At 37.8% G+C, this 144,179-nt stretch overlaps 3 protein-coding genes across 7 annotated transcripts; all 3 read left to right on the top strand.

Annotated features, from left to right (window-relative positions):
• The first annotated feature begins 47,815 nt into the window (after positions 1 to 47,815).
• LOC149184411 (uncharacterized) lies at positions 47,816 to 138,664 on the top strand. Of its 5 annotated transcripts, none has more exons than XR_016257258.1 (4): positions 47,816 to 48,704; positions 137,605 to 137,668; positions 138,125 to 138,229; positions 138,328 to 138,664. XR_016257258.1 is itself a non-coding variant. In XM_089417466.1 (4 exons), exons 1-4 carry the CDS (start codon positions 48,057 to 48,059, stop codon positions 138,364 to 138,366), a joined length of 900 nt encoding a protein of 299 aa, XP_089273592.1. In that variant the 5' UTR covers positions 47,816 to 48,056; the 3' UTR covers positions 138,367 to 138,664. The 5 variants fall into 5 exon arrangements, 4 of the variants coding, with proteins under 4 accessions (XP_089273592.1, XP_089273593.1, XP_089273595.1 ...); XM_089417466.1 differs by having other exon boundaries at positions 137,605 to 137,712; XM_089417467.1 differs by lacking the exon at positions 137,605 to 137,668 and adding an exon at positions 93,526 to 93,617.
• Positions 65,755 to 66,668, top strand: LOC149184413 (uncharacterized). Its single transcript, XM_089418924.1, has one exon. The coding sequence runs from the start codon at positions 66,116 to 66,118 to the stop codon at positions 66,551 to 66,553; it is 438 nt and encodes a 145-aa protein (XP_089275050.1). The 5' UTR covers positions 65,755 to 66,115; the 3' UTR covers positions 66,554 to 66,668.
• Positions 70,818 to 72,094, top strand: LOC149184412 (uncharacterized). Its single transcript, XM_089417987.1, has 2 exons — positions 70,818 to 71,059; positions 71,194 to 72,094. Exons 1-2 carry the CDS (start codon positions 70,818 to 70,820, stop codon positions 72,092 to 72,094), a joined length of 1,143 nt encoding a protein of 380 aa, XP_089274113.1.
• Positions 138,665 to 144,179: the final 5,515 nt, after the last annotated feature.

The raw sequence follows: 144,179 nt of genomic DNA, 5'->3' as shown, positions 1-144,179 counted from the left end.
TGCTGCCGCCCAATTCCAACGTGGAGATGGAAGTCTTCAGCTCCTGTGCTCCGATACAGGGCAACTCTGGTTACGCTACCTCTGTACAAGAGGTCCTGCCGCCACCCAATTCAAACATGGAGGTGGAGGTCTTCAGCGCACGTGCTCCGCCAGATCAAGGAGATCCGATTCAGAATGAGGACGAGATGGTGATTTGGCTCGACTCGCCAAGCCCAGACAAAGGAAAGCAGGAGGCCTCATCCGACCAGCCAGTCTAGTTCTCGGGTGCTCTGTTTTGTTTTTTTCTTACTGTCATGGTATTGCTAATCGTGTTGTGTCTTTGGGTCCTTTTTTGTGTCCAACTCAGTCCTAGGGCTCGGTTAGGCCACTGCTGCAAGTCTCAGGCTTCAGCAGTTTGTTATTTTTGTTTAATGGTTAATGATGTAAACTGGCTCTGTCTTGCCAGTAGATATGGAGTTTTTGTCAGTTTGAGTCCAGACTATATGACGTCCAGGAACTATAATGGACTGTGTTTTATGAATCAGTTAAAGCTTCTTCAGCTTGAGGACTGGCTTCGGTCTCCTCACGGGATGTAAACCTCTGCACATATTTTCTTTTCTTTAATATAGCAGTAGTCTTTACTTAGAAAAAAAAAAAATTTGCCAAATTAATTATATAAATAAAATATGATATGAAATTTATTTTATAATAGAGAAAGTGATCAATATTAAAATGTAATTTGTATACTGTATTCAATTGTGTGCCTGGCATAATAAAATATTAAAGTTAAAACATTAATTATCAACTTTTTTATTATTATTATTATTATTATTATTATTAAATATATATATATATATATATATATATATTAATTATTTAAAATTAAATTTTTAAATTTATAAAATTAAAATAAATAATAGATAAGTAGATTTTCAAAATAAAATAAAAAATAAATATATATTTATAAAATAATTTAGAACATAATAATTCTTTTAATGAGGTTATGTGTTAAAAAGTAATAAAAAATGTTAATTTATATAACATAAACTATTTAAATCACAAATTATTATTTTTCTCATTTGAGATGAATTTGCATCTATGCCATATTCCCATTTTATGAATTGAATATTGATAAAATTCATAAATCTCATTTCAAATGATACAATACATAAAATCATATTTAATTATAAAAATGTTTAATAATTTTATAAATGGAAAGAAAATTCTCAATCTAGAACTCCATACACTCTTCAATGTAAACATGCCAAAATACAATTTTAATTACGGGGTCCATGCCTTCCCTGGACTAAGCAGGCTCTTTTTTGGCAGCACTATCTCTCTGATAGATCAATAAGTTTTATGTTCAAGCTCTATACAGATCATGTAGATCCACAGCTTCTTATGTGCCCCCTACTGGGGTCCCATAATGTGTTTTCTTCCTTATGTTATAGACTATCTGCTATATTACATTCTGATGGCTACATCTGAACTCAATTCGCTCATTTGGGGAACTATGTGTCTTCCCCATTCACAATGATCTGTCTATTTCGGCTGAGGCTTTTGAATCCTTAATATAATCTATATCGCTTTTTCTCTCTGAAAAAAAAAAAAAAACATGCCAAAACACAAAACAATTTTATAAATTTTTATATAATGCTAATTACATTATAATTTTAATGTAAATCTGCCAAAACACAAAAACAATTTTATAATTTTTTATATAATGCTAATTACATTATAATATTATGAATTACAATAATTAGATTTTTGCGTTAAGGGTTTTGAGAATGAAATATTGTTTTTGAGATTATTAGTATAGGGTAAGACATTAATTTATAATCTATATTTTATAAAGGAGTAGCCTAATTTATATATGAAATGGCTTGGCCTTTTCACCCGTTATGGTTTTTTTGTTGTTTATAATATATTTTTGAATGCATAAATGGATTCAAACATCCTTAAAAACTGTGGGGACACTCAAATTCTACAAATTAAACAACTTAAACTCAAATTGTTAAAAATATGTCGGATTTTGATTAAACTTGACTAGAAAATACTCTGAAGAAAAGTATCATTCTGTTTATAAGTTAAACTATACCTTTTATAAGTATTAGTAGCAATTAACCAATTTTTCATGATTTTGAATAGTCCATTTAACAATCATTGCATCAGGTGATGTTCTCAATGTGAAGAAGTGAGATTGACACCAATAATGTGAAGTGCATATAAACAATCATCAAGTCATCCTATAACTAAGACTTTATAGGAGGTTACCTTAACTATGGAGCTTTTCACACAGTCAAGCCTAGTTAACTTGCTACCTCATTTGCAAGACCTCAACAAGCATTGTGCCTTTTGTGCTATTCAAGTAGAGCTCTCTTCACAATTTTTTGAAGTATTGAAGGGTACTCAAAGTCCAACATATAAGGTACATTTTGAGATTATATGCTATTAATATATAACCCATATCCCATGAGTATTAGTTCCAATTAACCAATTTCTCATGTTTCGAATTAGTGAGTGAAATTCATAAACGCCAATAAACAATATTAATATTAACTAAATATAGCATGAGTCGTCCCTTAGAAGCTTACCCCTTGCACTTGATAACCAAAACTTCCCAAATGAATTATTTTATGTAAGTGTAATTTAATTTATTTTCAATTCTTACTTCTTAAACTTATAGAGAAGACTTTCCCACCAACTTTTTACATGCATTCAATAATTAGTTTAATAATTCAAAGAAGATAAACGACTTCATTTAAAACACATAATAAAAAAAATATATATAAAATCTAAACTTAACACTCAACAATAAAAAACTTTCTTTTCCATTGACTCTCTAAAAATCATAACCCCTTTCCTAATTTATATAAACATTTTTTATCTTTATATATTATATTACCAAATTAACATTTACATAATTTTCACTACACAACAAACCTACTACAATTTTATATAAATATATTTACATCATTTACATACCTATCTATTTATTAACAAAGTCTTTAAGTCTTAACATTAAACTGTAAAATAAAAATTTATGCTCACATATTTATACATTTACTAAAAGTCCATCTATTTATTAACAGTCTTAACATTAAACTGTAAACTAAAAATTTATGCTAACATATTTATACATTTACTAAGAATCCATCTTATTATGTGTATACATTCCATCATTTATTTAAAAATAGTAGAGCTAGATTTCCATTATTATAATGAGATATTCGCCATTTTTATATAATTTAATTTAATATATTTTAAAGAATCATCATTTTGATTACCTAAATATTACTTAAAAACTATCCATCCACTGACTTGGACTAGAAAACTTTGAACCGCCAAAATCACGTAGAATCCGTGTCGTAAAAGTAATGTACGGAAGCCACCATCTTATACGGTCATGTTCTTCACACAGAAACAACGGATAACTTTCCGGCATTGCGGAAACAGCTACGAAGGAAGCAACGAATAACTTTCCAGCACTGCTGAAACAAAGAATATACGGGTCTCAATATCTGTGGGGCTACTTTAAATTGATTTTAAATAAAATAATATTAAATTTAAATAAAAATATTGTTTAAAATATTTTATTTTTAAAGTTGATTTGTGACCACAATTTTAAACTATGCTATTGGTAGTTTTTTAATTCTATTTAATTCAAAATTAACAGAGTATTGTAATTTTATTATTAGTTTTGTTTAATTCACATAATTATATTATATTTTTCATATGTTTTTTTAAATATATTTTGCTATACAACATTTCAAAGTTTTACCCAAGAAAATATAAAAAATATTTATAACTGGAGTTACTTTTTCTCGAGTTCATTTAAGATAAGACATAATGAGAATTTTTTCACTTATTCATTTACAAAATGTATATCATTTTATAGATATGACTTTAATATCTAGAAATAAAATAACTAGTATAATTATAACGATTAAAAATTAAATTTTGATTAAAAAGTTAGAAGGAAGAAAATAACTCACACCATGACTTCAAAAAAAAAAGTGATAATATCCCAAAATGACAGCGTTTCTATTTTATCTTATTATCCAAGTAATACGTTGCATCTGAATTTTAACTTTAAATAAACCATCATCGTTCATATTTCTATAGTGTGTATAGGCTAAAGAACAAGATGGTTAAGAAACATTCTCAAACCTAGTTTCCTGAAAAAAACTCTCAAACTTTTGGCGTCTTCAAAGAGAACCTAGAAACACATTTTAACATTTTTGTTCATCTTTTATTCATATGAAAACAATGTAAGAATCAACAAACACTTATAAATTATTAAATCTTTTTACATTTTTCAACAACAATATTATTTTTAATGCTATCAATTCTACATAATTATTTGACATATTTCTCTAGTGTGTATAGGCTAAAGAACAAGATGGTTAAGAAACACTCTCAAACCATTATCTTCTTGAAAAAAACTCCCAAACTTTTGGCCTCTTCAAAGATAACTTAGAAACACATTTTAACATTTTTGTTCATTTTTTATTCATATGATAATAATGTAAGAATCAACAAACACTTATAAATTATTAAATCCTTTACCTTTGTTAACAACAATATTATTTTTAGCGCCATCCATTTTACATAATTATTTGACCCTTCTCCAAATCATGCTTTAAATTAATAATGATTATCTTTAAAGAATAGAATAATTCCCCACAAAAAAATTCTTCCCCTTGTCATGCCCCTTCAAAAAAAGTTCTTATTGATTTGTTTTAGAGCCACTATTCTTATGCTAATGCTATACACTTTATCCTTTTTTTTCAAAAATTAAAAGATTCCAAGCCAACCATCTCTTCTAAAATATTATTAATAAAACAATTTTAAAATATTTATTTATAAATTATTTACCTAATACTAAAAATAAATAAATAAATTATATACTACATCTTTAAATTTGTCTCACAACTAAACCAACCTTAACATTAGTATTTTCCCTTCCTCTTCTCAAAGCAAATGGGATTTTCCAAACCAAACCATTTTAGATCAACCCTGTCCTTACCATGCCTTTATCTGCTTTTATAAACTGTTCAAGCAGCAACACAGTTTATCTTCAGCCTCTTAAATTTGTAACACTCATTACTGTGAGTGTGCATGAGTTTTTTTAGTTTTTTCTAATCCCAAAACAAATAATATTTTTCCAAACCGTCTGAGACAAACTTCGTGCTCTACCCTTTAAATGTTGTCCCACCCGTACTCACAGCTGTAAGGGGCCAGGCTTGAGTGAGACCTGCTTTCATAAACTATTCAAGTAGCAATACAGACTACACACTACAGTTGGTCTGTGTTTTGTTATATATTTAAACTAATTAGGGAGGAGAAATAGTTTATCAGAATGTTCAGCTTTTTAGAAATTCTCAACTGAATTCAGGGATAGATTCGGCTCTGTAAAATCCTAGAGAGTCAATTCCAGGGGAATTTCCATGTCTCAGAGAGGGTATCCACGCAATCCTCATCCAAGGGGCCGAGGCAACAACAGAAACCCCCTTGCACCTTCAGGTAGGAATTCCTCAGGCATTTCTGGACCTTCACATGGAAATCGTTTCTCCAGGTTAGGATTGCGATCTGCAGCAGAAATCGAGAGATGGTTGGAAAATCAGGTTAGAACTCCTACAAAATTATGTTGTTCCTCCATTTCCATGCACACCATAAGACAATGATAATTATTGGTCTCCATGACTCTCTCTGCCCACTCCACCATTCAAAAGATGCGTGCGTAGAAGGATGATAAACAAGAGGAAACCCATATAAAATTGTTAGATCGTGCCATAATTTCTGAAAAGATTGGCATTGGAAGAACATATGATAATTTGTTTCCTCGGCTTCTTCACACATTAAGCATTTGCTCGGCCCGTGCCAATTCCTTTTCTTTAGATTTTCCCAGGATAGATTTTTATTGTGGAACACCAGCCATGAGAAGTATATTAATTTGGGAGAGCACCCTGTTTTCCAAAAACTGACGGAAACATGGGACTAGAGTTCATGGTCCTTTGTCCAATCAGATCTAAATAAATGTCCTTTACACATACCTAAACATTTGCTTTTGGCACCTTCCAGATTAGATAATCTTCCAGCCTAGACCGATGAAAACCGCAGCTTCTCAAAACATCCCTGAAAGTGTTCCATAGCCTTGCCAAGAACTCTGACATACCTAGATCAATGGCCTATTTCTATAGAGGAAGTGGGCCTTGCCATGTTGCAATGAGCTTATCCCATGTAAAAAAACCTTTTCAATGGAAGAAAATTAAAAGCCTTTTGGGAATGATTATACTCTCTCGTCCTCACATGATGGGGTCTATTCCAATGAGGATTCTGCTGCCAGATTGTAAGCTCCAATTCAGATTCTTTGGAAAATATTGCTCTATTTTGCGAAAACTGAGCCATATAGCTGACCCATACATGGCTCCGATCCTTCCTATTCTGAACCAGTGTTCCATGTCTTTGCCTTTCATATATTTCTTTTTTATAGTAATGCTCCAAGGCCCTTCCCCAAATATTCCTCTCCACAGAGATTTGCATAGGAGTGCTTTCCCAAAAGTCTTCAAATCCAGTAATCCCCAACCTCCTGAAATCTTCGGCATTGAAATCTTCTCCAAACTAATAAGATGATATTTTCTCTGTTCATATTTGCCTCCCCAAATAAAATTTGCAGTTATCTTGTTCATTTTCTGGATTATACTTGCAGGGAGAAACAAATGTGTGCCCAATATACGGCAAGTTGCGTTAATACAACTTGTGTTAGAACAATCCTTCTTGCCAATGATAGACACTTGTGTTCCCAAGCAGATATCTTTTTATAGTATCTATCAATTAGCCATTGCCATTCCATTTTAGAGTAACCCTTTGCCTTTAGCTGAAAGCCCAAATATTTTAAACCATCCTTGATAGACCTCATCTCTACCCCAAACAACCCAGAAATCCATACCACTGTTTCCATATTGACATCATTGTGGAAGAGGATGGATTTAGACTTGTTTATTTGTAATCCAGTAGCACTTTGGAACCTATTTAGAATGTCATTGAGACATATCCACGAGACCCTGCAAAGCATTGCAAAAATGAGCACATCGTCGACAAATAAATTGTGTGAGATGTAGTTGTTATTGCAGATTTTCACGGGCCTGCACCTATTTTCAAAAACTGCCCTATTAATATGAATGCTCAAAGAGTTCATTGCCAGGATAAACAGAAGAGGAGAGAGGGGGCATCCTTGGCGCAACCCCCTTTCCGCCTGAAAAAAAAAAGGAGAAGGAATCCCATTTATGATGACAACATAGTTTGCGTTCTCTACACATGCCATGATCCAGCTTATGGAATTTGATTTCAGGCCAATCTTTGCTAATAAACATCTAATGAACCCCCAATCTAAGCAGTCATATGCTTTTTGTAAATCAATTTTCAGAATGGCAGCTTCAGATTTTTTTGAGAGCATAGTAAACAGGCTTTCTTGAGTATTAGCGACGGCATCCAATATATTCCTTCCCTTTAAAAAAGCATGCTGATCCTTTGTTAGAAAACAGGCTAATGTCGCTTTAATCCTTTCAGCAATAATTTTTGTGATGATTTTGAAAGTTATATTGCATAAGGAAATCGGCCTAAAATCTTGAAAGGATTCCGCTTCCATTTTCTTTGGGATAAGAGCTATCTGAGTGGAAGTTGTAATTTGGTGTATGCAGCCTGAGATTCTTGTTGCTTCAACCATCCTCAACAAATCTTGTTTAATGATATCAAAGAAGTGAATGAAGAATTCTATTGTCCAGCCGTCCGGGCCAGGACATTTATCCTTCTTAAAAGCCTTCATAACTCCTAAAAGTTCTTCCTCTATTATGGGCTGAAAGAGGCGTTCATTTTTTCCATCATCAAACATTTGTGGGACCAGATCAATACCCCATAAGATATCCTGAAACCTGCACTCATCCCTTCTTTTATATTGGTTTTTAAAATGCCTCACAGCTTCCTTTGTGATTTCTTGTTGTGAGAAGAGAAAGCCCCCCTGACCGTCACTGATTTTCCATATGGAATTTTTTTCATGCCTGGAATTTGCATACTTGTGGAAAATTTTTGTGTTCCTGTCACCTTCCTTGAGCCAAATCGCCCTGCTCTTGAGTCTCCATGAAGCTTCTTCCTGCTTCAAAAAATGTTGTTTTTTCCTTTCTAGCTCTTTTATGCGACATCTCATGCTAAAAGGAAGTGAGTTGGTGTCCAAAGCCTTTGATACACTATTCAACTCTTTCTGAATTTCTTGAAGGGCCAATCTGTCCACTTGTCTTTTTTTAATTTTCCATTCTTTGACTACCTTTCTCATAGAGGACAACTTGTATCTGAAAGTCATAAACGGGGGCATCGTATCTTTTGCAGATAAATCCTTCCATGTATTTGTTATGACTTCATTGAAGTCTGGATCTTCTAGCCATAATCTATTGAATTTAAATGGATACCCATTCTTAAAACCCTTTTCCCTCTGGCTAAGATAAATCGGTCTATGGTCGGATATGAATACATTCTCAATGGATGAGTAAGGCATGCCCATTTTATCAATAATGCTGACATGAACAATAAACCGATCAATCCTCTTTGAAATGTACGCCTCTTCTATTCTTCCATTGTCCCATGTAGGCATCATTTTGGATGGAGTTATATCTACCAGATTCTGGTGCAAGAGTTCATACTTAATGCAATCAGCGAGCGGGTCTCTCTTCCTGCGATTCCCCCATCGTTCCTCTAAGCTTATAGTTACGTTTAGATCGCCTGCAATCATCAATGAATCATTATCAAAAATTTCTGAGGCAAATAACTTTTCCCAGAAAGGAATCACGTTCTTATAAGGGGCGTAGATATTCAAGATGTTAATGGGACAGTCTTTTCCTCTGATAGATGTTGAGATGAGAATGCCTGCAAAGCATTTATAAGCTTTGGCTCTGATCCATGCAGGATCCCATAAAACCGCCAGCCCTCCCGAAAGAACCTTTGCTTCCGAAGCTACCAGATGCCATGAGGGAAACATCTTTCTAAAATAGGAAATAGACACATGTTTGCTATGCATGGTTTCTTGTATTAAAATAATTTTTGGCTGAGCTGAGTGGAATAGATTCTTTAGCACCAAAAATTTGAGGTCTGCTCCCAAACCTCTTATATTCATAGATATGACAAAGGTCATTGGAGAGATTTTTCAGCCACGCTTGATCTAAGAGGCTGTATCTCTGACATATCAATGATGGGAACGTTTACAAGAGACAAGTTTCTCACCCCATTGTCTGCATCATTTGTCCTCCCCCTAAAATGTCTACTACCTCCTTTGATTTTCTTTCTCACTGTTATATTTTTTGGAGAGTTCGGGATAATGAGAGGAGGCGTAGGTTTTCTTGGTTTATGGATGGTTAAGGGTTCCAACTCCAAAGATTTCTTGCTTAAAAGAAAATCTAAGTCGCTGTCATACAAATTAGTTGGAGGTGAGACAGGGGAATTTAGAGGGGTGGCAGATACCATCGGTTCTTTGCCTTTTGAGGGTGGGATTTTTCTGGGCGTCGGCGAAGATGATGAAATGAAGATGGTTTGGGAACCCACAGTAAAGTCCTTGAAAGGCTGGATGATCGGTGGGGGAGGAGGTATTGGTTTTTCGTCATTCGGTTGCAGGGGAGGCGTACATAGAATAGTTTGAATCTTATTATCAACATTGCATCCAGTCCTAGACGAACTTTCAGGCCTGTTATCGAGGCCTTGAGAAAGGTCTTGAGAGAAATATTGGGGAGATTAATTGAAACTGTTTTCCAGTTTTTTAAAATCTTGCACAGCATCAAATTCCGTCGGAGACAAACTGGCTGTGGGAGATAACTTCTCCTTTTCAGAAGACAGGGGAGAGTTCACCTCGAGATTTTCATGAAACAATATGCTTTTTAGAGACTGGCGCCGAGAGCAATTTTTAATTAGGTGCCCTGTCTTGTGACATGTAGAACATCTGAAGGGGATGCCCCCAAAAATCCAGTGTTTGTTTTATTTTTAAGTCCTGCCATGCAATCTCTATGTGGTCAGGAAACCCTCCCCTATATGCCTTTTCTATAAGAATCCACGCTATTCGCTTGTCTTTCTCCCCAAGACACCTTGGGTCAACATAGACGAATCTTCCAATGGAATTACCTATCTCAGTTAGAGTCTCCTTAGACCACATTTCCAGGGGAAGGTTGGGGAGCTTGACCCAAATTAAATTATTCGATGGGGTGTTTTTCAAAGGGTTGTACCCGATATACCATCTATGGAGAGCAAGGAAGCTCCTTCTATGAACCCAGGGGTGCATCAGAATGGTTTCTACATCACTGACACTTAAGAAATGAAAGTAGTACCACTCCTTCATGAGATTTGAAACAATGGGAATATATCCAATCAATGGTTTCCACTGAACCTCAAGCCATTTTCTCATCGTGACATCATCCATATCTGGGAAATGCCATCTGCCCACTAAAGCTAGTTCCTGTAGGCTTTCTATACGCTCAGTCAAGTGGATTTTAATGCAACAGGTGGTGGGGTGGTTTTGAAAATATTGCGAGCCTTGTTGTAGCGGCTTGTGTGTTCATGCATAACCTTATCCTTCTGTTGAAAACCACTTTTCTTTTTGCCCCCTCGTAAAGGTTGCTCTCTTTGTAACCCTTCCCTATCCTTGTCAGCATTAGGCATTGATGACAGGACCACCACGTCGTCCAGAGTAGATTGCCATCCTCCAGATAACGTGGCACCTCCCCATTCCTTCTCAGCCTGTATTGCTGCCAGTACCATGGCCTCCGTGGCCGATGCATCAGACCCACCCTCCATACACCTCCAAAATCTTCCCCCTGGCTAAACTATAGTACCTTTTGTCCAAGATAGATTTCCGAATCTGGACTTTTTGCCAGAAACTAAATGAGCAGCTGACAGGATTCTGAACATAAAACGCGAATGAGAAAAATCCAAATGAGGGCACTTAAGACTCTTCTGACAAAAGGTTCTGGCAACAGGAAGACTCAGGAAGGAAAAAAGCCAGCTGTCTAGGGATAATTGACTAAGGGGTAGATTTCCGAATTGGGATTTAGTACCAGAAATAAATAAGAATTGGACCGGTCTTTGAACATAAGACCTGGATGATGTAATGCCAAATGAGGGAAGTTAAGACTCTTCTGACAAAGGATCATGCGACAGGAAGACTCGAGAAGGATGGTCTCACTTTCCGAGAGGGGCGCGGAAACATATATAGCTAGTTGTCCAGGAATAATAACTAAGGCTTATGACACCTATATAGGCAAGATGATAGAAATGGGATAAGCCTATATTCTTTATTCCCGTAGGTACAGAACACGTCACCTTAGGTACCTTCTGCAAATCCCTATGAATTTTGAATAACCATGCTCAACGATTTTTTAGATGCCGATTTTGGACTTTTAGTTTCCGGTCTCGTAAAATGGGTTTCCGGCCCAGAAACACCAGGGATATTGTTTTGGTGGAAAAAAGTTCAGTAGGAAGCTCATGAGCTAAGGCAAGAACCAGACCCTATCAAGTATTCTACCAAGGCTTGCAGATAGACTTTCTGCTCCTTGCATGTTGTTAACTAGATGTTTGGTCTTGGCAAACTATGCAGCAACAATAAATTTCAAAGATACACCACCAGGCTCCTATCTTAATTCGAAGATCTGAATAGGGTTTATAAATCACTACGAAACTCTTCAATTTTTGTATGATTACCCACAACATTGCTAAATAAAAACCACACCCTGAATAGAGAAAAACTTAAAACATGCTGAGTAAACTAGACCCTGAGCAAAAGAACTTAAGAAGGCCTATTCATAATTCAGACTCTCTTCCCATTTTAAATTTTTAAGGCAATAGAGCAAAAATATTTCAACTTGAAAAATCTCACTGTGGCTGTGCAAACTCTTGTGATTCAGCAAAAATAACTACATCCCACAAGCTAAATAGAGACAGAAGATAAACTGAGAAACAGAGAGTCTAACCTTTCTACCGAGCACATGTCGAGGGGAGAGCGTCTTTTATCGTCCAGCAAAACCGAGACCAACCGAACGAGCCAGAGTAAAAAACACCAAAAGGAAGAGCGGAAAAGTGAAAACGATAAACAACTAGCTTATGAGTGAAAAGCTCAGCCCTGCGCCAGGGCGCGCAGGGGAGAAATGAGAAACTTTTCTCCCCTACTACAAAACTGGTTTTATAATGGCTTCAAAAGGATGAGAGGCCAGTGAAAAATGGATAGAGAATGTTAGCATAAGGATATCTTGAATGGTTCTAGACTCAGCTGCTGATAGGTGGCAGTGGAAATAAGCACGTCGAGTAGCGAAACATGCATGGTCACTCAGAGAAGGACAACTTTCAACTGGGGTAAAAACGTGGCGTTACAAATGGGCAAGCAAGACATGCATTGGCTTCTGAACATGCTTGCTTAGCATTGATAGGCTATGAAATGGATGTGGCGACCTGGTTGGTTGCTTTTGACTCGCATCCCCACTCAGCACCTTCAGTCGCTCATTACCCCCTTCTTAAGTTTTCAATCCAGTGAACTGTTTACCAACTATAGACTAAACAATTCTGTAAGAAAAACGACACATAATTTATAAATGCGACCTTCTCTCTCATATACGGTTTTAAATAATTGTGTTTGATTGGTAAGCATCTATAATTTATAATTTGCGGTTACAAAGTATGATCCAGTATCTAAGCGCACATTGTGTCTAAATTTTTTCATAATATTGATTGTAAATTTCATGTACGCACTTATCTTTTAAATTTTATTTTGTTATTATTATACATTAAAATGCGGTCTATTTTCGTTATGGATATTTATGTGTTTTTTTTAAGTGTATATGTTTTAGAATTGAATTAATTATATTTATTTATTTTTTTCAATTTTTTTTTTTTATTTTAAAAAGAAATTTTTAAAACATTATTTGTTTAGGCAATTTTTCTAAGTTTATGGTATTAGAGTATTATGTTGAGTTTAAGTTTTGATTTAGTTTATGTATTTGTGTAGCACTTAAGTGTATTAAATGACTATGTTGTAGCTACTATGTTAGATGTTTGAACAATTTTAATGTTTGTATATTTTCCACTTTGCACATTATTGCAATTAAGGTTATTTATAAGGTAAGTTTGGTGAAGCTTCATATCACTTCTAGAAATTATTAAGTGATGGTTTATTAACAATTGCAACGTTCACTAAGAATCACCCCAAGATTCTTCTATTCTTAATTTCAAGGATCATGGGTCGGTTGTAAAGTTGTCATGACTTTTCCATCATCAACCATTTCTTGGAAGATCGTGAAGATGGATTTATTTACAAGTGAATCACACCGTATTTTAAGAAATATAACATTCATATTAGCATAGCTCTTTAACTCATAGCTAGTGAACATAAATAGGCAATGACTATGGGTTGGGTTAGCAAACACGAGGAAATTGTAGGGGCACTTGTGAGAGTGGTGCTGCACTTAAGTGGTGGTGGGAGACTTGAGTGATAAGTCTTAGTTTACATGGAGATTGGATGGTCAAGGTTAAAGGGAGGCACAATAATTGAACTTAGCTTAATTATCTAGTGCTCGACCCTATAGCCAATTTAAGGATGCTTATATATGTAACTATCTTCAATGTTATTACGAATCATTTTTCAAGAAAGTATGATACTATATTCACACCTAATGAACTCAAGAATATGTGAAAAGAAGGTAATTCCATTCATAATTTTAGCTATAATTATAAAACCATACGTAGAATCATGTATGGAATCAAATCAAATAATGTTAATTAAGTATCTTTTCTTCATTATCATCATATAGAATTTGATCCAAGAAAGGTTGGTCTATTTATTCAATCATTAAACAAAGGATTTTATTTTGTAACTACTTTTCCTAACTTTCCTATGAGCCTCATTGAACCATGGTTCTCCAAAGCTTGGAAGATTTTAGTTAGAGTTACTAGTATTAACATATGTGATATGTTTAAGAGATTTTTTATAAAAATATGTTCTATATTTAGCATATCCAACAATCTAAGGTGCCTATCATGTATGCTAGATATAGCTTAGTAGAATCATTTAATGACCAATTTGACTCCCAAGGTCCAATCATCTAAGAATTGCATATACTTGAGTAGTAGGAGAAGCCCACGACATCTCCACTAAGTCAACCTTTGTCATAGTTCCGGTATTTGTGGGATATTAAATAATTCCCCTATTCTCGCTATATATTGATAAAAACTTCCCAAAATCTTATTCTTGAACCCCCTTTCCAATTCATATTTCTAATAAAAATAACCCCTATTTTTATGAAATGCCCCTTTTTATATTCCCCAATATGTATAAACCTCTCACCCCCATACACCCCACATCAACCCCTCCAATACCTATAATAAATTGACTCTAATTTTCACAGTTTTAAAACCCCCTTTATGAATGAACGTGATAAGATATTAGTTAATGGGGTGAAGCCTACATGGAGAGGCCTAAAGATTGGCAATGAATTTCCTCCATCTTGAAATTGTGGAAATCCTTTAGATAAGTTTCTTTCATGAATAATTTCATTGACGACATCTGGAAGGGTATGAAGAAGTCAATTATAAAGGATAACAAGTCTAGGTAGGTGTTGGTTCAATAACATATTATCAATTTCTAGGTTACTACAATGGTAAAATAAATCATTTTTATGTTCTTGTTGTCATTATTATTTTTAGGGTGCTTTTAGGTTTATTTCCGTTAAAACCACTAGGGATAGAGAGATGACTATCATATTAACTTCTTTTAAACAAAATTTTAATACATAGGCCATCCAAATTTGGATTATGCATAGAATTCAACAATTGACTTTATAATGTGTGCACCAAATCATGGAATACACAATCAGAATAGGTTTGATGATTTCGGTAAGAACCTTGAAAAGCCTTTTACATTACATCATGGTAGTGATAAGATTATATGCTCACATGCAAATAGATTTATATCATATATATGATTCTTGGAACATAAATGACCAGGATCATATTCAAGGATGTAGATGCCCCACTAAAAATAATTCCTCTATAACAAGTCCAAATTCCTAAGGAAAAAATCAGGTGGTGTGCTAACCACATTCATATTGTTGAGACATTTGTAGCCAATGAAAGAGAACAAGATGTCACTATAAGATAAAAAATGGAGTAGGATAATTTTGTAGCAAGCTTCTCTGCCATATCTAAATTTAGAAACTCAACAAGTCAAAGTTCCAATCAGTCCAAAATTATAAATGGTTTTCTAAGCATATAAATCAAGTTACAATTGAGAAAAACACTAGGGAAAAGATTTTCCTTGCATGGAACTTGGATAGAGTTGACCATGGCTAAAAATTTAGCCATGTTCAACTTCGTTTTTCCTGAAATTGGGGTCCCTTTTCTACAAGATTAGCTTACTCATAAAAAAACTATCTCGTCATTCGAATAGACTATGCTAAAATTAATATGGATATTATGAGATCTTAGTCAGATGATAATGAAAAGAATCTACAAGTAATTGTTATCTTTGAAGTATCCCATATGAAGACAAAGGAACATTAACAACATAAAAAGAAAAAGGAAAATAAAATTTTGGTTGGAAAATAAGTTCATCTAATTTTCCAAGTGAAGAGCTTGAAGAATGAAAGGAAGCAAAGGTGTAGAATACACTTCCTACACTAATGATTGAAATAATAATGTGTAGAGAGCTAAATAAACACATTTGCAATAAAAAACAATGCATAAAAATTATTGTAAAGGATATGGAGAAATTTTAGTAGTGTAACAAGTTAAAAAACTCTTGCATTATTTTCAACCTAATCACTCAATAAATAGGCATAACAAATCCATAAAACATTTAATATTATTTTTGAAATATGCACGGTAGAAACCACTAGTAGCTACAAGAAATAACTTTTGAAATTAAAATTTGGGAGATTGTTTTAGACCATATAAACACACTTTCATTTTGCAAACCAATTACACTTTACATTTTTTAATATAGGGTTTTGGCCATGTCATACAAATCTCCTCCATTATGTCACCATGTAGAAATGTTGTTTTCACATCCATATGTTCATCTCTAAATGAAAAGTTGTTCCAATGGATAATAGAAACTTGATAGATGCTAAATTAACAACTTTGGAAAAAATATCATGAAAGTTTATCCCCTCATCATGGGAAAATCATTTTACAACCAACCTTCCCTTATACTTTTAACACTACGGATATGAACCCATCTTATTTTTGAGCTCCAATTTATATGCAATGGGTTTTTGTTTAAGATGCTAGAAAAAAACACTCCCTCATACTAGTCAAGTTTCTGTATTGAAATGTTGAAACATGATTGAAACGTGTTGAAATGTGGCAACATGAATATTCCAATTTTAATTTGTCCTTGAATTAAAATTCGAATTTAGTCTCACCAGTTGCTTGAAAAATAGTTAATTAATTCATCTTGAGTTAATTAGTTGGAGAAATTCAAGCTAGAAGTCTTTGTGAAGTCATGCAACAGTTATCCCTTTGATTGAGGAAGTTATCCCTTAATTAAGGAGATAAGGATGAGTTGTATTTGAGTTGTAATTAGTTAGCTCAGTTAACTGAGTTAAGTCCAGTTAAATTAGTTCCAAACAGTTTGAGGAACTAATTGTGAGTTCAGTCAGTTAATGCATGCATGCATGAAACTAGTGTACTCCAGATAACTGAATATTCTCTCATAAATAACTCATGCATGTTAGTTCAGACAAAGACCTAGTTGAGATTAAAGGCAGGGACAATGTACTATCAGTTGCAAGAATTTTCCTATAAGAAAATCTCTTGCATGCAGAAGGAATTCATTCCTTGAGATTTGCGTAGTTTTACAGTGTGTTGGAGCAGTGTGTGAGATCAGTGTCACACAAGGTTACAGCTGGAGCACCCAGGGAAAACTGCGCAAGGAAATAGGAGGCTTGGAGGATAGAGGAGAAGGCATATGAGTTGTCTATTATGTCTATGAGCAGCAGTGAGGGATTGTACTAAGAGTTGGATAGCTGTGAGAGCTAAAGCTTTGTGTAATCCTTCCAAATTTAACATATGAATTTTAATAAAGTAACACTTGTTTTTAACTATTAAATCCATTTACTATATACTCTAATTTATTTTTACCCACTTAATATGCAAGAACACCTAAATGTTTTCAATACAACTAGGTTAAAAGCACTTGTTTCCTTCCAACATCTCACATTTTGCCTTCATAAACTTTAATAACAAAATCATTACCTAAAAAAATAACTTTAAAATTAAAATATTTTTATTTTTATTATTATAATAGATACCACCTAATATCTCAAACAAAAACATTGATCCTATTAATTTCTCAAATACAACTAAAATATGTAAAAGTGTAAATAATGTAAATAAATTATTGTATCTATTTTTTGAACATTGGAAAATTTAACACTTTTTAAAAATTTAAACTTTAATTTTACTTTGCAATATCCCTCCCAACCCCAAACTTTTCACAGTGCGGGAAAATGACATCCCAACAATTTTTTCATAATGCGGGAAAATGACATGCCAGAGTTGTGAATCATGGTTTTACTACCATCGGACCCAATATCGAATATTCAGTCCATTGATGGCTACAGACCCAATATCGAATGCTCCCTAATATTTAGTCCATTGATCACCATCGAAAGCCAATATCGAATCTTCGATCCATTGATGGCTGTTGAGCGGATTTAGTTCGAGGAGCGATGGGAGCCATACAAAGGAGACAAAGTGAAAGTGAAAGATAACAAGTAGCTCCCTTGTCTTATTTATCTTCTATAGAAAAAAGATAAACTCTTTAATTTTGTTGTTCTTGGTGTAGCTACCCACCTAGGGAAATTGTATTTATCCGTAGATGCAAAATTCCACATAACAAGGGTGTACTTTCATCCTTATGCTCACAGTAGGTTTCCCACCAGTCCTTGACGTGGGGGGCGATTTTGAGAAGATAAAAAGTAATACTTTCCCGACTGGAAAAATCATGAACATAAAAATATCCTTCTAGCAAATTTAACCATTTATCTACGACGTCTACATCTATTTGGCCCTCAAATATGGGAATGTCAAAGTTTACTTGTACCTGAAAAGGAGTGGTGCCTCCATAGTGGCTGCTGGATGTGGATGTGCTACCGATGGGCAACTGTTGAAGGATCTGGGCAACATTATCCATCATCACGTTCCTTTGTTTCACGAGGGCCTCCTCCCATCTCCCATGTAGCTTCTTTAGGCCCAAAGTGCTTCCACTTCACTTTAACTTTCTTTATGGCTTTGTTCCTGAGCATGAGATGTTTCTGATGTAGTATGCACTGAGGCTCTGGCTAGAACTCTCCTTCTTGCTCGACCTGTAATATAGACCAATCAATAACATGATCAACGTCCCTTATATACTTCTTAAGCAATGAAATATGGAAAACATCGTGGACTTTCACTATTGGAGGCAGTGCAAGTCGATATGCCACTGGTACAATCCTCTAAAGGATCTCAAAAGGCCCACAATACCATGGTGCCAACTTGGCACATGAACCAATCCGCAAAGACCTTTTCTTGGGCTTGATGCACAAATACACATGCTCCCCAACCTGAAACTCTTTGAACACCCTGTGCTAATCTGCATAACTCTTCTGTCTATCCTGTGTTGCCTTGAGATTCTTCTTTATAGGCTGCATTTACTGCTCCATGTCCGCCAACATGTCCGGTCCAATAAGTACCCTGTTCACTAGATCACTCTAACTAATGGGAGTTTTACAACTTCTTCCATACAATGCCTCGAAAGGACTCATCTCCAAGGACTCCTGATAACCATTATTGTATGTGAACTCAATGAATGGAAGATACTCCTCTCATTTCCTTTGATGGTGCATCATGTACATCCTTAACATATCCTCCAAAGACCTGTTGACCCTCTCTGTCTAACCATCTGTCTATAGGTGATAAGTTGTTCTAAAGGCCAACTCTGTACCCAAGCCTGCAAATAGCTCCTTCCAAAACTTGGAAGTGAACTTTGCATCCCTGTCTGACACAATCTTCTTTGGAACACCATGTAGTCTCACTCTCTCTCTGATGAACACGTGAGCTACCTCACTAGCTGAATATGTAGTCTTTACCATATTGAAGTGAGATACCTTGCTCAACCTGCTAACCATGACCATAATAAAATCATGCTGCTTCACTGTCCTCATAAGACCTGTCATGAAATCCATGGAAATGACCTCCCATTTCCATTTCGGAATCACAATAGGTTGTAGTAGACCACCTAGATGCTTGCATTCCACCTTTACCTATTGACAATCCAAACATCTAGCCACGATCTCAACCACTTCCTTCTTCATATTCGACTAATAGTAAAACTTCTTCACTGCCGTCAATGTCTTCTGATATCCTGGATGACCCAAATATGGTTTCACATGAAATTGCCTTAAGATAAGCTTCTTGGGCTCATTGCAATTCGGCACATAGATCCTGTCTCAAAACCTCACCAAGCCATCTGCCATGAGACGATAGTTTGCATCCTGATCCCCTGTTCTTGTACATGTACCTGTACCTGCACCTGTACATGTACCTGCACCTGTACTTGTACCTTCACCTATACCTGTTCTCTGATGTAAGCTATGCATGATCTCCATGTATTTTTCATCCCACTGACTTGCTTGCAAAATCATATCCTGTAACTCTGTCCCATAAGAGCTTATAACTGTTATATGATTTACCTCTACCTTCCTACTAAGAGCATCTGCAGCATGGTTCTCCTTCCCTTTGATGTATCTGATCTCGAAGTCAAACTCACTAAGGGTGGCCAACCATCTAGCTTGCCTGACATTTAGATTTGGTTGGTCAAACAAATACCTCAACCCACTATGATTGATCATCAATGTGAACCTAATGCCAAGAAGATAATTTCTCCACATCTTCAATACATGTATAATCGTTGCTAGCTCAAGCTTATGCATTGGATAGTTCTGTTCATGCTCATTCAGTTTTCGTGACTCATAGCACACTACCTGTCCTTCTTGCATGAGAACTCCACCCAGTCCCCTTTTGTAAGAATCTTCACACACAAAAAAATCCCACTCCGAATCCGCAATCTTTAGCATTGGTGCATGTGTCAGCAACTGCTTAAGCTGCTAAAAACTATTTTCACATTCCATCGTCCATTCAAACTTCTTACCTTTCCACTGCAATGACGTGATAGGATTTGAAATGCGTGAGAAGTTCCTAATGAACCTCCTGTAGTAACCCTCCAATCCCATAAATGATCTCACCTCATCTACATTCTTAGCAGCTTCCCATTCCATGATGGCCCTTATCTTTTCCAGATCTACTACTATGCCTTCCTTGGAGACAACATGTCCCAAGTAGGAACTACATTATCTTTCTCACATGCATCCTGAGGTATCCCTCTCTTTGGTGGCCATTTTCCTTTAGCTTTGTCGTTTCTTTTCAAGTCATGTTTAGGCTCAACTTGGCGCTTCGACTGCTCATAACAATGCTTCAACTTTCAAATGGCCTCCTCCAACGATCTAGGATCATCGAACTAAATCTGGTCTCTGTATGCAACTGTAAATCCACTGATGAATCTTTGAACCTTGTCCTTCTCCTCTTTGAGGTAAGGCACATATCTCACCAACTCCAAAAATCTGCTAGTATACTCCTCATTTTTCATAGAACTCATCTGCAACTCATAAAACTCCTTAGCTCTGTCATCATAATACCTCTCAAACAAGTACTTCTTCTTGAATATCCTTTCGAACGCATGCCAAGTCACATCATCCTCATGTATGTCCTTGATATTCTTCACGTCTTCCCACCGAATATTTGCTTTACCTTTGAGATTGAAAAGAGCTATCCTTGCTTTCATGTTTTTTGAGTAATCATGCAATCTAAAGAATTTTCGCATGCCAAGAAACCAAGCCTCGGCATCATGTGATTTCTTCATCTCTCCATCAAAGGTATGTGTATTTTCATTCTTGAACTCATCTGGCAAGTATCCCTTATCATTCCTCCTCTACGAATGATAATAATGATGATCTTGATGTCTGTCAGAACCAGAACTAGAGTAATACCTGTGTCCAGTACCTCTCCTATCGAGAGTGTCCAACAACCTGCCATCTTTGATAGTGTCAGATCTATCTGACCTGTGTCTACTATGATACCTACTACCATATGCCCCATTAGTTATATCCTCATGTCCATGGTTGATCTGAAGAGGTCCCTGTTGCTGTAAATATGATAAACTCTGAAGTAATATCATATTCACCTCTGCTTGTTTCTCTTGTGCTTGCATGATTTTTTCATTGTCTGCTTTGCAACTCCTTATTTATTCCTTCAGGCTTCTCAAGGTGTCTTTTAAGTCAGAAGAGTGCCCCACACCACGCTGCCCATTTGATTCATAGGGAGATTCTATGCAGTCTACCACTTTGCTGGTCATATGATCTCTTTCCTGCAAGGCATACTATGTCAGCTAAACCAAATCACCATAAATCAACGTACCTTAGCATAATTCAAGAAGGATACCTTGTCTACAAGATCATCAAATCAGTGTGATGCATGTACAACATAACCATAATAACGTATAGACATATATCAATAAGTGCATCAACGCATACCCATCATACTAGCTAGATCCAATCATATATGTAAAGCCATATCAACAATGCATGTTATGACCTCATGCATGACAACAACCATTACTCCAGTATACACATTGCCTCATGCAACGATCAACCTGCATAAGAAACTTCTAATCAACTATACATATGCATAACCACATGTAGTCGAGCATAAGCGATCATTTCTTGTAATCAACCTACAAGACTGATGCATGTAATCAAATAACCAAGAATACAACCCAACATACAATAATGTAATCAAGCTGCATATAATTGTATAACCAACCATATACTCATGACGATGCATTCCATAAAATTGACATCAAGTTACTCATGATAACCTTACTTCTACCATGCTCAATATGATGCAATGCAATAAGCACATGGAACGTCAGTGTAAGAGCCACATACGCAACAGACGTGCATACATGACCAAAACATTCACCATATCTCTAGCACCAAATATGACCCAAAGAGAGTGTAACCATGCTCTGATACCAATCTATAACACCCCCTCCCAGGTCTACCCAAATTAACCATGCCAACCAGGGTAAACATGCGAAGAGAGGCTACTATGATCCAATTCGACCTCCTATGTCACTTTAAGGAAGTGGAATCGACGGAACATCACATACAATCATCCACCATCATCAACAGATCCCTCAGGAGACAAGTCAGTCACTCAGATAGCCTGTCCCTGGGTCCCACTACTATTCTGCAGTTTTTTGGTCATATTCGCTCTCATGCTATGGCCAAGGGAGCAACCAACAACCCAAAGTCGCTCTCACGGGCCTGCCTGCCAGCGACCCCGAGATTTAAGCCACTTTTCTAGCCCAGAATCCTAGCCTTCTGCCCGGAACTTGTTGTAACTTTCAGAAATCATTAAAAAAATGATAAACTTGCCAATCAATCAAAAATCACCCTCAGGACTAGGCTTGATCATCCCCAACTGGGATTGACATTCTGTAAAACACTTGGCATCAATGAAACCTACAGGTCTAAGATACAAGACAAAGCATAAATGACTAAAACAACTTATGAAACATCATTAGAAGGATCACCTCCTTCTCCATTGAACTACTAGATCATCAATTAAGTCTTGCATCCATCCATTTAATAGTTATAAGTAAATACATGAAATAACCATGACATAAACTAGTCATACAACCATGGTTATAACCATAATTAAACCATGTAAATATCAGAGATATGACAACCATTAAATCCACATGTAAATCAATGCAAAAGTAAGATAACTTAGCTTTATTAATCATAGGCAAATCCAACCAGGTTCGAGAATTCCACGTACCACCCGACCATAGACATGGCTGAACCAAATCTCTCTTTCAGCTAGTCACCCCCATGCCATATTCCAAGCATGAATGTGGGATCTCATAGAACAACTAATCCAAGAACAACCAAGGGAATCCAGAGGTTAAACCACATCCACCCTCATCAAACCGTGATCACACCAAGACCGGTGCTCTGATCACCACTGAACAGAACTTGGAATGCCATCTGGAATACATCACTATCCTTGAAGAATTTTCCGTCTCCTTGTCTCTCAAGATTTATCGCAATCCAAACCCAGATCAGTAGGCCCTAAACCGAGACTTCTCCCTCAGGCTTTACCATGTATCCCACCAAAACCGGTAAAGGGATTCCTAGGCCTTTGGGAATGAACCTTGAGATCACCTTTGCCCTGGATTTCGAAATCCATCCGACAAACCAAAGCTCAAAAACCGAAATAAACATCCCAACATACCATGGAATCCGGAAAAAGGCAAGGCTAGGTTGAAAACCACTGTCATAACTCGGCAAAACCATGCCACTGACAACAATAGAACCATACACCAACATGCAAGGCCATGCATGTCCAAACCAGCTAGGAAAGCACACATGCAAAAGGTCACCTGCAAGTATTCCTCCTGAAGCTGCTTGATCCTGCTTTCCTTTCCTTGATCCTTGCTTGCTTTTCCTTTCCTTGCTCCAAAATAGATTTCTCCCAGAAAACTCTAAGTGACCAAGAGAGTGAGAGAGAGAGAGAATAATGAGAGAGCTCCAAACTTGAACTTGACAAAAAGCTATGAACTAATCCTCAAAAGCCTTTTTATGCATGAGGCCTCTAATTTTTTCATTTTCCATTATTTTCCTTCAATTTCCTCCTCACATGCAACCAGTGACCTTTTACCTCCATTTTCTCTTAAGTTCCTTTATTTTCATAAATAAATGTGCCAAAAATGCCTTTTTTCCTTTTAATATCTTTGCCTTAGCCTGTTCCAATTTTCCTTAGCCAAAACACACATCTAGTGATACCAACTAGGATATCTTTGCCCAACATTCAGATTGGAATAAGTGTCCCTTAACCGTGGTCTTATTTTACCTTTATTAACTTTTATTACATGAAGTTTTCACCAGGGCTGTTACACATGTTGCCTACAAAAAGGAAGAAATTGCATTGCCATTGAAAAAGACCCAGTACAATGTAAATTTATTCAACAAAGAATTGATGCTCTTCAATTTCTTCCACATGCAATGCAAGAAATTGGTTTGAGAAAAGGGGATTTTAATGAATCACGTGTGGCAAAAAAGGCAAAGGAACCTCAACCACCATTAGATGGAATGATTGGAAAGGCATACATTGGGAGATTCGCAGACATTAAAGATCCATTAGAAGAAGAAAATGAGTAAATTGAAGCAGAAAATATTGTGGAAGAAGACAATGATGAAACTCTAGAAGATGAAGAGTATGGATTACGTGATATTATTGATTAAATTTATGTTATTCTTGGAAATCAAGCTCATTTTTTGTAACTATTAATTAGTTATACTTGTAATGCTTTGACTTTGACATTTTATGAGAAGAATAAATATTCAATTAATGTTGTTATATGTTCAATATTTGTATTATGTGATTTTCACTTTAATTTTTATGTGAATAATTATTTTTTGAAAAAAGAACTGTGATTATTATTATTTTTTGACATGAAATTCATAAAAAAAAACTATTATTTAACCATTTTTTATTAAAATTTTCCAATAAAAATTGTGATTTTGACATGTCATTTCTAGCAAAAAAGCCTCAAAATGTGCAATTTTTTTGTTATATTTATGTTCAAAATGTTTATTTTTATGTCAATTGTTAAAAATTATTGTTTTTTAGAGACAATTACTTGATGTTCATTGAAAAATTAATTAACGATATATAAATATCTAGAATATCGAAACTTTAAAATATCGCCCTTTTTCTTTAACTATGCAAAAAAATAAAGATCTCACTACAAAAAAAAAAGGAAAACAAAAAAATATGAAGAAGAAAACTACTTCAAAAATGGTTAAATTCAGAAAATAATTATTCCCATTTAATATATTAGAAAATTTAAAGTCAAAAAATAAGTTTTCTTAAAAAAGGGCTTGAGGCTGCATCAACACTTTTTAAAATCAGTCTGCAAATCACTAACATTTTAAAAATAATGTACATAGAAAAATTTAAAGTGTCAAAAACTATGCTCTATATATATATATATATATATGCTGAATCAACACTTTTCAAAATCGGTTGATTTTTTTGCTACCTCAAAAAAACGGGTAATCGTATCAGTTCCCATTTGAAAGTTTACGTTGTTATTCTTATAATGTTAGTAGAAGATAATATGGATTTGAGTTGATTCTTAGGTTTTGTGAAGTTGTTTAATGAAAAATAAAATTGCAAATTACAAAACATGTTACATTTTGCATTCATGAATCTTATAATGTTGTAGATGTCTAAAATAACCATAACTTAAAATTGCATTATAAAACATGTTGCATATACATTTTGCATTCATGAATAGATCATCATATTGTACAGAAGAGCTACTATGGATGTGAGTTGATACTTAACTTTTAATATAAAGTTGTTCAAAGAAAACATACTATAAAATTGCATTATAAAACATACATTCTAAAGTACCTTATTTGTCTTAAAGTCTCTTGCTATTAATTTTTTTCAAGAAATTTGAGAAATCTTAGAGATTGAGAATTCAAAATTGCAATGTTGAATCAACTGAAGTTGTATTAATCTCAAAAGTTGCATTAATCTCAATGTGGGTCTAATTTTTATCTTAAAGTAAATGAATTTTTCAAATATTAAACACTGTGTGTGGAGCATGCATTGTTAGTTTTAATAGGTTTTGTATGCACTGCATGTATAGGACAAACACAATAAAATGCATTTTTTTGAGCTATCAAGATGTACAAGAGATACAAAACATTTGAAATTAATGGTAATGCAATTTTAATAAAGTAAATAATGTTACTAAGATAGCACTAAAAATATTTGAAAAGATAAAATGATGACATAAAAAAGAAAAATGCAGTGCAAACATGATAGGTGTATAATAAAAAACAAAAAAGAAGATTGTGATATGCTACATCCTTACATTATATTAATATTTTGGATCTTTGAATTTCCTTTAACTTAACAACAAATCCACCATATTAATGAAAACAATTTTGTAATACCTAGTACTAGCTAAAATGGACAACTTAAGAGTGCAAAAAGAGAAAGGCTAACAATCGACTTGAACTCTTTCTCAAAGAAGAATACAAGGAGAAGGTATTGTTGGTTAGTTCAATTAAAAAAATTCTAATGGATTTCCATCCTCAATGATCCGCTCATGGTTAGCTTTTGACATTCTCCATTTTTTAAATTTTGATTTTTTTCTTGATTGAATTTTTATCAACTTTATCTGTGCTGCAGACACCAAGTGACTATATTGACAACTTATGGCATCTGGTTGATAGTCTTGAAAGTAAACATGACTCTTGGTTTGATGATTTTCTTGGAAAAAATATCCTTTCAGTATAATAGGCCCTCTTTCATATATAAAATTGTTATCATCATAGTCCTCCAAGAATTTCATCTTTCGTTTAGTGCACCACATCAAATAATAGCTGACATTTTATATATTGTTAATGACTACAACTACAACAAAAACATCTCTTACACAATAAAAAAATAGTGTAAATTCATATCATATTTAACAAGAAATTAGTTATCAACATGTACTTGATTTTATTAGATTTAGATCTATATTTTAACTATTATCTAGATACTTATACACAATGATTTAAAAAACATAACACACACATCCTTTGAAAGCAATTGAAATGTTACATTCTTTAACAAGATCAAAAATTCGATCACCTTCAGATGACAATATAGTCTCCTCTCATTCCATCTCTTCGAAGCTTGCAAGTGACATTATCCCCTTTGTATTAAGTTTTGTATGTTGCCAAGGTTTCACATACATATCTTTTTCACAAACATCATTGAATTGTGTGTCCTCTATGAAAACAAGACAAAAACACGGTTCTTTTCTTCTACCAAATGCAAATGTATTTCAATACTCTTTTGTTTTAATTGAATGCAATTTTCAAGTCTCTTTTACTGTTTCAGCTTCATATGTAATCGATCTATCTACATCTTGGACTCCAATATGCCAAAAAAACTTGTAGTAAATTAAAACAAGAATTTAAATATGTTATTTAAAATACAATGTATATATCAAAGATAATCATCGATGAGTTATTTAAACTATATAATTTATAAATTTTAAATTTTAAAAATTAATAAAAATGATCATATATATATCAAAAATATATAAAAGTTAATATATATGTACATACATGCGTACCTCCCTTGATGGGTTAGTCTCATGTATTAGTGCAACAATGCACCATTGAACAAATTGTTCAACTGAGACAAGTCGGTTTGTAGAGTGGTCCATTTGGTATCTTCGAAGTGCTCATTTTATACATGCCCATGTGCCATCATGTTCTCCTTTTCCATGACGAGTCTCAAAGAAATTCCAGCAATGTTTAATGTTGGTTTTCATATGAAGACTACACAACCAAAAGAATGATCGTTAATATTTGAATTGACATGCACATCCATCTGACCATATCCAATGTTCATTGAATTTTATTCCACGACCTTTCAATGAGTCATAAATCTTATCAAAGCAATGTTTTGTACAAAATGTGTATCGTGTGTACAATTATCACTGATATAAAAATGATATTCTTTAATAACATATCGATTCTCACTGGTGCTTTCTATATGATCAAAGTTTTGTTCAGCATGTCTCTATAAAACATGGACAAGCGTAGAGACCTGGTCAAAATGATAATATTCACTCGGTATTTCATTTTGTGCAACAAATGTGTAATTTTATGCAAAATCAACTATCGACAAAATGGTCCCTAGTGGAAAAAAATCACAGTGTTTTTTGAATTGCGGTTCTTGCCATCGAACTCTATGAGAATGCTTGGTGTATTTATAAATTTTTGTCTCAAACTTCTTCAAAAACTCTATCACATAAATTTCTTCTTCTTGTAAATCAATACTTCTAGCACTTGTACTACTACTTGAACCAATCAATGTATGGATATATTCATATCTCTTCCATTCCACTTTTATGTTGGACAATGGTTGCTCATTCATATCAATAGGATTTTTGTCGTGAAACAAAGTCAAATTTCCACAATGATCACATTTTTTACCACCAACACATTTCTTTTGTTAAAATGATTCATGATTTTCTCTTCCACAAAATTTAGGATATGAAATCATGGATAGTGGAAGGAGGAGGTGATTTTTTCCAAAATGTTTTACCAAAATTAAGGAAGGTGTCACAATATAATTGAAATTCCACATGATAACGACAACAAAAAGTGTCACGTACAGTGATAGGTTTAACATACCATGGATTTTGTTGCACAAAAGTACTAATTGAGACATTAATTCCATGATTCTCTTCTTTGAACTTATTGAACAACTCTATCTAAGTGGTGTCCAAGATATGCTTTGCATGTTCTTCATATTGATTCCGTGTTATTCTTCGTTGCATCACATCCCTTTCTTTTGGTGAAATACATGAATTTTTGATCCAATATTCATATATCATTTTTTTCACATTTTCTCCAAGTCTCTCTTTGTATGGTTGCCTACAAATAACTGTCCAGCAAGCAAGCTCATCATTTGCACTCTATTTTCAATTGATTTTTCCTATGCCTATGCAATGTTTTCCATGAGGTCCCTAATGATTTTTCTATAGATTTTATCAAACAAATTTCTTTAGTAGTTGATGAAACCACTGTTGTTTGTATTGCTCTACGTGCATCTAGATCACTTTTCTTTCTAGATCTTCCAATTGATTTTTTTTTTAATATGTATTATTATTATATTTATATTATATACATTAATATATATAGTACTGTTAAAAAAACTTCACAAGATTAGGAGTTTCAAGTATAAAAAAAATAAATTAAACAATCTTTAGCTTTTCCGAATGTTCAATTTTTTTTCTTACTTTTTCTATTTCAATTTATTGCTTTTTAATTTTGACTTTTTAAGTTTTTTTTTGAATTTTGAATTTAGTTTTACACTAAACTTCAATTCTATAAATGTTACAAAAATAAAATTTTAATATATAACAAAACAATTTTATCTAATGTTTTACATTAACAAATAAATGAATATTTATGACAACATAATTAATACAAAATCAATACTATAATGTTTACTTTGAACTAATAATAACAATTGAATATTTATTTTTATAAATGAAAATTAAATATATCAAAATATTATCTTATTTAATATTTAGTTACTGTCAGACCTGGTATTGGTAACTCAGATTAATTTCTCTTACGAAGAGTCATTAATATACATTGGAGAGTGAGACTCTTGGAATTCATATTCCAATGTCTCTTCGTCTTCTTATTTTTATCTTTACAATATTTTTCAATCCCTAAAGATTAGGTGTCAACATGTCCCCCCTTTTAATCTGAAGGGATGTTGGTGAGTCCAAGCATCATTTTGAATCTTTTAAACTTTTCTCTTCCAAGTGCTTTGGTGAAGATGTTTGCAATCTTCTCATTTGTGGAACAATGGTGTAGGTGAATAGTCTTGGCCTCAACATGATATCAAATCAAATGATACTTTGTATTGATATGCTTGGTTCGATCATGGGACTTTGGGTTCTTGACCAATTTTATTGCATAAGTATTGTCAATCAAAAGAGGAGTAGAATGCACTTGTTTCTCATGCAAATATTCAAGAATTTTCCTGAGCCATGCAATTTCCTTTGTTGCTTCTACAACTGCCACATATTCTACCTTTGTTGTGGAATCTACTAGAACTAATTGTTTGCATGACTTCTAGGTGATAACTCCTGATCCTAGACTCATAAGAGAACCTAAAGTAGATACTTCATTTTCTTTATCTCCATCAAAATCTGAATCAGAGTATTCAATCAAGCTGAAGTCATCCACCTATCTATACTTGAGTCCAAAGTCTTGAGTTCCCTTTAAGTACCTTAGAACTATTTTTGCAACAGACTCATGACCCTCAAAAGGTTTTTCATAAATCTGGAAAGGATTCCAACAACAAATGAAATGCTTGGATTGGTAGTAATGAGGTAGTTAAGACTTGCTACGAGTTGTCTGTACTTTGTTGCATCCTCAAATTCATTTCCTTATTTGGATGTGAGCTTTAAATTTTGTTCCATTGGAGTGGTCAAAGGATTGCATTCAACCATGCCAAATTTGTTCAACAAATCTCCAATGTACTTCTTTTGAGAGAGGAATATAAACTTCTGCTATTTGGTTACCTCAATACCCAGATAGTAGTGAACATATCCCAAATATGTCATCTCAAAACCTTTCTTTAATTCATTATTTATGGATGCAATATAATTTTGATTGTTCCCTGTCATCAATAGATCATCTACATATACCACAAGATATACAACAATTTTTCCAACTTTCTTGACAAATAATGTTGCATCATCAAGATCATAGTGTTTGAAATTTAGTTTTAGGAGATGCTCAACCAATTTTTCGTACTAGGCTCATGGTGCTTGTTTGAGGCCATACAAGGATTTAATAAGCTTATATACCTTTTTATCCTATCCCTTCACAACAAATCCTTCTGGTTGAGACATAAAAACATTTTCTTTCAGATCTCCATTCAAGGAGGTTTTTACATCCATTTGATGGACTTTCCATCCATTCTGAGCTACCAAGGAAAAGAGAGTCTAGATGGTAGCCCATTTTTTTGTGGGGGAAAAAGTCTCCTCATAATTGACCCCTTCTTTCTGTGAAAAATCTTTTTCCACGAGCCTTGCTTTATGATTTTCAAGTGAGCCATTTGCTTTATACTTGTTCTTGAAGACCCACTTGCAACGAATCGGTTTTGTTCCAAATGGAGGTTCCACCAACTTCCAGGTTGCATTCTTTATAAGAGCATCATACTCTTTCTGCATTTCTTCTTTCCATTCATCATGAGAAGCAACTTATTTAAAGGAAGTTGGTTGACAAATTTAATTCACAATCATAAGAAGCATCCATATCAACAGTTGAATTAGAATCTTCTACATCACCTCCATTATGTCTAGTAGAAATTCTCATTTTTGCCTTTCCAACCTCAATAGTTTCAATTATCTTAGTGAGCCATTTTGGAAGACCTTTCTGAGATGGCCAAGGATGTTCATTTGACTAAGATGAGGTTGAATCAAGATTTAGCCTTCCAATTATGTCAATCACATCACTCAAAGTGTCTTCTTAATTAATGGTTGGAGCTTCATGAGGGGGAGAGAATGCTTTAGAAGGAGATTCCACAAAGTAATCCATGATAGGGATCCCCCCTTCAAGATATGGAATCTCATTATCAAATTCCTGAAAATATTTTGCATGCCTGAATCTATCTAAGCGATCAAGTAGTCGCTCAACAACATTGTTAGTCTTGGAAGATTCAAGAAAAAATACATCTCTAGACAGTATAAACTTTGTATTTACTTCATCTTAGAGACGATATGCTTTGGAGATATTTGAGTACCCCAAGAAGATATATTTTTGACTCCTTGAACCAAGTTTGTTTCTATGTTCCTTAGGAATCAAGGCACAACGGGTGGAACCAAAAACCCTGAGATGCCTCACCGAAGGAATGGGGGTCATACCACATTTCATAGGGAGTCTTGTTTTTTAGAGCATGGGATTGACATATATTTTTAATATAAACAACACAAAGAACTACATCAGCCCAGAAGATCAATGTAACATTTTTGAAAAACATCACTGAATGTACCATATTTAAGATTGTCATGTTCATTCTTTCAGATACACCATTTTGTTGGAGATTATAAGGCACATTTGTTTGATGTTGAATCCCATGTCAGGGAAGATAGTTTTCAAATTCATTTGAAGTGTATTCTTTCCATTATCATTATGAATATAGCCACTATGAGGTTGTGTATTATTTTCAATCCATGCATGAAAGTTTTTGAAAGTTTCAAAAGCTTCAAATTTGTTCTTCAATAGATATACCCAACACATTCTGGGTAGTCATTAATAAAAGTCATCATGTATTTATTTCCATTTGCAGAAGGTACAAGTATAGGGCCACACAAGTCATAATGAATCAATTCAAGCTTTTTATGTGCTCTAGAATGAGAATCATGAAATGACTAATTGTTGTGTTTTCCTAAGATACAATCATCACATTGCTTAAGTTTCCTAGGAATGGTTGGCAAACCAATAACACCATTTCTCTTCAATAAAATAAGATTGCTATAGTTCAGATGTCCAAATCTAGCATGTCATAAGAGACTGGATGGTAGTGTACCTTCATCATATTGAGAACTGTGTGCAAAGTTTTGTGCATGAGCAGAGGTTCCTTGCAGCTTCAAGAGTCTTTCGTCTTCTATCCTAGTCCTAACAAGTGAGTTGTCTGATGATTTTGTCACCTCAACTTTGCCATCAAACATGTGAATGGAGTGTCCTTGTTGGAATATGTGAACTAAAGACAAAAAGTTTCTCCACAACTCTGGGAGGTAGAGAACGTCATGTAGAAGAAAGTAGTGCAGACCAGGTAGTTTGAGCCTTGACGGTGCTAAGTCTGGATGGCTTGAGTTTTAAATTGTCTGCAAAGTGGACTACTCCATCTACATTGTCACTGAAATCTTCAAATAAATCCTTTTGAAAGGTCATGTGGTAGGTTGCTCCTAGATCAAGCAACCATGCATCTTTCAACGAAGCAAGTGAAGCATTAAAAAAGTCTTTAGTTACTCCAATATTGCAATATGCCACAATATAATTAGCAGATTTATGTGTTTTACCTTTTCTTGGGTCTGGTGATTTTCCTTTCTCTTCATCTCTTTCTTGTTTGATTTTGTCCCAAGAGAGCTTGCATTTTATATACCTAGGGGGGATAATATGGGGTACCAAGGGAGGTACCCAAGGTAATAATGTAATAATGGGATGGGCCATAGTAATAAATAAGGTGGTTAACCCATATCATGTAAAGGACCACAAGTAGTTAATAATAATGTAATGGGCCCATGGTATTAGTTGATGGTATGAGGGAACCATGGTAATGACCCATGGTATTGTATGTATGAGGCCTATATAGAGGCTAGAGACTCCACATAGAATAGAGTGAAGGATTATTGTATGAACAGGCATATGGCTTGTGGAGTGTTCTCCTTCCTTAAGGAGTGAATGTATGGTGTTGCCCTACCTTAAGGGTTTGATAATAAAGAAGCATTTCTATCTATTTCTCTCTTATTGTTTCTGGGTTTATTTCCATTATCATATATTTCTGGGTTAGATATACAACAAGTGGTATCAGAGCTACAACAAGTGGTATCACAGCACTTTCTTGGGCACAAAAGTGGAGAATTTTTTTTATTTTTATTTTTTGCAGGGATTTTTGGGTGGCGAGTTTGCAGATCAGATCTGTAAGTTTTGGTGCAAGATCTGTAAATTCTAATTGCAGATCTGGATTCTATGTGAAAAAATACCCGATTTCAAAAAAAAAATCGGTTGAATCGGAGTCCGGATGAAGGAGATATCGCTGATCTAAAAATCAGTGGGGTTGTAGACAATTTTCAGGGCAGCGAGTTTGTGGCATAGATCTGGACGTCTTGGTGCAAGATCTGCAAGATTTAATTGTAGATCTGTAATCTTTGTGAAAAAACACCTAATTTCAAAAAAAAAATCAGTCGAATCGGAGTCCGAATGAGGGAGATATCGTTGATTTAAAATCAGTTCTTTTTTAAGAAATTTTGGGTGACGGCGGGAGAGTAGCAGCGCAGATCTGGAATTCTAGTGCATGGATCAGGATTTCTATCACATGGGAAGATTCAAAATGATTGTGTCATTTCTAAAAACAGGTCATAATAGGGATTCTGAGCAATATTGACAGAATTGTGACAAATTCAAATTTTCACCATTTTTTTTCAAAACCCTCTTCATGGCTTCTAGCAAGGTTATGTTATTTACAGGAAAAGATAATGGTCCTACTATTGAAGAATACATAAAAAAACAGAAGTGGTTATGGAACAACAATTGGAAATGGTGGACAGTGCAGAACTTTAGAGATGAGGCAACTACATGGTGGGGATTACTTAACCAAAAGAAGTGTTCCAACCTGCCCGATGAAGAATTTGAAAGATTACTTTTAGACAGATGGTCTCATGCTAGAAAACAAGATAAGGAGAAACATGTGTGGTTATTTCCTACTGGTATATCTTTATTGCAGGTTCCTGGATTAATTCAGAAAGAGAAGATCATTGTTTCTACCAATCCTAGTTGTAAACATAATTTTATCAACGTTAATTTGGCAAAAAAATTGCAAGTCCCAGCAAAACATATTGAAAATACACAGGTTGATGATAAGGATGTTCAAATTTATAAGGATTTGAAACTTTCTATGGATAAGTATGTGTTTCATGGTGATTTTTATGCTTCAGATATGGATAACATGGATGTTGTTTTGGGATATCCTTGGATGAAATCTGCGGGTACTATCAATATTAATGTGCAGAAGAAATTCCTGAAGCTCTGGTATAAAAAGAAGAAAATTACATTACAGGATATTTTCATCAATAAACAGGTAGAGGCTGAAGCAGAAGATGTTTCAGGGACTGACATATCAGATGATGAGCCCTTAATGATCGACAATCAAACACAAACAGAGGCTGAAGCAGAAAAGGTTACAGGTACATCAGATGAGAGCTCAGTGGTTGAAGTTATATTGGAAAAGAAGACACCACAACAGGCACCATAGCAGAGTGAATTAAAGAAAAATCCATCGTGAGTTAAAACTTCAACATATCATCACCCACATCACCCCGCAAGACAACCATCAAGATGGAAACCAAGTAGTTACAAGCACAACAACCCCCGTATGACGGATAGCGTGGAGAGAAGATCCACCTACTACACATCAACACAGAAGAGCTGCCATGGTCAACTTCCATCTCAAGCAAGCGAGGCAACAACGAGATCAAGGGTTCACCTTTCTCTTGGATGGCTAGATGCACGAGCATGGTATCAGTGGACTACTCTTTTGAGTAGATCTTATTATTTGTGTTCTTCCCATGTTTCGAGGACAAAACATGCTTAGGGGGGTGGAATGTTATATACCTAGCGGGGATAATATGGGGTACCAAGGGAGGTACCCAAGGTAATAATGTAATAATGGGATGGACCATAGTAATAAATAAGGTGGTTAACCCATATCATGTAAGGGACCACAAGTAGTTAGTAATAATGTAATGAGCCCATGGTATTAGTTGATGGTATGAGGGAACCATGGTAATGACCCATGGTATTGTATGTATGAGGCTTATATAGAGGCTAGAGACTCCACATGGAGAGAGTGAAGGAATATTGTATGAACAAGCATATGGCTTGTGGAGTGTTCTCCTTCCTTAAGGAGTGAATGTATGGTGTTGCCCTACCTTAAGGGTTTTGATCAATAAAGAATCATTTCATATTATTTATGGGTTATTTGAATTATCTTATATTTTCATATCAGATCTATAATATTTCTGGGTTAGATCTACAACAAGTGGTACCAGAGCACTTTCTTGGGCGCAAAAGTGGAGAAATTTTATATACCTAGGGGGGATAATATGGGGTACCAAGGGAGGTACCCAAGGTAATAATGTAATAATGGGATGGGCCATAGTAATAAATAAGGTGGTTAACCCATATCATGTAAGGGACCACAAGTAGTTAATAATAATGTAATGGGCCCATGGTATTAGTTGATGGTATGAGGAAACCATGGTAATGACCCATGGTATTGTATGTATGAGGCCTATATAGAGGCTAGAGACTCCACATGGAATAGAGTGAAGGATTATTGTATGAACAGGCATATGGCTTGTGGAGTGTTCTCCTTCCTTAAGGAGTGAATGTATGGTGTTGTCCTACCTTAAGGGTTTTGATTAATAAAGAATCATTTCATATTATTTTTGGGTTATTTGAATTATCTTATATTTTCATATCAGATCTATAATATTTCTGGGTTAGATTTACAACAAGTGGTATCAGAGCACTTTCTTGGGCGCAAAAGTGGAGAATTTTTTTTTAAATTTTTGCAGGATTTCGGGGGCGGCGAGTTTGCAGATCAGATATGTACGTTTTGGTGCAAGATCTGCAAAATCTAATTGCAGATCTAGATTCTATGTGAAAAAATACCCGTTTTCAAAAAAAATCGGGTGAATCGGAGTCCGGATGAAGGAGATATCGCTGATTTAAAAATCAGTGGGGTTGCAGACAATTTTTCGGGGCAGCGAAGTTGCGGCGCAGATCTGGACGTCTTGGCACAATATTTGCAAAATCTAATTGCAGATCTGGATTCTTTGTGAAAAAATACCCAATTTAAAAAAAAAAATCAGTCGAATCGGAGTCCGGATGAGGGAGATATCGCTGATTTAAAATCGACTCTTTTTTCAGAAATTTTGGGTGACGGCGGGAGAGTTGCAGCATAGATTTGAAATTCTATTGTCTGGATCAAGATCTCTTTCACATAGGTAGATGCAGAATGATTGTTCCATTTCTGAAAACAGGTCATAATAGGGATTCTGAGCAATATTGACAGAATTGTGACAAATTCAAATTTTCACCATTTTTTTTTTTCAAAACCCTCTTCATGGCTTCTAGCAAGGTTCTATTATTTACAGGAAAAGATAATGGTCCTACTATTGAAGAATACATAAAAAAACAGAAGTGGTTATGGAATAACAATTGGAAATGGTGGATAGTGCATAACTTTAGAGATAAGGCAACCACATGGTGGGGATTACTCAACCAAAAGAAGTGTTCCAACCTGTTCGATGAAGAATTTGAAAAATTACTTTTAGATAGATGGTCTCATGCTAGAAAACAAGATAAGGAGAAACATGTGGGGTTATTTCCTACTGGTATATCCTTATTGCAGGTTCATGGATTAATTCAGAAAGAGAAGATCATTGTTTCTATCAATCCTAGTTGTAAACATAATTTTATCAATGTTAATTTGGCAAAAAAATTGCAAGTTCCAGCAAAACAAATTGAAAATACACAGGTTGATGATGATGATGTTCAAATTTATAAGGATTTGAAGCTTTCTATGGATAAGTATGTGTTTCATGGTGATTTTTATACTTCAGAGATGGATAATATGGATGTTGTTTTGGGATATCCTTGGATGGAATCTGTGGGTACTATCAATATTAATGTGCAGAAGAAATTCCTGAAGCTCTGGTATAAAAAGAAGAAAATTACATTACAGGATATTTCCATCAATAAACAGGTAGAGTCCATGGAGGTTGACGCAGAAGATGTTCCAGGGACTGACCTATCAGATGATGAGCAGTTGATGGTCAACCATCAAACACAAACAGAGGCTAAAGAAGAAAAGGTAACAGGTGCTGACACATCTGATGAGGGTTCAGTGGTTGAAGTCATATTGGAAAAGAAGACACCACAACAGGCACCACAACAGGGTGAATTAAAGAAAAAGACATCGCGGGTTAAAACTTCAACATATCATCACCCACATCACCCTGCAGGACAACCATCAAGATGGAAACCAAGTAGTCACAAGGACAACAACCCCCGTATGACGGATAGCGAGGAGAGAAGATCCACCTACTACACATCAACACAGAAAAGCTGCCACAGTCAACTTCCATCTCGAGTGAGCGAGGCACCAGCGAGATCGAGGGTTCACCTTTCTCTTAGATGGCTAGATGCACGTGCATGGTACCAGTGGACTACTCTTTTGAGTAGATCTTATTATTTATGTTCTTCCCATGTTTCGGGGACGAAACATGCTTAGGGGGGTGGAATTTTATATACCTAGGGGGGATAATATGGAGTACCAAGGGAGGTACCCAAGGTAATAATGTAATAATGGGATGGGCCATAGTAATAAATAAGGTGGTTAACCCATATCATGTAAGGGACCACAAGTAGTTAATAATAATGTAATGGGCCCATGATATTAGTTGATGGTATGAGGGAACCATGGTAATGACCCATGGTATTGTATGTATGAGGCCTATATAGAGGCTAGAGACTCCACATGGAATAGAGTGAAGGATTATTGTATGAACAGGCATATGGCTTGTGGAGTGTTCTCCTTCCTTAAGGAGTGAATGTATGGTGTTGCCCTACCTTAAGGGTTTGATAATAAAGAAGCATTTCTATCTATTTCTCTCTTATTGTTTCTGGGTTTATTTCCATTATCATATATTTCTGGGTTAGATCTACAACAAGTGGTATCAGAGCTACAACACATTGTCACTGAAATCTTCAAATAAATCCTTTTGAAAGGTCATGTGGTAGGTTGCTCCTAGATCAAGCAACCATGCATCTTTCAACGAAGCAAGTGAAGCATTAAAAAAGTCTTTAGTTACTCCAATATTGCAATATGCCACAATATAATTAGCAGATTTATGTGTTTTACCTTTTCTTGGGTCTGGTGATTTTCCTTTCTCTTCATCTCTTTCTTGTTTGATTTTGTCTCAAGAGAGCTTGCATGTGGAAGCATCATGTCCATTTATGTTGCAACATATACAATGCATATTAGGTATTCCTCCTTGGTAATGTTTCCCCCCTTGCCTTTGTTATTCTTCTTTCCACGTCCTCTTCTGCCACCTCTTCCTCTAGAAGAATCTTGTGCCTGATCCTTCTCTTTCTATGCAAGACACACAAATTCTTTAGAAGATTGAGCAACTGCCTTCTTCTTCCCAAAATCTCTCTCTTTTGTGCAAACTTCTCCATAAGAGATTCAAAGGAAATCTCCTTTAGTTTACCGTTGGCGTGTAATGATTCAAGATAATGAGAATAAGTAGGATATAATGCCTTGGCGAAAGATATGAGATGAACATCCATTTTAACACTGGTGGCTTCTACATAATGTATAATAGCTCTGATTTCAGAGGGTGGGGTAAGGGGATCATCATTTTTCAATTCTAGATTGAAGAGTTTGATCATTAATTGGACTACTTCAAGCTCTAAGTGTGTCATATATGTATTTTAGCTTCTTTAAAGCACTCAAAGCATTTGTGAATGGTGCAATCTGATGACTCACCTCTTCATTTATTGATGTAGCAATCAAGGCATAGGCCTTGTTGATATTGTTCTCCCGTGTGGTGAGCTCTTTCTCTGATGTGGGATTTTCAAGAGGATTGCCACTTTCTCCTTCACAAACACCTTTCCAAAGTTCATTGAAAATGAGGGTATGATTTCTCTTTCTGGACCATTCATGGTAGTTCTCTTTGCTGGAGAGAACTACTCCAACTATAGAGATGAGTGAATGCATTTGAAAAAAGGAAATATTTGCTGACAATTCTTGTAAATGGTAATGGTTTCAAAGAACTTTCAATTTCCAAAGCAATCAAAACCTTACTCTCTTCCATTTTGTTTTTGTAATTATTTGAACAACATTCTTGATACCCTTCTATTACAAACTTATTTAATATAATATGTGCAGATCCCAATACTTCAATACAAAATGTGCAAATAACCAATGCATATGAATAGAAACCAACAAATCATATAGTAAGCACAAACCAACACATATAGTATGAGAGTTTCAATACATTGACAGATTGTTCAACGCACAAATATGCTTCGACATACCAATGCCAATGCATATGACATACCTACCATGAGCAACAAAGATAAAGACAAATAACATCAAAGAGCATGAACCAACACCAATGCATGACATATAACATCAAGCAACATATAATAGGCAACACATCCACAACGTAATCAACGAACCAACACCTGCCTCAATTATATACCAACGCACTTGATATAAGCATCAAGTCTATTTAAAGAAGTTTTACGAGAAATTCAACACTCCATTCCCAATAAATGATGCTCCATTGGCAATCAATGCTTCAAACACTTTGTATTCCTTGACCAATGTATGTTAAGAGCATAGAGAAACAACACATAACTCAATGCAACGCACATATAATCCAGGGTTAAAGTCACTATTCAATATGCAATGCACTCATCCAAGGGACCATCGTACGCACTGTGTATCACTGTTTAAAAGCAAATATTGTTCAACGCAGAGAATAATAGTGCAAATATAATATTTTAATGGAAATGAGCGCACAACTTCTGTTGGTTTGCAGAGACATGTTTGAGCGGGTGCAAAGAAAATGGCAGTAGAGAAATGTTAAAATGGGAACTATGCTTTGATACCATGTAAGACAAAATATTGGTAACTCCACGAAATTAATTAATTTCTATTAGAAAAAGTTTCTATTATAAAAAGTCATTGTATAGAGAAAAACTCTTTGGAATTCATATTCCAATATCTCTTTATCTTTTTATTTTCATATTTACAATATTTCCTTATCCCTAAAAATTTAGTATAAACCATTACCATTTTTATTAATAATTACAAAATTTATATTTATTTAATCCTCACCATTTTCATTAATATTTCAACCTATCTGATCATTATACCACCACTACTATTGTTTATAAATCAATGGTTTGTACGTATACAATAAGTCAATATGTCATACATAGAACTACAACACTTATTTGTTCCTTCTCGAGAATCTTAACAAACATTTGATACGTATTCATATTGACAAACTTCTTACATGAAAAACACATTGCTCAAAACATTTTATTGTAAGCAATATAATTACAATGTTTTGTATATAGACACTCAAAGCTTGCTATATAAATGTCATTTTTTTCTTTTCACTTGTATGTTTTCGCGCTAGACCCTTCTTAGCAATGGGGCAGGTAGTCATTGTATAGGGTTTGTAAATTCTAACTTTTAGAGGTTATATCTCCACAATACACCATACCAACTATATAAGTTTGCCTTCAACCTTTTGAGAAGGATCAACATTAAATAAAATGCTTGCATTTGTGACAATTAAAATTAAATGAGTATGGATTCATAAGAATTTGTAGCAATCAAGGTTTATGAATAGATTTAAGCAAATATACAAATTTCCATAACATAAATTAATAATAGCTTTGTATATTTTTAAATAATGGTAGTGATTTATTTTTCAAGTAAAAGTTATTTCAAGAAATTTATTGTATATGTGTATTTTTCCACTCAATTATAAGTATTTAGTTTAAATGTCACCCCAAAATAGGGTATCTGTGTTTTCTCATGCTCAGTTAATGTGCTTATTTTAGAGCATTCAAGGCATCTCATCTAACTATCAAGGAACCATAACACTTTCTTACAACGTTTCACACAGCACAAGGAAGCTATTCTTATTCTTTAATCAATAGTTCCTAGGGGATATTCTTCCCATTAGTGTTTTTTAATGTGGTAGAAAGAGTTCAATCAAATATATACTTTACTTTCTAGGAATCACTTGTAAGAATAATAATTGGTTCTTAAACACCTTAAGAGTAACAACTACATAATGGATTATGGATTCCTCATTAGCCAAACCTCTATGTTTATCTATACCCCTATATCTTTTGTTCAAGGTTTCCAATTTTAGCTTCATAATATTGATTTGGTCAATTTTCATGTTGGTTCACGGTTACTAATGGAGAATAATGCATGAGCAATTTAAAGCATGAACATGAGAATGATAGAATTAATGGAATGAATGGCGGTGAATGGATTAAAGGGAATCATGACTAACATTACTTATGATAAGGAGGAATATGAGACTTTTACAGTTAGGTTGTACTTAGGCCAGGCCAGCCCCCAATGTTGGATGGAAGAATGATTGGATTAAAGGGAATCATGACTAACATTACTTATGATAAGGAGGAATATGAGACTTTTACACTTAGGTTGTACTTAGGCCAGGCCAGGCCCCAATGTTGGATGGAAGAATGATTGGATTAAAGGGAATCATGACTAACATTACTTATGATAAGGAGGAATATGAGACTTTTACACTTAGGTTGTACTTATGTCAGGCCAAACCCCAATGTTGGATGGAAGAATGATTTACCCACTAGTAGGACACTATCACCACGATTGTGTGAAGCTCAATCAAGCTTGGACACCTCTTAAGATAGTTTAATTTCCCCCAAAATGACCCTCAAACCTGTGACCTAATAGCCCTAATAATAACTAAACCCCACACAAACTAATTAATTTATACCTCATAAATACTTTTGATTTTAAAATACAAATAAAATAAATAACTTCATTTAAAAAAACACATAATGCCGAAAAAATAAAATCTAACATTAACACTTAATAATAAAATATTTAGTTCTGCCATGCGAGCCTATGACACCATCTTATGGTCCCGTATATAGAGTCGCTTCACAACGAAGAAACGAATAACTTTTTGTTTAGTACAGGAACGGATGGGAAAGATGAAAGTTAATTATATTTTAAATAAATTTAAAACAATAATAATTTAAAATATCCTTTTCCAGGCTAGATAGAAAATTGGGTGCTCGGTGTAGATTAAAATTTGGAAAAAATATTAACCCATGTAAGAGGCCATTACAACAACTGATTTTATATATTTATAAATATAATATTTGTTATATAATTTAAGTATTAAAATAATTAGAAAACAAATTATAATATAATAAAAACGTGTAATACAAACTAAAATTAATTAATGATTATATATAATTATAGTTATTTTTTATATAATAGATTTGATTAAAATTCATATATTTTTTAAAGAATTAATATTACACATAATTAATTAATCGGTAAGATCGTGAAACTAAAAGTCTTATACTACAAAATTGGTCAGCAACATGGGATTTATAAACAATTGAGAGCCTCTGGTCAACGAGAGCAGGTATGCTCCTTTCTGTCTATTATTAGGTCTATACATCAAAAGTGTCATGGGAAGTCGGCAAGTGGTATAATAATTAAGTGTATCTAGTTAATCAAAGTAGTTTCCATATTTTTTCCTTAAGTAAATAAAGAAGAAATATAAGGAAAAGTTGATAAAGAAATGAAGTAGAAAAATGAAAATTAATGGTATAAAAATAAAATAATAATTAAATATTATTTTAAAAATAATATAAAAAAATATTTGGTATTAATTATTCTATTTAAATTGATGAGAGTATTGAATAAAGTATACATCAAAACAATTATTTTAAAAGATTGATGTTATTTTTTATTAAATTTAAAATACTTAGCTAATTAAATTAATTTACCAAATTAATTATATAAATAAAACATGATACGAAATTTATTTTATAATAGAGAAAGTGATCAATATTAAAATGTAATCGGTATATTGTATTCAATTGTGTGCCAGGCACTAAAACGGTTCTTTTTTAAATATTTTATAATATTTAAAGTTAAAACATTAACTATCAACTTTATTATTTTATAATAATTTTATAATTAATTTTATATCTATATATATTAATTATTTAAAATTAATTTTTTTAAAGTTATAAAATTAAAATAAATAAAAATTTAAATAAATAATAGATAGTTAGATTTTTAAAATAAAATAAAAAATAAATATATATTTATAAAATAATTTAGAACATAATAATTATTTAATGAAGTTTTATGTTAAAAAGTAATAAAAAATGTTAATTTATGTAACATAAACTATTTAAATTACAAAATATAATTTTTCTCATTGGAGATGAAATTGCATTTATGACATATTTGCATTTCATGTATTGAATATTGATAAAATTCATAAATCTCGTTTTAAATGATACGATACATAAGATTATATTTAATTATAAAAATGTTTAATAATTTTATAAATGGAACGAAAGCTCTCAATCTAGAACTCCATACACTCTTCAATGTAAACATGCCAAAACACTAAAACAATTTTATAATTTTTTATATAAGGCTAATTACATTATAATTTTAATGTAAAAGAACAATTTTATAATTTTTTTATATAATGATAATTACATTATAATATTATGAATTACAAATAATTAGATTTTTGTATTAGGGGTTTTGGTAATGAAATATTATTTTTGAGATTATTAGTATAGGGTAAGACATTAATTTATAATTTATATTTTATAACGGAGTAGCCTAACCTATATATGAAATGCCCTGGCCTTTTCACCCATTACGATTTTTTGTTGTTGTTTATAATACATTTTTGAATGCATATATGGATTCAACATCCTTAAAAACCGGGAGGACACTCAAATTCTACAAATTAAACAACTTAAACTCAAATTGTTAAAAATATGTCGGATTTTGATTAAAATTAACCAGAAAATACTCTGAAGAAAAATGTCATTCCGTTTATAAGTTAAATTATACCTTTTATAAGTATTAGTAGCAATTAACCAATTTTTCATGATTTTGAATAGTCCATTTAACAATCATTGCATCAAGTGATGTTCTCAAGGTGAAGAAGTGAGATTGACACCAACAAAGTGAACTGCATATAAACAATCATCAAGTCATCCTATAACTAGGAATTTCTAGGAGGTTACCTTAACTATGGAGCTTTTCACACAGTCAAGCCTAGTTAACTTACTACCTCATTTGCAAGACCTCAACAAGCATTGTGCCTTTTGTGCTATTCAAATAGAGATCTCTTCACAATTTTTTGAAGTATTGAAAGGTACTCAAAGTCCAACATATAAAGTACATTTTGAGATTATATACTATTAATATATAACCCACATCCCATGAATATTAGCTCCATTATGAACAATTTCTCATGTTTCTAATTAGTCCATTTAACACTAATAAGAGTGAAATTCATAAACGCGAATAAACAATATTGATATTAACTAAACATAGCATAAGTCATCCCTTAGAAGCTTACCCCTTGCACTTGATAACCAAAATTTCCCAAATAAATTATTTTATTTAAGTGTAATTTAATTTATTTTTACATGCATTTAATGATTAATTTAGTAATTCAACTAGAATAAATGACTTCATTTAAGACACATAATGTAAAAGATATAAAATGTAATCCTAACACTTGGTAATAAGAGACTCTCTTTTCTATTAATCTATATAAACATTTTTATCATTGCATATTATATCAGAATACTAATATTTACATAAGTTTCACTTCACAACAAACCTACTGCAATTTTATATAAATATATTTATTTCATTTACATACCTATCTATTTATTTATTTATTAACAAAGTCCCAACATTAAACTGTAAACTAAAAATTTATGCTAACATATTTATACATTTACTAAGAACCCATCTTATTATGTGTATACATTCCATCATTTATTTAAAAATAATAGACCTAGATTTCCATTATTATAATGAGATATTCACAATTTTTATATAATTTAATTTAATATATTTTAAAGAATCATCGTACGAAATTTGGATTTCCTAAATTTTTTTATATAACTTTATCACACAGGGAAACAAAATTTAAAAAGCAACTAAAAAACTATCCATGAAAGGAGACTTCCACTGAGTTGGGCATAGAAAACTTTGCGCCGTCAAAATCACGTAGAATCCGTGTCGTAAAAGCAAGGTACGGAAACCACCATCTTATGCGCTCATGTTCTTCACAGAGAAGCAACGGATAACTTTCCTGCATTGCGGAAACAGATAGGAAGGAAGCAACGAATAACTTTCCAGCAGTGCGGAAACAAGAGAGGAAGGATGTAAGTTAATTATTATTTAAATATTAAATTTAAATAAAATAATATTGTTTAAAATATTTTATTTTTATTAATATTTTTTGCCGTAGTATAATTAGTCCGAGGAATTGCTTGGAAAGTTATGGAAATTCCAGTCATATTTAGAGAAAATCTGGCAAGTATTTTTGTAAATCCAAGTTATAGTTGTTAAAATTCAAAATTTTAGGTGTCCTAGACATTTTTGATGGTGCTGAATCCATTTCCACCATAAAAAACATGATTCAAACACTGCCTCTACAAGATTTTTTGAATTTTTTTTTGCCCGGATTTAGGCCACTTTTGGCCGTTCGGGCAATTTATCCGCCTTGGTAGACGACTCCATATTTTTTTGGTGTGAATTTTGAGTGTTAGTTTAGTTGATGGAGTCTTTGTTGTTAAAGCATTTTTTCTATTGAGAGATTATTGGTTCAATTCTCTTCTTTCTTGTAAATTTAGTAGACAAACATTGCTCCAGTAGATTTGGGACCACAACTTTAAACTATGTTATTTGTAGATTTTTAATTCTATTTAACTCAAAATTAAATGAGTATTGTACTTTTATTATTATTTTTTTAAATTTGCAAAATTATATTATATTTTTCATATGTTTTTTTAAATATATTTTGTTATACAACATTTCAAAGTTAAAAAAAAAAAAGAGAAATATTTATAAGTGGAGTTACTCTTTCTCAAGCTCATTTAAGCTAATACACAAAGATAATTTTTTCACTTACTCATTTACAAAATGGATATCATTTTATATTGTAGATATGACTTTAATCTCTAGAAATAAAATAACTCATACGACTTCAAAACGATTAGTATAATCATAACGACTAAAAGATTAAATTTTGATTAAAATTGTAGATATGACTTTAATCTTTGGCAATAAAATAACTCACACCATGACTTCAAAACGATTAGTATAATCATAACAAAAAAAGATTAAATTTTGATTAAAAAGTTAGAAGGAAGAAAATAACTCACAACATGACTTCAAGAAAGAAGTGATAATATCCCAAAATGACCGCATCTCTATTTTATGTTATTATCCAAGTACTAAGTTGTATTTATTTTATGTTATTATCCAAGTAGTAAGTTGCATTTATTTTATGTTATTATCCCAGTACTACGTTGCATCTGAATTTTAACTTTAAATAAACCACCATGCTCATATTTCTATAGTGTGTATAGGCTAAAAAACAAGATGGTTAAGAAACACTCTCAAACCATTAACTTCTTGAAAAAAACTCACAAACTTTTGACCTCTTCAAAGAGAACCTAGAAACACATTTTAACATTTTTGTTTATTTTTTATTCATATGATAACAATGTAAGAATCAACAAACACTTAAAAATTATTAGATCCTTTTACATTTTTCAAGAACAATATTATTTTTAGTGCTATCAATTCTACATAATTATTTGACATATTTCTCTAGTGTGTATAGGCTAAAGAACAAGATGGTTAAGAAACACTCTCAAACCATTAGCTTCTTGAAAAAAAACTCCCAAACTTTTGGCCTCTTCCAAGATAACTTAGAAACACATTTTAACATTTTTGTTCATTTTTTATTCATATGATAATAATGTAAGAATCAACAAACACTTGTAAATTATTAAATCCTTTACCTTTGTCAACAACAATATTATTTTTAGCACCATCCATTTTACATAATTATTTGACCCTTCTCCAAATCATACTTTAAACTAATAATGATTATCTTTAAAGAATAGAATAATTCCCCACAATAAAATTATTATTCCCCTTGTAATGCCCCTTCAAAAAAAGTTCTTATCGATTTGTTTTAGAGCCACTATTATTATGCTGATGCTATACACTTTATCCTTTTTTTTCAAAAATTAAAAGATTCCAAGCCAACCATCTCCTTTAAAATATTATTGATAAAACAATTTTAAAATATTTATTTATAAATTATTTACCTAATACTAAAAATAAATAAATAAATTATATACTGCATCTTTAAATTTGTCTCACAGCTAAACCAACATTAACATGAGTATTTTCCCTTCCTCTTCTCAAAGCAAATGGGATTTTCCAAACCAAACCATTTTAGATAAACCCTGTCCTTACCATGCTTTTATAAACTGCTCAAGCAGCAACATAGTTATCTTAAGCCTTTTAAATTTGTCACACTCATTACTGTGAGTGTGCATGAGGTTTTTTTAGCTTTTTCTAATCCCAAAACAAATAATATTTTTCCAAACCGTCTGAGACAAACTTAGTACCCTACCCTTTAAATGTTGTCCCACCCGCACTCACAGCTGTAAGGGCCAGGCTTGAGTGAGACCTACTTTCATAAGCTATTCAAGCAGCAATACAGACTACACAATACTGTTGGTCTGTGTTCTGTTATAAATCTAAACTAATCAGAGAGGAGAAACAGTTTATCAGAATGTGCAGCTTTTTAGAAATTCTCAATTGAATTGAGGGATAGATTCGGCTCTGTAAAATCCTAGAGAGTCAATTCCAGGGGAATTTCCATGTCTCAGAGAGGGTATCCACGCAATCGTCATCCAAGGGGCCGAGGCAACAACAGAAACCCCCCTGCACCTTCAGGTAGGAATTCCTCAGGCATTTCTGGACCTTCACATGGAAATCGTTTCTCCAGGCTTGGATTTCGATCTGCAGCAGAAATCGAGAGATGGTTGGAAAATCAGGTTACAATTCCTGCAACCCATCTCATTTCTTATCTCAGTTCCCCTGAAGGGCTGCATGTTCTGAGGCAGATAGCAGATAACCGTTCTCTGTCGTCTGAAAGTGTCATAAAATTAGCCCAACTTGTGACCCAGGAGGGTATAAGATCCAGCACAGAAAGGTATGATACCAATAAAATATATGGAGTGTTTATGGGGTCGGCTTTTCTCACGCAGATTCAAGCCTATATCGGAGACATGATCGAGGCGAAGCCCAAGGATTTATGGCCGGCCCTTCATTTTTTCGAAGAGATGCAGAATCGAAATTCGGACGGATGGAGGTTCGTTCCAACTGAGGCTCTCAGAGAAGCCATTGATGGGATTCCTGAGAGCGCCGAAAAGATTGAGCTGTCTCAACAGTTCTCGAAGCTCGTTGAATATCGAACTAAAATGAAAAGGCTGCAACAACTTTCAAAGTCTGAAGGGCAATTTCAGGTAGGTAACACTGGATTTGCTCAGATGTTGATTACAGTTCTATGAGAAGACTTACTGAAATTAGATTTATTTTAATTTATAATCTAATTAGAAATATCTGAACTGGTTAGATATTGAGATGAATGTGGATATTTTTTTATTATTATAATAGAATCAAAGTCTTTTTTTTTTCTTTTTTCAATAAAGCAGTGTGAGTGTGTGTTTCTAATTTTAATTTTAATTTAATAGCAACTGTAATTTACATAAAATACCCAGTTGTACTGTATGTTTGTTTTTGTTTATTTGATTATTTAGTGTTTAATGTTGTTACGGTGGTATTTTAAGGTTATTATTGTTTAATGTTGTGGCGGCTGATATATAGTTTTTTTAGTGAAGGCGGTATATATAATTTTTTACGGTTATTTAGTGTTTAATGATGTGGTGGATGGTGTATATATATATTTATTTGAAAGTAATTTTAAGTTGTAATTTAATTATTTGAAACCATTTAACTAATTTTATTTAGGATCTTTATTTTAATAGCAGATTCAGGGAATGTTTTGGATTTTTTTTTTTTTAATTGAAGAAATGCTGGTTAGGGTAGCTTCTCAGGTTTATATAGTCCTGCTCAAATAACTCTCACACCTATATAGTCTCGTCTAGGATTGGAAGACAAGACTGGTGGGGACCAAACCTCCATACTAAGAATAAGACCACAACCTTGAACTAAGAATATCCTGGAATTTAACAAAATCAATTATTTAACTTCACTATTTTCCATCCGATTCTAAAAATATCCTAAAATCTGCAATTAAAATAAGTTCAAGTTGTTAATTCACTCAATTATCCAATATTCAATATTACAAGTGATATACAAACTTTCAAATTTAAAAATATCCTAAAATCTGCCATTAAAATAAGTTCAACTTGTCAATTCACTCAATTATCCAATATTCAATATTACAAGTGATATACAAACTTTCAAATTTAAAAATAATTTAAATCCAATAAACCATATACCACACGTATACCAAACAAATCTACCATTTATTTTTTTATATAAAAAACAATCCCTAAATATAATTTAAATACGGTGAACTGTTTACCACCCATAGACTAAACAATTCTATAAGAAAAACGACACATAGTTTATAAATGCGACCTTCTCTCTCATATACGGTTTTAAATAATTGTGTTTGATTGGTAAGCATCTATAATATATAATTTGCGGTCACAAAGTATGATCCAGTATCTAAGCGCACATTGTGTCTAAATTTTTTCATAATATTGATTGTAAATTTCATGTACGCACTTATCTTTTAAATTTTATTTTGTTATTATTATACATTATAAATGCGGTCTATTTTCGTTATGGATATTTTCGTTCCCAAGATTCTTCTATTCTTAATTTCAAGGATCATCGGTCAGTTGTAAAGTTGTCATGACTTTTCCATCATCAACCATTTCTTGGAAGATCGTGAAGATGGATTTATTTCTAAGTGAATCACACCATATTTTAAGAAACATAACATTCATATTAGCATAGCTCCTTAACTCATAGCTAGTGAATATAAATAGGCAATGACTATGGGTTAGCAAACACGAGGAAATTGTAGGGGCACTTGGGAGAGTGGTGCTGCACTTAAGTGGTGGTGGGAGACTTGAGTGATAGATCTTAGTTTACATGGAGATTGGATGGTCAAGGTCAAAGGGAGGCACAATAATTGAACTTAGCTTAATTATCTAGTGCTCGACCCTATAGCCAATATAAAGATGCTTATATATGTAACTATCTTCAATGTTATTACGAATCATTTTTCAAGAGAGTATGATACTATATTCACACCTAATGAACTCAAGAATATGTGAAAAGAAGGCAATTCCATTCATAATTTTAGCTATAATTATAAAACCATACGTAGAATCATGTATGGAATCAAAGCAAATAATGTTAATTAAGTATCTTTTCTTCATTATCATCATATAGAATTTGATCCAAGAAAGGTTCGTCTATTTATTCAATCATTAAACAAAGGATTTTACTTTGTAACTACTTTTCCTAACTTTCCTATGAGCCTCATTGAACCATGGTTCTCCAAAGCTTGGAAGATTTTAGTTAGAGTCACTAGTATTAACATATGTGATATGTTTAAGTATTTTTTTTTATAAAAATATGTTTTATATTTAGCATATCCAACAATCTAAGGTGCCTATCATGTATGCTAGATATAGCTTAGTAGAATCATTTAATGACCAATTTGACTCCTAAGGTCCAATCATCTAAGAATTGCATATACTTGAGTAGTAGGAGAAGCCCACGACGTCTCCACTAAGTCAACCTTTGTCATAGTGTCTGTATTTGTGGGATATTAAATAATTCCCCTATTCTCGCTAGATATTGATAAAAACTTCCCAAAATCTTATTCTTGAACCCCCTTTCCAATTCATATTTCTAATAAAAATAACCCCTATTTTTATGAAATGCCCCTTTTTATATTCCCCAATATGTATAAACCTCTCACCCCCCATACAACCCACATCAACCCTTCCAACACCTAGAATATATTGACTCTGTTTTTCACAGTTTTAAAACCCCCTTTATAAATGAACGTGATAAGATATTAGTTAATGGGGTGAAGCCTACATGGAGAGGCCTAAAGATTGGCAATGAATTTCCTCCATCTTGAAATTGTGGAAATCCTTTAGATAATTTTCTTTCATGAATAATTTCATTGACGACATCTTGAAGGGTATGAAGAAGTCAATTATAAATGATAACGAGTCTAGGTAGGTGTTGGTTCAACAACATGTTATCAATTTCTAGGTTACTACAATGGTAAAATAAATCATTTTTATGTTCTTGTTGTCATTATTATTTTTAGGGTGCTTTTAGGTTTATTTCCGTTAAAACCACTAGGGATAGAGAGATGACTATAATATTAACTTCTTTTAAACAAAATTTTAATACATAGGCCATCCAAATTTGGATTGTGCATAGAATTCAACAATTGACTTTATAATGTGTGCACCAAATCATGGAATACACAATCAGAATAGGTTTGATGATTTCGGTAAGAACCTTGAAAAGCCTTTTACAGTACATCATGGTAGTGATAAGATTATATGCTCACATGCAAATAGATTCATATCATATATAGGATTCTTGGAACATAAATGACCAGGATCATATTCAAGGATGTAGATGCCCCACTAAAAATAATTCCTCTATAACAAGTCCAAATTCCTAAGGAAAAAATCAGGTGGTGTGCTAACCACATTCATATTGTTGAGACATTTGTAGCCAATGAAAGAGAACAAGATGTCACTATAAGATAAAAACTGGAGTAGGGTAATTTTGTAGCAAGCTTCTTCGCCATATCTAAATACAGAAACTCAACAAGTCAAAGTTCCAATCAGTCCAAAATTATAAATGGTTTTCTAAGCATACAGATCAAGTTACAATTGAGAAAAACACTAGGGAATGTTAGAAAATTATATATTACGGAGCAATGGAACACATAAAATATTGCAGAAATATAAACACAGAAAACGCACAAAACAAGAGAGACACAGATATACGTGGTTCACCCAGTTTGGGCTACGTCCACCCCGAACAGCCAGTCCTTCCTTTCTATTATCCAGCAAAATGAAGAGACACAACCTACAGCAAATCCGCTGTAATATCCTCTGTTTTCTCTCACAGCCTCACCTCTCTGTTTCTCGCTCACAGCCTCACCTCTCTGTTTCTCGCTCACATAATACACATCTATCACACAGCCTCAAATACAATGCCCTCATACAAAGAGAGGGGTTGCCTTCTAGGGCAAAAAACCCTAAACTAAACATAAGTTCTACCGTCAGATCATCCGCCTAATGAACGGCCCAGATTGACTAGAAATTACTATACTTTTACAAGGCAATTTTACATTTATTTTTGGCTTCGGGGGTGCTGCCCCCGAGCCCCCGGGCCCCCCCGGACCCCCGCGGGGGGGACAAGTCCCCCCCGCACCCCCCCGCGTGGAGGGGTGTACAAAACTTCCTGGGGTATACATCCGACTGAAACAAAGACCTCTGAACAATCATGCTCCACACACAACAATCTCCCACTTGGAGAATGATTGTAGCAACTCCACCACTGCTTCATTTGCTGGACAATGACTCCTCTTTGGACCTGGTTGTTTCTCATCTTCATCGTCATCCTTGAAGACCAATTGAAACTGAGCATGTTCTCAGTTTCTCCCTGGTTACAACTTTTGTTAGCATATCTGCAGGATTCTGGGTAGTGTGTATCTTTTCCAGCTTCAACTCTCCATCTTCCAACACTGATCGTATGAAATGATACTTGAGCTGTATGTGTTTAGTCCTAGAATGAAATGCTGAGTTCTTTGCAAGATGAATGGCACTTTGGCTATCACTGTATAGCGTGCCCATATCATGCTTCTTACCCAACTCACCCATAAACCTTTGTAACCAAATCATTTCTTTACTAGCCTCTGTAGCAGCAACATACTCTGCTTCTGTTGTTGAAAGTGCAACAACACTTTGGATTTTTGAAACCAAACTGACAACTGTTCCTCCAACAGTAAATACATATCCTGTAGTGCTCCTCCTGTTATCTCTGTCACCTGCCATATCTGCATCAACATATCCTTGTAGGGAGATGTTTGAACCACCAAAGCATAATGCTTGATTTGTGGTACCTTTCAAATATCTGAGAATCCATTTCACTGCCATCCAATGTTCCTTTCCTGGATTGTTCATGTACCTGCTTACAACTCCCACTGCATGTGCAATATCGGGCCTTGTGCAGACCATTGCATACATTAAGCTTCCAACTGCTAATGCATATGGAACTTTAGACATATAATCCATGTCTTCTTGGTATAGCGGGTCCGACTGGGGATAATGGGACCAGTTTCCCAATCTGAGGGTGTATGTGTGTGTGTGCAGAGTTGGATGTTGCTGATCTAAGAGTACTTAAAGCTAATTTAATTCAAACTTTTAAACTAACTCTATGCTATTGTAATCTAATGAGAAACAACACATCTAATCTACGCTAACCCGGGGTGTATTTCTTTTATTATGCGATTTAAAGAGATTTCAAACAATAACTGGTAATAAAGATCATTAAGCTATCATAAGAATAGAAATCAATTAAGATAAACCACTTTGCATAAGAAGTTAGGCAAAACAGTTGTGAACAACATATCGCGTAATAAGTTATTCATATATCAAACATAAATACATGACTCCACTGTACAGAAGTGCCAAATGGTAACTCATACATTCATGCAGTAACATATAAACAACTGAAAACTGTATATCACTTTAAGAATATAAGCAGAAATGGCCAAGAGATAAAAGTACCATTTATGACTAATCCTACTCATAAACTCCAAGCAAAAACGATTTATCTCTACTTGTTTTAACATCTACTAAGAGTACAAAAGTGCAACATCAGTAGCAGACATCAAATGCAAACATTAATAAATCTCGATCCATCCATTCATCAAAGGAGTAGTCTACCTAGGCTGTAGAATGGCCCTTTTTCCGGCACCGGCCGGAAAATCGTCCGGCTCCGGCTACCGGAAATCTCCTACTCCTCCGCCACCATCTCTCAGCTCGTTCTCCGCCACCCTCCCTGACCGCCCTGACATCCCTGATCGATCGCCTGACATCCCTGACCGATCGGGGAGTAATTCCTGCAGGGAGTAATTCCCTCCATTCGAAATGGTCACCCGCGCCCATTCAAGCTCTGATACTCACTACCCGCTCTGCTCTGCGCTTCCGCTGTGCTGGCTTACCCCTCTGCGAACTCCTTCCGCACTGTAGCTCGGAGGCCAGGTACTCCTCGCAGGTACCCTTTGCTATCAGGTACCAATTTGTTGTCGTTCTTTCTGTTATTTGGTGAACGATAATTGAATTCAAACTCTTCAGGTGTTGTAACTAACTCCCCGCTGTTAATTACAGTAATCGACGACTTATACTTTTACAGTGCAGTCCGGAGTAAATGTATTTGAAAACCAGGCGGACTTCCCTGACAGCAAACCACAAAACCACAGCGTGTAGAATCTTCTCCTGAAAACTCCTGTGTGTACCCTTCATGTAATCAGCCAGGACAACGTGAGAGCAGAGGCGTTCAATACGCCTCTCGACCATTTCCTTCTCATCTGACACGGCTTTTCTGTCCATTATTTCCTGTAATTGAATGAATCCAATAGGTAAAACTGCTGGAAACTGGAAACCGAAACCACTCTCTTCAATAAGTCGACGATGTTCGTACTGATCTTCTTACCGCCTCTGTCCGACAAATCACAGTAATTCAATTTTGTTTCCCATTCTTGGTATTAGGAAGAGACCCGTGGCGTCATATACTTAGACAAATTTGAAATCTCGTTTCCCATACGAAGCATTCCAGAAAGTGAAGGACAGGAATTGGCAGCGCAAACATGCCACCTACTTTTCACATAGAGAAGGATGAATTTCAATACCAAAAATGGTAGCATCTGCAAGTCTGAGTGGTCTGCGTTACGTACAGGAGTATGTTTCTGTTATGTGTTGTCCACATTAATGAAAGGAGTAGTCGAAGAATCTTCTCCTTCAAGCAATCCTCAGCCTCATCCTCATCACATTCATCAACAGAATCACTGTCAAATACATATTCACATCCATCACTCCTTGCAGACAATGCATACTCCATAGGCAATGCATACTCCCCGAGGTTGAGGGAAGCTGTTCCTATAACAGATGGCTTGCTCTTTGATTCTTGAGTCAAACCCTGCCAATTTGAAACAGAGCATATCAAAAATACTAGAATATATGATCAAAAATTATTCATATGTTGTGTTGTTCTATTTGATGCCACATAATTTTCTCTCTAAGAGTCTTACAATTGCGAGATGGCAAACATATGTCAAATAAGAAATTTGCAAACATATTTTCGATCTGATAGATGCACATCCTAATTAGCACTCAACTTCATTTACATGCACAAGGCATGCAGAAAAAGCATGTTTGCTCCCACCATTAGAAGCAAGGCCCTGGTACAGGAGCTACTTTTAAAAAGCTAACTACAAAGGAGTCCACAAATTTCCTTCTGCCCCACCGGTGCTTAGCACTCAACTTCATTTATATGCACAAGGCATGCAGAAAAAGCATGTTTGCTCCCACCATTAGAAGCAAGGCCCTGGTACAGGAGCTACTTTTAAAAATCTAACTACAAAGGAGTCCACAAATTTCCTTCTGCCCCACCGGTGCTTCCTTCCTTCTGCCTCCCCTGTAGAGGGAACGTTCACATCTTTTTCTTGGTAGCTGTTGCAGAGCCTCATGGAAATAGCCCACCACTTTTCCATGTTGCCTTCCCTTATAATTACCCTCAGCAGGCACATGAGTTCATTCATATGTTTGAGTGGTATTCAAATAGGGAAATTGATGATGGAGCAAATGAAGATGCCATTCTGCAGCCCATCAATTAAAAAGATGAGCCGCAGGAAATTGAAGAACACCACTGAAACTTATGTGCTATTGGGTGTTTATATTGTATTCCAACTTGCAGTCTTGGGGTCTCTGTTGAGCATTCACTCTGATAATCCCTCTCCCTCTCAGCTGCAGAGTTGTGGACATGACAACTCTTGGGTTCTGTTATCACTGAAAATTCTGTTGCCAAAATTTTCAGTCTAGCTTAAGGACAAAGTGTTTTCGTAGCGCATGAATCCTTTTTAGCAGTTTCGTAGCGCTACCTGTTTAGGTGATTTCGTAGCGCGCTACGAAATTGGGGATTTGTTCGAATCCACAGCCTCTCGCAATCCATATTATCTAGAAACCTTTTGAGGTCCTCTGGATTTGTTAAGCAGCTCATAGTTCTCCTCAAAAATGGATTTTCTGCAATTCAAGAGTTGGTAGCCTCGGCCATCTGTACTCTATCACAGACAGATGAAATAAAGAGAGCATTAGGGGAGGCAGGGTACGTTGGTCTGCTTGCACAGATGTTGGATGGCAAGCCTAGCTTCTCTCAACAGCTTGCTTCAGTGGTTACCGGCAATCATTGCAGTTCAGAGATTTAGATAAGGAGAAGAAGAAGATATGTGTACAGATGACAACTGGCAAGAAAAATTGATACTTTATGGTTACTTGATCCTTATTTCGCTTTATGTTTCAATCGAAGTTGTAAAGATTCTACAAGCTCATTTCGCAAAGTTTGACACATGCTTGGGCATCTTGAACAGCTGGTTTCACCGCCACCATCATCAATGTTTAGAATGAACAACGAATACGGAAGCAGCTCTTATTCTTGTATGTCATACCCCATGCAATCCTCAACTAATTCAGAGCTCCGAGCCTCTGCCCTGCCATATACATATCCAGAAAGTGGCTCTGAACAATACGATTCAATGGGTCCAAATGAATATTACTATGATCCTTCTTGTTACTACGTCCCTTACTTACCTGAGCATTCTGTTTCATCTTCTCATGTAAATACTTCTGATTACGGTGGTGATTGGTATCATAATCCTCTGCCATCTCATAGTCAACCGTGGTACTTGGGGATTGAAGCTCCGTCAAGCTCATATTACCCGCCTGTTACTAGTGATCTCAGTCCTTATTGTTATTTATCTCCATATGTGCAAGATCCAGTAGTCAAGGTGAAGTCAGAGGAAGTCTAAGGCATCGATTTGTTCAGTCCTTCATCCCGAGAACATTAGATCAGGTACAATATTTTGAAAAGGATATAGACCGGATTACCAGTGGTAATAATACTGAAGGAATATACTATCAAACAATTACTGGTTTGAAAGAAGACCTTTCTGGGGTGCGCCTTATTCCTGCCATCTTGGATAATGTGAATGATCAGCCTGCGAGGGAGATTGTAGATTGTATATATATATTTATTTGAAAGTAATTTTAAGTTGTAATTTAATTATTTGAAACCATTTAACTAATTATATTTAGGATCTTTATTTTAATAGCAGATTCAGGGAATGTTTTGGATTTTTTTTTTTTAATTGAAGAAATGCTGGCTAGGGTAGCTTCTCAGGCTTATATAGTCCTGCTCAAATAACTCTCACACCTATATAGTTTCGTCTAGGATTGGAAGACAAGACTGGTGGGGACCAAACCTCCATACTAAGAATAAGACCATAACCTTGAACTAAGAATATCCTGGAATTTAACAAAATCAATTATTTAACTTCACTATTTTCCATCCGATTCTAAAAATATCCTAAAATCTGCAATTAAAATAAGTTCAAGTTGTTAATTCACTCAATTATCCAATATTCAATATTACAAGTGATATACAAACTTTCAAATTTAAAAATATCCTAAAATCTGCCATTAAAATAAGTTCAACTTGTCAATTCACTCAATTATCCAATATTAAAATAAGTTCAACTTGTCAATTCACTCAATTATCCAATATTCAATATTACAAGTGATATACAAACTTTCAAATTTAAAAATAATTTAAATCCAATAAACCATATACCACACGTATACCAAACAAATCTACCATTTATTTTTTTATATAAAAAACAATCCCTAAATATAATTTAAATACGGTGAACTGTTTACCACCCTAAGAAAAACGACACATAGTTTATAAATGCGACCTTCTCTCTCATATACGGTTTTAAATAATTGTGTTTGATTGGTAAGCATCTATAATATATAATTTGCGGTCACAAAGTATGATCCAGTATCTAAGCGCACATTGTGTCTAAATTTTTTCATAATATTGATTGTAAATTTCATGTACGCACTTATCTTTTAAATTTTATTTTGTTATTATTATACATTATAAATGCGGTCTATTTTCGTTATGGATATTTTCGTTCCCAAGATTCTTCTATTCTTAATTTCAAGGATCATCGGTCAGTTGTAAAGTTGTCATGACTTTTCCATCATCAACCATTTCTTGGAAGATCGTGAAGATGGATTTATTTCTAAGTGAATCACACCATATTTTAAGAAACATAACATTCATATTAGCATAGCTCCTTAACTCATAGCTAGTGAATATAAATAGGCAATGACTATGGGTTAGCAAACACGAGGAAATTGTAGGGGCACTTGGGAGAGTGGTGCTGCACTTAAGTGGTGGTGGGAGACTTGAGTGATAGATCTTAGTTTACATGGAGATTGGATGGTCAAGGTCAAAGGGAGGCACAATAATTGAACTTAGCTTAATTATCTAGTGCTCGACCCTATAGCCAATTTAAAGATGCTTATATATGTAACTATCTTCAATGTTATTACGAATCATTTTTCAAGAGAGTATGATACTATATTCACACCTAATGAACTCAAGAATATGTGAAAAGAAGGCAATTCCATTCATAATTTTAGCTATAATTATAAAACCATACGTAGAATCATGTATGGAATCAAAGCAAATAATGTTAATTAAGTATCTTTTCTTCATTATCATCATATAGAATTTGATCCAAGAAAGGTTCGTCTATTTATTCAATCATTAAACAAAGGATTTTACTTTGTAACTACTTTTCCTAACTTTCCTATGAGCCTCATTGAACCATGGTTCTCCAAAGCTTGGAAGATTTTAGTTAGAGTCACTAGTATTAACATATGTGATATGTTTAAGTATTTTTTTTTATAAAAATATGTTTTATATTTAGCATATCCAACAATCTAAGGTGCCTATCATGTATGCTAGATATAGCTTAGTAGAATCATTTAATGACCAATTTGACTCCTAAGGTCCAATCATCTAAGAATTGCATATACTTGAGTAGTAGGAGAAGCCCACGACGTCTCCACTAAGTCAACCTTTGTCATAGTGTCTGTATTTGTGGGATATTAAATAATTCCCCTATTCTCGCTAGATATTGATAAAAACTTCCCAAAATCTTATTCTTGAACCCCCTTTCCAATTCATATTTCTAATAAAAATAACCCCTATTTTTATGAAATGCCCCTTTTTATATTCCCCAATATGTATAAACCTCTCACCCCCCATACAACCCACATCAACCCTTCCAACACCTAGAATATATTGACTCTGTTTTTCACAGTTTTAAAACCCCCTTTATAAATGAACGTGATAAGATATTAGTTAATGGGGTGAAGCCTACATGGAGAGGCCTAAAGATTGGCAATGAATTTCCTCCATCTTGAAATTGTGGAAATCCTTTAGATAATTTTCTTTCATGAATAATTTCATTGACGACATCTTGAAGGGTATGAAGAAGTCAATTATAAATGATAACGAGTCTAGGTAGGTGTTGGTTCAACAACATGTTATCAATTTCTAGGTTACTACAATGGTAAAATAAATCATTTTTATGTTCTTGTTGTCATTATTATTTTTAGGGTGCTTTTAGGTTTATTTCCGTTAAAACCACTAGGGATAGAGAGATGACTATAATATTAACTTCTTTTAAACAAAATTTTAATACATAGGCCATCCAAATTTGGATTGTGCATAGAATTCAACAATTGACTTTATAATGTGTGCACCAAATCATGGAATACACAATCAGAATAGGTTTGATGATTTCGGTAAGAACCTTGAAAAGCCTTTTACAGTACATCATGGTAGTGATAAGATTATATGCTCACATGCAAATAGATTCATATCATATATAGGATTCTTGGAACATAAATGACCAGGATCATATTCAAGGATGTAGATGCCCCACTAAAAATAATTCCTCTATAACAAGTCCAAATTCCTAAGGAAAAAATCAGGTGGTGTGCTAACCACATTCATATTGTTGAGACATTTGTAGCCAATGAAAGAGAACAAGATGTCACTATAAGATAAAAACTGGAGTAGGGTAATTTTGTAGCAAGCTTCTTCGCCATATCTAAATACAGAAACTCAACAAGTCAAAGTTCCAATCAGTCCAAAATTATAAATGGTTTTCTAAGCATACAGATCAAGTTACAATTGAGAAAAACACTAGGGAATGTTAGAAAATTATATATTACGGAGCAATGGAACACATAAAATATTGCAGAAATATAAACACAGAAAACGCACAAAACAAGAGAGACACAGATATACGTGGTTCACCCAGTTTGGGCTACGTCCACCCCGAACAGCCAGTCCTTCCTTTCTATTATCCAGCAAAATGAAGAGACACAACCTACAGCAAATCCGCTGTAATATCCTCTGTTTTCTCTCACAGCCTCACCTCTCTGTTTCTCGCTCACAGCCTCACCTCTCTGTTTCTCGCTCACAGCCTCACCTCTTTGTTTCTCGCTCACATAATACACATCTATCACACAGCCTCAAATACAATGCCCTCATACAAAGAGAGGGGTTGCCTTCTAGGGCAAAAAACCCTAAACTAAACATAAGTTCTACCGTCAGATCATCCGCCTAATGAACGGCCCAGATTGACTAGAAATTACTATACTTTTACAAGGCAATTTTACATTTATTTTTGGCTTCGGGGGCGCTGCCCCCGAGCCCCCGGGCCCCCTAGCCGGGGGGGATGGGCCCCCCCGGACCCCCGCGGGGGGACAAGTCCCCCCCGCACCCCCCCGCGTGGAGGGGTGTACAAAACTTCCTGGGGTATACATCCGACTGAAACAAAGACCTCTGAACAATCATGCTCCACACACAACAATCTCCCACTTGGAGAATGATTGTAGCAACTCCACCACTGCTTCATTTGCTGGACAATGACTCCTCTTTGGACCTGGTTGTTTCTCATCTTCATCGTCATCCTTGAAGACCAATTGAAACTGAGCATGTTCTCAGTTTCTCCCTGGTTACAACTTTTGTTAGCATATCTGCAGGATTCTGGGTAGTGTGTATCTTTTCCAGCTTCAACTCTCCATCTTCCAACACTGATCGTATGAAATGATACTTGAGTTGTATGTGTTTAGTCCTAGAATGAAATGCTGAGTTCTTTGCAAGATGAATGGCACTTTGGCTATCACTGTATAGCGTGCCCATATCATGCTTCTTACCCAACTCACCCATAAACCTTTGTAACCAAATCATTTCTTTACTAGCCTCTGTAGCAGCAACATACTCTGCTTCTGTTGTTGAAAGTGCAACAACACTTTGGATTTTTGAAACCAAACTGACAACTGTTCCTCCAACAGTAAATACATATCCTGTAGTGCTCCTCCTGTTATCTCTGTCACCTGCCATATCTGCATCAACATATCCTTGTAGGGAGATGTTTGAACCACCAAAGCATAATGCTTGATTTGTGGTACCTTTCAAATATCTGAGAATCCATTTCACTGCCATCCAATGTTCCTTTCCTGGATTGTTCATGTACCTGCTTACAACTCCCACTGCATGTGCAATATCGGGCCTTGTGCAGACCATTGCATACATTAAGCTTCCAACTGCTAATGCATATGGAACTTTAGACATATAATCCATGTCTTCTTGGTATAGCGGGTCCGACTGGGGATAATGGGACCAGTTTCCCAATCTGAGGGTGTATGTGTGTGTGTGCAGAGTTGGATGTTGCTGATCTAAGAGTACTTAAAGCTAATTTAATTCAAACTTTTAAACTAACTCTATGCTATTGTAATCTAATGAGAAACAACACATCTAATCTACGCTAACCCGGGGTGTATTTCTTTTATTATGCGATTTAAAGAGATTTCAAACAATAACTGGTAATAAAGATCATTAAGCTATCATAAGAATAGAAATCAATTAAGATAAACCACTTTGCATAAGAAGTTAGGCAAAACAGTTGTGAACAACATATCGCGTAATAAGTTATTCATATATCAAACATAAATACATGACTCCACTGTACAGAAGTGCCAAATGGTAACTCATACATTCATGCAGTAACATATAAACAACTGAAAACTGTATATCACTTTAAGAATATAAGCAGAAATGGCCAAGAGATAAAAGTACCATTTATGACTAATCCTACTCATAAACTCCAAGCAAAAACGATTTATCTCTACTTGTTTTAACATCTACTAAGAGTACAAAAGTGCAACATCAGTAGCAGACATCAAATGCAAACATTAATAAATCTCGATCCATCCATTCATCAAAGGAGTAGTCTACCTAGGCTGTAGAATGGCCCTTTTTCCGGCACCGGCCGGAAAATCGTCCGGCTCCAGCTACCGGAAATCTCCTACTCCTCCGCCACCATCTCTCAGCTCGTTCTCCGCCACCCTCCCTGACCGCCCTGACATCCCTGATCGATCGCCTGACATCCCTGACCGATCGGGGAGTAATTCCTGCAGGGAGTAATTCCCTCCATTCGAAATGGTCACCCGCGCCCATTCAAGCTCTGATACTCACTACCCGCTCTGCTCTGCGCTTCCGCTGTGCTGGCTTACCCCTCTGCGAACTCCTTCCGCACTGCAGCTCGGAGGCCAGGTACTCCTCGCAGGTACCCTTTGCTATCAGGTACCAATTTGTTGTCGTTCTTTCTGTTATTTGGTGAACGATAATTGAATTCAAACTCTTCAGGTGTTGTAACTAACTCCCCGCTGTTAATTACAGTAATCGACGACTTATACCTTTACAGTGCAGTCCGGAGTAAATGTATTTGAAAACCAGGCGGACTTCCCTGACAGCAAACCACAAAACCACAGCGTGTAGAATCTTCTCCTGAAAACTCCTGTGTGTACCCTTCATGTAATCAGCCAGGACAACGTGAGAGCAGAGGCGTTCAATACGCCTCTCGACCATTTCCTTCTCATCTGACACGGCTTTTCTGTCCATTATTTCCTGTAATTGAATGAATCCAATAGGTAAAACTGCTGGAAACTGGAAACCGAAACCACTCTCTTCAATAAGTCGACGATGTTCGTACTGATCTTCTTACCGCCTCTGTCCGACAAATCACAGTAATTCAATTTTGTTTCCCATTCTTGGTATTAGGAAGAGACCCGTGGCGTCATATACTTAGAAAAATTTGAAATCTCGTTTCCCATACGAAGCATTCCAGAAAGTGAAGGACAGGAATTGGCAGCGCAAACATGCCACCTACTTTTCACATAGAGAAGGATGAATTTCAATACCAAAAATGGTAGCATCTGCAAGTCTGAGTGGTCTGCGTTACGTACAGGAGTATGTTTCTGTTATGTGTTGTCCACATTAATGAAAGGAGTAGTCGAAGAATCTTCTCCTTCAAGCAATCCTCAGCCTCATCCTCATCACATTCATCAACAGAATCACTGTCAAATACATATTCACATCCATCACTCCTTGCAGACAATGCATACTCCATAGGCAATGCATACTCCCCGAGGTTGAGGGAAGCTGTTCCTATAACAGATGGCTTGCTCTTTGATTCTTGAGTCAAACCCTGCCAATTTGAAACAGAGCATATCAAAAATACTAGAATATATGATCAAAAATTATTCATATGTTGTGTTGTTCTATTTGATGCCACATAATTTTCTCTCTAAGAGTCTTACAATTGCGAGATGGCAAACATATGTCAAATAAGAAATTTGCAAACATATTTTCGATCTGATAGATGCACATCCTAATTAGCACTCAACTTCATTTACATGCACAAGGCATGCAGAAAAAGCATGTTTGCTCCCACCATTAGAAGCAAGGCCCTGGTACAGGAGCTACTTTTAAAAAGCTAACTACAAAGGAGTCCACAAATTTCCTTCTGCCCCACCGGTGCTTAGCACTCAACTTCATTTATATGCACAAGGCATGCAGAAAAAGCATGTTTGCTCCCACCATTAGAAGCAAGGCCCTGGTACAGGAGCTACTTTTAAAAAGCTAACTACAAAGGAGTCCACAAATTTCCTTCTGCCCCACCGGTGCTTCCTTCCTTCTGCCTCCCCTGTAGAGGGAACGTTCACATCTTTTTCTTGGTAGCTGTTGCAGAGCCTCATGGAAATAGCCCACCACTTTTCCATGTTGCCTTCCCTTATAATTACCCTCAGCAGGCACATGAGTTCATTCATATGTTTGAGTGGTATTCAAATAGGGAAATTGATGATGGAGCAAATGAAGATGCCATTCTGCAGCCCATCAATTAAAAAGATGAGCCGCAGGAAATTGAAGAACACCACTGAAACTTATGTGCTGTTGGGTGTTTATATTGTATTCCAACTTGCAGTCTTGGGGTCTCTGTTGAGCATTCACTCTGATAATCCCTCTCCCTCTCAGCTGCAGAGTTGTGGACATGACAACTCTTGGGTTCTGTTATCACTGAAAATTCTGTTGCCAAAATTTTCAGTCTAGCTTAAGGACAAAGTGTTTTCGTAGCGCATGAATCCTTTTTAGCAGTTTCGCAGCGCTACCTGTTTAGGTGATTTCGTAGCGCGCTACGAAATTGGGGATTTGTTCGAATCCACAGCCTCTCACAATCCATATTATCTAGAAACCTTTTGAGGTCCTCTGGATTTGTTAAGCAGCTCATAGTTCTCCTCAAAAATGGATTTTCTGCAATTCAAGAGTTGGTAGCCTCGGCCATCTGTACTCTATCACAGACAGATGAAATAAAGAGAGCACTAGGGGAGGCAGGGTACGTTGGTCTGCTTGCACAGATGTTGGATGGCAAGCCTAGCTTCTCTCAACAGCTTGCTTCAGTGGTTACCGGCAATCATTGCAGTTCAGAGATTTAGATAAGGAGAAGAAGAAGATATGTGTACAGATGACAGCTGGCAAGAAAAATTGATACTTTATGGTTACTTGATCCTTATTTCGCTTTATGTTTCAATCGAAGTTGTAAAGATTCTACAAGCTCATTTCGCAAAGTTTGACACATGCTTGGGCATCTTGAACAGCTGGTTTCACCGCCACCATCATCAATGTTTAGAATGAACAACGAATACGGAAGCAGCTCTTATTCTTGTATGTCATACCCCATGCAATCCTCAACTAATTCAGAGCTCCGAGCCTCTGCCCTGCCATATACATATCCAGAAAGTGGCTCTGAACAATACGATTCAATGGGTCCAAATGAATATTACTATGATCCTTCTTGTTACTACGTCCCTTACTTACCTGAGCATTCTGTTTCATCTTCTCATGTAAATACTTCTGATTACGGTGGTGATTGGTATCATAATCCTCTGCCATCTCATAGTCAACCGTGGTACTTGGGGATTGAAGCTCCGTCAAGCTCATATTACCCGCCTGTTACTAGTGATCTCAGTCCTTATTGTTATTTATCTCCATATGTGCAAGATCCAGTAGTCAAGGTGAAGTCAGAGGAAGTCTAAGGCATCGATTTGTTCAGTCCTTCATCCCGAGAACATTAGATCAGGTACAATATTTTGAAAAGGATATAGACCGGATTACCAGTGGTAATAATACTGAAGGAATATACTATCAAACAATTACTGGTTTGAAAGAAGACCTTTCTGGGGTGCGCCTTATTCCTGCCATCTTGGATAATGTGAATGATCAGCCTGCGAGGGAGATTGTAGATTCTTTTCCAGTTTCAATCTCTGCTGATCAGAGATCCGGAGAAGGATTCGATAGGGATTTAGAAAATATGATAACAGAATCTGAGCAGAGTAGCTCAAGTGCTTCCGAGGATGATGTGGTTTCAGAAACTGGGGACAACAAATCTTCTTTGAGCGAAAACCAACAAGTTGATAGAAGAACAGCTCGGAAGGAGCGTAAGAGGATGGTGAAGGCAGAAAAGAGAGAAGCTCGAAAAACGAAAATTCCCAAGGCTGTCAAGAGAAGGAAAAAGAAGGTTGTCATCATGATGCGTACCATATATGAGAAATGCAAACTTGTGCATGGAGATTTAAGTGAATACAATATTCTTTATCATGTGGGTCATTTGTATTGTATTGATGTTTCTCAGTCTGTAGACCTTGATCAGCCACATGCGTTAGACTTTTTGTGTGAGGATTGCCTTCATGTCTCTGATTTCTTTAAGAAAAATGGAGTAGCAGTTATGGCTGTCCGCGAGCTTTTTTGATTTTGTTGTTGATCCATCAATTATGGATGAAGATATTGATGATTATCTTGAAAAGATGCAACAGAAAATCCGGACTAGGGGTATGCAGTCCTCTGCAGAGGATGAAATTGCTGAAGCTGTTCAACTCAGATCTGAACTATCGGTTGGGATTTGCATATAATATAGCAGTAAAGTCGTTTGTTCACACTGGAACGGCATTTGCTGGGCGTTACTATTCATATATAAAGGAACGCCCTGGAGATGGTCTTCTATATTACCCGAAGCATCTCGCATACTACATTTAATGGGTGTTCAAATGGCTGCATTCCACCTCAACTCTGTATGCCGGTGGAATCCTGATGAGTTTGAGAAATTAACAGGGGTTTAAGGCTTCATCAATTTACTCAATTCTATAGTAATTCCATGCACGCTGATAAGCATACCAGGTATGGAGAAAAAGTTGAAGAGGCTGTTAAATCCGAGGAGTGGAAGTGTCCAGAGTGCAGAAATGTCTGCAATTGCAGTATTTGCATGAAAAACAAGGTTGTGCTCCTATTGGAATGCTTGTGAATGCAGCTAAGGCTACAGGATTTGCTTCTGTTGCTGATTTACTCAAGTGTCAAGGTCTTTCTGAGGAACATGTTAATTCTCTGAAGGTTTCCACAATTAACTGTCTCTTGAAATTTATTCGTTCTGGAAATGTTGATGTGAAAGACCTTGTCAAGGAATTGAAGCCTGTTCATAGTTTCATGGTTTCTGAAGAAGCAGCTGAAAGTTATCCTCTAAAGGAGCAAAATAGTCCATCTCCCATGTCTCCATCAAAGGCTAGGAACTCTAAAAAAAAGTCATTGGTCAAATCTTTTACTCTTTCAAAAGTTAGCAAGTTGCAAAAGCCATTAGATGAATCCTCTGCTCTTCCAAGAGCTGTTTCACAGTTTTAAAAAGAAAAAACAAAAACTCGAGCACTAGCTCTAAAACCATAAGTGACAAAGGTCTTGATTCACATAGAGAAACTGTTGCAGCTTTTAAAAGGGGAGCAGACTATTGTTTTCACATCTTCTGTTGTTTCTACCCATAGGTTATGTACCTTGTTGAACTGTTTCGAAGGGCTGGCTTTAAGGATAATTAAGTGTTCAAGCTTACAACATCAATCTTCACGAAGTAAAGCGTTGGATGCATTTAGGGCAGGGTTCCTGGTATACCTGGAGATTTGGTTTACTTTTTCTTGTATGTTGCAGAAGAGGTTAGAGGTATTCTTGCATAGCTGGGTTATGTGAAGTTGGAGGATATTATTGGAAGAACAGTTTTGCTAAGACCAAGGCGCATATCCCTCATGAAGAATTAAAAACTGGATATCAGTTATCTGCCTTCTAGTGTTGGACGACCAAAATGGAACAGCACATCAAAACCCGACAAACAGGGGCCTATGTTTCAGGGTATTGGAAAGGATGTGGCATTAAAGATCAGCAAGCAGCTATAAACATCCATCATAGCCACCGCCAGAAAGAGAGCAGATGTCAAAGAATGAAGTTCATTGTAATTAAAGCCATCAAAGCTACCGCTGTAGTAATCCACTTGGCAGAGGATGAATCTTAATTGTAATAAATGTTATGTCCAGCATGATGTAGAATTAGAATCTTATTTGTTTTAGGCTTCTAGAGCTGTCAGTTAGTAAGAAGTGACTTTTATTAGTTAGTTTAAAGGTGAATAGGTGTCATGAGAAAAGGACTTCGAGTTCCCCTCGGATGAATCGGAGTCAGGTAGAAGAACTTTATAAATAGCTGAAACAGAGATAGACAAGGGGTTGGATGTATTGATCAAGAGGAAGACTATTTTGGTTTATGAGCTCAGTAATACAAATGACTGTTATTTCTTCTCAGAATTCACAATAGATCTTGTTGTTCAAATGTGTGATGGTTATTCTCTTTAGTGTTCTTTTACAGTTTTGTTATGGCATAATCACTCAGAACTCATGTTTCATGCTCTGACTTCATGTATGCTTGGCAAACTGTGTTTTATGTAAGTCATATTTGAACATTGGATGTAAAGTGCTCTGATTTCTATGAAAGGATAGTGCCATTGTTTACTGAGATTTTAGTGACTCCATAAGCCCAATGGGAAACAATTTGATAATGGTCCAGCCAGCATATTTTCTTCATGTGTCTTAAAAGAGTTAGCCATCTTTCCTTGTCATTAATCAATATTCATAATCTGTGAGAGAGCCCTCTCAGACTAAGGAGGCTAAGCCTTAGTCCAAAGCTTGGTTTGAAATAGTTACACATAATCTCACTGATTGGCAGCCCTCAGTACCTGATTTTGTGATAACATTTTGGTGCGTCTGCCGGGAGTCTAAAGATTATTCTTTCCCGAAATTATGAAGCTGAACTTCTGAAGGTAGCAGGAGCTCAGAAGGTTTTCGAGGCTGCAAAACTACCTTGGCGACTCCATTGTTGAAGAATTCAAACTTCATACATTCATGGTGATTCCACTGGAGTTATGAAGGACCCAGATGCTACCATTCTTACTTCAAGGTATGCATGCATAGATTTTTCAGGAATTCATGGTTTCCCAAATCCTTTTCCCAAGGATGCATATTTTCTAAGGAATGGTCCCAAATTTAATGGAGAAGATTCGAGTTTAACCTTGAAGCATATATCAGATTTTTGTGAATTTGCTGAGCTTCTTAGAGTTAAACATGAGGATGTTTGCATTAGGCTATTCTATGATTCACTTCAAGGGAAATGCAAACAATGGGTTGAAAGCTTTCCTGTCAAATCCATTAAGTCATTTCAAGACTTTTGGCTTATGTTTTTGGAGGAATGGATAGATAGGTCAGAGGTGGTGGTAAACTCTCTTTCAGTTCAAGGTTTCAAACAATGGAATAATGATCATAGTACTGGAGAAACAAATGAAAATTTTTCTTTGTCCTTGTCCTCATATCTAAAATCCTTTGACTGCAAGGCAGAGGATAAGATGAGATTTTTGGGTGAAGTTGCTGAGGATATTGAGAAAGAAATTGAAGGTTTAGAAGGTCAAATTCAGGCATATAGTTTTCATAATCATGATCATTATTTTCAGAAGTTTTCTATGGCAAAACGCGAGGAGAGAATGCTGGTTCCTTTCTCTTTCACGATTGAGGAACTGAACACTGTTATTGAAGATCAGTTTGCACAGCCGGAAAGTTACAAGAAAAATCAAGCTGATTATGTATTCTGGGATCCTATAGCTGATTACATGGAAGAGTTTTACTCTCAAGTTTTTCAGTTTTCCTATAAAGATCAGAGGCAATTTCAGTGGCTGTGGTCATCACAATATTATTGTGGCTCTGAACTCCGATGCAGTCAAAAAACTCAAATATCAGATAAAACAGAGGATTGGTTACATTGGAAATTTCATATTGATTGAGCAGAAAGAAGTTGTTCTTGTTAGGGTAGGTAGGTAGGAAAAGGCAAATAAGCTCAAGGTTGACTGAGCATTGGTTTTTTTTTTTAGTAGATGTAGATTCTTTTCTCCTACAGTGATCATCAAGCTTAAGCCCGAGGTGAAGGCCCAGAAGCTTGAAAGGGATGCTTGTCAAGCAAATTTCTGTTTGTCATCAATGGATAAGGCACTGGACCTGCGAGTTCTTAGTGTACCACAAGGGCACACTATCCCAAGTGGAGCCACTGTTATCACTGAAAATTCTGTTGCCAAAATTTTCAGTCTAGCTTAAGGACAAAGTGTTTTCGTAGCGCATGAATCCTTTTTAGCAGTTTCGCAGCGCTACCTGTTTAGGTGATTTCGTAGCGCGCTACGAAATTGGGGATTTGTTCGAATCCACAGCCTCTCGCAATCCATATTATCTAGAAACCTTTTGAGGTCCTCTGGATTTGTTAAGCAGCTCATAGTTCTCCTCAAAAATGGATTTTCTGCAATTCAAGAGTTGGTAGCCTCGGCCATCTGTACTCTATCACAGACAGATGAAATAAAGAGAGCATTAGGGGAGGCAGGGTACGTTGGTCTGCTTGCACAGATGTTGGATGGCAAGCCTAGATTCTCTCAACAGCTTGCTTCAGTGGTTACCGGCAATCATTGCAGTTCAGAGATTTAGATAAGGAGAAGAAGAAGATATGTGTACAGATGACAGCTGGCAAGAAAAATTGATACTTTATGGTTACCTGATCCTTATTTCGCTTTATGTTTCAATCGAAGTTGTAAAGATTCTGCAAGCTCATTTCGCAAAGTTTGACACATGCTTGGGCATCTTGAACAGCTGGTTTCACCGCCACCATCATCAATGTTTAGAATGAACAACGAATACGGAAGCAGCTCTTATTCTTGTATGTCATACCCCATGCAATCCTCAACTAATTCAGAGCTCCGAGCCTCTGCCATGCCATATACATATCCAGAAAGTGGCTCTGAACAATACGATTCAATGGGTCCAAATGAATATTACTATGATCCTTCTTGTTACTACGTCCCTTACTTACCTGAGCATTCTGTTTCATCTTCTCATGTAAATACTTCTGATTACAGTGGTGATTGGTATCATAATCCTCTGCCATCTCATAGTCAACCGTGGTACTTGGGGATTGAAGCTCCGTCAAGCTCATATTACCCGCCTGTTACTAGTGATCTCAGTCCTTATTGTTATTTATCTCCATATGTGCAAGATCCAGTAGTCAAGGTGAAGTCAGAGGAAGTCTAAGGCATCGATTTGTTCAGTCCTTCATCCCGAGAACATTAGATCAGGTACAATATTTTGAAAAGGATATAGATCGGATTACCAGTGGTAATAATACTGAAGGAATATACTATCAAACAGTTACTGGTTTGAAAGAAGACCTTTCTGGGGTGCACCTTATTCCTGCCATCTTGGATAATGTGAATGATCAGCCTGCCAGGGAGATTGTAGATTCTTTTCCAGTTTCAATCTCTGCTGATCAGAGATCCGGAGAAGGATTCGATAGGGATTTAGAAAATATGATAACAGAATCTGAGCAGAGTAGCTCAAGTGCTTCCGAGGATGATGTGGCTTCAGAAACTGGGGACAACAAATCTTCTTTGAGTGAAAACCAACAAGTTGATAGAAGAACAGCTCGGAAGGAGCATAAGAGGATGGTGAAGGCAGAAAAGAGAGAAGCTCGAAAAACGAAAATTCCCAAGGCTGTCAAGAAAAGGAAAAAGAAGGTTGTCATCATGATGCGTACCATATATCAGAAATGCAAACTTGTGCATGGAGATTTAAGTGAATACAATATTCTTTATCATGTGGGTCATTTGTATTGTATTGATGTTTCTCAGTCTGTAGACCTTGATCATCCACGTGCGTTAGACTTTTTGCGTGAGGATTGCCTTCATGTCTCTGATTTCTTTAAGAAAAATGGAGTAGCAGTTATGGCTGTCCGCGAGCTTTTTGATTTTGTTGTTGATCCATCAATTATGGATGAAGATATTGATGATTATCTTGAAAAGATGCAACAGAAAATCCGGACTAGGGGTATGCAGTCCTCTGCAGAGGATGAAATTGCTGAAGCTGTTCAACTCAGATCTGAACTATCGGTTGGGATTTGCATATAATATAGCAGTAAAGTCGTTTGTTCACACTGGAATGGCATTTGCTGGGCGTTACTATTCATATATAAAGGAACGCCCTGGAGATGGTCTTCTATATTACCCGAAGCATCTCGCATACTACATTTAATGGGTGTTCAAATGGCTGCATTCCACCTCAACTCTGTATGCCGGTGGAATCCTGATGAGTTTGAGAAATTAACAGGGGTTTAAGGCTTCATCAATTTACTCAATTCTATAGTAATTCCATGCACGCTGATAAGCATGCCAGGTATGGAGAAAAAGTTGAAGAGGCTGTTAAATCCGAGGAGTGGAAGTGTCCAGAGTGCAGAAATGTCTGCAATTGCAGTATTTTCATGAAAAACAAGGTTGTGCTCCTATTGGAATGCTTGTGAATGCAGCTAAGGCTACAGGATTTGCTTCTGTTGCTGATTTACTCAAGTGTCAAGGTCTTTCTGAGGAACATGTTAATTCTCTGAAGGTTTCCACAATTAACTGTCTCTTGAAATTTATTCGTTCTGGAAATGTTGATGTGAAAGACCTTGTCAAGGAATTGAAGCCTGTTCAAAGTTTCATGGTTTCTGAAGAAGCAGCTGAAAGTTATCCTCTAAAGGAGCAAAATAGTCCATCTCCCATGTCTCCATCAAAGGCTAGGAAATCTAAAAAAAAAGTCATTGGTCAAATCTTTTACTCTTTCAAAAGTTAGCAAGTTGCAAAAGCCATTAGAAGAATCCTCTGCTCTTCCAAGAGCTGTTTCACAGTTTTAAAAAGAAAAAACAAAAACTCGAGCACTAGCTCTAAAACCATAAGTGACAAAGGTCTTGATTCACATAGAGAAACTGTTGCAGCTTTTAAAAGGGGAGCAGACTATTGTTTTCACATCTTCTGTTGTTTCTACCCATAGGTTATGTACCTTGTTGAACTGTTTCGAAGGGCTGGCTTTAAGGATAATTAAGTGTTCAAGCTTACAACATCAATCTTCACGAAGTAAAGCGTTGGATGCATTTAGGGCAGGGTTCCTGGTATACCTGGAGATTTGGTTTACTTTTTCTTGTATGTTGCAGAAGAGGTTAGAGGTATTCTTGCATAGCTGGGTTATGCGAAGTTGGAGGATATTATTGGAAGAACAGTTTTGCTAAGACCAAGGCGCATATCCCTCATGAAGAATTAACAACTGGATATCAATTATCTGCCTTCTAGTGTTGGACGACCAAAATGGAACAGCACATCAAAACCCGACAAACAGGGGCCTATGTTTTAGGGTATTGGAAAGGATGTGGCATTAAAGATCAGCAAGCAGCTATAAACATCCATCACAGCCACCGCCAGAAAGAGAGCAGATGTCAAAGAATGAAGTTCATTGTAATTAAAGCCATCAAAGCTACCGCTGTAGTAATCCACTTGGCAGAGGATGAATCTTAATTGTAATAAATGTTATGTCCAGCATGATGTAGAATTAGAATCTTATTTGTTTTAGGCTTCTAGAGCTGTCAGTTAGTAAGAAGTGACTTTTATTAGTTAGTTTAAAGGTGAATAGGTGTCATGAGAAAAGGACTTCGAGTTCCCCTCGGATGAATCAGAGTCAGGTAGAAGAACTTTATAAATAGCTGAAACAGAGATAGACAAGGGGTTGGATGTATTGATCAAGAGGAAGACTATTTTGGTTTATGAGCTCAGTAATACAAATGACTGTTATTTCTTCTCAGAATTCACAATAGATCTTGTTGTTCAAATGTGTGATGGTTATTCTCTTTAGTGTTCTTTTACAGTTTTGTTATGGCATAATCACTCAGAACTCATGTTTCATGCTCTGACTTCCTGTATGTTTGGCAAACTGTGTTTTATGTAAGTCATGTTTGAACATTGGATGTAAAGTGCTCTGATTTCTATGAAAGGATAGTGCCATTGTTTACTGAGATTTTAGTGACTCCATAAGCCCAATGGGAAACAATTTGATAATGGTCCAGCCAACATATTTTCTTCATATGTCTTAAGAGTTAGCCATCTTTCCTTGTCATTAATCAATATTCATAATCTGTGAGAGAGCCCTCTCAGACTAAGGAGGCTAAGCCTTAGTCCAAAGCTTGGTTTGAAATAGTTACACATAATCTCACTGATTGGTAGCCCTCAGTACCTGATTTTGTGATAACAGGTTCCTCTTCACATTTATAGTGGACTACGTATGTCCAAATTACTACATATGTCTTATGCATGTTTAGTGGACTGTTTTTTTTCTTTTTACTGGTTTCCATGTGCATGTGTAGGTTTGCCTTGTACATGTTGAAGGGGTCACTCTTCTTTCTGGTTAGTTTACTTGTGGGCCAATGCATGTGCATGTGTGGAACCTAGTTCCAATCTCACCAACTTGGTATGTTGCTTTGTCAAACATTAGCAATATGCTGTTATATATATTACTCAACTCAGAAACAGAAAAGTAGACTATATTTGTTGATCCTAAATTTGCTCTGCTGCATTAATACTCCTATATACAACCAGGTCATCATTATGCCATAAGAAAATTTTGTCTCCTTATAATGGCGAGTGCCCAGACCAGTTATCATGAATTCAGTCCTTCCCTTGCCAGTGACCTAGACCTCTGTTCAGAGTCAAAGAATCGGCCTGTACTTCTCTTGAGAAGGGACAGTGAATAAGCAAATGGCTGATGGTTTCAGACTCAACTTTCATTGGTGCTATTTAAGACCCAAAAAAGTACTCCATTTTGTTGGGAACATGCATTGTTATAAATTTAGTCCAAATTAACAATTGCTTTTTGTAACATGTCATTGCAAAACAGGATGACTGAAAAGAAACTAATTGGAAGTTACAATGATCCAACAGCATTTTAAGCAGTGAAAGGTAAACACAAACCGAGGCATACCTTGAAACCCATTTATTCTGCAATGCTGTTTTAGCTGCAGGCAACCTGACTAAGTCCCAAGTCTGGTTATGTGCTATGGAGTCCATCTCTTCTTTCATGGCTTGCTCCCACTTCTTCCTGGTTTCTACCTGCACTTCTTCTTCATAACATTCAGGTTCACCAGAATCAGTCAACAATAAATAATATAATGAAGGAGAGTAACGTTCAGGGGGTCTACTTATCCTGGTAGATCTTCTAACACCACTTTCAGGCGTTTGGGGTGCCTGTTGCTGTTGTGGTGGTTGTTGTTGTTGTGGTTGTTGATTATTATTATTTTCAGGCACCTTTACTTTTTCAGTGATTTCGTCAAGAACTGCGTATTCCTTGTTTTATTTTTCTTGCTTATTTTCCTGCAACTGATTCTTATACAAGACCTTTTCATTGAATATTACATCTCTGCTCCTAATGATTTTGTGATTTTCATAATCATATAAGCGATAACCAAAATCATTAACACCATATCCAATAAAGGTACATTTCTTTGACTTTGCCTCAAGCTTTGTTCTATTTTCTTTATCAATATGGACAAAGGCCTCACAACCAAAAGGCTTTAAAAAAGAGTAGTTTACCTTTTTACCTGTCCATGCTTCCTCCGGAACACCACCATCCAAGGAACTTGAAGGCCCTCTGTTTATTAGATAAACAACAGTATCTACAGCATCTGCCCAAAACTGTAAAGGCAATCCTGCATGCAATCTCATGCACCTTGCACGCTCCATGATTGTTCTGTTCATCCTTTCTGACACACCATTTTCTTGTGGTGTTCTTGGAACTGTCTTCTCTCTTCGAATTCCATGCTCTGAACAATACCTATCAAACTCTTTGCTGCAATATTCACCTCCATTGTCTGATCTAAGACACTTCAATTTCTTTCCTGTCTCAATCTCAACCAAAGCTTTCCATTTCTTGAAAGTATCAAATACATCAGATTTATTGTTAATACAATAAATCCAAGTTTTTCTAGTTGCATCATCAATAAAAGTAACATAATAACGAGAGCCACCGAGAGATGATACTTGAGCAGGTCCCCATACATCTGTATGCACAAGCTCTAATTTTTCATTCTTCTTTTCTTTTCCAACTCTGAGAAATCTGACTCTCTTCTGTTTTCCATAAATGCAATTCTCACAGAAGTCCAAATCAACATTCTTCAAACCTGGCAACAAATTCCTTGAGTGAAGAATCTTCATCCCCTTTTCACTCATGTGTCCAAGCCTATGATGCCATAATGCTGCATCTGCTCCTTTGGAAGTTAAAGCATTAACAAAGTTAGAAATACCATTGCATAAATACAATGTACCAACCTTTTCGCCTTTTGTTATTACCAGGGCTCCTTTGGTGACCTTCCAAGCTTTATCTGTGAAAGTTGTCACACAACCTTCACCGCCTAACTGCCCTGTTGAAATCAGATTTTTCTTTAGATCTGGAACATGCCTTACCTCCTTTAATAGCCATTGGTTTCCATTCTGCTGTTTTACAAGAACCTTACCCATTCCAACGTTTTTACAGGGTTTATCATCACCCAAACGAACTTGTCCAAAATCTCCTTGAACATAGTCATGAAAGTATTTCTTATCAGGTGTGGCATGGAATGAAGCCCCTGAATCTACCACCCAGGAATCAGTAATATTTTCAAAAGAAAGAATCAAAGCATCTTGTAACACCTCACCTGTCACATTTGCTTCATGATTGTTTTCTTGCTGTGCATCTCCTTCTTTTCCCTTCCGAGATCTACAGACTTTCTTTATGTGTCCTTTCTTTCCACATTTCCAGCACACTATCCCCGATCTGGACTTGGATCTGCCTTTCCTTGATTTACTGCGATATCCTGAGCTCTTTCCTCTTTTCATTTTTCTTCCTCTAGACTCTGCACTCAAAGCATTTCCCGATGTCTCATCGGAGCTTTTTCGTCGCATTTCCTCGCTAAGGATAGCACTGACAACATCATCAAACTTTAAAGTACTAGATCCAGAAATAGAGTTACTAATGGCCATTACCAAACCATTCCAACTTTCTGGTAATGAGCACAAGAATAACAGAGCTCTAACTTCATCATCAAATTTTACCCCTACAGAACTTAACTGACTTGTAACTGTATTAAAGTCATTTAAATGGTTTGCAACAGATCCACCTTCCGACATATTCATATTAAATAGTTGTTTCATAAGAAATACCTTGTTTGACGCAGAGGGTTTTTCATATAGTTTCGACAACGTCTGCATCAAACCCTCTGTTGTGGTTTCCTTCGAAATGTTGAAGGCGACTGACGCAGCAAGGCACAACCGTATTGTTCCGAGTGCCTTTCTATCGAGAAGGTTCCATTCATCGTCTTTCATACCCGTCGACATCTTTGTTTTTCCGCCCAATGGTAGGTACAGATCTTTCTGATACAGATAATCTTCCATCTGCATCTTCCACAGCGAGAAGTTTTGGCCATTAAATTTCTCGACCCTAAACTTACCATCTTCCGCCATTGCTCCCACTCGAACAAGGAACCCTTCTTTCCTGCGAGTTTATCAGCCAAGTAGACCTTCGGCTCTGATACCAGTTGTTAGAAAATTATATATTACGGAGCAATGGAACACATAGAATATTGCAGAAATATAAACACAGAAAACGCACAAAACAAGAGAGACACAGATATACGTGGTTCACCCAGTTTGGGCTACGTCCACCCCGAATAGCCAGTCCTTCCTTTCTATTATCCAGCAAAATGAAGAGACACAACCTACAACAAATCCGCTGTAATATCCTCTATTTTCTCTCACAGCCTCACCTCTCTGTTTCTCGCTCACAGAATACACATCTATCACACAGCCTCAAATACAATGCCCTCATACAAAGAGAGGGGTTTCCTTCTAGGGCAAAAAACCCTAAACTAAACATAAGTTCTACCGTCAGATCATCCGCCTAATGAACGGCCCAGATTGACTAGAAATTACTATATTTTTACAAGGCAATTTTGCATTTATTTTTGGCTTCGGGGGCGCTGCTCCCGAGCCCCCGCAGGGGGATCGCTGGCCCCCGGACCCCCCAGCAGGGGGGGATGGGTCCCCCTCGGACCCCCGCGGGGGGACAAGTCCCCCCCCGCGTGGAGGGGTGTACAAAACTTCCTGGGGTATACATCCGGCTGAAACAAAGACCTCTGAACAATCATGCTCCACACACAACAGGGAAAATATTTTCCTTGCATGGAACTTGGAGAGAGTTGACCATGGCTAAAAATTTGGCCATGTTCAACTTCGTTTTTCCTAAAATTGGGGTCCCTTTTCTACAAGATTAGCTTGCTCAAAAAATAACTATCTCGTCATTTGAATAGACTATGCTAAAATTAATATGGATATTATGAGATCTTAGTCAGATGATAATGAAAAGAATCTACAAGTAATTGTTATCTTTGAAGTATCCCATATGAAGACAAAGGAACATTAACAACATAAAAAGAAAAAGGAAAATAAAATTTTGGTTGGAAAATAAGTTCATCTAATTTTCCAAGTGAAGAGCTTGAAGAATGAAAGGAAGCAAAGGTGTAGAATACACTTCCTACACTAATGATTGAAATAATGATGTGTAGAAATCTAAATAAACACATTTGCAATAAAAAACAATGCATAAAAATTAATGTAAAGGATATGGAGAAATTTTAGTAGTGTAACAAGTTAAAAAACTCTTGCATTATTTTCAACCTAATCACTCAATAAATAGGCAGAACAAATCCATAAAACATTTAATATTATTTTTGAAATATGCACGGTAGAAACCACTAGTAGCTACAAGAAATAACTTTTGAAATTAAAATTTGGGAGATTGTTTTAGACCATATAAACACACTTTCATTTTGCAAACCAATTACACTTTACATTTTTTAATATAGGGTTTTGGCCATGTCATACAAATCTCCTCCATTATGTCACCATGTAGAAATGTTGTTTTCACATCCATATGTTCATCTCTAAATGAAAAGTTGTTCCAATGGATAATAGAAACTTGATAGATGCTAAATTAACAACTATGGAAAAAATATCATGAAAGTTTATCCCCTCATCATGGGAAAATCCTTTTACAACCAACCTTCCCTTATAATTTTAACACTATGGATATGAACCCATCTTATTTTTGAGCTCCAATTTACATGCAATGGGTTTTTGTTTAAGTTGCTAGAAAAAATCACTCCCTCATACTAGTCAAGTTTCTGTATTGAAATGTTGAAACATGATTGAAACGTGTTGAAATGTGGCAACAAGAATATTCCAATTTTAATTTGTCCTTGAATTAAAATTGATAATTAAAATTCGAATTTAGTCTCACTAGCTGCTTGAAAAATAGTTAATTAATTTATCTCGAGTTAATTAGCTAGAGAAATTCAAGCTAGAAGTCTTTGTGAAGTCATGCAACAGTTATCCCTTTGATTGAGGAAGTTATGCCTTAATTAAAGAGATAAAGATGAGTTGTAATTGAGTTGTAATTAGTTAGCTCAGTTAACTGAGTTAAGTCCAGTTAAATTAGTTCCAAATAGTTTTAGGAACTAATTGTGAGTTCAGTCAGTTAATGCATGCATGCATAAAACTAGTGTACTCCAGATAACTAAATATTCTCTCATAAATAACTCATGCATGTTAGTTCAGACAAAGACCCAGTTGAGATTAAAGGCAGGGACAATGTACTATCAATTGCAAGAATTTTCCTATAAGAAAATATCTTGCATGTAGAAGGAATTCATTCCTTGAGATTTGCGCAGTTTTACAGTGTGTTGGAGCAGTGTGTGAGATTAGTGTCACACAAGGTTACAGCTGGAGCAGTGAGGGAAATCTGCGCAAGGAAATAGGAGGCTTGGAGGACAGAGGAGAAGGCATATGAGTTGTCTATTATGTCCATGAGCAGCAATGAGGGATTGTACTAATAGCTGGATAGATGTGAGAGCTTAAGCTTTGTGTAATCCTTCTAAATTTAACATATGAATTTTAATAAAGTAACACTTGTTTTTAACTATTAAATCCATTTACTATATACTCTAATTTATTTTTACCCACTTAATATGCAAGAACACCTAAATGTTTTCAATACAACTAGGTTAAAAGCACTTGTTTCCTTCCAACATCTCACATTTTGCCTCCATAAACTTTAATAACAAAATCATTACCTAAAAACATAACTTTAAAATTAAAATATTTTTATTTTTATTATTATAATAAATACCACCTAATATCTCAACCAAAAACATTAATCCTATTAGTTTCTCAAATACAACTAAAATATGTAAAAGTGTAAATAATGTAAATAAATTATTGTATCTATTTTTTGAACATTGGAAAATTTAACACTTTTAAAAAATTTAAACTTTAATTTTACTTTGTAATATCCCTCCCAACTCCAAACTCCCTCCCAACCCCAAACTTTTCACAGTGCGGGAAAATGACATCCCAACAATTTTTTCATAATGTGGGAAAATGACATGCCAGAGTTGTGAATCATGGTTTTACTACCATCGGACCCAATATCGAATCTTTAGTCCATTGATGGCTGCAGACCCAATATCGAATGCTACCTAATCTTTAGTCCATTGATCGCCATTGAAAGCCAATATCGAATCTTCGATCCATTGATGGCTGCAGACCCAATATCGAATGCTACCTAATCTTCAGTCCATTGATCGCCGCAAATGCAATATCGAATAAATCGAATCTTCATGGACAGGAAGTGATTCTGGTGGAGGATACTGAGGACCGAATTTGTTCATACTGTACTTTAGCATCTGGACCTAGCTAGCGAGATATCTCTGTCTACTGGCCTCACGTACCTCTCTTCTCCGCATCACGGTTGCAGGTAAACATTGTTCACCTTTTTTCTAAATTACCATCCGAGTCAAACTACCATCGGAACAGGAAATTACAGCGAACCCTGTGTAGAGGAGCACAGTTTTTGGCCTCGGAAATCGGTGATGGAGTTTAGTCCAAGAATGATACGGGTGTGCTTGTTGTATGCAGTTTGATCCAAAGTTCAGGTCAGGTGATCGACTCCAAGAGAGTCTCAGTTCTATCGACAAACTTACAGAGACTGTGTTTAGTGCCAAATAACTAAACTTCCATAGCTCTGTAGGGAGATAAGGCAGCTCTGCAGGGTTTTCTAGAGCTAGGAACTGTTATCATTCAAAAACTCGAAGACATCTATTCTTCTTGTCGTTGGAAATATCTATCTTCCTGAAGCAGTTGTCCTCTTCTCGATATATTCAAAACATGGTGAGTCATTCCCAGCTTTAAGTTCATCTTTAAAAGCATGAGACTACCATTCTGGTACAAATTAGAGTTTTATTTATACTGTAAAAACTATCTCATTCTCGCTTCGAGACATGAAGCTACAGATAAATACCAAATATCACTTTTGTACATTCCATTTGGAGCCCAATCTGACACTCCAAACTATTTTTCTATGGAAACCAAATCCAAAAAACTGAAATTTCCATCACATTGTGATCCCATATGGGTTGAAGCCTCCTCTCTCTGATAAAATCCTCAAGCTTGTTGAATCCATTGCCAGCCTCTTCCTAGAAGAGTGAAAGTAGATCGACCCCTACTTGCAGGATAAGTTGAGGGTGCTTTGCATTGAGATGTTGTTAGTGGAGGTTTCTGCAATGATCCCTTAGGCTTGTTGAATCCATTGCCAGCCTCTTCCTAGAAGAGTGAAAGTAGATCGTCCCCTGCCTGTGGGATAAGTTGAGGGTTCTTTGCATTGAGATGTTGTCAATGGAGGTTGCTGCAGTGATCCCTTAGGCTTGTTGAATCCATTTCTAGCCTCTTCCCAGAAGAGTGAAAGTAGATCGACCCCTGCTTAAGGGATAAGTTGAGGGTGCCTTGCATTGAGATGTTGTCAGTGGAGATTGCCGCAGTGATCCCTCAGGCGAGTCCAGTCTTTGTTGCAGCGAAAGCTGAGGAAACACATGTGAGTATTGCCATTTTGGTTGGGATTCATTCCTCTGCATTCGAAAGGGCCTTCATGCCATTCCCAAGCTTTCCAAAGATGACATGAAATATTTTCTATCGATGGTAAGTGCATGCCGATTAGATTTAAACAATCTTATTCAACATTTACCATTGCACGATGCTCATTTTTGGTTACTTGAATATAAATCCATTCTTGATTTCAAGTCTAAGAGGTATCTAGTAATGGTTATGCTTCCAGAACCATAAGAAGATCATGATGAACAACATGAAATTGTAGTTCATAAATCTCAACTCTTTGTGGATTCATTTGAGCCACTTGCTTATGTAGAAGCCAATGTTTTAAACTGCAACCATTTCTTCTGCAATTAGGAGATTCAATATTTCAAAGATTCACGTTTTTAGACTCTATTGTAAAATAAAACCTATAATCCATATCATTAAAACTCTCCTCTTGGAAAGCATTTAAAATATTTTCCCTTAGATGAAATAGAGGAACAATCATACCAGAATCCTCCACAAATATAACTAAATCCTTGAAATCCATGTTTCCAGACATTTGATCATTTCAACTTGGCAAAGGGGATTTTTTCTAGAGGATGCAGAGAAATATTAGCATGCTCTTGAGATCCTTCAAATTTTCTCTTAAAATCACCTAAAAGTTGTAAAAAAGAAAGCTAAGGGTCTTGCTAAAACATCGAGGATGAAATTTGAACACTGATTGAACTGGTACTTGCACATCAACAAGCTTCATCGATCCTAAGAACATGCAAGACAATTTATTTTGCAATGGATTAAAAATTGAGACCACAATCTTGTTTAAACCATTGACAACTTCCCAATTTCAATGCCAAATTCATGACTGTTGAGCATGATAAGCTTCATGTTAGAAGTAAAGCCCTTTTTCTCCTTCCCTCATACTAATTCTTATTATGCAAATAATAGTAACGACACCCATATTCCTAGTCTAAGGCCCTTTTCATGTACATTGGTAAAGGCCTTGAGAGTTTTATTAGTTTGGGATGAAATAAAAGTCATCCCAAGCTACCAAGTGGTACACCTTGGAGCATATTCAAGCTAAGCTTCCCCAACCGGCAGGATAGTTGTTGGTGATCAATGACTCTTGAAAGGGGAGGTTTGAGCTTGGAAGGAGTCAGAGATTGACTGAGTCTGTTAACTGAATAAATTGTGTCTATGAGAGCATTCAAGGAGATTTTAAGTATGTTCACACTGTAGTCATTGTATCAGAGGTGCAGAGTTACATAGAATCATAAGTGTAGGATCTTCAATGTAGTGGTGAGTTTCAGTCATGCATCATAACGACAATTTGGTGTTGTATCGTAGATAGGTTTATAGCACAATTCCTATTTAGCCTAATAACATACTAGTTTAGAGCACCAATTAGCCTATAACATACTGGTTTCCATTTTGCTAATTTAGGGAACAATTCCTTGTAAGCAAGGAGGAAGAGGTGAGAATAATACTAGGTGACAAGTGGCAAGTGGGAATGTATCACAATGTATTTGTAAACATCTAATTGTAACTCCCGTGTTTAGGAGACAAACAACCACCAATGATCCCATTGATTTTTCAATCATTTACTCCATTAATTGACTTCATTATATTTTGGACTTTATGTACTACAATATATCTGCATTTGTGGCATTCCTCTTTTGTAGTATTCCTTTTATTTTTTAAATTCCACTTATATTTTTTTTTTTTCTATGTTAAGACTAAACTAAGTACCCACGGGGAATTGAACCGGTGACCTATCGCAAGGAGTGCCTTAACAATGCACCCATTCACCGTCAATCCAAAGCCCCGTGGGCTTTGAATTCCACTTATATTACTTCAAGGAAAAGGAGAAATTAGTTACAGTTGATATCATCATCTTATTTTCGTAAGTCTTCTCATCTTTGTTTGTAAGAACATATAATATATTGGGCAAAATCTTGCCATCTTTTAGCAATAGTTCGATCTATTGTCAACTGATTAGCACAAGCTAATGTGCATCTTTTACCCATCCAAGCTAATGTGAGTTGGGATGAGTTGAGGTTGGTAACTTAAGTTCCTTTTCCAATTGAAGCAAGAAAATGTTATTTTGGTTGCTATTATCAATGACCATATATGCTAGTTTGTGCTTGATTTGACAGTTCTATGTACAAAGAGCTTCCTTGTTGCTGGCAAGGTTATATTTGGGCATTAGCATCAAGTGTGGATCAATGTAGCTGGGATTTTTGACATCAACCTCTAAGTCTCCAACCTCTCAATAATGCCTAGAAAGGAAGTATTTTTCCTTTTGGAGCTCTTTGGCCTAAATGTTTGACATTCCTCATTGGAATGGGCAAGATTCCTATGATAGGTGCCATATTTCTTCTTCCCACAGTGGGTAGAGTATATGGAAAAGGTTTCTCCTTTGTTCTACCCAAAATTTTTGGGCTGAGTAATTAGTAGAAATAAAATGAGAACGAAATTCCCTTCATCTAAAAGAATTGAATGGACTTGGCTTCAATATTGGAACCAATTTGCATAAAATAATCCAAGGAGGAAAGAGAAGAAACTCTAATTTATTTCTAATACTAGGGAACAACCCACAAAATAATTTGGTGTAGAGGGTATATTTTGGGCCCTTTGAGACTCTACCTTGAGTTGGGAGAGAGATCCATATCTGGCTCTCCATTCCTATAAAGATCTAGCCTCCTTGGGTCATTCTGGTCGAAGGAAATATTGAGACTTTAGTTCCAACATTTCAAGATCATACATAGGAATAGTTTTATGCTAGCCATCATCATGAGTGTTGCGGACAAGGGGTTGTTTTATATGGGAAATTAAAGCTACCCGAATATAATTTGTAGTTATGAGAACAACCTCCTTTGAAGATCAATTATTATAACTATGAACAGTAAGAGAAAAACGTGGAGATGATTCTACTCACTGTGTAGTTAATCAATTATGGGTTTGTAGAAGTCCTCTTGTATGCCTGGATATTGGTTAGTTCTTCCAATATGACAAGACTATTTATCTTCAATAAGGATGCCTTCAACAAATGGAATGGACCTTTCTGCCTTTGTCTCATATGGTTCACAAAACGGCTTGATAATATGATCAACCTTCTTTTCTTCCTCATCAGAGTCCATGTCATATGTAGGATGACTGTCAAAGCAAAAAATATAGGATCTTGCACTGTTCTATTCAAACTTAATAGGTAATGTTGATTGGAGATGCACATCATTATGGGTGCCAAAGTTTCTACCATATTCAAAATCACAGATAGGAGTGTTGGTCTCTTGAACCTTAGGGGATCTTCAAGATTTCCCTTCATTAATGAGTGTCTTATTACTCTCATTCTCAGGGAAACTAGAACTATAGTCTGGTCCACTATCTCCATCTGCACTCAGGATTTTGTCATATGTTGGTTGAATTTCAATTTTCAATTTTGCAAAATCTTACCATCTTTTAGCAACAACCCAATCTATTGTCAACTGATTAGAACAAGCTAATATGCATCTTTTACCCATCCAAGCTAATGTGAGTTGTTATGAGTTTAGGTTGGTAACTTAAGTTCCTTTTCCAATTGAAGCAAGAAAATGTTATTTTGGTTGCCATTATCAATGACCATATATGCTAGTTTGTGCTTGATTTGACAGTTCTATGTACAAAGAGCTTCCTTGTTGATGGCAAGGCTATCTTTGGGCATTAGCATCAAGTGTGGATCAATATAGTTGGGATTGTTGACATCAACCTCTAAGTCTCCAACCTCTCAATAATGCTTAGAAAGGAAGTATTTTTCCTTTTGGAGCTCTTGGGCCTAAATGTTTGACATTCCTTATTGGAATGGGCAAGCTTCCTATTATAGGTGCCATATTTCTTCTTCCCATAGTGGGTAGAGGATATGGAATTGGTTTCTCCTTTGTTCTACCCAATATTGTTGGGCTGAGTAATTAGTAGAAAGAAAATGAGGACGAAATTCCCTTCATCTAAAAGAATTGAATGGTCTTATGTAACTTGGCTTCAATATTGGAACCAATTTGCATAAAATGCTCTGAGGAGGAAATAGAAGAAACTCTAACTTATTTCTAATACTAGGGAACAACACACAAAAGAATTTGGTGTAGAGGGTATATTTTGGGCCCTTTTAGAATCTACCTTGAGTTGGGAGAGAGATCCATATCTGGCTCTCCATTCCTATAAATATTTGGTCTCCTTGGGTCATTTTGGTCGAAGGAAATATTGAGACTTTAGTTCCAATGTTTCTGGATCAAACATAGGAACAATTTTATGCTAGCCATCAACATCATTGTTGCAGACAGGGGGTTGTTTTATATGGGAAATTAAAGCTACCCGAATATAGTTTGTAGTTAGGAGAACAACCTCCTTTGAAGATCAATTATCATAACTATGAACAATAAGAGAAAAACCTGGAAATGATTCTGCTCACTGTGTAGTAAATCAATTATGGGTTTGCAGAAGTCCTCTTGTATGCCTAGATATTGGTTAGTTCTTCCAATATGACAAGACTATTCATCTTCAATAAGGATGCCTTCAACAAATGGAATGGACATTTCTGCCTTTGTCTCATATGGTTCACAAAATGGCTTGATAATATAATCAACCTTCTTTTCTTCCTCATCAGAGTCCATGTCATATGTAGGATGACTGTCAAAGCATAACATATAGGATCTTGCACTGTCTTGTTCAAACTTAATAGGTAATGTTGATTGGAGATGCACATCATTATGGGTGCCAAAGTTTCTACCATATTCAAAATCACAGATAGGAGTGTTGGTCTCTTGAACCTTAGGGGATCTTCAAGACTTCCCTTCATTAATGAGTGCCTTATTACTCTTATTCTTAGGGAAACTAGAACTATAGTCTGGTCCATTATCTCCATCTACACTCTGGATTTTGTCATATGTTGGTTGAATTTCAATTTTCAATTTTGCAAAATCTTGCCATCTTTTAGAAACAGTTCGATATATTCTCAACTGATTAGCACAAGCTAATGTGCATCTTTTACCATCCAAGATAATGTGAGTTGTGATGAGTTGAGGTTGGTAACTTAAGTTCCTTTTCCAATTGAAGCAAGAAAAGGTTATTTTGGTTGCCATTATCAATGACCATATATGCTAGTTTGTGCTTGATTTGACAGTTCTATGTACAAAGAGCTTCCTTGTTGATGGCAAGGCTATCTTTGGGCATTAGCATCAAGTGTGGATCAATGTAGCGAGGATTGTTGACATCAACCTCTAAGTCTCCAACCTCTCAATAATGCTTAGAAAGGAAGTATTTTTCCTTTTGGAGCTCTTTGGCCTAAATGTTTGACATTCCTCATTGGAATGGGCAAGCTCCATATGATAGGTGCCATATTTCTTCTTCCCACAATGGGTAGAGGATATGGAATTGGTTTCTCCTTTGTTCTACCCAATATTGTTGGGCTGAGTAATTAGTAGAAAGAAAATGAGGACGAAATTCCCTTCATCTAAAAGAATTGAATGGTCTTATGTAACTTGGCTTCAATCTTGGAACCAATTTGCATAAAATGCTCTGAGGAGGAAATAGAAGAAACTCTAACTTATTTCTAATACTAGGGAACAAAACACGAAAGAATTTGGTGTAGAGGGTATATTTTGGGCCCTTTTAGAATCTACCTTGAGTTGGGAGAGAGATCCATATCTGGCTCTCCATTCCTATAAAGATCTGGTCTCCTTGGGTCATTCTGGTCGAAGTAAATATTGAGACTTTAGTTCCAATGTTTCTGGATCAAACATAGGAACAATTTTATGTTGGCCATCAACATCAGTGTTGCGGACAAGGGGTTGTTTTATATGAGAAATTAAAGCTACCCAAATATAATTTGTATTTAGGAGAACCTCCTTTGAAGATCAATTATTATACCTATGAACAATAAGAGAAAAACCTAGAAATGATTCTGCTCACTGTGTAGTTAATCAATTATGGGTTTGAAGAAGTCCTCTTGTATGCCTGGATATTGGTTAGTTCTTCCAATATGACAAGACTATTCATCTTCAATAAGGATTCCTTCAAAAAATGGAATGGACCTTTCTGCCTGTGTCTCATATGGTTCACAAAACGACTTGATAATATGATCAACCTTCTTTTCTTCCTCATCAGAGTCCATGTCATATGTAGGATGATTGTCAAAGCAAAAAAAAGTAGGATCTTGCACTGTTCTGTTCAAACTTAATAGGTAATGCTGATTGGAGATGCACATCATTATGGGTGCCAAAGTTTCTACTATATTCAAAATCACAGATAGGAGCGTTGGTCTCTTGAACCTTAGGGGATCTTTAGGATTTCCCTTCATTAATGAGTGTCTTATTACTATCATTCTCAGGGAAACTAGAACTATATTCTGGTCCATTATCTCCATCTGCACTCAGGATTTTGTCATATGTTGGTTGAATTTCAATTTTCTAGTGTAGAAAAAAGGCATGACATGATACCCCTGTCATCACGTGCTAAGTCTTCTCAGGTGATTGCAAGATTGGTAGAAAGTTGTTTCCTACCCTCCTACTGATATTCCTCCTCTGCATTCAGGACCTTTTCTCACACTATCAATCATTTGGAAATCTGGATTGTTTTCAAGGGGGAATCAAATGAAGAGAAATGTAGCATATCCTTGTCCAAGTGTAGCAAGCCAGCTGAGCAGGCCAAAAAACTTGTTGGAAATTGTTCTTTGTCTTCTTCAACAGGGTGGTCATTAACACTGCGTCAAAATGAGTATTGGCTAGACTACAACATCCCATTGTTTTCACTTCACAATCTGTCTTAGGAATAGACCTCTCTTTATCTCTACCACACTCATCATTGGCATCAAAATGCAACTTAGGTGTTATATTTATGTTTTTCTCAAACTCAGAATGCAATTTTGAGCTGCCAAATGTGTTTGCATGAATGGGAATAGCTTTATTACCTTCACTTAGCCTTCTACATGATCTATTTATATACATGTTTATGAGGGTGTCCTATTATTGTATTCTTCTTTGCTTCATTTTACCCTAGATTTAGCTTTGGAATTTTCTAGGAGTTGCATTTGCATTCCCACATTGTACTTGTACTACTTAGGAGAGGCCCTCGGCACTAGTGAAGTTAGGATAGGCAATCAGAACTCATAGCAGAGGCCTTTGCCCAAATTTGATTGCGTCCCTTCCAGTTTCAAAATATAAAACAAAGTTATTCTCAAGAAGGAAAAACAGAGATGATCGGTAAGCATATTGTTTTTATCCTCCTTTGTTGTTTGGTGTTTGTATTCTGGCCTCTATTTTGCTTATTTTGGAGTACATTTTATATTTTTTTTCCTTAGGAAGCACTTTTCCAATTGAACAGGATTGGGGGAAAAAGGTTGGTAGCATTTCGTAGTAATAAAAATCATTAATTTCATCCCTTTAGAACATACTCTCGAGTTCACTAGCAAAATCCAGGAAAAACTCCTTGTCGTGTGACTAATAACTAGTATGGATGGCAAGAAGTTGCAAATATATTCAGTTTGTCTACAAAACACATCTAGTCAATAGGAAACAAAGTCGTTGTAGAATAGTGACATTAGCAGAAACATTTGTACTTTTCCTTAGTATAGTAAGGTATGTCTTATGGATCTGTTTTGAGAGGTGTTTGCATTTCTATTGAGGATGCAAAGTATTGAGTTCCTGGGAATATGAAAACCATTTAACTCCTAAATTGTGGAAATTTAAAGAAAGAAGACAAAAAAATCCATACAAAAATGAAAGGACAGGAAAAAATGAATAAGCTAAGTTGACAGGTTTGAAATTCAAATTCTAGTTGCTACTAAATTGCTAATAAACTATGTTGCATGGGTACGTCTGGGTGCAGGTATAGTAAGGTGAAAACTTATTGAACAAGGGTTATGGGGGTATGGTAACTTTCATTTATAAAGGTGGAGAACATCAAGGTGCAGGTGTGATGGGTATGGGTACAACTCATTGCAGGATAGAAGTTGTAACCATACTAATAAATAACAACCATAAATTCAGGACTTCAATGTGTTCTTACAAACAAGGTACTGAAGAGTTGTGTGAGTATGGTGAGTGTTTTCTGTCAAACTCAAAACAGTCTAAGACTCTACCAACCAACAAATTTTTAAGATTGTAAATCTGCATGACCTCTAAGATTCCACATTCACAGGTCTATGTTTACAATACCTGGTGCTCTTGGTAATCAGAGGTGAGGGCTTCATGTCCTCAAGGCAATCCTTCTTCTCTTCTCCTTAATATTCCTGTTGTTGTGATCCCTCAAGTGACTATCCAATACAGTGAATCTTTTAATCTTCAACCTAGCCACTAACTTTTTCCCTTGGCTCCATCACAAAATTCGACAAGCTGTCCATCTACAAAAAACTAACCAGCCCTTCAACCAATTGGACTCTAGCTGGTTTGCTGCGGAGGGTGGAATTTCTTGAAGCTGAAAAACCAACGGCTCCATTGAGAAGTAATCGACCTCAAGCAGCTGGTCTCTGTAATGAAAACACAAGAAAATTGCATTTACAGAAATCAATTGAGGATCCCCCTGTGCTCCAAAAAAAATTTCTGAACATTAAAAATCTACAGGAAGAATGAAATTACAGCAGGCTATTTTTAAATAGAAGACAAAAATATAACAGGAAACACATAATTCTTAGGTTGATGTGGTCTGGAAAAGGAGCAACCTCCCCTTATTACTGTGGTCAAAGGGGTGGTACAGGAAAAGTTGAACGAAGAATGCATTGTCAAGCCCAAGAGATCAATCTGAGAGTATGTGGGCTCCCCCCTCCCGTGACTCCTTCGGGTTCCCTATAGCTAGGCACCTCCTTTCTTCATGACACTCTAGATCTAAAGGATCTCATCCTTGAGCACACTTGGATGGGCCCCAACTCCATGCTCTTCCTAGTGACAAGGGAATCCCATGGGCTTACTCCAATGGAACTAGCCAAGATGGGGCTACATCTTGAGGCTTTGGTTTTATCATTTTTCTTATCGAACTCACACTATTGAATTCAAAGCCAACTTCAGATTTGACACAAACAATAAGGGTGAGCTTTCAACATTGTTCTATGCATTGAAGATGACAATGAGAAGGTAGATTATATAGTTTTTCGCAGATTAACTGTTGGTCATCAATTGGAAGTTAGGGTTGTTGCAGGTGAATAATATATCTCTGTTGGCACTTGCGCAATAGGTCATAAATGTCTCCCGTCAGTTTGATCATAGTAGTTTCTCTCATATCTATCGTGAATTGAATGAGAGGGAAAATCATCAATCTAAAGTGGGACTGCTTATGGCTGCTTCACATTATTCTTGTTGCTAAGAGGGTAGACAGGTGGATGGTAGGCTGGATTTTTAAATATGTTGTAGGTTTGAGACTTTCTTTATAATCTGTTTAATCAGTCATTTATATAAGATCAGAACAATTATGATACTGGAGAAGATTTTTTTCTTTTCTTTTGTGAAGTAATGGTCCAAGGTCTGTCTGGTTTGAAGGGTTCCTAAGCCCATTTTTTGGTAGTGCCGAAGGCACCTCAAGAATGTACCTTTGAATTCATCTCAAATAAGAGGTATGTTTTTCCTTAGGTAGAAAACAATTAGACAAAAAGAAACATAATGGTAAGTTGAAGACGACATAGATTAGTGAGCCAATTTCCTGATGGGATAATGATGATGATTGGTATTCTTATGCTATGATACCAAAACAGAAAATCATTCTCATGCACCCATGGTCTTTAGACTCAGCTATGTCGTTACAAGTGATTTTTAATTGTGGTTTAAGTTGTTTCACATGGTGTCTCTGAACGTAGCTTCTATATCCACAATACTTTTCTTTAACCTCATCTACATCACTAGAATCAGATTGCATACTAGAAATGAATAGTGACTCTCAGACAAATTGTTAATTAAGCACCCCATATATTTTACTCTTTTGTATACTTTTTCAACCCCCTATACTGGTAACCTTGGCATTGATAAACTCAGCAAGTTCAACTTGCAGTCTTTTCCTACATTATAACTTAGTGTTGCAGTATTTCATGTCATCTCAACAGAAACCTGAAGCCCACCATGCTTATGAATCTAAGCCTAGTAGTGTTATGGTAGACTAAATGTCTTGCCTTGCCTACTGGACACGCTTCTTCTCAACAATTCTTGATCCTGTAACAACATTGCCTGTTGATATGGCACAAATTCTTCACCTCTAGGAATTAGCCTCAACTAACTGGTTAGACTTCCCAATAGAAGACTTCAAACCATCCCTTTTGCAAGTGCAACCACACTTTGGATGAGACTCTTACAAGATCATTTTTACTTGTCAGATTTGACAAAATCACCCCAAAAACTTACAACCAACGATTGCTGCTCTTTCTCATCCTTGTTTCCTGGGTTATGGAAATGCTACCGTGCCACTTAATGAAGTCATAAATGGAGGCAAATCAATTCAATGGATCGTGGCTCAAGAGCAAAGCATTTGTAATATTGAAACCAAAACATTGGCAATGCATTGGTTTTAGGTCTGGAAAACCCACAATTGTTGTTTGAGATTGAAGTTGATCTCTCACCAATTTTTGCCATCAATGGATCTGTATGATATTTACCTTAGTCATCACCAAGGCATATATATACAACATGTCATGAAAACTTCCATTTCTTCATGTTATCTTACAAGCTATGCTATTGAAAATTTTAAGGGTTTGAATTACTATCTCCCAAATGTCACATGAGCTCCTTGTTACACAGTAATTTGTCACCATTGGTCACCGTCCCTATTACCCCTGTTTCCGTACGTTGGAGGACGCATTCCGGGACCTGTGAGTAGTGACATAGCCTAAAAACACTTGCATTATGTTCCCCTGAGTATGTACTTCATGTTCCCTGAAGACACCTTCTACAAATTATCCCTGAAAAGTGCCCTTTTTCCATTGGCGCGTGTCCACAGTGTCTTACCCGCGCCAATCACTGAGATCCTCAAAAGGGGGTGCGACCATTGGCGCTCTGTCTTAGAACAACACCCGCGCCAACCAAGTTTGGTAATGATTTTTGACAAACGCGCACCCATATGTTTTTTCCCTTCAGATCACGAAGTCTTTTGAGGATAAAATCCATCTGATAGAGGTCGAGAGTCATCATCTATCCTTGACATCTATCCACAGCGGCTTTTCGGAGATAATGCCAATCCACAATGGGTGTCCTGGTGCATTGTATCTTCCTCCCTTCTCCATCTATAAAAGTCTGTCCTCATGCATTAGACAAGCTAGTTTTTGGAGTAATGCTAGTTGTGATTATGCTTGTCTTGAGTGATAGTAAGAGTCTTGAAGCATAGGGAGGTTATGCTGCCGGAAGTCTGAGAGAGAGGAGGTCTATTGCAAGACATACATAGCTGCTCGCCCAGCCAGAGGATAGGTTCAACGTCAGAACCTTGGTTGTATCTTTCTCTGCTTATTATTCATTAATAAACGACTACTGTTATGGTTCCAATCTCATTGTTCATCATGATAATGTTTGATTTATTTCCTTTCTGACTGAAATATAGTTGTATTTTAGTGGATTTTATGCTTGTTCTCGTTTCGTTCTTTGCATGTGCAGGTATCCATACGCGGGGATCGCAAGGATTGTGACCTGCCGGAGCAAGGGAACGGGAGTATCAACTCTTCTTCGACATTAGCGTTGGACTCCAGGTTGGTTCTCGTAATCCACTTTTAATATGCAACTAGGAACTTGCATAGTAGCGTGATTTGATTGTTGCTAGTCCCATTTTGGGCTAGTGGGATCGCCTCTGTCCGCAGAGGGGATTTACCTCTCCAACAATTTGGCGACTCCACTGGGGAGGAGCTATTTGTTGTTTGATTCATAAACCTTGGACGGAGTCTGAAGCACGGCCAGGCAGCCTTTGAAACGCTATTGCTTTGCATTAGCGGAGTAGATCAATGCCACTTCAGTCGATCTCCGGTTTGGTTTATGAACCGAACGGCTTGGAGTTTGTCTTGCATGTTAGTTTTCTCTTGCCTGCTTGTATAAATGAGCTTTCTGGGTCAGCTTTAAAGCTGTTTCTCGCTGTTAGACCTGTCTGAGTACTGTTGACCAGACCCTGGACTGTTGTATTTATTTTTTGGGCCAGCAAATGCCATTGGCGCGTTTTTTCCTCTGACAGTCGCGCCAGTTGGCGCATGTTGCACAACAGCAACTTGCGCCAATCCCTGAATAGCGCAAGTTGCAGGCTGACAGTCACGCCAGCCCTGTGAATTTCGCCAGTGTGTTTGTTGAAAGCTCTTTAAACTCAGATTTTTGTCTTTATATATCTTTTGCAGCTTCTGGAAGTGTGTTGGACCTCTGTTTGACTGGTTGTTACCTTTATCCTTCAGTTGTTTGCTTATTTCTATCGATTTTGTATCCCAGCCCTAGAGCATCTAGTGGCTTTGCATGTCGAGCCTTCTGTGGGAAGTTTTGGTTTGATTATCCAGTCAACTTTTTGGTTGTTTTCCGCACCTGTCTAGTAGTTGTTAAAGCTTGTTATTCTGTGCTTCGGTCAATTCACTTCTAGCTTGTTTGGATTTTGCTTGACTTCATTTGAACTTAGATCACATGGTTCATTGAAGGTCTGTGCGCTTTTCGTTGTTTTGACAGTTCATCTTGGTATTTCAGATTTGGTTCTCTTTGCATGGAGTGAATTTTGTTTGTTTATGCTTGTTAATATCTCTTGAAATTTGTTTAAATGCATTATGCCATTTTAAAAAGAGAAAAAACAAAAGATCTTTTTGCATTCTATTAGTTAGCATTTATTGTTATTTGTTGCTTTTAAAAAGAAAAGAAAAGAAAAAGTTTCATTTCTTGTTATTAGCTGCATTAGGATCTTTGTTGTTTGTTTATTGTTCATTTTGTTTGTTTGAAAATCTCAACTCTCCTGTAGTTAGAATTCATTGAACGAAATGATATAATTTTGGCATATAGTGTGCATTTAGGAAGTTTTGAGATATCACATACGGTAGGACCAAAAAACTGAAACTTAATTGAAGATCAACTGTAAAATAAACCGAATGAACCTAACAACGCATTGGAACCTAACGCACATATTCTAGAGGTCTAGGCTAGAGACGTGTTCCGGCGTCGTAAAACCTGGTAACTATTGCCTCGCTGATGGTTGGGTGATTCCTCCTGAGAGACAATAAGTACCAGTACGGACTGAGCTCCCACGTACCGTCGCGTATATACGGGAGACCCCACTAGGCTATCATCCTTTATCCATAGGAAGCCGAGTCTGCCGCCTTACAAGCCGTAATGCACTGAACACAGCATTCGGGAAGATTGACTGCAGTACGGGAAGTCCTTGGTTTTCATCTGATTGCCAAGGTGTATAAGCAGTTTTACGGATTGTTTGGTAAACCTTTTGCCTAGAGTCTCCAGAGTAGTCACTTTTGATCCTTTTCGGACTCCTTAAAAGAAAAGGTGCCTGTGAGCGTCTTGTCACTTCGTGCTCATTAAACATTCGAAGGAGACTAGAGTCATCTTTTGTCCTTTTCTCGACTCTTAAAACATGAAAAGGTCAAGTTGTGTCTTTGTGTCCTAAAATTTATTCGGCTACGATAACATTTACCTAATTAGATTTTGTTTGCGTTAGTTTGAGTAGGGGTTTTGTCTCGGTAGATTCCTTAGGTTTTGTGAAGTTTCATCCTGGCGGAATTACCAATTTCGTCTTCTGCCGAGATACCGGTTGTGAGTCTTCCTGTGGTTCTGAGTATACAACCACTTAGTTCTCGTGCCCCAGGCGACGAGACTTACCAGTTTCATTGGAACCCTACTTGGGAACCTTCTGAGGACGGTGTCCCTTTTTGGGACTATACTTCTCCTCGTGTTTCAGTCCCACCTTCTTCCTCTGAAATGGAAGATTTATCCCCTACAACGACTGATGAGTCTGTTGCGACGTGCGGTGAAATTCCCACCGCAACGGACCCTATATTTGTCAGTACCAGTCCCACTACTGCAAACCTACCACCAGGCTATAAAGCTTTAAGGGATACTATGCCCTCTGGAACTCCTTTCACGGGTTCTATTTGGTCACCACTCACTTTTCCTACTACGGAGCCTTTTACTCCGCAAAGTCGCAGTACATCTGTTACCTCAATCACAACCGCTCCAACGGTCTGTGCAGCCTCTTCGACTCCTATTTTTAGTCGCCCTTCGGCTTCCTTATTCAGAGTCTTTGATCCCATGTCAAATGTCCCAATACAGGGGCCATACGATCCGTATTTGTCGTCTCAACCGGTTGTTGAGGTATCAGTTCCATTGTCAATTGATTGGGGCTCCACCTCTTTTCATGGTGGTCAAGTTTCATCTGCACAATCTCCAAGACAACCTCCTCAAGACCAACAAGGGCAATCCTTCCATGGAAACCCTTTCGCTTCTGGTGGTCCATTTTTCTCTTCTTATGTTCAACCTTCTGGTAACTCAGGTCAGTCTTCTGTTCAACAAGCCCAACCTGGTATCCAGCAAGGTTATCCTACTGGACAAATTGGTCAATCAACTGTTAACCCAAACCAACCCAATGTCCAGTATGGTTCAATATCTGGACAAGCTGTTCAACCACAGGGACAGCCTACCGTCCAGTATAGTCAACCTTCTGGGCAAGTCGGTCAGCCTCAAATCCAATCAGGCCAACCAACTGCCCAGCCCACTCAGCCATCTGGTTCGTTAGGACAACCTTCAATTGTGCAACAACAACAACTCCATTCCCAGCAGGTACAACCTTCTGGGCAGGGAGGTCAACCCCAATATCAACAAGGTTATCCTTCCGGCCAGATAGCCCAACCTACAGGACATCTTTCTGGTACTGCTCAACCTGGTTTTTCGCCCCAGGCTGGACCCCAGCCCCCGTCTGGTTTTCAAATGCAAGCTGGGGTTCCATCCCAACCACTCTATCAACCTCCGCCTACTCCTCAAACTCAGTTTGGAGTCCAGCCACCCTATGGTTACCAGCAACCTCAAGGGCAACCTTTGTTTGCCCCGTACCAAAATTACCAACAACTGCAGACGAATCCTTATTATTCGCAACCATATGGTGCTTCTGCAGGACCGATTGGTAATCCATGGAGCGCTGGGGGGCAAAACCCAAATCCTTACGGACAAAACCCTATGGGGCCAAATCCGTCCGGACCAAGCCCTTGGGGGCAACCGCCAGTTGGTTGGAACCCTGGTGCTCCATCCCAACAGCAGCCCCAGATGTCCTTTAATCCTCAATTACCTTTCTTAGCAACTTTAGAATTACCGGATGTGTCTAAATTGACCAATGATCCTATTCTACATAATCCATATTGGCCTCCGGTTCCAACAAAAATTCCCGGTGACTGTCCAAAATTCGATGGTAAGCCTAATGAGGATCCACAAGCTCATGTCATGACTTATCACCTATGGTGCTCATCCAATTCATGGCTTGATGATTCAATTCAGCTTCGCCTTTTTCAAAGGACTCTCACCGGCTCTGTCGCTAAGTGGTATATTGAGCTCAATCGCGGATCCTTTCAGGATTTTAACTCCTTGGCTATGGCATTCCTCACTCATTTTCAGTTGCCCGTTCGATATGAAACGGGTACACACCTCCTCACATCCTTAAGACAAACGACGGCTACGCATATCTCTGATCATATCCATGAATGGAGACGGCGTAGACGTATGATCAAATTTTGGATTCCCGACCAGCTTCTTACCGATTGGTTTACGACTTCGTTCGTTCCTCCAATAGCTCGGGACATCGCCATGGGAGCGTGTGTTACTGAAGAGCAAGCTATCGCGCGAGCTCAGTACCTTGACTTGGTTTATTCTCAGTCAGGTACATTGTATGATTATCTGCCTGATGCCCCTAGACCAGGAACATCCAAAGCCCCGCCAACACCAACTGTTGACGGTATCATTGGAACTGTTAGTTCATCCTCAAAGAAAAATTCCGCGAATACTGGGAAGCAAAAACCACCCGTGTCGAATGAACCCACTTCTCAGGTAATACCCACTTCGAATGTTACTTCCGAGGTCAATGCCGTCCAATCCACCACGGCAGACAAAGCCTCGAAAGCAAAGAAGAAAGGGAAAGCGAAGAATAAGCCAGATCAACCTAAGCAGGAAGCCCCTAAACCTCCGCCCGAGGACGGTGCCAAGCGCAAACCCAAGTATCCTTGTCTTATCTGTGATGAGGATCACTATACGAAGGACTACCCGAGGTGGTCCGAAATTAGTCGTTTGTTGAAAGGCACTCCCGGGACTCCTGCGGTGCTTAAAGAACCCTTTCCCTCACAACAAACTCAAAAAACTCAAATGGTGGCTGACCCATCTCAGCCTCCCTCTTCCTTCGGTTCTCAAGTGTTTATGGCCGGAACGATACCTATCAATATCAGTACTCGAACAAAATATTATCCGCCATCTACCGGGAAGGAGCCTGAGATACCCTCTAGTGCTCCTCCGTTCAGTTCGGGTCCTCTCCACATTGAGAGACCTACAACTGAGACGCCTCTTCGACCCCCTCCAAAAGGAGTACTCCGGAAATCTTCTTACAACCCAAATTCTCGTGCTGCACAGCACTACAATATCGTTGAGGACTTAGCACAGACTCCGTCGACTATGTCCGCTTTAGAAGTTCTCCAGAGCTGCCCTTCTCAGAGGAAGTCCTTGCTATCCGCTATTGGTGGCATAGACCCGGCAGATTCGGATTTAATTACTTTTGACTTGGAACGCCATACCCAGAGACTGCCTCCTCAAATCGCATTCCTTATACAGGTTATCATTGACTCCAAAACGATTCATCGTACAGTCATCGATGAAGGTGCTTCAACTTGCATCATGTCTGTCGCCTGTTGGAAAGCTATTGGATCTCCTACGCTGAGTCAGTCTCCCACAACCTTGGAAGCCTTTGATGGAAGAGCCTCTCGTCCTTATGGTATACTCCAACGTTTGCCCATCACTTTAGAAGGGAAGACGGTCGAAATGGAAGTTGAAGTCGTTGATGCTACTCTTACCTACAACCTCCTTCTCGGACGTAGCTGGATCTACGCGATGAAAGCTGTTGCTTCATCTTTGTTTCGTATCATCCGTTTCCCTCATCAAGGGAAGATTGTTACCGTAGACCAGCTATCTTTCTTCGCTTCTTCTTCTGAAGGTAACATCCCTTTTGTGGAGCATACCTCGAAATTATCTGAGAGTTTGGGAGCCGGACTTTTCAAAGATCCCGCCCTTATGGGTGTTTTTCCGCTCCCACCTCCTAACGTCGCCTCTGTTAATATGATCACTACTTGTTCTGATCCGTGGATCATTCCTCCCACCGACCAAGTAGATTCTTGGGGCGACAAGATGCCGTTGAGTCCTGCCGAACTCAACTACGTTGAAATTATTGCTGCATCGGCTCCCTCTTCCGAACTTGCTCTTTCGAGCACGGTTCTCCATTCATTCGATCCATCCTCAGGGCTTGTAGATGAGGCTTCTTCGGATCCTTTGCAAGAAACATTCTCGTCCGATGAAGCCATTATTGAGACTATGTCTCTCGAGGAACTTCCTTGGCATGATTCTCACCATCGTTCCTCGTTTCTCCCTGCACCTCAGGATATTCTCACTTGCCTTGAGCGGTTTGCTCCTTGTCTCCCACTGCAAACACCTGTTCAGATTTATCAGGTGTCTTCTGAAGGGAATATGGCAAATATTACGCAAACCCAGCCCATCGACATCTCTGTCAAACCAGGGGTTGTCGAGCATCTTCATATTGGAGTCACTTGTACTCCCGAGGAGATTCAACTTTATTCCAACCTCTTTCACGAATTTCGTGACATTTTTGCATGGTCCTACGAAGAAATGCCCGGCATTGATCCTAGCATAGTGGTGCATGAGATAATCACGTACCCAGGTGCTAAGCCTGTTCGTCAACGTTTACGCCCCATACACCCTCGAAAGGCTGCAACGATTAAGGCCGAGGTAGAGAAGCTTCTTAAAGCCGGTTTTATTTATCCTATTCCGCTCACAGATTGGGTTTCCAATATCGTACCTGTGACTAAAAAACAGGGTACAATCCGCGTTTGTGTTGATTATCGTGATATAAATCGAGCCTGTCCTAAAGATAATTTTCCCACACCATTCATTGATCAAATTATTGACGAGTGTGCCGGAAGTGAAATGTATTCTTTCATGGACGGTTTTTCTGGCTATAACCAGATCAATATTGCTCCCGCTGATCAACACAAAACTGCCTTTATCTGCCCATGGGGCACTTTTGCCTATAAGAAGCTCCCTTTCGGTCTTAAAAATGCCGGTGCTACCTTCCAGCGTGCAATGTCCTATGCGTTCCATGACATTCGACACATTGTACAGCCTTACCTGGATGATCTCCCTGCTCATTCAGCTAAACGTCAGGACCACCCTAAGCACCTTCGCGAAATTTTTCTTCGCTGTCGATACTACCGAATCAGGCTTAATCCTCACAAATGTGTCTTCTGCGTTGAATCTGGCCGACTTCTCGGGTTTGTCGTTTCCCAAAAGGGCATCCGTTTGGATCCCCTTAAAGTCGAGGCTATAGTGAATCTTCCTCCCCCTGCTTCTTTGCAGCAATTGCAAAGTTTGCAGGGTAAAGCCAATTTTTTACGTCGTTTCGTTCCAAACTATGCCGAGGTGGCCAAAGGTTTTACACGATTACTAAAGCGCGATGTCCCTTTTCATTGGGATACCACAGCTCAGGAATCTTTTGAGCGTCTCAAGGGCCTCCTTGTTTCTGCTCCATTGCTCCGTCCTCCCAATTATTATCGCGACTACACCTTGTATTTGGCTGCCGCCGACACCACTATCGGCATGGTTCTTGTCCAAACTGATGATGATGACACTGAGCATGTTATCTATTATCTCAGCCGCAACCTTTTAGACACGGAAACTCGATATGCTTATGTCGAGAAGTTGGCATTGGCCGTCGTTTGTGCTGTCCAACGCTTCCGTCATTATATTCTGTTGCGTACTACTACTATGATTTCTGATTGCAACCCCATGACGTATATATTGTCACGCCAGTTGCTGGGGGGCAAGTACTCAAAGTGGATTGTTATCCTCCAAGAGTTTGACTTGGAATTTACCACTGCCAAGTCCAAGAAATCCCTTGTATTTGCTGAGTTAATTTGCTCTTTGCCGTCTTCTTCCCCGACCTCTCACCTCGAGGATCAAATTCCGGATGAGACCCTATTCCTCATTAACACCCTCGATCCATGGTACGGAGATATAATCATATATCTGCAAACGTCCTCCTTTCGCCCGGGCGTGTCCAAAGACGCTCGGCGAAGGATTCGTCATCAATCTCAACCATACCGTATCATTGGCGATACATTATATCGTCTTGGCGCCGACTCTGTTCTCTGCCGTTGTCTTACTCTCGAGGAAGCTGAGCGGGTCTTGAATGACTGCCACTCTGGTGCCTGTGGCGGTCACATGTCCGGATATGCTACTGCCAAAAAAATCCTCCTTGCTGGTTACTTTTGGCCCTCTATCTTTAAAGATTGCATCCTTGCCGTCCGCTCTTGTCATGAGTGCCAGATATACCAACGGAAGATGCGAGCGCCTCCTGCTCCGTTGCACCCTGTTGTCGCCGTCGGCCCTTTTGCCAAATGGGGCATTGATTATATGACCTGTAACCCTCGCTCGGCCGGGGGGCATGGGTTTATTATCGTTGCCGTCGATTACTTTACTAAATGGGCCGAGGCGATGCCTACATTAACTGAAGACGGTCACACAGCGACGCAATTTTTATTTAATCATGTTATTTCGCGATTCAGTGTCCCTCAAGCCATCGTTACTGATCACGGGAAGCATTTCCGTAATCATATGATGTCGGAATTAACAACCCAACTAGGCTTGCAGCACGATAGTTCAACTCCGTACTACCCTCAGTCCAATGGCCAAGTTGAAGCTATCAATAAGGTTTTGGTTACAATGCTTCAACGTACCGTTGGCATGCATAAGTCTAACTGGCATTTGATGTTGTTCCCTGCCTTGTGGGCTTAACGAACCTCTGTGAAGGATGCCACTGGTTTCACTCCATTTCAGCTAGTTTATGGACTAGAGGCTACCCTTCCGATTGAATGTGAAATCCCTTCATTAAAATTAGCTGTCGAGCTACTTCCCAACACCACTCCGTTAGAAGAATGCCTTCTTTACTTGGAACGGCTGGATGAAACTCGTCGCCTGGCCTCCTTGGCCATCGAAACACAAAAGAAGCGAGTCAAGACTCACTTCGATCAGACCGTCCGTCCACGTTCTTTTGTTGAGGGAGATTTAGTCCTGCTCTATGATCAGGCAAAAGATAAGCTAGGAGCAGGAAAGCTCGAGTCTATGTGGCTAGGCCCTTACATTGTCAAGAAAGTTCTGCAGAAAGGGGCCTATGAGCTGATTGATTATGAAGGAAACCCTCTTGGGAAGCCCCGAAATGGGCTTTATCTGAAAAAGTACTATGCGTGATGCTGGTACGTTTTATTTTGTACATACATGTACTCTAGCTAGTGTGTTGTGTGTGTGTGTGTGTGTCAGTTTTAAGGCGTAATTGCCACTTATTGTGTTTTTCGCTTCTTGTGCAGATGTCGAATACACCTTATGTTGGTTTCGCTGATGGTGCCTACCGCAGTACTCGCAACTTGTCCTCTGCGGCGTGGGTGATCTACGATCCTCATGGCGAGCTGATAGATTGTCAGGGTGTGTGTTTGGGTCGTACTACTAACAATGTCGCTAAATACTGTGCTGTAATCGAGCTACTTGCTGAAGCAATTAATCGCGGCATTCGTGCATTGGTAGTGAACCTGGACTCTCAACTTGTCGTCCACTAGCTCAACGGGCAATATTCCGTCAGAGACCATCGTATCCTAAGGTTGTATTTACGTGTGAGATTGTTAGAAAGGAACTTTGATTTTATCACATATCAACATATTCCACGACAATTAAACACATTATCTGATGCATTGGCCAATCATGTATTAGATAGACATTTGCATAATTTGTAACTAAAACATTATACAAGTAAGCACACGAAAAACACAATAATAAACCATAGGCATATGTATATATATACGGGTGTGTCATAATGTTTGCGCCCCGCGCATTATATAATCCAAAAAATAATACATGTCCAAAACTCATACAGTCGCTGACAACATGTCCCTCAAAAACATGCAAAAATGAAACCTAGGCGTCTAATCACGGTGATGCTCATGATAGCATGTCACCGCTCGCACCAAACGTCTCAACAGATGATGGACGCAAGTAGATACTCCCACCGTGTGCCTCTGGTACGCTCTAGGCACGTCTGCCAATCTGGCATAATCTGGAATCCCTCGAGTAAGTGCCTCAAGGTTCTGTACTAGATCGTCACCCGCATCACCCTCTGCCCGAGGGTCGGCTGCAGGTTGTGCTCTCCGTGCGTTATGAGGCAAGTCAGCTGGTCACTCTGCACCAACATCTGCTTACATTTATATATAGCTGTTGTCAGAGACAGGCATGTATTGCAAAAAAAAAAAAAAAAAAAAAAAAAAAAAAAACTTAAATACATAAAAACATCAAAACACAAAGAGTTCTTACCTAGCTCCTCGTCCCAGTCCTCTCCTGCAGGCAATGGGAGATCTGGATCTCCAGTAAAATCCGTGCCCGCATAGGGCCAGTCCTCGATGACAATCATCTGGTGACGAAGCCAGATAAAGAACTCGGGCCTCCAGGCCATCTGCTGGCCCCTTCCTCCTCTGGGCATGAGTTCTGCCCATCGATTCAATCTCGGCTCCCGTGGCACTGGATCTGCCACTATACCCCCCTGTACCCGGAATATCAGCAGTCGCTCCAGGAAGAAAGTTACTACGATAGATCCGTAGCCGAACTGTTTGTTCCCATCACGCTTACACTTGGTAAGCTGCCTTTTGATGTTTGTCGTCACTGCCGTGGCCCAATCAAACAGTGTAGGTTGGAGACACTCAGTTGCCAGCAGCAAATGATTTTTGCTGGCCTCGTGGGGCGCCTGTACCCCAGCTGTCCGTGTAATAGTGAATAAAATCACTCGTAGCACCAGGTCGGGAACCGTGATAATGTCTACTTTGGCACTGTTTGATCCAAACTGTGCCCCAGGACAAACTCTCTCCATCACCTCTCCCATCTTCTCCCCGGAAGGCTTGCTACCAGTCAAGATGGGCCGTGCACCTCGCCGCGATAGACCAGTGATAAAGTAGACATCAGAAACGTCTAACTCCAATGTCTGGTCTTTCAGGCGAAATACCTGATCCTCCGTATCCCAAGCATCCACGATGAATCATAGTAACTCAGGTTGTGCACGTAAGTATGAGGTGAGGAAGAACTTTTTCAAGCCACAGTCTCTCAGAGCATCCATGCATGCATCATCCTCCATTGCCATGGCATCTACGGCATCATGCTCTCTTTCTCTCCATTCTATAGCCATTCTGACGAATCCCTGCAACCACAAAGTCGAAATTTTCATCATTAGATCATTGGTGAAATCAAAACTGAGGAAAATTTGCAATTTCAACGGTCAAATATGCGGGAAATTTAGGTCGCGCGATTGGCGCGACTGTTTCTAAAACAGTCGTGCCAAGGTCGCGACCCCTTTGGGCAGAAAATCCCATTGGCGCGATCCCGAGCGGGAAACTCGCGCCAATGGCGCAACCCTATGAAATTGCAAATCCTCTGGCAGGGGACTAATCTATGGATGAAAATCTAAAAAAATGGAATGAAAACAAAGCTAAGGATGAGGCCTCTTACCTATTTCAGACGGCGGCTCGAATGATCTCCTGGATTGATCGCAATCAGCAGTTGAAGTTTGCACCCAAAACCCTCCAATGGTAAACTCACAAGGTAAAAAGTGAAAAGTAAATTTATTTTTTACCATTTCACTATTTATAGCATTTTTTGACCTAAAAATACATTAGAAATGATATTTTTCGAGTATTTTTGGAATATTTTTATGTCAAAGTGGGTTTTACACTGTTTTTGTATGATGACAGGGGTTGGTGCAACTCAAAGCAATGAAACGAGCTCTTTTTCGACTTTTTCAAGCTCGGTGAAACATGAGAAAAGATTACTTTAAGGTTCGCTTTCAGCTCTTTTCTGACCGTTTAAAGAAGAAAAGATTGCCGAGTTACTCCTCTTGACTCGTTAAACGTTAATAAGAGGCGGTCATTTTAAGTTCTTTTTATCGACCGTTAAAACATAAGAAGATTACCGGGTTTTTGTCGTTTCAAACTCGTTAATGGTTACGAAACGACGTGGTTTTGATCGCTTTTTTATTTTTTCAGGTCGAAATCACTATTTATGAAAAGTACTCCTCGATCGTAATGGTCGGGCGGTTCTTTCGGGCATTATTTTATACTTTTTTGGGCCCGAGAGACACAACTTTACGAAAAAGGACACCCCTGGAGTTTCCTTTTCTGCTGTCATTTCAAACTCTCTAAACATGAAAAGATGCCGAGTTCTTCCTTTGTCAGACTCGTTAAAACCTGATGACATCGGATTTTGTCGAAATGACGTACCACAAGCATATGTTATCCCCATCAAGCTTGTTAAAAATAATTGGGGTACTCGCCAGAAATGGCGGGGGAAAAAAGGAACCATAATTACCGTCGTGTCGGCAGTATGTTTCTCTTGAACATGGCACTTCTCTGCTTTCGTGTATGGGTGGGGATATCTCATATCATATTTTTCACTTGCCTCCGTGGATTTGGGTACTCCTGTTTGACCTCTCATCTGCTCATTGCCTCGTCATCATGACCTCTGATACATTGATGTCAAATACTGCCAATTCCACTGTCGTGCCGCCGATATGTTCAAGAGAAGTTGACCTCTGCAAAGAAACAACCTCCCTTTGATAGCTCGCACAATCTTGTTTCACAACATTATCTCTGTCTCGTGTCGATGATGTGGGAAACATTATGGCCCACCTTCGATCAAGGTCACTTCCTGTCGACTTCAGCTCATTATCCAGGAAGCTGATCTAGAGACTCCCTTCCGGTGCCTTGGAGCCTGCATGCCTCAATGGCAGGTTCTTCGTGTTCGACGTGAGGTTTTCATCATTGGCCTCCGATTGAATGATTCTACGGGTGTTCGACGTCAGATCACTAATTCGCACGCCGTAGATTGTACCTATAGTACCTTGAGGGCCATTGTCATTATTGGTGGTACCTCTCGCGTCTGTTAACAGTTTTCAATATTGACTGGTAATCAGACGATGTTCATGCATGTTTGACTTCAGCTCATATATTCGCATGCTTGAACTTGTACTTTTGTTCGGGTCGAGATGGAGCGCAAGACCCTGGATTGTGTCTGTTGTAATCCAGGCGTGATTCTTGATACATGACTCATTCACTGGATGGCTGCGACCATACCTGAGTCAATTCATTGATCCTAACCAGATGGCTTCGTCCATACTATGGATCTAGATTATTATGTACTCTCTTATGGATGGCTGTGACCATACCACATACATCATGTATTTGAGCTATCAGTTGTATCTCTCGATGCAGATTCTCGGCGGCAGCTACATGTGTTCTTGTAAAGCATTTCACCCCTCTCTCTCTCTCGGGCCTCATGCTTTAGGGGGCATCTGTTACACAGTAATTTGTCACCATTGGTCACCGTCCCTATTACCCCTGTTTCCGTACGTTGGAGGACGCATTCCAGGACCTGTGAGCAGTGACATAGCCTAAAAACACTTGCATTATGTTCCCCTGAGTATATACTTCATGTTCCCTGAAGACACCTTCTGCAAATTATCCCTGAAAAGTGCCCTTTTTCCATTGGCGTGTGTCCACAGTGTCTTACCCACGCCAATCACTGAGATCCTCACAAGGGGGTGCGACCATTGGCGCTCTGTCTTAGAACAACACCCGCGCCAACCAAGTTTGGTAATGATTTTTGACAAACGCGCACCCATATGTTTTTTCCCTTCAGATCACGAAGTCTTTTGAGGATAAAATCCATCTGATAGAGGTCGAGAGTCATCATCTATCCTTGACATCTATCCACAACGGCTTTTCGGAGATAATGCCAATCCACAATGGGTGTCCTGGTGCATTGTATCTTCCTCCCTTCTCCATCTATAAAAGTCTGTCCTCATGCATTAGACAAGCTAGTTTTTGGAGTAATGCTAGTTGTGATTATGCTTGTCTTGAGTGATAGTAAGAGTCTTGAAGCATAGGGAGGTTATGCTGCCGGAAGTCTGAGAGAGAGGAGGTCTATTGTAAGACATACATAGCTGCTCGCCCAGCCAGAGGATAGGTTCAACGTCAGAACCTTGGTTGTATCTTTCTCTACTTATTATTCATTAATAAACGACTAATGTTATGGTTCCAATCTCATTGTTCATCATGATAATGTTTGATTTATTTCCTTTCTGACTGAAATATAGTTGTATTTTAGTGGATTTTATGCTTGTTCTCGTTTCGTTCTTTGCATGTGCAGGTATCCATACGTGGGGATCGCAAGGATTGTGACCTGCCGGAGCAAGGGAACGGGAGTATCAACTCTTCTTTGACATTAGCGTTGGACTCCAGGTTGGTTCTCGTAATCCACTTTTAATATGCAACTAGGAACTTGCATAGTAGCGTGATTTGATTGTTGCTAGTCCCATTTTGGGCTAGTGGGATCGCCTTTGTCCGCAGAGGGGATTTACCTCTCCAACACTCCTTTCAAGTTTTCCTAAATGTTCTACATCCAAATAACCAATGACCAAAAGGTTGAGTAATGGTCTCAAGACATCACATCAATATATAAATGTTGTTGAAGCACTCCATAAGCTAAATGGCATAATCAACAAATCATGCAATCCTTGCATTATTTTGAAAGTAGTCTTCCAAGTATCATGCTACCCACAAAAATAGATGGAAAACAGAGCTACCAATATCTAGGAATAAGAAAATATCAAGAAAAGTGTACTATTGAACATGGAGAACATCTCTGTCAACTTAAGTTATTCATAACAACCTTAAAATCACACACAAATTGATGAGAGATGTCAGATACATAGGCCATTACATAGTGATTATATCTAACTAATACTCAGAGATAGACCTCCACAAGCATAATCGTCCCATGGAAGCTCAAAGAGTTGTCTTGAATATAACTCCAACCATTTCCACAAATTTGGAAGTTCTTTAGGGGTCAAATATGTTGGGAGTCTCAATTTACTTTTGCAACTATTACTCTATGTGACAAGACTTTGTGGAAGTTGTGGCACTGCAAATGTGCTCTACTGGCTGCGAAAGATGTAACTTTATTAGTTGTTGAACCATTTTGTGAAACACAAGCTTTGCATGTTAATTTGCCTTCTCCTTTGCAAACTTTGTAGAAGGCAACTTCTTTTGTCTCTTCATTTCTGTGCACCAACTCATCTCTTTGAAACCAACCCATGCTTCATCTACCTCTATCATGCCACTCGTAGTCAAATGAAGCTGCTTATCTGAGAATGATTCATTGGATAGTATTTGCTAATTGATAGAAGGAAATATTAGTATAAGATGATAAAAATTGTTGTAATGTGCCGCACAGGAAACCCTTGATTTGTTCAAACCTTTAGGTTAATTGTTCACTTTCTAGGATTATTATTTTAGAGAAATTTTGTGTGCATAGTTGATATAAGAGTCAATCCATCTATCACTTACAAGTGAACTGTTGAACATCGAGAACATCTTTGTCAACTTAAGTTATTCATAACAACCTTAAAATCACACACAAATTGATGAGAGATGTTGGATACATAGGTCATTACATAGTGATTATATCTGACTAATACTCAGAGATAGACCTCCACAAGCATAATTGTCCCATGGAAGCTCAAAGATCTGTCTTGAATACAACTCCAACCATTTCCAGAAATTTGGCAGTTCTTTAGGGTCCAAATATGTTGGGAGTCTCAATTTATTTGTGTAGTTATTACTCTACGTGACAAGATTTTGTGGAAGTTGTGGCATTGAAAATGTGCTCTACTAGTTGCGAAAGATGTCACTTTATTAGTTGTTGAACCATTTTGTGCAACACAAGCTTTGCACGTTAATTTTCTTTATCCTTTGCAAACTTTGTAGAAGACAACTCCATTTTTCTCTTCATTTATGTGCACCAACTCATCTCTTTGAAACTAACCCATGCTTCATCTACCTCTATTATGCCACTCGTAGTCAAATGAAGCTGCTTACCTGTGAATGATTCATTGGATAGTATTCACTTTCTAGGATTATTACTTTAGAGAAATTTTGTGTGCATAGTTGATATAAGAGTCGATCCATCTATCACTTACCAGTGAATTGTTGAACATGGATAACATGTCTGTCAACTTAAGTTGTTCACAACAACCTTAAAATCACACACAAATTGATGAGAGATGTCAGATACATAGGCCATTACATAGTGATTATATCTGACTAATCCTCAGAGACAGACCTCCACAAGAATAATCGTCCCAGGGAAGCTCAAAGAGCTATCTTGAATACAACTCCAACCCTTTCCAGAAATTTGGAAGTTCTTTTGGGGTCAAATATGTTGGGAGTCTCAATTTATTTGTGCAACTATTACTCTATGTGATAAGATTTTGTGGAACTTGTGGCATTGCAAATGTGCTCTACTAGCTGCGAAAGATGTAACTTTATTAGTTGTTGAACATTTTGTGCAACACAAGCTTTGCATGTTAATTTTCCTTCTCGTTTGCAAACTTTGCAGAAGGCCACTTCTTTTGTCTCTTCATTTATGTGCACCAACTCATCTCTTTGAAAACAACCCATGCTTCATCTGCCTCTATCATGCCACTCGTAATCAAATGAAGCTGCTTATCTGAGAATGATTCATTGGATAATATTCACTAATTGATAGAAGGAAATATTAGTATAAGATGATAAGACTTGTTGTAATGTGCCACATAGGAAACCCTTGATTTCTTTAAACCTTTAGGTCAATTGTTCACTTTCTAGGCTTATTACTTTAGAGAAATTTTGTGTGCACAATTGATACAAGAGTCGATCCATATATCACTTACAAGTGAAATGTTGAACATGGAGAACATCTCTGTCAACTTAAGTTATTCATTACAACCTTAAAATCACACACAATTTGATGAGAGATGTCGGATACATAGGCCATTACATAGTGATTATATGTGACTAATACTTAGAGACAGACCTCCACAAGCACAGTCGTCCCATGGAAGCTCAAAGATCCATCTTGAATACAACTCCAACCATTTCCAGAAATTTGGAAGTTCTTTAGGGGTCAAATATGTTGGGAGTCTGAATTTATTTGTGCAGCTATTACTCTATATGACAAGACTTTGTGGAAGTTGTGGCATTGCAAATGTGCTCTACTGGCTACAAAAGATGTAACACAATCCATTATCCATAAGAAATTGGAAACTACCACGTGTTCCCTCTCCACCCCTTCATTTCTAGAAGTATCTAGGTTGATTCCTTCTACCTGTATTCATACACTCCACACTATACATTCTCTTTGATACTTTTAGCAACATGAAATCGCAAGGATTAAAGTGATAACAATACACAATAAAACAAAGATATACCCAATTGAAACAAAGTATAAACCTACAGGATTAGATTTGTCTTCACTGTATTTATTCTTACTATTAATGGTTGCTTCCTTAACTGGACATAAACAATATTTATAACCTGTCATTGAGCAGTCAACAAGACTTTTTACACTCTAAACTAAGATGCTTGTATGCCTGTAGATTTACCACAGGTCTTTCAACATGATTTATGCCAAGATTTGTATTAGAACAATGGTACACCTTTTGATGAGTTCAATATCTATTCAAGACTGTGTATTTTAATCTTCAGTACATTTTTGGAATGCAAACAAGTGACAAGTCTGGTCTAAATAGGATAATTTTGTTATAGATAACTGAATATTGTTGTTTCCAATTGTTCCAAACAGATTTCCAATAACTATCGAGGTAAGCTCCCCTATAATATATTTACGTATATCAGAAACCAACATTTGTGTAGTAATTTTAGCAAAACCATAGGTTAGGACCTATGCAAAAGGGTACTAGGACATAGGTATAGGAAACACCATGGGATAAATTTATTGCATGAGGCAAGGGCCTTTCATTTCATGCAACAAAACCCATGCAAGTCATGCAACATGCACCATGACACTAGCTTGACTAATAAATCACACAAGTCATGCAACAAGCATCATGACACCAGCTTGAGTAATAAATTGTGTAAGTCATTATTGACCATGGAGGTGCTTACATGAGGTCATTTTGGTAAGACCATGGAGGTGATTACATGAGGTCATTTTGATATGTCAAGTCAATATTTGACATCTAGTGGCCCAGACTAAAGGGAACATTCAATTTTCATTCCCTGTGAGCAATATTGTCCCATAGATTTGTATGTTGTTGCCCATAATGTGTAAACCATTCAGCTTGAGGAAGTACATTTAGCATATGGGTAGACAACCGTGCATAATGTACAACATTACCCATAACTACAAAATCCATCTCCTTCAATGCAAACTCGGATTTACATACAGTACCACAAATCTTGAGTCATGGTATTTGGTGAACTATCCAAGTGATTCCGGGCATGATAGTCAATCAAGTACTTAACTCTGGATGACTCAGAATGGGCATTGAGATAAGGTTCGTAATTTTCCAAAGTAAAAATCAAATCAATGATAAGATAATTCCAATGACAATTAACAACACTTATGGGAAGCTTCATATTAGATTATCACTTTGTCTAGTACACATATATACTTTGTCCTTTTATGTCGACAATAAGATATCAAGGTAATGAGTATCAATCCACTTAAATTTTGTATAATAATTCTGGAAACTCATGTTGTTATATGCCTAAAAGTACATTGTTCATTGGGGTTGATATCTGTTAATTTTAGGTATGTTATATGCTGATAGCAAATTTACTTCAATTTTCCATATTAGCTCAATATCAATTCCAGTAGCAATCACATTTAGCATGATAGTAAAATGTAGGTAGAACATAAACATAAATTGCAGAAGACAAGCCAAGACAAGAGGACACAAGATGTGGCACTAGCTAGGGAAAAACCCCAATGTGGGGAAACCCTTGATCAATTATTCTTATATTTTCTTCAATAGTTCAGCAAAGAGAGAGAGATAGTACATATACATCAGAAGTCAACATATTGACTTATCTAAATAAGAGAAGAGATCTTCTCTAAGAAGATAACATAAAAGGTAGCTGATCTGAGCTGAGTGGAAGGCATACTTCTTCCATTGATCCAAGGTGACTCCATCACCATGTTGCTCCTCACTGTGTTTCACCTCATTTTGCTACATCCAATCATCATGTTGGACCTCTTTACCATGCTGCACACATCATACTGTTGCACCTTATCATCATGTTGCACATACCAATGTTGCCTCATATTGTACCTCACTGTGCCCATCATGCGGCATCTCATAGTAGAATTTATTATCATTGTGCAGCACATAACATGCTACACTACACTTCGTTATGATGCCCATCATGCTGCATCTCATAGTAGAATTTATTATCATTGTGCAGCACACAACATGCTACACTACACTTCGTTATGATGCCCATCATTATGGAGCAGCATTCAAACTTCATGTTGCACCTTGCTGTCACATCTTATCATGGATTGTATAAGGTCACTATTTAGGGTCTCTGTTTGTTGCGTTAGATGGTAGATGGAACAACCTTCATCAAGGACTATTTGGGCCATCAAGACAATCCTACCAATCCTCATACATAGGAAGCAACATCAAACTGATCCTAGCTGCTCCAACCTTGATTGCATATGGCTGATTGTGACTGTCTAGTTAGGGCATACGGTTGTAGCCTTAAACTCTTCCAATCAGACTCCCAAATAGCCCTTGAAGGACTGCGACATACTTAAGGATAGCCCCTCCTTTGCTACGTTGATATGACAGTCCTTAGTTTCCCTACGCAAGCCCATCTGTGGTGATATGGCCTGCAACCTAGCACAACAACAACCTAAAATGTGTAAAACAACAACGTTTAGGATTCCAATAACAACTCTCCTCCTGTACCTACGACCCACACAAACCCATAGATAAGCTACCTTAAAACTGCCTCACAGATTTGCGTTATCCTTTGTCGAAACTCGGTCCTCAAGCCAGCTCTTCGGCCACCTAACAGCAGCTCATATATCCTTCCATGAGCACTTAACACAATCCCCAAACTGCCTCGTTGTCTTAGCCTCTTTGTTGCGTCTTAGGGTTGTCCTCCATGACTAGAAACCCTTCCATAACAGCGTATAGGGTTAGGGAATCATGACAGTGTTTATCTATGAACAGAATGCGGCTAGGGCATGTTATTACATCAGCTATGGCTCCTCCAAAGTTGGGCTATAACCCTTCCTTATATCTACGGCTAGGGCTCCAAGATTAGGGATACCTTGCTGCGTATTGAAGCTCCCATAAACAATGGATAGATATCCCTTTGAACTGTGACCAAACCTTCACAAGACCTGTGGCTAGGCTTCATTATGTCAGCGGCTAGGGCATCCTTCTTTTGCTGCATATAGGGTCTCCTTCTAGACCTGTGTTTAGGGCTTCGTCCTCGTAGATTTCTCTTGCCACTAAAACCCAAAACAAGTGGAGAGAAATCAAGAGTGAAGTGTGTGTCTAAATGACTATCAATCCATCTCCTTTTATACTAAAACATTGAGAAAAAGAGGGGTTTATTTGGTTGCTGGCCGACCTTGACGAATTGTCGCATAACACAAATAAATTCATATCTCCATGAATACATGTCGGTATCGGATGATCTTTAGATCAATCCTACACCTCTCAACGAGAGGAATCCAAGAAAAATATCAGCTACCATAAATAAGAAGACCCACATGGAGTTTGGCCCTAGTTTCCAATTTTAACACTCCATCTCAACTAGGGAGAACTCCATCCCCTGATCCATCTGCCAGACTGTGCTATCTCTGCCATCAGTGCCTTGCACTGCTATGCTGATCCATGAAGAAGAAGAATTTATCGAGAATGTCTCATGCCATTCTCTATTGAACCGAAGCCGGTCCCATATGAAGCGAGTGTGTCATACCACTCTTACTGATCCTAGATCAGTTCCAAAAGAGAGTGAGTTATATCAATCTTACTGACTCGAAGTCAGTTTCATTGATCCCAGATCAATGTCACAAGAGAGTGTCTGAAACCACTCATACTGACCCAAAGTCAGTTTCATTGATCCCAGATCAATATAAAAAGAAAGTGTCTCAAATCACTCATACTGACCCAAAGTCAGTTTCATTGCTCCCAGATCAATATCAAAAGAGAGTGTCTCAAACCACTCATACTGACCCGAAGTCAGTTTCATTGATCCCAGATCAATATCATCCTAGCATAGGGAGTACGGTAGTAACACGATGCATCCATCAATACTACTATGGTCCCTATCCTCATTTTCCTGCTCATTGGCCAGATGAGAGGTACTTCCCATGAGTCCCAGACTGCATGGGTGTTACAGGGAAAAGTGTCTATATAGAACTGCTCTATCCCACTAAGGTGTGACAACTGCCTTAGAAACAAATAGAGAAAAGCTACTTTTGTATTTCCTTTATGAATTATAGATAGAGAGGAATAGAAAGAACCAACCTTTGTCTTGCGCTAATCCTTTGATCCAATCCCTCTCTTCTTTGATAGTCTCCAGCTACCTGCTCCCTAGCACGCCCAGCTTCACAAAGTACCTGCAAGATCACAGAAGCGTAGCACTATACAAAGGCATGGATCTATATTCATAAACAACTTAGGATCAGATTTAAATTGACCATACAAATGTAACAAACATCAATGATACAAAAGCATGGAGGAAAACTCAAATAGCTTTTATTGATAAACAAGAAAAGATCCAGGAGGAGTTACAACCAGTGGTTCCGACCCAGCATCAACCTCCCAGCAAAGAAGCCCCTCTTCACCTCAAACAAAGCATAAATCACCCAACAATCTGATGTTTTGTCTCTAGAAACCAACAACAATTCCTTACAATATGCAAAATTCCAGCCTCTGGATCTCTGGGATGAGGAATCCATATATAGATATCTGTAAGGAGGATGAGCCAGCTTGTGATTTGATTAGTGTCTTCTCTCTGTCAGTTCTTGCTTCCACTTGGAGACTGAGGGCCTCTTACTCATCCTTGGTCGAATTCAGTGAGGCAAGTGTCACAGGAGAAGATTCTGGAAGCTTCCATTGCCTCTCCACCTCGCGGAATGACACTGCCATTTGTCATTTCTCGCCCATCGCACCCCACAGAAGGGAGTTTTGCAATGCAATGCACCCTCACAGTGCATTTGGGTGAGATGCAACGCACCTAGCCAGTGGAGCAGCTGCAATGATTCTGTTTTGACCGATTCTGAGCAGTTTCTGGTGGAGAACTTCTGGGAGAAGCTGTAATCTGTTGACCTTGTTCCTTTAGGGGTTAGAACAACACTTTTAGGAACTTAGGAGCCCTTGGTTTATGGACATTTCATGCTTGGAGTTGTAGGGCACAAAAATGTCTATAACAGTTGCCCCCTAAAGTATGAGGCCGTTAACCTTTTGGTGTCGGGTGAAATGCTTTATTATGAGGATCCGAAGTTCTTTCAATGCTAGGAGGAGACCTGTAATAAGATACAATACAATACATTATCTTCATAATATTTTCATGATCTAGCTGAGGCGGGCATTCCCATGCTCAGCTTTATAAATTCATTTTCATGTACATAGGACAGACAACCGTCTGAGTGTAGATTGATGATTCTGATAGAGCCATCATCCTTTTGAGTGGATGATTATCTGTACAACAATGATGTACATTTAATGCTTTTATCTCCCTGAATATATATCGCAGCCCGGATGGATGAAACTGGATCCGGGGTCTTCAATCTCGTCCGATCTTCACTCGGAGTACAAGTCGATCCATGTGATAAATGTTCTGAAGTCGAACATGGAAAGACATCGCTTGATTACCAGTCAATGATGTAAACTGTTAACAAGCATGAGAGGAATCACCGATAATGATAATGACCCTCAAGGTACTGCAGTACAATTCACGTGGTGTGAATAAAGGACTTAGCGTCGAACACCACGTAAAATCTTTTGGTCGAAGGCCATTGATGTAAACCTGTCGCCGGAAGTGAGAAACTTGCCATTGAGGCATGCAAGCTTCAAAGTACTGAATGGGGTGTTCCTAGATCAACTTCTTGGATAATGAGCTGATGTCGACAAGAAGTGATCCGTCACAGGAGGGCCTTAATGAATCCCACATCAATGACACGGAACAGAGCAAATGATTTTGATGGAGGTGAAAATGATCTGGTGATATAAGGTTCAGGGTGGCGGTCACGAAAGAATGGAGTATAAGGTATGGTAGTGGGTGAGACACAGGTGACTTCTCTGGATGACTTCTCTTGAACATATTGGCGACACTGATGTGATGGATTGGTAGCATTAACTCCAAATGTGGATGGTATGGCGTGACCATGGTGATGTGACCGGTGAATGAAACAACCCAACCCGACTCGGACACGGAGTGGAAGTGTCATGTTCAAGAGCGACTTGCTACCAACAAAGTTTCTTTGGGTTTTCTCCCCAATTTTTCCCCAGTCATTGCTTACCAGTACCTCTTTATTTTTGTCAAGCTTGAGGAGGATAACATATGCTTGTTCTATAATTTGCCCTTCGGGCAAACCCATCGCTATGTTTTAACGAGCCTAGCGATAGTGAAACTCGTTCTCGTCTAAAGACAAGTTTGTCGCTATTAATCTTTTTAACGAGTTTAACGACAAAAATAACTCAGTCCTTTTCAATTTTAGAGAGTCTGAAAAGGAACGTAAAGGTAACTCCAGCATTCCTTTTTCGTCATCTAATCCCTTAAGTCCGAAAAAGTATAAAACAATACAGAAGGGATGAATTTTCGATAGTTTTAACGAGCCGAACAAAACAAGCGCTCGATCTTTTTGTGTAATAATCCCTCAGGTCCAAAAATATTAAAATCTAGAGGAGGGATAGTACTTCCTGTCCCTTTAACAAGTTGGAGAGGCCAATGGCTCGGTAATATTTTCATATTTTACGAGTCAGTTGAAAAGAGCTTAAAGGAGACTCGTCTTTTGAGGAACGAGTGATAAAACGGGTAGCAGCTGATTCCAGGTAAGGTTTGGAATTCTCCAATTACGGCAGTGTCACAAGGATGGCTAGTGAAATCACTCTTCGCAGTTGTTCCTCAAAATGGGTAAACAATCAAATGGAGGTGAATGATCGGCCAATGAAAAAGTGGAGGTGACGGTGCAAACAAGACCAAGGCTTTAATGGCTGAAGTACTACATTCACGATGGTTATTTACCGGGGATATAGTTCATTTTTTAACAAGGTTAAACGCGGGTGGAAACATTTGCTCATGTCTTATGTTTATTTTTAAACGAGCTTGAACTATGTGCTAAAACTGCTCGATGCGGGTTTATTTTTTAACGAGCTTGAACCTTGCGGTAACACTGCTCGATCAGATGGTCTTGTTTTGACTTTACCATAAATAGCTTTCTCCTTTCAAAGATCGTACTGTATTTTCAACTTCTTCATCAAACTAGTCAGAAATGAACAATATATGCTTGAAAACGAGTTAGAACACCAATATTTTACTTTGAACTACATAGAAAGTAATGAAAAAGTGTTTTTTACCTCTCATTTTACCATTTCATTTGAACTTGGTTTGTTGGAGATTTGGAGGTGCCTTTCCCCCTTGATTTTCACCCGCTGATTTCGGGAGATTCTGTGGACGATTCTCGGTGCCGTCTGGACCAGGTAGGAGCTAGACCTGAGCTCTTTCATTTCATGGTTTCCATTTTGCATTTTGAGCTTGATTCCTAGCCTTTCTAAGTCCCTCGGGTTTAAAGAACTCGTTCTGCCATCAGCGCACCCTTAGTGTATCGAAAACTGCGTTGAATGTTGGCCTGTCTAAAGGCTATCTGACATTCAATGCACCTAGAACACTGCTGCAGGTGCGTTGGGTGCAAAAAGGGAATTTGATGCACAATTTTTGATGGAAATTTTGCCCGTTTCTTACCAAAATCAAGATCTAACTCCTCTCTTGTTTGTTTTTTAGAGATCTTTGGAGTAAGATGACCATTACTTGGCGAGAACGTGAGCATGAAGAAGAGGACATGCTTGCCCTTAATGATCCAGTTAGGGTGAACGCGCTGCGGAACTGTGGCTTGCTGAAGTTCTTCCGCATTTCTAGCATGAGACAGCAGATCAACTTACTGCAGTATTTGCTCGATGCTTGGGATCCTACCAATCAGGTTTTCCAGATCAGGGGAAAATCTATCCCCTTGACTGTGGTAGACATCTATTTCTTGACTGGCTTGTCGAGGCGGGGTGCCCCCATCTCTTTGTCAGGTTCGGCCCGAGGAGGCGACTCTATGAGAGATTATGTTCACCGGTACTGCAGAGAAGGATCTCAGCCGAGTAAAGATGGCAAGATCATCATTCGTGATGTTACTGACAGGTCCCTCAGGACTATTCTGTTTACTTTTGGTAGGATGGCCGGTGGTGCGGCTCTTCATGTAGCCAACCGATCTTACATGCAGCATGCCTTGGAATGCCTCCAACCGAAGGTGTTCAACTGGTGCGACGCAGTACTTCTTGTGATGAAAGAACAGTTGACCAAGATAAAGAGCGGGAGGTTGAAGAACTTTGGGTATGGTTCTATTTTGACCGCCTTTGCCTTGGAGAAGATACCACTGATGTAGCCGCAGTACATTGCACTCGATTTACCTTCTCCTACTGAACCACGTATGCAGAGATGGGTTGACCATATGTCTAGGCATGCTGGCCAGTCTTAGATTTCATTTTCTGATACCTTCTTCAGGTGGTTTGATCGTCAGGTGATGGTTTATTCTGAGTATCCATACGTTGGCATGGACTTCCGGGTGATATAGATTTAGTACTGCCGGATGGCGAGCAGTGGGGCTCCATTGGTAAAATCTTTGACCATATTCCTGTTTATCGTTTTTTGTTTATAATGTCCTTGTGCTTTATTCTATCAAGACTTTAATCAAACTCATGTGTACATGCAGATGTTGGTCCTATTCGTCCAGTAGTTCGCCTGAGAGTACCGGCTGCTGTCCCAGCAGGAGAGGCCGTTGGAAGGGCTATCCTTCGCGACCTCGACATGGCTGAGACTCTCACAGCATTACAGGAGCAGGTTGAGGGCCTCACTCTTGGTATTCCAGATGTGAGGACTGACGAGATACCTTTGAGGTTACAGCGACATACTATTGGTGTGCCCAGACGATGGACTCGTCTCTTACGCATGATCGCACAGGCTGTGACTTGCTATAACGAGCATCATTAGACTAGGGTGCCCCCTAGCATTTTGAGTTTTTTGGGTCATTTGACCGATTTTGTCTTGGTTATATAACATTATGTGTAAACCATAAACAGTTATATATATTTTTGATTTTCGGAGTTTTATTTCGGTTAAGCTACATGATCCACATGCAAACATTGATGGTGTGTTTCTTTTTATAAATGTTGCAAATGTCTATCTAACACATAATTTGCCAATGAATCAGTTAATGTGTTTAAGTTTCTGGAAATATGTTGATATTGAATAAAATCAAATTGTCTTTCCAAAATCTTAACCCTTAGGAACATGCGATAAATAGCTAGATTTCGGACAGAGTAGATACCAGTGAGTTGTAGTATTACGCATTGTGAGTCTAGCCTGACAATTAGTCGGCGTATACCATGTGTGATGGCATCAGAGAGAAGTTCTATCAACGCGCTATATTCAGCGATGTTATTCGTTGATCGACCAATACATACACCTCTGAAACTTACTAACTCGCCGCTTGGATAAAAAATGGCCCAGGCTGCGGAGGATAGGTTCCGCGAACTACGACTCGCTCCGTTGGCATATCCAACACATGACTCCAATAGGTTTGACATTTGCAACAAATGTAAAAAGTGGATTACTTGACCAAAATAAACACTTTAGCGAAAACAAAAACATAACAAAAGCATACAGGTTACCATTACGCATAGTAACGCTTGAGCTACAACCCATTACGAGGTTGCGCCAACGGAATTGCGTCATAATCCATTAACTTGTAGGCTCCTTTTGCTAACACTCGTTTAACAATATAGGGACCCATCCATAAAGACTTAAATTTACCTACTCCCAATTTATCAGATTCTTGGTCGTAAAGTAAGACCAAGTCACCTTCTGAGAAGACACGGGTTTGACATTTTTGTCGAACTGCACCTTGACTCGTTTTTTATGGGCTTCGTTAGCCAAAGCGGCATCACGACGGGTTTCATCCAATTGGATTAATTCCAAGAAACGAGCTTCTTCTTCTGAAGTTCCGGGGAGGAGATCAATTGCGAGTTTGAGAGACGAGATTTCACACTGGATTGGTAAGACTGCTTCCAGGCCATATACCAGTTGGAAAGGTGTGAACCCGGTTGCATTCCTTACCGATGTTTGGTAAGCCCACAAAGCTGAGTACAGGATTAGGTGCCATCTTCTTTTGTGAACTCCAATCATCCTTTGCAGCATGCGTTTGAGGACCTTGTTGATTGCTTCAACTTGTCCGTTGGCTTGCGGATAAAATGGAGTAGAGCTGTCGTGAGACAACCCTAGTTTGGCAGCTAATTCGACCATCATGTGATTGCGAAAATGCGATCCATGATTTGTGACTATGGCCTGCGGTACGCCGAATCTGGCGACTACATGATTGAAAAAGAAGAGGGCAGCTGTTTCAATGTTGGGAGGAGACCTGTAATAAGATACAATACAATACATTATCTTCATACTATTTTCATGATCTAGCTGAGGCAGGCATTCCCATGCTCAGCTTTATAAATTCATTTTCATGTACATAGGACAGACAACCGTCTGAGTGTAGACTGATGATTCTGATAGAGCCATCATCCTTTTGAGTGGATGATTATCTGTGCAGCAATGATGTACATTTAATGCTTTTATTTCCCTGAATATATATCGCAGCCCGGATGGATGAAACTAGATCCGGGGTCTTCAATCTCGTCCGATCTTCACTCGGAGTACAAGTCGATCCATGTGAGAAATGTTCTGAAGTCGAACATGGAAAGACATCGCTTGATTACCAGTCAATGATGTAAACTATTAACAAGTGCGAGAGGAATCACCGATAATGATAATGACCCTCAAGGTACTGCAGTACAATTCACGTGGTGTGAATAAAGGACTTGGCGTCGAACACCACGCAAAATCTTTCGGTCGAATCAGCAATTAGACGAGTCCAAAGTTACCCACCAACCTTCTACTTCCTCTAATTCTTCCTGTCGTCCTTCCTCTTCGCTTGACGGGGCTGGTAAAGACAAAGGTCAAGATCCTAAGGAGAAGAAGGAAAAGAAGAAGAAAGAGAAGAAGAAGAAGGAGCCAAAAGCGAATGGGGGCAAACGAGTGTCGTCTAACGAAAATCCACACACTGCACCGACCAGGCCTAAATCGCCATGTGTCATTTGCAAAGAAGACCACTTTCACAGAGATTGTCCTTGCATCCCTCGGATTTTAAGGGACTGGTCTCCTCGTTTGCACAACCCGGTGTCGTCAACCTCTGATGATCATGTTGAAAACACACCGTCAACTAGTGAAAGTGAAGCCCCACGACAAAAAGGAAAATATAGATTTCCTTGTAAACTGTACGAAGGCGATCATGTCGTCCACCGTTGTCCCTTCTTAGACGAAGCTAAAAGAGTTTTGGATGATCGTCCGGTTTCACTGTTACGACTTCCTCCTGGATATAAAAAACTCTTGCCGAGTCTGTCACCAGTTGAAAATCCGGCTGGCCCGCTCAGGTGGTCGGCCGAAGTATCTGTCATTGAAGATGAACCATCTGAATCCATACCAGACGAAAGTCAAAAAGAAGAGGGCAGCTGTTTCACCAGTATTATCTAATGTAGGCATCGCCTCGGCCCATTTGGTAAAATAGTCAACTGCGACTATGATATACCCATGCCCCCCGGTCGAGGTGGGGTTACATGTCATGAAATCGATGCCCCATTTGGCGAATGACCCAACAACAACTATTGGTTGCAGAGGTGCTGGTGGTCTTCTGGTTTTGCTATCGAAAATTTGACAAGCATGGCAACTTCTGACTGCGATTATGCAATCTTTGAACATTGTTGGCCAGAAGTATCCTGCTCGTAATATTTTTTGCGCCGTAGCATATCCAGATTGATGCCCCCCACACGCGCCTGAATGACAATCATTCAGGACTTTTTCGGCCTCCTCATGGGTGAGGCACCTTCTCAGAACTGTATCGATACCACGACGGTAAAGTGTATCACCGACGATCATGTAGTCTTTTGCTTGGTATCGAATACGTTTTTGTTCAGAATGGGAGGTGTTTGGCCTGTATTTTTGGGTTTGGAGATAAATGATTATATCCCCATACCACTCATTGCTTGTAGATATCAGAAACAAACTTTCATCCACGATTGTTTCTTCGGATGTTTCATCGTTAGACGACGATGGAAGATCGCACAATAATTCTGCGAAAACTAGAGCTTTCTTTGACTTGGATTTTACAAATTCCAAATCAAACTCTTGTAGTATTGCTATCCATTTTGAATATTTGCCCCCCAGCAACTGTTGCGACAATATATAAGTCACGGGGTTGCAATCTGACAGAATGGTAGTTTTCCGAAAGAGGACATAGTGTCGAAATCTCTGTATCGCTTGAACAGCTGCAAGTGCTAGCTTTTCAAAGTAAGAATATTTGCTTTCTGTATCATTTAAGTTTTTACTTCAATAATATATAGGATGTTCAATTCCATCGACTTCTTGAACTAAAACCATTGCGATGGTCGTATCTGCTGCAGCCAGATACAGGTTAAAATCTTTTTGATAATCAAGAGCGTACATCAATGTTGCTTTCATTAGGGAATCTTTTAAAGCATCAAAGGAAGCTTGCGCAACTTGATCCCAGACAAAGGGTACTTCCTTTTTCAAAAGACGTGTATAACCTTTAGCAAGTTCGGCGTAATTTGGAATGAACCTCCTCAGAAAGTTTTCTTTCCCTTGGAGTTTCTGAATCTGAAGAAAATTCGAAGGTGGAGGCAAATTTATGATTGCTTGGACCTTACATGGGTCGAGACGAATCCCGTCCTTTGAGACTACAAAGCCAAGTAAACGACCAGAACTTACGCAAAATACACATTTGTGTGGATTGAGTCGTATCTTGTATTGTCGGCAACGTATAAAGATTGCTCTTAAATGCTGCGGGTGATCAGTCTGCTTTCGCGAATGAGCCGAAAGGTCGTCGAGGTATGGTTGAACGATGTTTTTGATGTCATGGAAGGCATAATTCATTGCCCTCTGAAACGTCGCCCCTGCGTTCTTTAGACCAAAGGGTAATTTTCGATATGCGAATGTGCCCCACGGACAAATAAATGCAGTCTTTGACTGGTCCTGTGGGCGGATATTTATTTGATTATACCCGGAGAATCCATCCATGAATGAAAAGATTTCGCATCCGGCGCATTCATCAATTATCTGGTCAATGAAGGGTGTAGGGTAGTTGTCCTTTGGACAAGCTTGATTTACATCCCTATAATCGACGCACACTCTAATTGTTCCTTGTTTTTTTATAACAGGGACAATATTCGATACCCAATCGGTTAGAGGAACCGGGTAGATGAAACCAGCATGGAGAAGTTTTTCAACTTCTGCCTTAATGGCAGCGGCTTTCTTGGGGTGCACCTGCCGTAGCCGTTGTCGTACTGGTTTGACATCTGGATACATCTTAATTTCCTGTTCAACGATACTCGAGTCAATGCCTGGCATTTCATCATATGACCAAGCAAAGACATCTCTGAATTAGCGAAAAAGAGCGTTATATATCTCTAGTTCTGAAGGAGAACAACATTTGCCGACATAAATATTCTCTACAACATCTGTTTTGGTCGAGATATTTATGGCGATAGTCTCTTCAATATTGGACAAGTTTCACTCAGAATCCACCGTGTTTACAATATTTGATAGAAAATCAAAAACTGAAGGATGATAAAGGTCATCTTGAGTATCTTCTCCACAATCTGGAAGAAGGGAACGATGGTGGGAATCATTCCATGGTGCTCCTTCAATTGCCATTGATTGGACAATTCCTTCGTCGCTGACATGCACTTGCGACCAAGGATCTGAAGGGGTGCCATATTCTTTAGACCTATCTATCCAAACGCTTGATGAGCGTTGATTTGGGTTTGCCTCCCATGCTAGGAACATTGATTGCTACAATATTTCCGTTGGGCTTGGGGGCAAAACCACTGCATGATCCATGTCGATATCATTTTCTGAGATCTCTTTAGAAGATATCATGTTGCAGGTTCCTATCGACGCTACTTCCGCCAGATTGATTGGAGGTGGAAGCGTGAAAGTTCCCATTAGTATAGGATCTTTTAGTAGGCCTACTTCGATATTCTGAAGCGAATCGGGGCTTCCATGGATCATGGGAATGCTTCCTGTAACTTGAGAACCATTGGGGAGGAAGTTTTGTTGATCGACGATTGTAATCCCTCCTTGAAAGGGAAATGCAATCTTCCTAAAATAGGTCGACACAACATCCGCCATAGCATATATCCATGGCCTTCCTAGTAGGATGTTGTAATCAAGATTTCCATCGATTACTTCAACATCTATTTCTACCGTTTTCCCTCCTAGTTCAACTTTCAAGTTATTTAGGATACCATATGGGGTATATGTCCTTCCGTCGAATGCTTTTAATGTCGTCGAAGATCGCGACAAGGTTGGAGATCCTAAAGTTTTCCATCAACTCATCGACATAATGCATGTAGATTCCCCCTCATCAATAATTGTTCAATGAACAGTTTTGTTGAGGGCTTTCACTTGAAAAAGGAAAGCTAGTTGAGCTGGTAATTGAGGATCGTATCCTTTATGATCGAAGGATACAAGATTGGAATCCTTTGGGTCTATCCCACCAATAGCTGATAATAAAGCCTGCCTTTGGGATGGGCAATTTTGTAGTACTTCAAGAGTCGACATAGCGGATGGCGATTGGGCCAAATCTTCCACTATATTATAATGCTGTGCCGCTCTAGCACGGGGATTAAACGTCGACTTGTGTACTACTCCCTTTGGTGGTTTTATTGTCAATTCAGGAATGGTAGGCGGCGCAACTTCTGTCGAAGTTGTTGTCGAACTACTAGGTTGATCTTTATCCTTGTTGTTCGACAGCTGTGGATTCCCATAATCTTTGTTCCTAGTCGATATCAAAGCATCATTTTGCTGTTTTGAAACCGATAACATTAGCACTTGAGACGGGGAAGCATTTTCACTTTCAACCAGATTTGTTCCTGGATTTGGAAACGGATCAGTTAACACTGCGGAGGTTTTTGAATTCTTGAAGAATTTTTTAACCTCAGCTCTGTGTGGACAATTTGTGGTCCAATGATCTTCATCGCATATGAGACATGGATTTTTTGGTTTCCTATCTCCAGGAGGGTTTGAAGAAGATTTTTCAGGCGATGACTCCTCCTGTTTCTTCTTCTTCCCTTTGCCTTTCTTCTTGCTCCCTGGTTGTTTGGTTTCTTTGCCTTTATCTGTCGATACGGCATTTACTTCCGAAGCAAGAAGTTCTTCTTTTGCATTTTGACTTGAAATCTTACGGGCCTTTTTGGATGTAGCCTTTGTCGATTTCGTGTCTGTTGTGCCAATCACGCCATCGCCGACATGAGAGTCATTGTTCGATTTAGGAGTAGGAGGAATTGAGAATTCCGGTCTAGGGGCGTCAGGTATTTTATCGTAGAGTGTGCCGGACTGAGTGTAAATCAAGTCTAGATACTGCGCACGAGCGATAACTTGCTCTTCTGTTACGACTCCCCCCTTTGCCACATCTTCCGTGATGGAAGGCAGTAATGACTTGATAAACCATTCAGCTAAGAGCTGATCGGGGACGTATGTTTTTACCATTCTACGACGATGTCGCCACTCATGTATATGATCAGATATGTGAGTGGCCGTTGTCTGTTTGAAGTTGGTAAGAAGTTCTGTTCCCGTTTCGTACCTTATTGGTAACTGAAAATGGGTTAAAAAGGTTGTGGCTAAGGTACTGAAGTTGTCGAACGAAGCTCTAGGCAATTCGATGTACCATTTTGCCGCCGGACCCGTTAACGTCCTCTGAAAGAGGCGAAGTCTTATCGAATCATCATTTAAGGTGTTTGATGAACACCATAGATGAAAGGTCATCACGTGATTTGATGGATCTTCACCCGGATTTCCATTAAATTTAGGAATATCTGATGGAAGTTTATGTAGAATCGCTGGCCACCAAGGGGCGTAAGCGATTGGATCGTTTGTTAACCGATTTAAATCAGGTAACTCCAAAGTTACCACAAAGGGTAACTTTTGATTCAGATTAGGTGAAGCATACCCAGGGTAAGATGGGATTGCCTGAGCAGTTGGTCTTTGCATACCGGCATAATGCATTTGATGCTGGTAACTTTGGTAAGGTTGGTGGGCATGACCATTGTAAAATGGTTGATTTTGACCGTTTTGAATGTACGGCTGCCCACTATTAGCAAAGATTTGTTGCTCAGAACCTTGGTATACTTGTTGGAATTGCGGTTGTTGGTATTGCACTAGCCATGGTTGTGAAGCCATGTGCTGTTGCCCTATACTAACAGTTTGACCAAGATGAGGGGTAATTGTACCCGTCTGAACCTGTGTCGTTCCACTAGTCGGTGATTACGGTTGAGTTGCAGGGTCAAGGGGCTGTTGCATTACAACTTGAGAAACCTGAGGTTGGCATACAACAGGCAGCGCTTGAACTTGCGACACCGTCATAATAGCTGGCGTAGTCGGGATATTCGACATAGGTACGCATTGTTGCATTGAGTATACAACTCTTGGTTGTTGAGGTAGTATAGGTACCCAACCACTTGAGGTGATTCCAGTATAACCTGAATGTTGTTGCGAACTCCCGTATGGATATCCTCCCGGAGGGGATAATGAAAGGGCATACTGCCCCCCATACGGTGGTAATCCAGAACTCAAGGGAATTGTTTGCCCTTGAGGGCCGGACTGCCCAAATTGACCTCCAAACGGATCAATTTGGTGAGACTCAACATAAGAGTTTCCAGATATTATTCCGGACGAACAAACAGGAACGGACCATACTGTCGAAATAGCCCCTGAGTGGGCTCCTTCTAGCGGCTAGGAGCTAGTCGGGACAGATGGTACACCGGCGAACATTGTCGGAGTGATAGCAGGGAGTTCTGTCGTCGCTGTGTCAGACGACACAATCCTAGATGTTGACGGTTGTTCAGACATTTGTAGTCTATCCAAAAGATTACCTAGCGATTCTACAGGAGCTTTCGTTGGTGGTAGACTAACTTCTGACGAAGAAGGATATAGAGTGATCCCGACTCCAAAGTGCGTTGGAGTACTTGTTTGGGGATCTCCTACAATTTCTTCTATGGCAATCAGACCAGGTGGAAGGGGAAGACCGTCAGGTCCGTAAAATATTTCTGGTGCCGAAGAAGGTGTGAAATTGGCAGCGACAGATGTTTGAAGAGCAAGACTCTCCGAACCGGTTGTAGATGGAACTGGTTCGGTAACACAAGTGTTTACTCTCAGACCAGGATCAATATCACTGTCCTTCTGTAGCTGCTGAACTTCTTCTGTAGAGGTAGGGATTCCAGAAATGTTTGGAGTAACCAGAGTCTCTGATGTCGTTGGAACACTTGTTCTAACTTTAATAGGAGATTTAGAACCGGTTAAACGAGTTCGCTTTGTCCGTACTGGCTTCGATTCCGGAGACAAAGACGGTTGACTCGTAAGCCTCCGCGAACGACGGGGTTTCAATTGACTTTCTTCCACGATTGCGGATTACTCGATCAACTAAAATAAAGGGGAAGTATGTTTCTGAATTAAATGAATTTTAGACGCTTTGACACAACTTGTTTTTTCAGTTTTTAAGAGTCGAGAAAAAACAAAAGATGACTCTAGTCTCCTTCGATTTTTAATGAGCCTGAAGTGACAAGTGCTCAGATGGACCTTTTCCGTTAAGGAGTCTGAAAAGGAACGAAAGGGACTGCTCTGGAAGTCTAGGTAGAGGGAGTACCAAACCAATCACAAAACTGCAGAATACTTTTTACGGTACGGCAGTCAATCTTCCCGAATGCTGTGTTCAGTGCATTGCGATCGATAGGGCGACAGACACGGCTTCCTATGGATAAAGGATTTAAGCCTATAGGGGTCTCCCAAAATATACTCGACGGTACGTGGGAGCACAAGTCCGTACTGGCACTTATCGTCTCAAAGTGGAGGAATCACCCAACCATCAGTGAGAACAACAGTTACCAGGCTTTACGACGCTGGAATACGTCTCTAGCCTAGACCTCTAAATGTTGTGCGTTAAGTTCCAAAGCGTTGTTAGATTCATTGAATTTATTTTAAGTTGATCTTGTTTATGAAGTTTGCCTTTCGGGTTCACCACGAGATGTAGATGTAATTCCTAAAATGCAATCTAAAGATGATAAACAAACTTTTTATCTCTTTTGTGCAATGAAAATCCTAGCTACTAGGGAAAAGAAAGACAAAATCTTTTCACAAAGAGAAAAGAGCACACTGTAAATGCACTTTCCTAAATCAAGCCAAACAGACTGTCTATATGCAAATGCACATGCATGTATTTGTTTTCAACTTTCTTAGTATTGATGCTAAAAAGAAAGTTGATGTACAAATCTGAATTTCTTTTTCAAGCGACAAACATAAACAAGCTTCTTTTCGAAATAAAAAATAAAGATGATTACGACACCTTACGGTTTTGAAATGAATACTTGTTTTAGACACTAGAAAATTACAAATTCAGACCAAAAGCAATAGTAACAAGATAATCGACCATCCACAGCAATCAAACTTTCTCCTATGATCGAAATCGACACTTGCGACAAATTCAAATCAAAGGACGACAGTACGACTATGCTACTTTTGCAAAGGAAAACTGTAAACGGCTCAACAAACACACAAAAACATCTACAGTTCTTTTGTACAAAGGAGGCGGAATAACAGCAAGGAAAAGGAGTTTCAGACAGACATATACTGATCACAGGCAGCAAAATTCAGGAATAGAAATGGAAAGGATGATCCACAGAAGCCACAGCTGCACAGAGCTAGTCTGATCAGCGCACCTGTAACACAGAGAATCTGAAATGCAGCGCAGGTTGTCCCTTCGGGAAGTGCGCTGAAATTCAGAATCTCTGAACAGTACCTGCGCTGGGCCAGAAACGAGACTCTGCTCAGGTTTCAGGACACAGTTTGCAGTTCAGTTCTTGGTTTTTGGCCGAGTAAAAAAGCAATCAGTAATGCAACAATCAGGGGTAGACCTAAGGAGGATCTAAGAGCTATCATAAGGGCAATCAGATAGTTTGTGAATCAGCTGTTTAAATCATAAACAGATCCAGTGAATGGATTGAAGCAGCAGTTATCTACTTTGCATTTGTTATGGCAAATACAGTTCGAATGCTACTTGTAAGTTTATGAAACAACCAACAAAGAATGATAAACAAACAAACTAATTACCTCCCCAGCAGAGTCGCCATTTTGTTACAGGGAAAAGTGTCTATATAGAACTGCTCTATCCCACTAAGGTGTGACAGCTGCCTTAGAAACAAACAGAGAAAAACTACTTTTGTATTTCCTTTATGAATTATAGATAGAGAGGAATAGAAAGAACCAACCTCTGTCTTGCGCTAATCCTTTGATCCAATCCCTCTCTTCTTTGATAGTCTCCAGCTACCTGCTCCCTAGCACGCCCAGCTTCACAAAGTACCTGCAAGATCACAGAAGTGTAGCACTATACAAAGACATGGATCTATATTCATAAACAACTTAGGATCAGATTTAAATTGGCCATACAAATGTAACAAACATCAATGATACAAAAGCATGGAGGAAAACTCAAATAACTTTTATTGATAAACAAGAAAAGATCCAGGAGGAGTTACAACCAGTGGTTTCGACCCAGCATCAACCTCCCAGCAAAGAAGCCCCTCTTCACCTCAAACAAAGCATAAATCACCCAACAATCTGATGTTTTGTCTCTAGAAACCAACAACAATTCCTTACAATATGCAAAATTCCAGCCTCTGGATCTCTGGGATGAGGGATCCATATATAGATATCTGTAAGGGGGATGAGTCAGCTTGTGATTTGATTAGTGTCTTCTCTCTGTCAGTTCTTGCTTCCACTTGGATACTGAGGGCCTCTTACTCATCCTTGGTCGAATTCAGTGAGGCAAGTGTCACAGGAGAAGATTCTGGAAGCTTCCATTGCCTCTCCACCTCGCGGAATGACACTGCCATTTGTCATTTCTCGCCCATCGCACCCCACAGAAGGGAGTTTTGAAATGCAATGCACCCTCACAGTGCATTTGGGTGAGATGCAACGCACCTAGCCAGTGGAGCAGCTGCAATGATCTTGTTTTGACCGATTCTGAGTAGTTTCTGGTGGAGAACTTCTAGGAGAAGCTGTAATATGTTGACCTTGTTCCTTTAGGGGTTAGAACAACACTTTTAGGGACTTAGGAGCCCTTGGTTTATGGACATTTCATGCTTGGATTTGTAGGGCACAAAAATGTCTATAACAATGGGTAGGATGTCTCAGTAGAAGGATGAACCACTCATCCTGCCTACATGTCACAAGGGGTATCCCAGGGGAAGGCTGAACCACTCACCCTATGATTGTGTCTCGACAGGAGAGGGATGAACCACTCATCCTGCCTACATAGCAAACCACTAGGGGAAGGCTGAGCCACTCACCCTATGGTTGCTCATCGCTCCACGATGTACCCCCAAGCCCCCCGGAGCTCCCAGAGCTCAATGTCCATATCATATAGGACCTTTAGGAGAGAGACTCTCCATGACTCCTAGTCGTTCTTGGAAAGTCACAAATTTGACCTTTCCTAGGGGCTTCGATGGAATGTCGATGACTTGCACATCAGTCCCAATGCGATGGAGCCTTCTTGCTCATCGATGTACTATATCCCAGATAAAGTGGTGCCTGATGTCTATATGTTTGGAGTGATCATAGAATGCGAGATTCCCCAACAACGAATCCCCCTCTGGTTGTCACACAAGATCATGGTGGTATCCATCATGTGTTTAAACAGCTCACTGAAGAGCTTCCTCAACCAGGCAGCTTCAAACAAGGTCATACTCGTAGCTATGTATTTGGTCTTAGCGGGGCTCGAAGGAACCATCTTCTGCTTCCTGCTCATCGAGGGTATCGTAGCAGAACCCAAAGAGAACCAACACTTAGAAGTGCTCTTGTGATCCTCCACATTGTCTACCCATTCAACATTCGAATAATCATGCGGCTTCACATTTCCGACAGTGTATCTTAATCCATGAGAGATTGTGCCCCGAAGATATCTCAAAAGATTCTTGGCACCAATCTAGTGAGGCTCAACCATGTATGAGCTCAACATTCTAACTGCAAAACATATATCCGGACGAGAGTTCACCAAGAACATTAATGCTAGAATGAGTTTATGAAACTCAGAGGTATTTTCCAAATCAAGTCCGACATCACTATCACATAACTTCTGAAAGTTAAGCTCCATCGAGGTAGTCATGGGCTTGCAGTTCACCATTCCAAATTTGGAATCCAACTCCCTCTTACTTTTGCAAATGAGAGGGTCTGCACTTGTTAGAAAGATGTCATCCTCATAAGGTTCCAGTATGAGAGGTCTATCATCCACAACCTTCAAGCAATGGTTTGGATTGGCTTCACTCCTAGTGAATCTCAGCTTCATCAGACAGCTATCAATCCTCTCATATCATGCCCGGTGTGTTAGCTCTAAATCATTGAGAGCTTTCTTCAACCTATATACATGAGATTCCTGATCATGAATCTCAACCCCTCAAGTTGTTCTGAACCTGTGGACTTGCTACATGAGGGGAATGGTCCCCTTGTAAGATTTTATTTTAGTACATCTTGGACATGTACCTTCATGCTCTTCTTGAATTCAGGCATCCTTGTCACCATTTGAATCACGTCAGATAGGGCCTCATAATAAGTAGACCTTCGGTGCTATAGACGAGATGTGTCAACTGACATGGTCCTCACTGGGCTTCCTGCAACTTGATACAAATTTCCAACCCTGAACTCAAAAACATCTTGAAAAATTCCTTTTTTAAACACATACCTTTCCATTGATGAATGCCACCTTGAAACCTTTGACTTCCATTGCCAAAATTGACACTATGTTCTTCTTGAGATCAGGTACACAAAGAACTTCTTGTAAATAAATCGTGTAACCCTCATTCAATTGAGGGGTAACATTCCCTACACCATTTCCGGGATGGGTGGCATTGACTCCAAGTAATCTCCACGATTGTTTCCATCTCTACCAAATTAGAGATAGCTTCCTTCTATCTGATGAAGTGCCTTGAAGCACTACAATCAATAAGCCAAATTCCCAAAGAGACAGGAGGAGAAGTATTCCAACTGTCTTTGGTGATTTCTCTTTCACTCTTGCTTGGGATTTGTCTTCACTTCAGCTTCGATACCATGTCAATTTTAGGTATGTTCTATGCTGATAGCAAATTTAATTCAATTTTCCATATTAGCTGAATATCAATTCTAGATTGGAAATCACATTTAGCATGATCGTAAAATGTAGATAGAACATAAACATAAATCACAAAAGACAAGCCAAGACAAGAGGACACAAGATGTGGTGCTAGCCATGGACAAACCCCAATGTGGGGAACCCTTAATCAATTCTTATATGTTCTTCAATAGTTCAGCAGAGAGAGAAAGATGGTACATATACATCAGAAGTCAACATATTGACTTATCTAAATAAGAGCATAGATATTCTCTAAGAAGATAACATAAGAGGTAGCTGATCTGAGCTGAGTGGAAGGCATATTGCTTCCACTGATCCAAGGTGACTCCATCACCATGATGCTCCTCACTATGCTGCACCTCACTGTGCTGCACCCAATCATCATGTTGGACCTCTTTACCATGCTGCACACATCATACTACTGCACCTTATCATCATGCTGCACCTACCAGTGCTACCTCATACTGTACCTCACTGTGCCCATCATGCTGCATCTCATAGTAGCATTTATTATCATTGTGTAGCACACAACATGCTACACTACACTTCGTTATGATGCCCATCATTATGGAGCAGCATTCAAACTTCATGCTGCACCTTGTTGTCACATCTTATCATGGATTGTATAAGGTCACTGTTTAGGGTCTCTGTTTGCTGCGTTGGATGGTAGATGGGACAGCCTTCATCAAGGACTGTTTGGGCCATCAAGACAGTCCTACCAATCCTCATACATAGGCAACAACATCAAACTGATCCTAGCTGCTCCAACCTTGATTGCATATAGCTAATTATGATTGTCTAGTTAGGGCATATGGTTGTAGCCTTAAAGTCATCTAATCATACTCCCAAATAGCCCTTGAAGGATTGTGGCATACTTAAGGATAGTCCCTCCTTTGCTATGTTGATATGACAGTCCTTAGCTACCCTACGCAAGTCCAACTGTGGTGTTATGGTCTACGACCTAGCACAACAACAACTTAACATGTCTAGAACATCAACATTTATGATTCCAATAACAACTCTCCTCCTGTACCTACGGACCACACAAACCCATATATAAGCTACCTTAAAACTACCCCACAAATCTGCGTTATCCTCCGTTGAAACTCGACCCTCAAGCTAGCTCTTCGACCACCTAACAGTAGCTTGTATATCCTTCAATGAGCACTTAACATAGTCCCCAAACTGCCTTGTTGTCTTAGCCTCTTTGCTATGTCTTCGGGCTGTACTTCATGACTAGAAACCCTTCCATAACAATGTATAGGGTTGGGGCATCATGACTATGTTTATCTATGAATAGACTGCGGTTAGGGCATGTTACTACATCAACTATGGCTCCTCCAAAGCTGGGCTATAACCCTTCCTTAGATCTGCGGCTAGGGCTCCAAGATTAGGGCTACCTTGCTGCGTATTGAAGCTCCCCTAAACAGTGGATAGATCTCCCTTTGAACTGCAGCCAAACCTTCATAAGACCTGCGGCTAGGCTTCATTATGATAGCGGCTAGGGCATCCTTCTTTTGCTACGTATAGGGTCTCCTTCTAGACTTGCATTTAGGGCTATATCCTCTTATATTTATCTTGCCACTAAAACCCAAAACAAGTGGTGAGAAATCGAGAGTGAAGTGTGTGTCTAAATAACTATCAAGCCATCTCCTTTTATACTAAAACGTTGAGCACAAGAGGGGGTTATTTGGTTGCTAGCTGACCTTGACAAATTGTCACAAAACACAAATAAATTCATATCTCCATGAATATATGTCGAAATCGGATGATCTTTAGATCAATCCTGCACCTCTCGACGAGAGGAATCCAAGAAAAATATTGGCTGCCATAAATAAGAAGACCCACATGGATTTTGGCCCTAGTTGTCAATTTTAACAATATTTGTTAAATTTTGGTATGTTCTACACTTAGAGCAATTTACTTCAATTTTTCATATTAGCCCAATGACAATATTCAGATTAGCAATCACATCAGCATGATAGTAAAGTGCAGATAGAACATAAACATAAACAACAGAAGACAAGCCAAGACAAGAGGACACAAGATGTGGCACCAGCCAGGGACAAACCCCAATGTGGGGAAACCCTTGATCAATTCTTCCTATATTCTTTAATAGTTTAGCAGAGAGAAAGAGATAGAGTATAATGATTTGAAGTAAATACTTGACTTGCCAAATAGGAGATCAAAGATCTTCTTCGTGACAATGACACAATGAGGTTGCAATTCTGATATCAAGTACTGAAGATATGCAGTTCCTTCATTGCTTCACTAATCATGACAAGGCTGCTAATATGGTACCTTTCATAAGCTGCAAGGACTGGTGAATTTCATGGCAGACCTGGTCACTGGTTAGGGCACAGGCTTTGAGTGCTACAACACCCTAAACACACCCCGCAGTTCATCTATTTACTATGGATGGACTTCATACAGTCCTCCAATGATACGCTGCCTTATAGGGTTGCTTACCTTCTGAACGCAACTACTAAAAGGCCTCCAATCGCTGGCTATGTCCTGCGGCGTAGCCCAGCAGTGGACTGTAGCTTTGATCCCTTCAAATAGTGATCTAAAGAACCCTTAGAAAGAAATCCCTAGCTCCTCCTTTCTGTGGATACTTCTGCCCTTCAAATCGAGCTCAAGAACAACGCTAAGATGCCCAAACAACCTTGCATTATACCATGTTGTCACCTACAACAATGTGACCCTTCACGCTGATGTGATACTCCTTTTTGTTGTGGCTAAGTTAACTTTTCTGGTTGCGTCTAAGGGTCCCTTACATGTTTTGATAAGGGCTCCTATAACTACGGCTTTAGGCCTTCATATTTTGGTGGTTATGGCCTCTCCAATTGAGGCTAAGAGAGCTGCGTATAAGGTCTTTTGATGACAGCAAATAGGAGCTTCACAAGACTACGTATGGGTCTCTCTTGACAACAGATTAGGGCTGTTGATTAGGCCTCTTGTTGCTACGGAATAAGGCCTGTGTTTAGGACATTAGGGCACCTCCAAGATAGCAGCTATACATACTTTGTGACTGCGTTGAGGGCATGGTTAGATCTCCTTTTAGAGCAACGACTAGAATTCCTCCTTGAGCTGTGAATATAACTCCCTCTTGACAGTGTATAGATCTCCTCTTACCTGCAAAAAGATCTCCCCATAAGACTGCGGCTAGGGCTCTTTAGTTCTGCGTCTAGGGCTCTCTTAGAAGACCCTTTCTTCACTGCGTCTAGGGCTTCTCCCTCTTGATCTCTCTAGCCACCAAACCCAAATGAGTGGAGAGAGATCTTAGGAGAAGTGTGTGTACAAAATGACTTGAAGACCTCTTCTATTTATAATAAAACATTGAGGACAAGTTGGGGTAATTTGGTTGCTGGCCAACCTTGACAAATTGTCAAATAACATAAATAAATTCATATCTCCATGAATACATGTCGGAATCGCATGATCTTTAGATCAATCCTACACCTCTCGATGAGAGGAATCCAAGAAAAATATCAGCTGCCATAAATAAGAAGACCCACATGGAGTTTGACCCTAGTTTCCAATTTTAACAATATATGAACTAAAAAATGACCTAACACAAACCTTTTGATACCTTTTCCAACACATCTGCAATAAATGGTCCTATAAGTATAATCAAAACTGATCATAGGAAGCCAACTGGTCTTGAATTACCATACCATTATTTGTGACAGCCTGCAGCCTTTGAAAATTTCACCATATCCTTGTCAACCCTATCCATACATGACAACATAACATTTCCATCATCTGAAATGTATCAATCCTAAATCATAAGAAATGATTCATCACATTGTATTTATTTTTCATATCAGGTTTGGGCCATTGTTACCTTAACTGGTAAAGATACTTGTAGCCATAGTTACCAGATTCAACTGAGCTTACTTGGCTAGTCTGACTCAGTTGGGATCTAAATCTGAGCAGATCAGATGGAGTCGAAGCTTAACTTGGACAGAATTCAAGGTCTAACTCAGACTTGAGCAGACCTATCTCATGATTAGACTTGGGCTTGGGCAAGAATCGAGTAAAACTTGACAGTTAAAAAATAAAATCTTTGTCCAAGTTATTTTCTTTTGACCAAATTTCCTGAATTGACTCTTAAGTCGTGCCCAATTTTAAGTCAAACATTGTTTCTTTGTCCATGTTGAGTTGGACCTAAAGCTTTATAAAAATATTTTCCTTAATGTTATTTCATAGAGACATATAATCGAGCTTAGGATTAGTGGATGCTTCCATCACTGTGTCTATCTTTTAGAACCAAGATACAGTACATTCATCTATTTGAAATCTCAGTGCCTTTAGGGCTAGAACTTTGTAGCAGTAATTGCAAGAGTATCGAACTTGAGGGCTTCCTATGAAGACATATGAAGAAAGAGGAGTGTGTATAGGGAAGTGCAGTACGCATGTTTGATACTTCCACACATTTTGAGGGCATGCCAATAGAAATGTCATTGTTGTTGGATACACTGGTGTTGGTTAGTTTCAGAAAAGTTCTCTGTCAAATATGTTGTTTTCATGAAGTAATATTTCCAACCAAGAGGATAAAGACTTGGCATTCCTAGGACATAGTGGTGTTATTTCTTGCATGTATTTTTGATTTATTAGTATTCCACCACTAATAAATTCATTACGTAGCTGCTCGTTTAGTAATATATTACAATAGTGACTTGTTAAAGGAAAAAAATTTTAGTTTGTTTGAACGTCATAAACCATAAGGAAATTTAGCTTTGAATTAGAAAAATGGAATATATTCTGAAAAATATGTTTTCTGATCAAATATAGTCCCATTGCCTGATCATTAAAAAAATTTGTCACGACAATAAGCAATGATTTTGGACACAATGAATTACATAATTCTCCAGCTCAAAAACAAGTTAGCATATTTAGTTTTGTCTGCATTAGAGAAAAATGAATGAGTAACATTAAGTTTGCTTTGAATATTTATAGAATCATTTCAGAGATTCTAAATGGAAATTGCATGTGCTAATGTTGCTCAATTAATTACAGGGAAAACAAGGGGCATACATAATTTGTTGGCTTCTGGGAATTGGATTCCTTTTCCCCCAGAATAGTACGTTGACAATTGAAGATTACTATGTTGAAGCTATATTCCTAGTTAGTATCGCAATTTACAAAGTCTTGTCTTATTTTTTTTTAGTTTCTTGTTGTAATCTTGTATCAACAATACTTTGCTCCACCCATTAGATTTCTATTGATCAATTTTATTGTTGAAGTGTCACTGCTTCTTAAAGATAACTAGAGGAAACGATACAACTACAAAAGTGGAGCATGAGACATTCTTAATAGAAATTGCTAGCTCCGATGTGTTTGATTATGTTGGATAAAATCAAAATTGCAATGTACCATAAGCATGGGAATTCAAAATATTGGGATAGAAATGTGTGCGTCTATTTACATTTATTACTTTAGTTGAAGATAACATTTCATGAACAAATGTTGTACATTGAAAACATAGTAGGTACACAATTTATTCTATGGTGACATTTTATTTGCTTTGTTTATATAGGTCATCTGGCCACATAGTGGCCACTATTGCCCAACTAAAGAAAACTTGTTCGAGTTTCTTGCTTTTATGGAGAAAAATGACATTAACAATATTACTGATGTTGAGGTATATATCATATAAATCTTTTATAGTCTACTTTAATTTATATTCCAATGTTCATTGACTTTCATGTCTTATACTTTGCATTGTATTTATTTTTTCAGGAAAGGAACTCAGTATTGATGGTAAGAAGCAGGAATTGAAGAAAGAGGAGAACAATAACACTAGAGCAACAAAATGAAAATTAAAGAGAAAGAGAAGAGAACTGGTCTACTGGTACCCATAGAGCCAATATCCCGCATAAGACACACACATAAAGACTAATGGTCAAGTCTTCAGAGTTGGTGAATTCACCTACAATGCCTTGGCAACACAATGATAATGTTTTGAAGTGATGAAACACTATTTCATGTGCAAATTGTACTCCAACCAATATTAAGTTGGAAACTCATATTGTAATACTTGACATTTTATATAATATAATTTATGTGGTTGGAATTATTTATAGTTGCACTTGATATTACTTAGTATTGTAATTAACATATGTAACTTTGCGTTTTCATATTATACGAACATGTACATTGTATGCCATTTTTTTTTTAATTTAGTTGCAAAATCATACTAATTAATTTATGTTGATTAATAATGAAAACATAAAATCAATTTAAAACTAATAAATTAGTAGTTTATGTTTATTAATGATGAACACATAAAATGAATATACGACTATAGGTGAATTCTCTCACATCCTGAAGATGAACCACTGTTGATGGTTCAAAACGTCGATGAAAAAGAATCCTTATGCGATGTATCCGGAAGATAATCTGAACAATAAGTTAGTTGTTTATAATGATTTTTAATGAAAATAAATGAAATGAATATAAAGTACTAAAGTAGTAATTTATATAATGAATATGATACTACCAAAAAATATAAATGACTAATGCAAATGATAAATTTGTGATTACAAATGATGACTAAATTTTGAATATATACGACTATTAGTAGCTAATTTATAGTATCTTATAACATGGTTAAAAATTAGTCATATATATTTGGTTATTAATTGTTTTCAAACGATAACTAAAATTTGCATATATATGACTATTAGTAGCTAATTTACAGTATCTTATAACACGACCAACATTTTGGTCATATTTCTTTGGTCATTAATTGGTTTTCTTGGTGATCTTTTAGTAATATATTTTGTTGTATATTTGGTCATTAATTGTGACAATCAATGATTAAATCAATGACCAAATCAACGACTAAATTAATGACCAAATCAATGACAAAATCAATGACTAAAGTAATGACCAAATCAATAGCTAAATTAATGTCTAAATTAATGACTAAAGATACTACTAGATAAGAAAATTGAGACAACCAATTAATGACTAAGCTAAAAACAACTAAAAGTTGGTTGTGTTATAAGATATTGTAAATTAGCTACTATTGGTCACCGACCGAAAAATATTCATTTATATGTAAATTTTAGTCGTTTTTTTTTAGTAACTAATTAGCAATTTTTACATCTATTTTTAGATTTGGGGGCATTTCCCCCGATCCCCTGCCAGGGGGGGGGGGGAGGCTCCAAATAATCGTCGTCGCCCCCCTGGAACCCACTGGCGGCATACATTTTACGGGCGGCTTTGCCGCCACATTATGAAATGGGGTCCAATGTGGCAATACCTCTGAATAAGGAAGATAATCAGGCTCCACACCCAACATAGTTTTCTCTCCACAACCTAGGGAAATTATAGAGTTATAATAAGTTATACATAAAAGTGATTTTTCATAATAACATTATGCCTTTGACATGTTTAAAGAACGTGGCATCCATGCATGCCATTGAACGTACACATCTTATTAAAGTTTCACTTAATGTTGTATGAGTGGAAGTAAGTAATGGTGGTGGCATAGGCTTAATAAGTAGTTCAGTTGTGATAGATGAGCCTCTGCATTATACCATTCTCAAAGTTTGTAACAAAGCTCTCAATATGAAACAAGGTAGTTCTTGACTCATTGTGTATCCATTGAAACGACCATTGGTTGACATGTTTCTGAATCTATGGTTTATAATTTTAATCATATGCATGATTGGCTCACTCATCTACTCATTTTAAGTAGAGGAAATTTCACCTTGGAGATGAAAGCTCATTGAGCATTAAGATGTTGTTAGACAAAGAAAAATGTCTTCCAATCCCTCCAAGATAATGGTCGCGTTTACAGTAGTATAGCTTCTAGTCCCTCCAAGATACGATGGGTTTGTGTACAAGGACAAAGTAATGACGAATTCAGTGCTAGTGGAGGCTTCTTTGACCCTCTCTGTCTAGATAATAGGGATTCATGGTGGCCATTGAAGGGGGTCCTTTGCTTCTATGATGACAAGATAATGTTCGCTATTCATCCCTTTGTGCTATCATATGGCTTCTTGTCTCATCTTATGTGCCTTTTATGCTTTAAATTTGCAAGTCTTTTGTCGATTGAAATTATTAAACGCAGAACTCTTTAATTATCTCATTGAAAATCAAAACAATTTAAATCTAGTACAAAATCCAGTAACCATGATATAATGATGTGTTATGCCCATCATTTGAAGTTCCTATTTGATGCTTCAAAAAAAATATGGAATATTAGGGGTACGCATTATAAATGTAGAGTACATTTTCTTGTGAATCAAGATATCCACTATGAATAATTTATTTCACATATGTGAATTGGCACATTTTCTATATCACATGTATTAGTGAGTTATTTCAATGTTGAGACAACCAATACCTTTTCGTAGTGGAGGTGGTCTCTCGCCATATTTCCAATCAATTTAATAAAGCTATACATTTTCAATGGATTTATCAATTAATTTTGGATACTTTGCAGTGGTTTCTTTTGCAAGGCTACGAAACATTGGGTGGGTATTGAGTTCGAATTGTCTATCAAAATTCGAGATTGCGGACCTTTAATCACGTGAGAACTATATCTGTTAAATGATTACATTATGCATTTATTCTCCAATGAGAAAATCTTAGCTTTGGTAAATTAAAGCAATAAATGCATTCATTATTCCTTCGTACATAACAGAAATTTCAGAAAGGCAAAGGGTTCATTAACCGAGGCATTTGTCAATAAGATGTGAAAATTGATAGCTAATGGTGACAGAGATAAATCTGAATACAATAATTGGGAGAAAATAGAAAAATGGTTTGTTAAAGTTACACTTTAGTAAATTGAAAAATATATTACATGTTTGACTGAGTTACTACAAATTCAGCCATTCCCCAATATGGGTGTACTTCATGATGCCCACTTGGTAGTTGAAACACCACAAGAGCCTGTCCGGCCTCCACACGTGCCTTTACCTCACCATGAAGAACTAGACCAGCTCCAAATTCTGGCAAGTGGAGACCCTGCTCGCATGCTTAGTCAATAAATATAGGACCTCCAGTGGTAGTTCCTTCAGTTTGTTGTTTTGGGAGACGAATTTGGGTTACACAGAGAATAGTGGAGTTGAGTCCCAGGATGTAGATATTTAGTGAGAAGAGAGGAAGTCACTTGAGATTGCTAGGGGTGGTGTGCTATTGAAGTTCGGGATTGTCCATGGGACCCTAGAACATGAACTGCGGGGGTGCCTTTTCGCCTTCCTGCCAACAATTTCTGCTCAAGGGATGAAAATTCTGTGGAGGTGCTAGAGCTTGTGTATGTTGTTCGGGGTAAGGTCATTCCCATATACTTCTATTTTCACTCTCATAATTGGGGTGCTAAATTGACTTATAATTGGGCTCGCCCTAGTTTACAGGTCCTTTTGGTCCATGAGTTTTACTGCAATTGGAGGGAGGGCACTATCTTGGGATGCAATACGCTCATATCGGGCCTTGAAGGCTGGCCTTAGTGAAAGGTGAAAAGTCAATGTGTGGGATCTCTAATGCTCAGGGGCAGGCGCCTTTTCTTTTTCCAGTCCAAGGGGTGGAGGAAAGAACCCGAATAGTTGTGCCCTGAGACTGGTTCCACATGGTCTTTATATGTGTTTTTGTGCATGTTTCGTCTCATCTATCTCATTATGCCTCGTCAAAGGGGATGACCCCGTCATCGGGGAGGCAACCACCTTCGTGTCGGGTTGTCTGAACTGGGAATCAATTCACCCTTTGACACTTCTGATAGCCGAGAGATGAAAGAGGTTGTTGCCATCACTCTAGCCCACTCCCTAGGCCATGTGGTAGCCCCTGCCACACTAGAGTCCATTGCTGAACAAATACGAAATGTCTAGTTGAACATGGATATTCTCTAGGAACATCGATATGATGACCGCAATGAGCTGGTGGCATACATCAATGACATCTAGTACAACTAGAACAAAATATTGGAACAATTGGACAACCTTCGACGCCAACATCGCCGCACCAATGAACACCTCCGCAGCCTGGAAGTGAGGGTGGAGCACATTGATTTTCATATGCATGAACATGTCGGCTATTTCATAACTCCTCCTATAATACCCCCCAACCCCCCTCCTTAATATGTTTCCATCACTTCTGGTTAACTTTTTGTTTTCTTTAAGCATGCTAAGGCTACAAGGCCTATTAGAAATAATGTATGTTATCTGCTTTTTATGGTTTCCTCTAGGTCCCAATCTCAACAAGTTTGGTCAGAATGAGATAGGGGCATGTTGAGATGAATTTTGTACTCAATGTTTTTTTGAAAATCTAATGAAAGTACTTTGGTTGACAAAACAAAAATACAAATTCAACCATTTACCCATTCCATTATACCAACATAGAGATAGGGACAATAAGAAGCTATTGGACATATAATGGTTGTTAATTCTTATAAATAAAGAATTAATCTATAATTGAGGTCGAGGTCATGATGAGCTGTGAGCACTAGGGATGGAAATTCACGGGAAAATTTCCCATCATGGGGTTATTGTCCCATAAAATATAATTAAAAAATTTGTAAAACCATCAAAATTCTTCTTTGAACTATAAAAACAGTCAGGGAGGTGCGAAAATTGTCAAATTTGGCAGGTGGGTGTGTTTTATATTAAAAAACGGTATATTCATAGAACCACTCAATATGAGGAGTCATATGAAAAGAGGCACCTGATTCGATCAACCATACATTATGATCTACATGTGTGCTTGAAGAAGCCAAGTACAAATCCCCTTCTTCTTTTAAGGAGGTCTTATCTTCTTTATAGGGACCATCATCAACTCCAATCCCTCACTCAACACTTTTGTATCTACAATTGTTCTCATAATGACATTATTTACCACATTTCCAACATTTTCTTATGAAATTTCCTTGAGATTTAGATTTCCCACTTTACTTATTTTTATTTCTATACAAGGAATGTCCTCTTATAGATAATGAATCTATGCTCTACCTTTCCAATTTTACCCCATTTCCATTGATAACAAAGATAAGAGCACATCATTAAAACTTAAGGTAGTTGCATCACTCCCTATAGCTACTACCAGACCATCCGACTGAGTATGGTAAAGAGAACAGTAAATTGATACACTTATCTTCATCAAAAATATTAATATCAACAGACAATAATTTAATTATTACAGTGTCAAAGGCACTCAAATGATCCATTAGGGGAATTTTGAGGTACGAAATGGGCCTCTTAAGGAAAATAATAAAATAATAGTTAAAATAATAAACTAAGAGTTATTAATTTTTAAAGGAAAAGAAAGAAAACTTCATTTCTTTATATTTATACATCGTTCCCTCTCCTCCTCTCAACCATTTGGTCCTAATGATGCGGTCCTATTCTGGAATCGAAACGTTGACAAAAAATGATTACGATGGATCAATTTCTAAACTCTGTTTCTTTAAATACTCATTTTTATTGCATTTTTGGCTTATCCACTCATAGGTCTACTCAAATGTCAAGTGTAGATACCCGTTGGATGAAAAATTAAATTTCAAATCCAATGAGTACCCAGTTTGCATACTTGTGCGCAGACCCACATTGGAAAAAAATGAAAATATATAAAAAAAAGTGTGTTTAGAC

The sequence above is a fragment of the Pinus tabuliformis genome, chromosome 3_2 (genome assembly GCF_031772625.1).
Source record: "Pinus tabuliformis cultivar Carrire ecotype Pingquan chromosome 3_2, CPIR1, whole genome shotgun sequence".
Lineage (NCBI taxonomy): Eukaryota > Viridiplantae > Streptophyta > Pinopsida > Pinales > Pinaceae > Pinus > Pinus tabuliformis.
The sequence above is the reverse complement of the archived record's forward strand: the minus strand, read 5'-3'. Positions and strand labels throughout refer to the sequence as shown.

Excerpts from the sequence above, each read along its gene's own strand:
- LOC149184412 (XM_089417987.1), top strand. The coding sequence starts at position 70,818 with ATGAACAACGAATACGGAAGCAGCTCTTATTCTTGTATGTCATACCCC. Across the intron at positions 71,060-71,193 it reads TCTGATTACAGTGGTGATTG|TAGTCAAGGTGAAGTCAGAG; the intron begins GTATCATAATCC and ends TGCAAGATCCAG.
- LOC149184411 (XM_089417466.1), top strand. The coding sequence starts at position 48,057 with ATGTCTCAGAGAGGGTATCCACGCAATCGTCATCCAAGGGGCCGAGGC. Across the intron at positions 48,705-137,604 it reads AGTCTGAAGGGCAATTTCAG|GGAAAACAAGGGGCATACAT; the intron begins GTAGGTAACACT and ends AATTAATTACAG. Across the intron at positions 137,713-138,124 it reads ATGTTGAAGCTATATTCCTA|GTCATCTGGCCACATAGTGG; the intron begins GTTAGTATCGCA and ends TTGTTTATATAG.
- LOC149184413 (XM_089418924.1), top strand. The coding sequence starts at position 66,116 with ATGATAACAGAATCTGAGCAGAGTAGCTCAAGTGCTTCCGAGGATGAT.